At 36.3% G+C, this 122,538-nt stretch overlaps 1 protein-coding gene and 1 pseudogene across 1 annotated transcript; both read right to left on the bottom strand.

The window, feature by feature from the left end:
* Positions 1-1,972: 1,972 nt before the first annotated feature.
* LOC128781457 (U2 spliceosomal RNA) lies at positions 1,973-2,153 on the bottom strand (annotated as a pseudogene).
* A 14,804-nt stretch (positions 2,154-16,957) lies between these two features.
* LRRC9 (leucine rich repeat containing 9) lies at positions 16,958-114,021 on the bottom strand. The gene is made up of 34 exons (XM_053928858.2): positions 113,897-114,021; positions 108,473-108,555; positions 107,683-107,764; positions 107,197-107,415; positions 105,889-106,029; positions 105,315-105,378; positions 104,940-105,010; positions 100,084-100,266; positions 97,233-97,388; positions 94,421-94,614; positions 93,379-93,510; positions 84,286-84,462; positions 83,846-83,963; positions 76,981-77,113; positions 74,759-74,881; positions 73,978-74,093; positions 68,636-68,848; positions 66,889-67,008; positions 63,632-63,823; positions 62,337-62,462; positions 59,972-60,106; positions 58,771-58,948; positions 56,358-56,578; positions 54,895-55,017; positions 45,604-45,734; positions 41,398-41,506; positions 40,567-40,706; positions 36,517-36,653; positions 31,743-31,960; positions 29,447-29,515; positions 25,580-25,720; positions 21,213-21,357; positions 17,904-18,072; positions 16,958-17,071 (listed from the first exon to the last, which is right to left on the bottom strand). The coding sequence occupies exons 3-34, from the start codon at positions 107,728-107,730 to the stop codon at positions 17,044-17,046; spliced, it is 4,470 nt and encodes a 1,489-aa protein (XP_053784833.1). The 5' UTR covers positions 107,731-107,764; positions 108,473-108,555; positions 113,897-114,021; the 3' UTR covers positions 16,958-17,043.
* Between the last annotated feature and the right edge of the window lie 8,517 nt (positions 114,022-122,538).

The raw sequence follows: 122,538 nt of genomic DNA, 5'->3' as shown, positions 1-122,538 counted from the left end.
TTGTCTATGTTGATTAGCTTGAAGATTGCTTTGGGGAGAATTTGACAGTTCTAGTAACATTCCCATCATTTACAGCCTGCGAAAAGAAATTGAACACTACATTGAATATCAGGAAAGTTTAAAGCTTCCCTTTAATCTGGTAATTTTATTCTACTACTTTAACATAAAGAGAGCATCCTTGTATATTTTTAAATGAATATATAATTTATTTTATCATGATTCTTGAAAATTATTCTCAATTAGATCAAACAAAATAAATATATAGCACGATAAATACAACAAAGTATTTATTGATGCCTACTATGTGCAAAATATTTTGTACTAGTTAGTTTAGCAGGTAAAAAGGTGAAAAAAAAATCAATGTCAAAGAACTAGTAGTTTAATGGATAGAAAATTCACAAGAAAAAAAGAACAAAATAAAGAAAACAACCAATTATACTTCAGTATGATGAGTTGAGTATGGTTGACACTATTTCATTTGCTTATACATAAATGCTAAGTAGAGCTTATGTCTCTGGTACCACAAAATGTGGCAAGTTAGGGAAGTGGTTCCACAATAAAATTTTATGCTTAGAAGAAAGGTTATAATTGAATGAAATTACATTACACTTGGCAATGTATAGGAAAATGTTTAAATACCAAGAAACACCTTTACTCTGGCAAGAAGATTCTTTTTTCTTTTTTATGGATCTTCCGGTTTGAACAAAACAAGAGTCAGTAATAGTGAGGATTCAATTAAATGACATTCTCATTTATTCATTCATGAATTCAATTAGTAAACATGTATTGTGTGTTTATTAGGTGATAGGCAATTTGTTCAGACTTAGTGGCGCACAGAAGAATAACGGTTCCTCTCATCGTGGGTTCCTCTGGTGAGAATGCTGTGATAATACAAATCTATACGATCTCCTTTGGAAAGAAATTTAGTGATATTTATTAGCAACTCTGTAAAAATATGCATACCTCTTAACTTATTAATACCTTCCTATGGAAACTATACAACAGAAGAAAAAGGATTTATGCATGTGTGTTCATTGCATATTTTAAAAAGTTTCAATGATAAAGAAGATAATAGTATTTCCCTTTGACTGAATATAATACAAACATTGAAATGATTATATTGGCTTTATAATATGGAAAATGCTTAGATGTATAATGTGAAAAAAATAAATTGTATAAAATATTACAATTTTATAAAACATAAATGAGAAAATTTTGGACTTTAGAAAATGATAGTTGTATTAGCACTGTGGTATTTTGGATGATCATTTCAATGTTTGTTTTTAAAAGATTGTATATTATTTTAAAATAATTAATAAAACATTTTAACGTATAAAAATGTACCTGAATTAGAACCTTTGAAAAGGTTCTAATTAGATGTTGAAAATGGTATGATGGTTCCTCAAAAATTTAAATGTAGAATTACCATATGACCTAGAAATTCTACTTCTTGGTATATACTCAAAAGAATTGAAAGCAGGGACTCAGATTTTTGTACACCAATGTTCATATCAAGATTATTCATAGTAGTCAATTGGTGAAAGCAAAACAAGTGTTCCTCAGTGAATGAATGGATATGCAAAATGTGGTATATACATACATTGGAATGTTATTCAGTCTTGGAAGGAAATTCTAAAATGTGCTACCACATGGATGAACCTTGAAGACATCTTTTCTGAAGCTTCTCTGACCAAAAGGCAAATCCTTTCCATGTACTCTTGTCTTCCCTGCTTTTTTGGTATTTACCATTTCGTGGTCATTTGGCTACTTTTGTCATATTTTGTATTTTCTGTTTCTTAATAGACTATAAACCCCTTTGGGAGAGTACCTTCTCCCATTCTCCACAAAGTACAATGATGTGTTTCTGACAGGTAACTAGAGAAATTAATGTGTCTCTAGGGGGAGTCAGATTGGGGTGGGAAGGAGGATTATACTAAGCTTTCTTAATGCAATCACATCAACCAACCACCTCAGATGCTGAACTCTAGGGTCTTAAAAAAATGAAAAGGCCCATTAGCTACTGAATAGAAAAATACAGATACTTTTTTAAAACTCTCATAACTAAAATTTTGGCAAGCAGCATTAGTTGGCCATCTTTTTCCTGGGTCTTTCCGTGTTTACACTTGATCTTAGCCAAAAGGCCAAGAAGCGATGGTCTTTCAGTGTTTTAAAAAAAAATTAAAAAAAAAAAAAGGCATGGGAAGCAAAGAAGCAGGAATGGTTAGAATTCATTCTGATGGCAACAGGAACATCCAGGGCCCGGTAGCACCCATGTAGCAGCAAGGCACCGACACCCTAACTCGGATGTTCTTGTGCCATTACACTATGATTCTGCCCATCCACCTTCCTCTGATAATTACTCATTTTATGAGCCTGGTTTTCCAACCTTCCTGTTGATTATGCAAGCTTTTCAGTATTCTATAAATTCTCTTTTTGTTTAAATTGATTGTGGTAAATTTGTAACCAAAACCATTGACTGGTACACTCTGCAAATTTTAGATACATTATTTTGAAGTATAATAATTATTTTTCTAATGTGCTAATCATTGGTTAATTAAAATATGACTCTTTTTTTATATTCTTAAGGTATTTAACAGCCACAAATTCTAGAGTTGATCCTTCCGTGGCCTCCCTTTTATTTGACATTAAATCACTTGCAGTGGCCTCTTTTTTACAAGTTTCAAAGTGTTTTATTTTCTACTAATAATAATGATAACAACTAATACATATGGTGTTCAACATGTCTGATGCTATTCTAAGTATTTTACATATATAAACTAGTTTAATACAAAAACTTAATGAACAGATACTGTCTCCGTCTAATATGACTCATTCAGAACCAGTTGCTACCTTCATTTTACATCCTCTATTTTATACTTTTCCTAAGACCTACATTTCTAATTTGCTCTCTTTCTCATCATTGAGTTTTATCTCTTGGCTGATATTGGTAGTTTAGTACAAAAGTCTTGCATCCCTTCTCCAGAAATTGTAACAACAGTGGTTTAACAAGATACACATTTACTTCTGTGCCATGTAAAAAATGTCTGGATTTAGGTATTTATTCTAGGGTTGGTATGGCAGGTCCATGGATTGGTGGTACTGTTTCCTACGCCATCATTTCCTAGGTTTTTTGCCTCCTAATCAAGCCAGAGCTCCTTCATCATATTCTCATTTAACCCACAGGATAAAGGGAAGGGACATTGTTTTCCTTTCCTTTTTAAGGTGTCTTCCCGGAAGTTTCCATACAACACTACCATATACATGTCATTGGCCAAAGCAAATGGCCACAGTTAGCTGCAAGGGAAGCACTCTGCACAGCTAATCATGAGAGTTCTTTTACTGTAGGAAAATGATAGGACACATGCTAGGAGCTAACTGTCTTATCCACAATTTTCACTTCTTTTACCTGCCTCTCTAAATATTTTCTCATCTTTGTACTTAAGACACAGTTTATGTTCTAGGAACACTTTGTACATTTTTAGTTCTATTAATATCGTAAAAACTTGGAATAAAAAAGCAAAATAGTGTTCTTTTTGTAATAAAAATCTTGTTTTTATAATTACACAGTTTTTATTATATAATTATTCCAATTAGCTGAACAGAATGGTTAAATTGTCTTACAAAAAATTGCTATTAATTCAATTATTTTCAAAATATTATGGCTTCATAATGTATTTAGTTTTTATAAAAGGAATACATGTTTTATTTTTTAAAATATTTGTTGAATTTATTAAGATGACACTGGTTAATAAAATTACATAGGTTTCAAGTGTACAGTTCTATAATACATCATCTGTATATTGTATTGTGTGTTCACCACCCGAAGTCAATTATCCTTCCATCACCATTTATCCCTTCTAAACCCTATCTTTGTGTTCACCACCCGAAGTCAATTATCCTTCCATCACCATTTATCCCTTCTAAACCCTATCTTACCTCCCACTAGCCCCTTTCCCTCTGGTAATCACCATACTGTTGTCTGTGTCCATGAGTTTTTTTCTTAATTTCAGAACCCCTGCCCCTCTGACAGCCGTCAGGCTGTTCTCTGTATCTATGTCTGTTTCTATTTTGTTTGTTAGTTTGTTTATTAAATTCCACATATAAGTGAAATCATATGGTATTTGTCTTTCTCAGATTGGGTTATTAAGGAATGTGTATTTTAAAACTAATTTATTTGTAAACTGTGAAAACAAAATTAAAGAGGATTCCTGAGACCTTCCTAGTCCCTAAATTCATGAAGAATGAGTAAACTACAGTGGTAGTTGGTCTTACTCCCTGATAGTTTTGCTCTTAACACATGCACACCAGCCAAATAATTTGAACTATAAGTCAGTCTCCATTTTGCTTGTTAGTTCAGTTCATTCTTTAGATTCCACATGTGAGTGAAATCATATGGTATTTGTTTTTTTCTAACTGGCTTTTTCACTTAGCTTAATGTTCTCCAGGTCCATCCATGCTGTTGCAAAGGGTAAAATTTTCTTCTTTATTTATGGCAGAGTAGTATTCCATTGTGTAAATGTCCCATAGTTGTTTTATACACTCATCTACTGATGGAAACTTGGTTTCTTCCAAATCTTGGCTACCGGAAATAACACTGCAATGAACATAGGGGTGCTTATATTCTTTTGAATTAGTGTTTCAGATTTCTTCAGATAAATTCCCAGAAGTGGAATTGCTGGGTCATCAGGCAGTTCCATTTTTAATTTTTGGAAGTAACTCCATACTGCTTTCTACAGTGGCTGTACCAATATGCATTCCCACCAACAGTTCGTGAGGGTTCCCCTTTCATCACATCCTCACCAGCACTTTTTGTTTGTTGATTTATTGATGATAGCCATTCTGATAGATGTGAGGTGATATCTCACTGTAGTTTTAATCTGCATTTCTCTGATAATTGGTAACATTGAGCATCTTTTCATATATTTATTGGCCATCTGTATTGTCCTCTAAGGAGAAGCATCTACTCAGGTCCTTTGCTCATTTTTAAATTGGATTATTTGTTTTTGGTGTTGTTAGGTTCTTTAGAAATTTTGGATATTAATCTCTTATCAGATGTATGGGTGAATATGTCCTCCCATTCCATGGGCTATCTTTTTATTTTATTGATGGTTTCCTTTGCTATGCAAAACCTTTTTAGTTTGATGTAGTCTCATTTGGTTATTTTTTCTTTGGTTTCTGTTGTCTGAGGAGATACATCAGAAAATATATTGCTATGAGCAATGTCTGAAATTTTACTGCCTATGTTTTCTTCTAGGATTTTTATGGCTTGGGTCTAACATTTAAGTGTTTAATACATTTTGAATTTATTCTTGTGTGTGGCATCAGAAGGTGGTCTAGTTTCATTTTACTGCACGTATCTGTCCAATTTTCCTAACACCATTTATTGAATAAACTATCTTTAGTCCATTGTATATACTTGCTTTCAGTGTCAAATATTAATTGATTATAAGGCATGGATTTATTTCTGGGCTCTCTATTCTTTTCCATTGATCTATGTGTGATTTATGCCAGTACCATGCTGTTTTGATTACTATAGCCTTATGGTAGAGTTTGATATTAGGTAGCATAATTCCTCCAACTTTGTTCTTCTTTCTCAAGAAGGCTATTGTTACTTGAGGTCCTTTGTGGTTCCATATAAATTTTTGAAATATTTGTTCTAGTTCTGTGTAATATGCCATTGGTATATTGGTAAAAATTGTGTTGAATCTATAGATTTCTTTGTGTAGTGTGGACATTTTAATGATGTTAATTTTTCCCACCCATGATCAGGATGTATACTTCTGCTTATAAATATCTTCTTTCATTTCTTTTGTGTTTTATAATTTTCTGAGTACAAGTCTTTTACGTTCAAGGTTAAATTTATTCCTAGGTATTTTATTCTTTTTTTAAAATTTTAATTTTGTATTGTTATTCAATTACAGTTGTGTGCCTTTTCTCCCATCCCTCCACCCCACCCCAGCTGAACCCCCCTCCCTCCCCAACCTCCACCCTCCCCCTTTATTTTGTCCATGTGTCCTTTATAGTAGTTCCTGTAATCCCCTCTCCTCACTGTCCCCTCCCCACTCCCCCCTGCCCATTGTTAGATTGTTCTTAATTTCAATGTCTCTGATTATATTTTGTTTCCTTTTTTCTTCTACTTATTATGTTCCAGTTAAAGGTGAGATCATATGGTATTTGTCCCTCACCATCTGGCTTATTTCACTTAACATAATGCTCTCCAGTTCCATCCATGCCATTGCAAAGGGTATAAGCTCCTTCTTTCTCTCGGCTACATAGAATTCCATTGTATAGATATACCATAGTTTTTGCATCTACTCATTTGCTGATGGGCACTTAGGTTGCTTCCAGTACTTGGCTATTGTAAATTGTGCTGCTATGAACATTGGGGTGCACAGGTTCTTTTGGATTGGTGTTTCAGGGTTCTTGGGGTATAATCCCAGCAGTGGAATTGCTGGGTCAAAGGGCAGTTCCATTTTTAGTTTTCTGAGGAAATTCCATACTGTTTTCCACAGTGGCCTCACCAGTCTGCATTCCCACCAACAGTGCACTAGGGTTCCCTTTTCTCCACATCCTCTCCAACATTTGTTTGTGGATTTGTTTATGTTGGCCACTCCAGGAAGACAAACAACCCAATTAAAAAATGGGCAAAAGACCTAAACAGACACTTTTCCAAGGAGGACATACAGAGGGTCCAAAGACATATGAAAAGATGCTCAGCATCACTAGCCATCAGAGAGATGCAAATTAAAACCACAATGAGGTACCATCTCACACTGGTCAGAGTGGCCAACATAAACAAATCCACAAACAAATGTTGGAGAGGATGTGGAGAAAAGGGAACCCTAGTGCACTGTTGGTGGGAATGCAGACTGGTGCGGCCACTGTGGAAAACAGTATGGAATTTCCTCAGAAAACTAAAAATGGAACTGCCCTTTGACCCAGCAATTCCACTGCTGGGATTATACCCTAAGAAACCTGAAACACCAATCCAAAAGAACCTATGCAACCCAATGTTCATAGCAGCACAATTTACAGTAGCCAAGTACTGGAAGCAACCTAAGTGCCCATCAGCAAATGAGTGGATCCAAAATCTATGGTACATTTACACAATGGAATTCTATGTGGCAGAGAGAAAGAAGGAGCTTATACCCTTTGCAATGGCATGGATGGAACTGGAGAGCATTATGCTAAGTGAAATAAGCCAGGCGGTGAGGGACAAATACCATATGATCTCACCTTTAATTGGAACATAATCAACAAAAGAAAAAAAGCAAACAAAATATAACCAGAGACATTGAAATTAAGAACATTGTAACAATAGCCAGAGGGGAGTGGGGAGAGGATAGTGGGGAGAGGGGTCTATAGGAGCTACTATAAAGGACACAAGGACAAAATCAAGGAGGAGGGTAGAGGTGGGGGAGGGAGGTGAGTTTGGCTGGGGTGGGGTGGAGGGATGGGGAGAAAATGCAGACAATTGTAACTGAATAAAAATAAATGAATAAAAAAACCCCCAACAATGAAATACTACTTCACACCGGTGAGAATGGCTATCATAAACAAATCAACAAACAAGTACTGTTGGAGAGGATGTGGAGAAAAGGGAACCCTAGTGTGCACTGTTCATGGGAATGCAGACTGGTGCAGCCACTGTGGAAAACAGTATGGAACTTCCTCAGAAAACTAAAAATGAAACTGCCTGTTGGGGACTATTCAATCAAATCCAGCTTGAGCTATGTCAACAACTTCAGGACATTAAGCGACTCTTTGAGCAAGAGGTCTTTCAGACCCTGAATGACAATTTACAATGGCTCAGTCCAAAGACTTGGTTTGAAGCACTAAATTTTTAGTGTCTGGGTAATGGAGGCTATAAGATGCCTCCTAATCATTGTAGTCTTTTGTGCCTTGAAATGGATATACAAATTGTTTTCCAGGGATCGTATACACAAAGAGCAACTAGCAGACTTCACTGGACTTAACACTGTCCGCCATTACAAACAATAAAGGGGAGATGTTGAGAGCCATCCCGCCTGGTTTCAGGAACTGTAGCCTTTTGTCCCATGGCTAAGGCTGAGTGAAAAGGCCTTGGAGCCATGAGCCACAAGAGACAGAACCTATCCTCCTGGCAGGAGCACAGCCCCTGTTTCCCTTACTTCACCTTGCTTGGCCCAGGTGGATGACTGGTTAACCAATGACAGGTAAGACTCCTCAAGGGAGGGGCAACCTAAGACAGGCACAGTCATGAAGGGACCACTGGGGAAGAACTTCGGGGCCTACAGAGAAGGGGCAGAAAGACCCTTACCCCTCGGCTTTGTCATAGCCTGAGTCCTCATTGTATCTTTAAAAAGTCTCCAAATCTCTTGGCTGCTTTGCTCCCCCCACCTGACTCAGCCTGAAAACAATGCCAGAGGCAGCTGCCGCCTTGTACTGGAATGAACAGCTCCTGGGGGTAAATCTGGCCTGAGAAACAATGTACATTTTGTCCTTTGAAGCCTGCTGTGCATAGCATAACCCTGTTGCTTACAGCAGAACCAGTGCCTTTGGTTTTGCCGCCATAACAAACAAAAAAGGGGGAGATATTGGTGACTGCTCTGTGTGGTTTCCAAGACTGTAGCCCCATGAGAGCAAGCCCTGAAAGGAGCTAGTAAGTTTCCCTGGAAAACCAGGTAAAAAGGCAGGTGGCAAGCATGACTCAATTCTAACACTGAGGGTTCCCATGGGAATCAGGCCTGAAATGTACATTGTATCCTTTGAAGCTTGCTCTGCTTTGTTTTGTATAGCCCTGGTGATATAAACTAGATGTTTAAGTTCAAGGCATAAGGACTAAAACTTCTTATCTTGTGAAACACATCTTAAAGATCCTCTGTTGTTAGTGTGACTAACAGACCCTGACCTATGACAGATCTCTGTCTTCCTTCAATTGTTATCTATAGATAATATCTTCTTGTATGACTATAGCCTTTTTCACATTGATGGATGAACTATGCGTGTATGCTGTATACCCCTACATATACCATTCCCAATAAAAGCTATTGGGGAGGAGGGCTTGGAGCATTCTCCACTAGAGGGAATTGCCACCCCCTTTCCCATTGGAACAGAAAGACTGTGTCCGGGACAACTTATTTACCATCTGTGGTGGATGGGAGGATTCTGTGGACTGGAGTTCCTCCCACAACTGCCTTTTGACCCAGCAATTCCACTGCTGGTATTATATCCTAAGAACCCCGAAACACCAATCCAAAGAACCTATACACCCCAATGTTCACAGCAGCACAACTTAAAATAGCCAAGTGCTGGAAGCAGCCTAAGTGCCCATCAGTAAATGAATGGATCAAAAAACTATGGTACATTTACACAATGGAACACTGCGCAGCAGAAGGAAAGGAGCTCCTGCTCTTTGTGACAGCATGGATGGAACTGGAGAGCATTATGCTAAGTGACATAAGCCAGGCGGTTAAAGACAAATACCATATGGTCTCACCTTTAAATGGAACCTAATCAACAAAACAGACAAGCAAGCAAAATATAACCAGAGACATTGAAATTAAGAACAATCTGACAGTAACCAGAGGGGAGGTGGGAGAGGATAATGGGGGGAAAGGGCAGAAGGGTTTTCAGGAACAACTATAAAGGACACATGAACAAAACCAAGGAGAGGGGCGTTGGAATCAGGGAAGGGAGGTGGGGGGGACTGATGGGGAGGAAATGCAGACAACTGTACTTGAACAACAATAAAATAATTAAAAAATAATTTTTCTCCCCTTTAATATTCTGAAAAGACTCATAAGCATAGTGAAAAGAAGGGGAAGGGTTGTCAAGGAACATGTATAAAGGAACCATGGATAAAGCCAAAGGGGGAAAGATTGAGGGTGGGAGGTAGGAATGGGTAGGGTGGGGAAAAGTGGTGTCAGGAAAATGGAGACAACTGTACTTGAATAACAATAAAAAAGGAAAAATATTCAGTGGGAAATAAAACAGTATGTAAGTATTAATAATTGATCTCAAGGTTAAGTAAATGTTTATGATCCAGGTAGGGAGATCAGCTTATTTATAACCAAATATAAATAAAATTACTCTAGGTACATGATTGTGCTTTGTTTTTATTTTATTTTCCTCATATAGGTGCATAATTGTATTCTTTATTGATCTTTTGAATATAACTATAAACCTGATAAAAATATATGCAGGATCAAATATTAAAAACACATACCTCATTTTTAAAGTTGTTTTTAAGTTACAAGAGAAAAGTGGTTCCCAATCAAAAACTTTTTTTCATTTTTATTTCCTCTATGAAAATAATGCTTTTTAAAAAGTTTGGTTTTTATTATCTTTAATAGCTATTTTTGATGATTTCTGTTATGAAACACTCATGTTGTAAGTACCTACTTATACTCTTATTTTCTTATAATGCATTAAAATTTCTGGAATAGCATTATATTAAAACTGTTCCATGATACTAGGCAATCTTCACTGTTTCTTAAGTCTATTATAGGTGGTGGTTAAATTCTTAGTAATGTCAGTTATTTAGTTAATGCTTAAGTCTTAAAAAGAATAAATAGGTATTTACAACATTTAATAACAGAATTCCTAAAGGATGAAATTATGTGGCTAACCTTCTCATAGATGTTCATTTTGAGAGTAAAAAATGGCCTAACTTGTTAACATTAACAAATGTTTGGACTTCAGTGTATTTAGTTTCTATTTACAGATGTTTTCTATCTATTTCCATAAGTATATTTATACCTGTATTTAATACATAATATACCAACGTAGTGATGCATCTGTTCACTACACACGGTATTTTATATGGAAAATAATAATATTGATGAATTAGCTTTTTGATTTACATAAAAGACCATATAATTAAGATAAGGCCTAATAAACTTGAAAAATTATTTCAGCATCTTAGTAATTGAAAGAACACACACTCACACACACAAAACTAAGCCAGAAGACAAAAGCACATATCAGGGATTTGGGCCATAAGTAACTTCCAAGTTTATATCCTCAGTTCAGGACACATTGCACACCTTTCCTTCAGCTACATTTTGTAAAATTGTAAATCATGCACAATTATCAACCTGAGGTATTATAAATCTGTGAAAATAAAAGTTTATTTAATTTACCTACTAAAGTAGGAAAGTACATGAATACATTTAATAAAAGTTTCCCCAAAATGTAGAGATCAAGTCTTTTGATTGACCTTTAGGTAATTAAAAACATTAAGCCATTCAATCATCCCAAAGTATCCTATTCTATGAGTTATATGTGTTATCTAGATTAATTTTCAAGTTTTTGTAATTGTGCACCTGTATCTTTGGCACTAACTCTAAATTAGTCTTTTTCTTGTTTTGTTTTTGGAGGGCAGGAAGTTTGACATATACGGGTGCACTGGCTGAGATAAGACTACAATATTAAATTGCTACAATTATATGAGACCTACATATTGTATTTTTCTTGCATGTATTGTTTATGTGATATGTATATATGAAATTCACAGATGTACAGTATGTTATTGCTTAAAATCTCCAGTGGTGGCAGTTTAAAGACTATTTTGCTAATAAGGGCTTAATACCTAAAACTGAACAGAAGTTCCTCACAAGGTAAATTAATCAGGGAAATATGCCAATTTTGGCTTCATTTCCATTCTATTAAATGACCACATTCATTCTTTTTATATTTCAAGCTCTTCATTCTACTGTTCCTCAACACTATAGAATCCCAGATTGCTTTTCACCTATCTTTTAACAGTTTAACGTAGATGGCTGGATCAAGTCTATTGTTCCAATTGTATGTAGCTTAAAAAGCTCTGCAGTATTTTACTCTTTTCATTGTATCTGGCTTCCTTGAGTGCTCTGCTCACTGCATTTTACTCGTACTCTGTCTGTTTTCTAAATCCATTTATGCCTATTCTTTCTGAAGACACTGGTTCGTCTTGGAGCTCAAATTGACTTCTCCCCATTCTATTTCCTTAACTAAAAATGCACCATTAAGGTTGATTGAACTCTCTTACAGCATGTCATAAAAAATGAAAGGCCATAAGAAAGTAGGCTACATTGTTTGTAAATACCTGTTTTCAGCCAAATTGATAGGAATAAGAAATAATTGAAAGCTTAAAAATGTTATTGATATATTTTTTACAGATCAGTAATGGTTTTTTTGTTGGTTTCTTTTGTTCTTGAGAAACATACTTGTAAAACATTTGGGTGAGAGGAAGGATGAGGAGTGACATTGTGTAATAATTAAAAATGTAGCTAACAATAGAGCCAAACTACTAAAATTATCTGAAACATTTTCTTAAAAAATAACATTTTACAATAGGCATGATGTAAAACACATAGGTCCAGGATTTAAATCTACAACTTTTAAACCACAGGACCTTAATTTTTTTCTATTTAACATATAGATATTATTATTTAAAAATAAATGTAACCATAAATGGTTTATAATACCATAAACCATAATTGGTTTAGTAAGATCATCACTAACCTGTTTTCTTATTTGTAATGTTTAATAGTGGAACTCTGCTGGTATAAAATATTTTTATATGATTGGAAGTTAATTAGAATTATAAAATTAAAACCAGAAGAAAATGTAGAATATTATTTGTGAAAAGAACATTACATTCCTTTTAATATTTGATCAAAATGTAATTAATTTTAATAAGTTACCAATATATATTATCCCAATGGACTTTTATTCAGAGGATTTAGAAATATTCTTATTTTTAATGATAACATATAAGGAAAATTATTCTAATTTTATAAATACCATTTCAGAATCACAGGTATTTTATATGGAAAATAATAATATTGATGAATTAGCTTTTTGATTTACCTGAAAGACCATATAATTAAGATAAGGCCTAATAAATAAAACATAAATGATAAAAATTTTGATTTCAGATAATTTAGAGTTTCAAAGCTACTTCTAAGTTCCTTTGAATGTACTATTTTATTTTCAGGTCACAGCATTTCATATTTTTGCCAAAAGTTATTTATTTTATATTAATTACAAGGGAGAAATAATTACTAAAACAAAATTTTAAAATAAATGAAAAATAAAATAAAAATGTACAGATTAGATCTGAGAAATGTCTTTTCAGTAGTCTACACAAGTTTTATTCATAAATGAAAAAAGGAATAATAATAGAATATAATTCATATATTTATAAGAAAAACTTATAGAAATAAAATATTAGTAATAAAATAACTGTGTAATTCTGGCTGACAACAAACTAAAATTGCAATTTGGTATAGGTTTTCTTTAAAAATATTTCAATAATGAAGGAAAGTGCAGAGATGACCAAGGAAGGTAGTTAAGCAGAACAATAAAAATATACAGCCAGTTTCTAGCCCATAAGAAACTAATTTGATTCGATTCACTGAATACCTAACAGAATTCAACATAAGTGCTATAAATAATTTACTTCTTTTTATGTGAGTAATATTTAATTGAAGTTTAAATAAAGCCTACCACATGACTAACAGTAAGCCCTAATGTTTTAAAACATTAAGCACTTCTCATAATGTATGATAGCTTATGAATATGTAGTGATATGACACGTTACTTAACTGTAAGGATTATTTTAAAACTAGTCATGAGTGCCTGCAAATGCACAGAAAAATATGTTCATAACCATAGCTGATTTTGTATCAACAGAGAAATCCAGAACTATAAAAATAGAAGTAAATCAAGTTCTTACTGAAGAATTACTTAATTATAGTCAACCTGTATATATTAAATCAGAAGGTCACTTTGGCATTACCTATATTCAGTAAGCTCCTGATCTGTAGTTAAAGTGCTCTAATTTTTAGCTTTCCAGGTTGTTTGTGTAATTGTCCTTTAATTTCAAGCAAGTCATATAATCATGCATATGACTGCATGCAAAATAAATCTATCAAGATATTTGCTGCGAGCAAAGAACTAACTTTACTGTAGAAATTATATATTTTCCCTAAATACACTAAAAGAAAATGAATAGGGTTCATTAGGGCTCTGCAACAGCTGATTAAATAGCACATTTGTGGATATTAAATGTCAATTCACTTGTAACTGAAAAGGCAATGAATTTGGAGTTGAAAAAAATTTCTAGGATTGGGTGTGATACTGTTTTCTTCCTTTTAAGCCAGCTTGTAAGTGGAGATATTTCATATCTACTTCATAAGGCTGTTATTGGCATAAACCATGTTAAAACATGGGTTAGTGGTTTGTAAATTTACATCACTACCTGCCTGTTTTGTTGCAATGAGTTGTGAAGTGTGTTACAGATAATTTGTAACTATAACTTAAAATTTCAGGTTGTGAATGATAAACTATTTAGAGCAGATCTAAAGTCACTCCTAGAAAAGCATTCCCTCATAATTCAATGACATTTTTATTTGTTTTGTTGGTGAAGTTATAGCTACTGCTTTGTGAAGTACACATAACCAATGGTTTAACATATTTAGGCATTTCCAGAGGGAATATGTTGTACATCATGTCAGTGTCATCTGCCATCATGGCCAAAAAAAAAAATTTATACAAACTGTGATAAATTATATTAGTAATAACCCCCTCACCGCCTTTATAGAAATCATTTATTGTATATTTGTATTAAAATATTCCTAACATTGGGTTTGTGTCTGTTCTCTGTATAGCACCTAGCAATCCCTAAATACATGTTTATTATTATTCTTCATATTACTACAAATAATGTATTACAAATTAATTTATCTTCAAGGAGAAATTCAGATGTATTTATACATTTATGAAGTAAGATATCTCAAAATTTAATAATGTGTACATAAAAATCAAGTTATAGATCTCAAATATAATACAAATTTAAAGGAGAATGGCTGAAAGAAAGTATGTCAAATGTTAAGTGGATGCTGGATAATGAGGTTTTTTTGCTTTATAGTTTTTTGGGTAAATTTTACTCCAGTGAAAACCTGTTACATTACTTGTCCCACCCAGATTATTATTTTAAAAGACACATTGTATTATAAAAGTAATACATATTTGGTGTTTCATTTATGCATTATCATAAAAGGAAAAAAAGGCAGATTATGCCCAGTTAGTAACAAATAATGAAGAGCAGACCCTTCTCCTGACTCTGTAATGCAAGTAAGCAGTTGTGACAACTAAAGGGTGACAAAGACATCTTCTGGACATCTTAAGAACTGCATAGTTGTTTTCTTACAGAAAAGATCTTATTTCTACCCAGAGGAATTGTTGTTTAAAAACCACACATTAAGAAGGGTAAATCAATCTGTATTAGGTTTGAAATTTTAGGTATCACATGATTTAACTACAAACATGCAGCATTTAAAGAAGAAAACATACAAAATTGTTGCATACACTTTGGATTAGTTTCCAAAATATCTTTAAAACTATTTCCAGATAGATTATAAGATACAAATTTTTAGTAAAAATAATTTATTTTTATGTAAAGAACATATAAAATATAGTATAAAATTATATGCAATTATGAACCAATAGTTGAAAATTTAAATAGAATAGGTCATGAATCATGGAGCCAATTTATATCAAAATATGATTGATAATTTAGTCATTAATTTGAAGAAATGTATTTAACAAACATGTACATTTAAAACCATACTTGATAATGGTGATGCTATTGGAAATTTGAAGTAATCCGATTTGTAAGTCATGCATGTGATTCACTTCAAAGCAATTTTGAAAAGATTTACTATTTATATGACTGATTCTTTACAAATTCTAAGATGACATCATAGGGGAAACACTTTTCTGTTCCATTATATGAGACACATTGGTATTAAAAACAAAAAATATAGTCTTCCAGCATGGACTGTGTTAACATAATGAAAACATTTCTTTGTGAAAGAAATTACACCTCAGTAGAATTGCTTACTTTTAGAATTATAGAAAGATCATCTGAGGTAGAGCCAAGAAATTATTTCTCCATTACTTGTTCATGAAATTGTGCCAGGCAATATTAGTTAGTTGCCAAGATGATGACCTGTTCCTCCTCCTGTCCCAAGAAAGTACACGTTGAAGATTTGTAGGATCTCTGTCATGTGTTCATCCTGTTAAATGTTTGGAGGTGGCATTGTATGTGTCTCACCGAGTGTGTCATATTTATCTGCATGTTCTGAATAAAATTTTAGGTTCTGACCAAATGGGTTCTAAATAAATATTTATTAAAGTAAAAAAATATTTGATTGATGTGTGATATGTGCTAATACTGTGCAATGCAATATTATAGATAAATTATTTCCAGTGAAATTATTAAGGGTTCAAATTTTAAATGTCTACTCAGTTTGAACATGTGTTCTTTTTAGCCTAAAACCAGTTGTAAAATTATATCACTATGGGCACAGTTAACAAATCTTGTATATGAGATAGTATTCTCTTACTCTGAGAGCATCAATGACTGGTTGCACTCATCATTAGCCACTTTCAGAAAGAACTGTTTATGTCCATGGTTTGCCTCTAAACAACTCTTAGAGCAGACCCAACCTGAACTATACTTTCCTAAGTATAGTTCTAAAAAGACTAGTCTGTGATTCAACTAGCTAAACTTAACTTGCTTTAGTAATAGTTGTGTTTGGTAAGAACTGTATGCTTTAGTTTTAGGTAACCCCAAATGAACAGATATTCTACAAATGAAAGTATGCTTATTTCTAAAAATTACATTTTTAGTATATTCATATGATAGGCCATAACAAGATTTTATAACTAAATGCTTCCAGTACTGGGACTACATATTTGATTCTTTGCCCTTTGTTTTATGTCACTTGAGTCTTTTCAAATTGTTGTATGATATAATAGTTAATGATTTTTCTAATGTAGAAATTCAAATAATAATTAAGATAACCACAAAGAAAGTTTAAGAGAAGGGATATTAAATAAAATTTACTAAGTAAGAGTGTCAAAGATTAAACTGAAGTGCTTCAGAAACATAAGGAACATGGTTGTCTTATTTTTTTTCCACTGACATTGTCTGCTAGTTTTTGCATAGTTAGTAAACAGAAATAGGTTCTTGGTATATGTTCATTTCTCTTTAGGCAGTTATATTCTGTTTTATCTTGGGAAGTGGCTGCCAGGAATTCTGTCAGAAATAAAATATTTGAGTCAAATAATGGTGGCAATTTCTTAATGGATCAGCTAACTTAAGGTAATTCTGCAGTAAATAATTTCTGTATTTTATGTGTGTAAAATTAAAAAACACAAAAGGGAAAACGATCCAAATTTTTGGCTATCTCAAAGTTTGGTTATTCTGAGGAGTGTCAGTGGGACTGACTGATCACAGCTGGGAAGTCAGTGCAGCAAGAGCCAGGCCTAAGCTAGATCTGCTGCTGAGTAGGTCACTCTAGTAGATGAGCCAGAGTTTGGGTGGACAGGTGAAAAATGGAAATCAAGGCAAACAAGTTTTGAGCAGCAGAGTAGATTCTTAATGAGAAGTAGCAGGCTCTTAGGCACTGAGCTGGCCTCTAGGGTTAGAATCCAGAAGGGAGGAAGAGCAAGTGGGAACTGTAAGGAGAGATTTGAAGAATTTACAAAATTCCTGGCCTTTGTGATTGTTCAAAACACAAGTGAACAGCTGTACATATTCAGTGAGTAGAAGTGATGTGGGACAGACTACAATTAAAAGTGGTTCCCATGTAATTATTTCAATTTTCCCTCACTTAAGTACAAGGTGAACATTATTTTATCTTAATAGCCATTTTTTAAGTCTTTTTGAATTATTACATAAATATACTAGACTTCGGGAAAGGTTTGGTGAATGTAGGAGAAGCCCATACTATCTGACAGTTTCCCCCAGTTTTCAGAGTAAACATATAACGGTATGTAACAATATTTCCTATTTTTATCCATGACTAGCAAACTTAGGGAGGCTTTTTAATGGTGAGAAATGATATTAAAATACACAATAGCTTTACCTTCCCCCATCTTGGTTGCTTTGGTACGTTTGTGTAGTTGGAGATGCCATAGTCTGATGCGATAAAAGAGACGGAGAGAGATTTATCCCTCTGAGTTGCCGAAAAGCTATTTCTGCGTGGATGCTCCGAGGATTATTTGTCAGAATCCCAGCATTCTTGTTTTTTCTGTCTGAAATTAGGAATTATGAAACAATGAGAAACATTAATAAAATGGTAAAATTTGTCCTTCAGCTAAATGTTTATTATACATATAACATGAATTAAAAATTTTAAATATAGAATTGTAATATATTCTAGCACTTAATGCTGCTTAATTCTCTGAGCTGGTGAATCAATTTGACTCTTTCCAGGTAATTTTTTAATTGAATTTATTGTGGTTACATTGGTCAATAAAATTATATAGGTTTCAAGGGTACAATTCTACAACACATCATCTGCACATTGCATTGTGCACTAACCATCCAAAGTCTAGTCTCTGTCCTCCACTATTTATCCCCCATTTACCCTCTTCCACCTACCCTCTCTGCTACCATAAAAGAGTCAGTTGAGCACTAGGGAGTCTCCCACATCGGCCAAGGAGGTGGCGCTCTCAGCTTATTTGAATTCCTTGCCCCCCAAATCCTAACCTCTGTTTCCAACAATCCAGAACTATTGTATTACGATCTTAATTCAGTCCTAATCAAGCACACCCCTCCACAGACATTCATGTGAAAAGACCTGCCTTAAACCAATTTCAAATTTTTAATAAATTCTGACCTTGCCCTTACACTGAGCGTGCAAGAAGCTAGCAAGATGATTAGATAGAAAAAAGCCCTTCCCTCACCCTCTGGTACCCGATTGTGGGTGGGACCAAGGGAAGGCAGGCACGTGTGCCATATTAGTCAAAATGGCCCTGGCTGGTGTGGCTCATGGATTGGGCACTTGCCTGCAAACTGAAGGGTTGCTGGTTCTGTTCTGGATCAGGCACATGCTGGGGTTGGGGGCCAGGACCCCAGTTCAGAGCCTGTGAAAGGCAACTGATCAATGTTTCTCTCACACACTGATGTTCCTCTCCCTCTTTTTCTCCCTCCCTTCCCCTCTCTCTGAAAATAAATAAATAAAGTCTTAAAAAAAAAAGAAGAAGAAGTCAAAATGGTGCAGGGGAATGTGCTGAACCACAGAGGCTTAGTCAGTCTAGCCTGGGGAGAGAAGGGATCGGTTGGAAGGTGGACCCACCTGAAGTATGTGAAAGTTTGGGAAGTTGATCAGTCATTTTGAGAAAACACTTGGTCTATCTCACAACTAACATAATGCCAGGGAAACAAAGAAGCCCTTGGCTTGTGACCTGCACTTGTATGGTGCACTCACCTGTTTTCTCTACAACCATGTGGCCTTAAAGCACATGACCCATGGCCTCCAGGAGGGAGCCTGTCTCTCTTGCTGTCTTGCCCACTTGGTGATGCACTGCACCTGTGCATTCCTGTGCTCTCTCACCCAGGAGCACCCAACCATGTGGCTCCAGCAGCCTCATGCCCATGGCCATGTAAGCTACACGTGCAGGCTCTAGGAGGGGGCCTGAAATGGACAGCAGCCAGGAACAAGCTAAGCTGCCTGGATAGTGACTAAGACTACTTAGCAGCTGCCTGTGGGCTCCGAAGGACTGTACTTTAAAATGGAGCAGGAATTCTGGACACTGGCTTTTGCCTTGGCCTTGCCGAGGACACAGTTGGGCTTCTTCCATGACAGAAAGAGGAGTTGGTCTTTCAGACAGGTGTCTGCCATTCTCCCAGGTTGTGTGGCACCTGAATAAAGCCCCTTTCCTTTTGCACCAGCATCTGCCTCAAGAGTTTGATTTTGTGTTAACAGGCAGCTGAATTTCCATTTTTGTTTAGTTATACCTGTAGGTAATTTTTAAAAATAGAAATATCCAGAAATGTGCTACAATAAATGTATGGATAAAGTGACCATACTTTTCAAAATAACAATTGAAGCAACATAGTCAGAAAATGGGAAATAAATTACAGGACTTTTCCAGAAAATCCTAAAAAATGGTTGCACAGTGAATCTTAAAGAAAGATATCTGAGGAGGAAGTTATGGAGATGAATCCAGGGTTGAATTAATGCTCCCCCTAAAAAAGATATTTATGACATTCCTGAAGATGACATTGTACTATTAAGGAGCCTAATGACTATTTGGTACATCCAATTTTACTGATAGTTATATTTACTGGATAAAAGCATAAACATTCTGACTATGATTAAAACCTTGAATCCACAGTATGTAGAAGTATGGAAAATAAGTTAAACAAAAAATATCTTAAAGTAAATTATGTTGGGTTTATTTTAACCGAGTTTCCTTTAAAAATGATCATATAGAATAATCTGTTATTTTTAGTAGACTTTTCAGATCTTTTTACAATTATAGTGATGTTCAGTTTTATTGTCCCATAGTGGCCTGAAGCAATGTGAGATGTTAAAAGGAATGGAAAAGGTGAGCCGCTCAGAGAAGCAGTAGCTACTCTCAGTCTTACCAAAATGGTGGCCAGTGAAGATCTGGAATTGGAAGAGTTTGATCTGAGCCTGAATTAAAGTGTATATAATAGAATAAACCATTCAACGCCCTGTGCCTGTAATATACTTTCTCCTTTAGAGCTTTACCTCTTGAAACTCTTCGTTAGTGTTGTCTTCATGAATATTTTACTTGTGGCTTCAAGGATAAAGTCTGATCTTTTCTTTCCAAGATATCCTTCATACCACAAGAGTCTTGTTATCAATATTTTTAAACCTGATTTCTGCTTTTTGCAGGATATACTAATGAACTGGTCTTAGTTGTTATTTGCTATGAAATAAAAACTTTGAAAAGACACATCAGGAAACAATTGTCCAAGTATCACAGAGTTAAAATTGTAAGCAAATGTTTAGTTACAACATACTAGTAGTTGTTTAAAACCAAAAAATACTACAGACTTATTTGAAATGAGAATGGCCACATTAATCTTGAATATACATGCAATTTTTAAAAATTCTCCTTACTTGAGGATATTTCCATTGATGAGAGAAAGAGAGACATTGATCGGCTGCCTCCCATATGCACCCAACCAGGGATCAAGGTACTGGTATGTGCCCTGACCAGGAATCAGACCTATGACTTTTTGGTGTATGGGGTGATGTTCCAACCAAATGAGCCACCCGGCCATGGAGCAATTTTAAAATGTAAATTTAAAACATGCTATTTTAAGTAGTATTAGAAATTAAACTGAGATTTTTGTTTCAAATGCAGTAGGTTTTTGTTGTTTGTTTAACATTTACTCTGAAATTCTTTCAAAATACCTTCAACTTCGGGATTCAAAGTGAAGTCGGATCCCAAGTAATGACTAAATCCACTAGACAGAATTACATTTGTTATCTTTATAGGAGAAGCTTTCACTTGGCCAAATGATGCACCATCCATAGGAGAATTGGTAGCAGGAATAAGCTACATAACAAAATAAAAGCAATTAAGAACTCTCACCTCCAAAACTCAAATCAATAGGTTTAGTTCTTATCACAAGCTCTACTTGATAATAAAACTTTTTTAGGTCATGACTTACATACTTGCCTAAACTCAGAGTTACTATGAGGCAAAAACTGTGAAACAGTCTTTGGGTCTTTAACCTCCCATAGAACACTGCGTTCTGCCTTTTCAGGCTGCACTGTATTTATCACTAGAATCCGGTGTGATTGCACTACCCCCTTTCCAAATGGTATTCACAAGGAAGTGTAGAATTTAGAAATAAAGAATTAAGCCCTTTCCTCTTTGTAATGTTTGTTCTTTTTTTCTGAACAGAAACTTATAGGCAGTAGAAGTAATATCTTCTGCATCTCTGTATTCCTCACAATACCTCATCAAGAGCCTTGAAGTAAATTAGTTTTTCAAAAAAAAAAAGTAAATAAAATGAGGACTAAGAAAAAGCATCTTATAACAATTACTTTTAATGAATGTGCTAACTCTCTAAATAGTGTTTTCCTTGAAAATTAGTTTTGGCTTAAGAGACTTTTTAAAGAATTTTAGGAATCAGTAAACAGAGGAAGGAGACGCTTGGTTTCTCTACAAATATGTGCCTGCTCTGTCTTCATTAAGATATCTTGCTTATACTTTGAAAAATATAAATCTTAAATATATGATTCAACTTATTTAGAGACATGGGTTTTGCCATTTGTATAAAGTTACTGATTTCCTTCATATTTCAGTAAGTATTACCAAGAATGCAGCTTTGTAATGAACACTAAGGCATGAGGCCTTTTACTAAAACTGGCAAGTCCCAAATTCCCTAATTCCTTTGCGGGACTCTCTTCCCATCACTAATCTAGAATGTTGTCAAATCTTCTTCTGAAACCAAAGCAACAAAAATGTCTGTTTTCTTTTAAAGATTTTATTTATTTATTTTTAGAGAGGGGGGGAATGAGGGGGAAAGAGAGAGAAACATTGATGTGTGAGAGATACATCAATTGGTTGCTTCTCACACACCCCCAACTGGGGATCCAGCCTGCAACCGAGGCTAGGAATCAAACTGGCAACCTTTCGGTTTGCAGGCCAGCACTCAGTCTACTGAGCCACACCAGCCAGGGCAAAAATGTCTGCTTTAAAGGACAACTTTAGATTTCATTTATTCCTTCTTTATCTGCTATTAAAAAAGAAAAAAAAACAGCAACTCAAAAGAAAAATACATTACACTGAACTGATAAACTTCAAAAGTATTCTTGTGTCTCCCAAACAGCTAAATGAAATAATGGCTCAGTTTTGTCCTAGCCATAAAAATAAAAATTATTATTGAACCTTAGATTTCCCTAAGACTTCAAATATCCCCTTTACTTTACTAACCATTGTAGATAAATAAACAAAATTTTAAATAAAATACTTACATATAGAATGACTTTATACATATAAGAATTTAATTCTTATGTGTATATGGCACCACTTTAAATGGCAAGAATATGTATATAGAATCACTTAAGACAACATCATAGCATAGTAATGGGAAAATGAGTTCACTGTATGAGCAATATAAAAGAATAGCCAGCAAGCAACACTTCTGGTGAAATATTTAGCACTGACTAAAACTTGAGTTTATGTACTTTTTCTGCTATATTAAGCCAATTAATGAAATATGGAAATTATGATCTTTCAAGTTGTTCTAAGTGATTTATTTATATGTAATTATATGTAATTTTTCAAATGTAGCCAATAATACCTTAAATTTTATAAATTTTATTGTGACAATTTTTATAGATCTTTCATTGGAGTCCTCATATATATGGTGTGGTAGGCAGAAAAATGCAACCTCCCCCCTTAAAAATGTCCGCATCCTAATCTCCAAAACCTGTGAATACTTTACCTTACGTGGCAAAAGGGACTTTGCAGGTATACTTAAGGATTTTGAGATGCAAAGATTATCTTGATTTATCTAGGAGGACTCAATAAAAGCAACAATGGTCCTTATAAAAGGGAAGCAGGAGCGTCAGAGTGAGAGAAGATGCAATTTAATGATGGAAGCAGAGGTCAAAGTGATGCCATTCTGGGCAGAGGGCCGTGAGTCAAGGATTGCAAGCAGCCTCTAGGGGTTTGAAAAGAGAACAAATTCTCTCCTAGAGCTTCCAGAAGGAGCACAGCCCTGCCAATACTTTTGATTTTTAGCTTGGTAAGATTGGTTTGGTTTTTTTTTGACTTTTGACCTCTAGAACTGTAAGATAATAAATTTGTGTTGTTTCAAGCCACTAAATTTGTTATAGCAGGAAGAGGAAACTAAAGTTTTCTTTAGTTTTCCATTTCTGAAAGCAAGAAGTGACTCACTTCTGAAATACAAAACAGAGAAAGGGAAAGGAAGCTTAAATTTCTGGCCTAAGTTTTGTTTGATTATTTGTTCTCTTTTGAAAGACTGGAATCCGTGACAATTTCAGTGGATGACATTAGATGGTGTTCTTTCTTAGATATATCATACAGATTAGTAGTTAAGATTTTTTTCACAAAGCATTGTTTTTAGAAAAAATTTTGTAGATATAACCCACAAATGAACAAATTTTCTTGGCCAAATCTAGATAATCTTTATTAACATTGTCCAACTTTAAGTCTCACAGGCCCCTGTAGCTACTTTGACCTGTAATACAAGCCGCTTGGTTAATTAAAAAAAAGTCGAGGTTAACAAAAAAAGTGAGGGAATAGTTAAGAATTGTATGTATAATTCTTATTTCTCTTCAAAATTTTAAGATATAAAAATAAATACACTCAATCTTTTGATAAAGGTCTAAGGCCTTTTCTGTAAGCAAGAGTCCCTTGATTGGTATTTTATATCATTGTTTTTCAATAAAACCACAATTAAGATTTTGTCTACAATTTATAGTTTTGGTTTCTTTAAAGCAGCAAGAATTTAAAGACACATGGAGAAAATGTAAACACATGAATCTGTTTAGATTTAAAAAAATAATTTTCCCACATATTTTGTCTGAATTTTTATAATTTTCTCCTATATTTTATTGTTTTTTTCTCCCAACCTAATTTGACACTTGTGCGTATGTGTGATCTTTATCCAGACTTTCCATGGTATCTCATTTGGTTTTCATAGGAACAGAGTAATAATAATTTAAAACTTGCATTTATAGTGTATCTGTTTATTTAAAATAGAGAACTAACAAATTTTTGAAAAAACAGAGCCAGCCCCTGAAAAATACTTGAATCTATCACTGAAGGCTGAAGTGGCTTAGAGGAGTCCACTAGTACAGCATGTTCAGTGTGCTCTGGAAGTCCGTTTGTTTTACAGAGGGAGTGGAGAGTGGCGGGTAATCTAAGGGAAAGCATTTACAGTAAGTCTGATCTCTTTCTTCAGTATAACTTTTAAAATTAATCTTTGTTTGCTAAGGCCCATGCTCTCTGGCTTCCACTTACATTACAGGTTCACTTACATTCTCACTGCCTCCTCCAGGCTGCCCACCACCCACAGCAGTCTAGATCTTCATAATCTCTTTCTTGGATTATTCTAAAAGCCTCTGAATTGGTTTCCTTGTCTCCAGCCTCTTCTTCCCAAATCTTTGCAAAGGCACAGCTCTACTAATATTGCTTCTTTGTTAAAAAACCATAGCTTTTCTGTGTTAAATTTAGTCTTGGGAGGATGGTCAATGATAGACTTTCCTAATGATATGCTTTGTTGGCTTCTTCTTTCTCTAATCTCTTTCCTACCATGGTCAGATACCTTTTCTAGCGTTCATGGGTAAAAGGCCCCAATTATTTTGCCAATATACAAAAAAGAGGTACACATGTCTCTTGGTAGATGAATAGTCCAGAGAGTTGAGGTCAGAATTTCTTACCTTCTTTCTTATCTGCTAAGTGGAAAGAGTTTTGTTAGCTTCCATTTAGAAAAGTGGTATCTTGTAACTTCTTATCTTCTATCATTATTGGACATATTGAATGAAAGGCATATTTTAAATAATTTGCTTTATTTCAAGTTATGTTATTAGAAAATGGAGCTTCCCTGGCGTGGATGAGTGTGTGCTGCTGTATTCACCAGGTCAAGTCTTTAATAGTAATTACTAAAGAGGTACTAAATGATCTACAAGAACATGACAGCCAAGGTTTAAGAATTTAAACAAAAATTCACAAGATAGAATATTCATTTACTAATAATTTATATATTGTAAAAGAAATGTATAAATAATATAATTATTACCGAATTTTTCTTTGCTTGTAGTTCAGAGAAGTGAAATTCAGCTTTTGCCCTATCATCTGAATTCACAGGAATTCCATCTAACATCTGTAAGTTAGGTAGCCGAAATACGAGCATGTGGCGATGTGATATTTTTCTACAAATCTGAATAGAATTAAAGATAATTTATTCTGTAAGAAAACCTTTTATTTCAAAGATTAACCTGGCGAAGGAAATTTAGCATAGGCAGCAAAGAGGCGGATGATACAAATATGAGCTACCTTTTTGAAATATTTCTCATTCCCTGTTATGATAAATGAAGGTAAGAACTTATTTTTCTAACCAAGTCTACCATTTAGAGGTTTAGGCTCCTTTTTATAGTATATAATATTGTTCATTAACTCCAGGCAATCCCAATTTAGGAATAGGGTTAAATTATAAAAATACACTTGTAAGTAATTATTAGTTTGAAGCATATTTTCTGATAGTCACTATCCAATTTAATTCAGTACACATCGATTGAACTGTGTGATCCATCACTTCATAGTGCCAAACTACTGTTAAAAATATTTGCATATGTGCATTAGAAGGTGTGTAGAAAGAGTTAACATAGTAGGCCGGAGGCTGTTATTATTAGAAGGGTCTGCTTGTAAGGATAGCTCTTGTTTGGTTCTCGGGTTTTGGATCTGTTCCTACCATTCCTTAACTGATAAGGATAGTTCACTGTACCTAGCCTATTTATACAACAATATGATTTATGCCCAACCTGTTTTGCTTCTGGGAGTCTGGAATTTTGGTACGTGATAGGTATAGGGTACCTATGTGACCAGCCCCCATCAAAATTCTTGAATGTTAAGTCTATTGGAATCCCCTAGGCAAAAACATAATACACATGTTGCTGCATTTTTGTTGCTGGCTGAAGAGCATGTACTGGTCCCTCATGGGAAAGAAAGACCATAAGGAAGTCTGCATATGGATTCCTCTAGACTCTGCCTGTGTCTTTTTCACTCATCACCTGTCTGTGTATCCTCACTATGTCACTGTCATAAATCTTAGCTATGAGTACAGCTATATGCTAAGTCCCACAAGCCAGCCTTTCTAGTAAATAATTGAACATGGGGATGATCTTGGGGACTGACAACACAGTCATGTGTTACACTGTTTGTGAAAGTAAAACAGTCATCAAAAGAGGATGAATAAACAATATTTTAAAAAATGTAGTAGATTATATATACATTAATGGAGAGAGATCTCTAAGACATATAATTCAATAAAGAGAAAAATTTGACCACATTTTAGACCTTAAAGTAAGTTTAATAAATACCAAAGATTGTAATAAATAAACTATTTCCTCTGACTAAAGTGTAATAACATTAGGAATGAATTGCAAGGAGATAACTAAAAATATCTCATAGTGTTGAAATGAATACACATGCCTCAATAATACATGTATTAAAGAAGAAATCTGTTAGAAATTAGATTTTAAGAAATGAAGAAAAGGAAAAATGCCACATATCAAAACTTTGAGGATGCTGGTAATGCAGTATTTTGTAACCTAAAATTTATTCAATTATAAGACATACCAAAAGTTAATGAGATAGGCATCTACTTAAGCATTTTTTTAAAAAGCAAATTCCAAGAATCTACAAGTTAATGAAATAAAAACAAGGAAATAATATACTTCATAAAACCAAAATAAAGTTCTTTGAAAAGATTAATACAATAGACAAACCTTTAGCAAGACTTGTCAAGAATAAAAGAGAAAAAACAAAAATTAACAAACATGGGTATGAAAAAGGTGACAAAACAGATATAATAGAGATTTTAAAAATTTGTAAGAGTACTCTGATAACAATACATTAAATTTAGATGAAAAGGACAATTTTATAGAAAAATAAAACTTCTCAATATTGACTTTTGAAGAAATAGAAAACATGACTAGATTTAGAGTTATTGAAGAATCTGCATAAGTACTTTAAATCTAATTTCAAAAAATATTAAACCCAGATGATTTTAAAGCCAATATCTAATTATCCTTCAAGGAACATGTATCTTCTCTTATATAAGCTAAGTCATAAACTAGAAAAAGAGGGAGAACTCCCCAATTAATTTCAGGAGGCAAGAAAACAGCCTTAATAACTTGAAAATAATAGTATAAAAGTTAAAATTATAGGATGTTTTACTTATTTCCATAGATGTAGATATGCTACATGAAATCTGAGTAAATTGAATCCAGCCAAGTATAAACATGACTAAGTAATACTCATCCCAGGAATTTAAGTGTCATTAAATACGATTTACATATTAACAAAGTAAAGAGAGGAACTGCATTACCAATTAGTCAAATCCAATGTTCATTCCTGATAAAAAACAGGTAGTAAACTGGAATTAGAAAGGAACTGCCTTAAAATGTTGAAGGTTATTTGCCCATAACCTAGAGCAAACATCATGTTTAATAGTGACAACTTAGAAGCATTCTTTTTGAAGTTAGTAACCTACTATGATTGCTTTTATTCAACACTGTACTACAGGTGCTAGTCAGCACATTAAGAGAAGTAAAGGAAATTAAAAAACATGAGGATTGGAAAGAAATAATTGAGTCATGACTTACAGATAATATGATAGCCTACAGAGAAAATGCAACACAATTTACATTCCATTAGAACTAAAAACAGAGTGTTCGGCAAGTTTCCTGGGTAAAGAATAATACACAAAAATGTAAAAAGATACTGTTTAAAATGGTTATTAAAACAGCAGACATGGACAACGAGTGTGGTGATTGTTGGGGGGAAGAGGGAGGTGCGTATAAGGGGACTAAGTGGTAATGGAAAAAATACATTAAAAATAAAAATAAATCACAAGAGAAAAAAAACAGCAGAATAAATCTAACCAAAAATTAAAACCTTTAGAAAAAAATCGTACGTCTTTATTAAAGGACATAAAAATGTAGGGACATTTGTGTTTAGGAATGGGAAGTCTTAATGCTATAAATGTTAGGAGAGACTAGTTACTGTATTTATTTTTTGGTGGAAATAGCTCTCTGAACCTATCACTCCTCAACGGGGGAAGTAGAGTGACTTAATAAATCCGGAAAGATGAAATTGGGCAGGTTTAGCTCCTATCTTTCTTTCTGGGAAAGGGCTCACTGCTGGGAGAATGCTGTCTGCTCCTCCAGGAGAAGCTCTCCTCCCAGGTGGAAAGCCCTCAGTCAAGTATTTTCTGCTACTGGGTGATCGTGATTACCTGTTTCTGGAATCTGTTAGCAGGTCCACTTGGCTTTCTCACTAAGCTAAGCCAAGTATTTTCACCTCTCCTTCTGCCACTGACATGTTCAGATGTTTGGTGAGTTTGTCCAGATGTTAGGTGAACAAGGGCTCTACTTATTAGATCCCTTCAAAGATTCCAACAGGAAAGTTGGCAAAGTTCTCCCAAAATTAATTTATACATTCAGTGCAATTCTAATTAAAATATCAAGAGTCTTATAGAACTTGAGAAGCTGTTCGCTAAAACTTACAGTGTAAAGGGTCAAGAAGAGCCAAGACAGCAAAGAAAGAAAAACAGAAGGTGGAAGAGGAGAGGTGCTTACCCTATTAGACATCAAGACAATATAAAACTTTAGTAATGAACAGTGTAATATTGCTATACAGGGATTGACAAATAGGCCAATGAATATGATGTAGAATTTTAAAACTGACCCTCTTGTATATGACAATGGCATTTAATACTGGAACCAGTTGGAAGAAGACATTAGTCAATAAATGGTGCTTGGATAACTGTCTATGAATAAATAAAACAAATAAAAGCAAATTAAATTAAATCCTTTCTCACTTATATAAAAATAAATTATATATAAGTAAATTAACTAATAAATTAGAAAAGTAACATACTCACTGGATTGCCATAAACTGTAAGCTCTCTGAGAGAAGAGATACCATCAAGTTTTTCCAGTTCTGTTATGTCCTATTCAAAAGTTAATAAGTTATTATTTGGTTAGATTCAACATCTTCAAATATACATTCAAGGCTAATTAGATGTAGGTGTTGGATTGCAGCTAGCTCGTGATTGAACCCTGTGGAGTGAGTTTGAGTGACCATATTCTGTATTGTTGACTAAAGACAGATTTGTGTAATATTGTTAAATTTTCAGGAATTTTGTGAGATGGTGTTTTAACTTGAATTTGGCTTTAGTATAAGAAGTTATACCATGGAAATAGGAAAATGCTGCTGATCATCAGGACTTCTTGTTCCTGGAAAGTCATCTGTTAAACATTAACCAGCACACCAATGGTTGTAATATTTTGAGTACATTATCAGGATAAACTTTTTTGTGGAGCCTTTAATTTAGGGCAAGAAATAGAAATTGACTATTTCCTAAAGTCATCTGCAGTCTCAGGTGATTCTTGAGACTTATTTCCCTTTTCTCTTTATTTTCATTTTTTGAATATCTTTGATAGTTAGGTGGATTGATATTAATAACAACACTAAGACTGTGATCCCCCATGATTTATCCAAGGGGTTGTCCTTTAGCTATATTAAATTTTGATAGTAAATAAGCTTGACTAGACATTATCCTATTCAAGTTACTGGGGAGGAAGTTGCTATATCAGTTGATCTGCTATTCATTCACTTCCTTTAGGGGGAAAGGGGGATGGGGAGGGAAGTGAGGCAGGGACACTCTTAGGGAAAAGTAGGTTAGGTGGCCTAAACTCCTAAGTACGCTGGTAACTGGATGTCCTGTCAAATAAACCTATGTTATTTACTAGAAAGAAGGTCCTAATTTATGAGGTGGCTCTTAGCAGGATCTCTCTGGTTCAGGACTGCTTATAATAAATAAACCTAGGATCTATAGATTGATAAGGCATGGCTCCCAGTAAAATATCATATAAATTCAAGTATAAAGTGGAGATATTTAATAAATTAAACACTCCCTTGTTGCATGGGATTGTCTCATTTGGAGAGCTCACATTTTATTCAAAGCTAAATAATATGTGTGAGATGTGGAGAGGAGGGGCCTCAGAAGTCATGGGAATGTCCTAGACCCTGTGTATCTTTGAAATTATTAGTAAAGTGTGATACTGGATAAGAGCTCTGATTCGTGTAAGTCTAACTTGACAGTCCATTGTGTTACCTCAGTTGCTGTCACTGGAAAGACTCCCCATAGGAAAGCAATTTTCCTAATTTGTGGATAAAGCTTTAGAAGAATCATTGGGTTCTGCAAGGTTATCTCAGACGAATTTTGTTTAATCTTGATAAATGAATTACATGCTGTTTTTTTTCTTTGCATATGTATTTCCTACTTGCTATGCTGTAGAAAAGGGGCACTGCTCATGACTTCCTTCTAGCTTTGAACAGACTTATATCAGCTCAGAAGAGGCTTTCTGAACTCGTTAGTATAGCCACCAACAAATATTGATTGTGTACCTCTTATGTACCAGGCACTATGCTATATATACTGATACAAATGTGGGTGGGACAGACTCAGTTCCTGCCCTTTGGGGGAAGTCCACAGTTCACTTTGTCTTTGAGGTTGTCTTAGAGATATAGGCAGAGTAGAAAAATTGGTAAAAGGAAGGCTAACAGATCATCACCAAAGCACTTAGAGAAATGTCAGGGCTATATAAGGTTGTGTATACTTGCAACCCTCTCATCTGTATACTATCTCAGGAGAAAGTCTGGGCAGGCTCAGTTGGGGCAATGGCCTAATGGAAATAGGTTGAATCTTGAGCAGGTAAAGCTAAGGCAGAATCCTAAAGAAGCTTTGAGTAGGGGAGAGATGGAATATTAAAGCATTATCAGAAATTGATTCAGATATCAGGTAGAACAAGTCTATATGTAGAGTTTAAAGGACCAGAGGAAGCCTGGGATTGAGATGCAGCAAATGCATTGACCAAGTAGTTAGGAATAAAACAGCTCTCTTGGAGAGGACTGCTGAGAAGAGCCTTAGAGCATTTAGAGCTAATCTTTTTTAGCAGGTGATGCATGTGGGTTGGTTGGGTTTATGAGTCTAGAAGCAGAGTGGACATCTTTGCATCACAGGCTATCTACATGTTCTGCATCACAGAGTGTTTACATGGCATATAAATGATAAGTAACACACTAGCAACATTTTCATTGGTGTGTTTGGAAGCTTTATGTTCAGAGGAGTTATGTAAGTCTTATAAATCTCATAACAAAACAAATAAAATTACCTGGATTTTATTATATCCTAAGAAGAGTTTCTCTAGTTTTACCAGAGGTTGTAAGTTGTTCAGCTCTCGTAGTCTATTTTCTTCCAGGTGAAGTGCCAGCAGGGAGCTTGGTTTGGCAAAGGCACTATCATTAAATGCTCTGATGCGGTTATGGTCCACTACCAATTCCTGAAGTACTAGTAAGTTGTCAAGCCCTTCAACTTGACTGATTTCATTCCCTGAAAAAAGATAAGTCATGGTATGTCAAGTGACCCCAAACTTCCTGAATAAAAGGTTATCTATTTCCATTTAAATATTTATTCATAAATTTATTTTGAAAAAGTATTAAAAGGAACTTATTTCCAAGGAGAAATAGGAATATAGTTTATAAGAAGGAAACATTATCATCAAATAATATTTGGTAAAATTTCCTCATTATGTTTGAAAGATCAAGATGTGACATACATAATATACTGAATTGATCCAATCTGTCTGTTCAGTAATTAGGTACTAAAATAGTTGGTATTGAAAAAAGTAGATGTATAAAAATTCTGCAAAAGATATGCTTTCTGAGTATATCTGATTATTCAAATAGGTATTCAAATAGGTATATCTAATTATTTATTAAAATAAGCTAATTCATTGTGTTGCTAAGTAGGAAAAATATATCTTAAATATGTTTTATTTCACTAAAACATATTTTTGTACCACAACCATTTAAAATAATTAAGAATACATTACATTGTTTAAAACCTCAATCCTTTCTTTATAATCAATAATTTATCTCTATTGTAGTAATCAATAGCTTTATAAGTATTAATGATAATTTATATGAGATGACCTTTGAGTTGACAAAATACTTTTATATGTGTTTCCTAATAGAGTCTCAAAATAGGACAGGGAAAATATTATCATTTTTAATTATCATAAAATTGGGGTAAGAGAAATTAAGTGCATTGCTCAAAGATACAGAAGCAGCAATACCAGGCCTAACCTAGACCATTTACATTTTAAGCTCAATGCTGCTTCTACTATGCCATACAATGTTTTATTTATTATTCATCCTCCTTGTCTGTTATAGACTGAATTGTGTCCCCCTCCTCCACAATTCATATGTTGAAGTTCTAACCCCTAATACCTGAGAATGTTACTATATTTGGGGATACGATTTTTTAAAGAAGATTAAATGAGGTCATTGGGGTGAGCCCTAATCCAATATGACTGATGTCCTTACAATAAGAGGAGATTAGGACACAGAAACACACACAGGGAAGATGATGTGAAGATACAGATGCCATCTACAGGTCAAGAAAAGAATCCCTCAGATCTTGGATTTCTGGCTTCTACAACTATGCGGAACTGAGTATCTGTTGTTCGAGCCACCCCACCCCCCAGTCTCCGGTACTTTATTATGGCTGCCCTAGCAAATGAATGTATTACTGAACATGTGATCCTATGATCTTGGAATTCTTCTCCTTGAAATTTAATATATTTCATCTAATTTAAGACAGCAACAATATTAAGATATGTCAATATTTTATGTACACTTTTAGAAAGAAAAAACTTGGTTAGGTTAACCAAGGCAAACCATCAGTTAAGAAACAACCAGATTTCAGACATGTTAATGTAAAAAGTGTGTCTCAGAATTGATGATATATGGTAAATTTACATTATTTTGTTCTGTTCTTATAGGGAAATTGATAACATCACAACCCTCAACAAAATTGCACACAGGGCTTGTTTTAAAAATCACAGACTTTGCAACATTGCCAGTGCCTTACTTATAAACTTAAAATGTTCATTCAAGTAAAAGTGAGAAAAATAACTCAGTGTACTAATATGTCACATTCATGAAATTATTTTTTAGACTATTTCTTTTAATATCTTAAGTCCAGTAGTATAAAAATCATATCAGATAGCTTCAAGTTCTGAGTAATCTCTACAGTAGCATATTTTTGGCCCTACATCATTTTGAAATGCTCATTAAACATATTTAAGAAAGAAAACTCCAAAAACAACTATGCTAAATGTGATGTCAGGAATCTTATATTTCTGTAACTAACAGCATTTACATTTGTTTGAAAAACTCCCACCAAGGCTGCCAAAATGAGGAGATAAATAAACATGGCCCAAGTGAAAAAACTCCAATGAACTAAACAAAATGGAGATGAACAATTTATCTGATGCAGAATAACACTGGCTATAAGAATCCTCAAGGAACTGAGTGAGTAATTCAACAGTATAAAAAAGAGCCAGGTGTATATGAAGGATATACTAAAGGAAATGAACAATTTACAGGGAATCAACAGTAGAGCGGATGAAGCTGAAAATCAAATCAATGATATGGAACATAAGAACACAAAAAACAACCAAGCAGAGCAACAAGAAGAAAAAAGAATACAAAAAAAGAATGAGAATAGTGTAAGAAGTGTCTGGGACAACTTCAAGTGAAACAACATTCACATCAAAGGTGTACCTGAAGGAGAAGAGAAAGAGCAAGAAACTGGAAATTTATTTGAAAAAATAATGAAAGAAAACTTCCCTAATTTGGTGAAAGAAATAGACATGTAAGTCCAGGAAGCACAGAGAGTCCCAAACAATATGGATGTAAACAGGTCCACACCAAGACACATCATAATTAAAATACCAAAGCTTAAAGATAAAGAGAGAATCATAAAAGCAGCAGGGGAAAAGCAGTTAGTTACTTACAAGGGAGTTCCCATAAAGCTGTCAGCCAATTTCTCAAAAGAAACTTTGCAGGCTAGAAGGGACTGGAAAGAATATTTAAAGTTAGGAAAAGCAGGGAGCTACAGCCAAGATTGTTCTACTCAGCAAAGCTATCATTTAGATTCAAAGGGTAGATGAAGAGCTTCCCAGACAAGAAAAAACTAAAGGAGTTCATCATCATCAAACCATTATTATATGAAATGTTAAAGGGACTTATTTAAGAAAAAGAAGATCAAAACTCTGAATAATAAAATGGCAATAAACACATACCTATCAACAATTGAATCTAGAAAACCAACTAAGCAAACAAGAACAACAGACAGAATCATGGATATGGAGAACATTTTGATGGTTACCAGATGGGATGGGGCATTTGAGGGAATGGGTGAAGATGTGAGGGGATTGAGAAGTATAAATTGGTAGTCACAGAATAGCCATGGGGATGTAAAGTACCATATAGGAAATGGAGTAGCCAAAGAACTTACACGCATGACCCATGGACATGAACAAAGGTGGGGGATTGCCTGAGGGAGTGGGGGGTGCTCAGTGGGGTGGAAAACTTGGGACAACTGTAATAGCACAATCAATAAAATACTTTTAAAAAGAAAAACTCCCACCTATTTAACTAAATAGTTAAATTTTAGATACACTTGACTCTTAAGCCTTAAGATTCTAACTTCATTCCCCACAGCCCAACTGTACTCTTTCTGAAGACTCTACCTTCCCTGCTTCTTGCACATTTAACATGACACATTCTTTAGCTCTCTTGGGGACCCTGGCATGGCCTCATTTTATCACTGCCTACATTTATGTACTCCCCTACAGCTTTTGCCCTTATCTTAATCAACTTTAGACTGCTCTCAGAATCATCTCTTCCTGTTCAGTATCTTTAACCTAACTTACTTCTCCAAAAATGCATATAACCGTACTAGTCATCATCTATCACATACTTTGAAAAGTCTGTCTTTCAGAAAAAAATTATACTCAGATCAACCATACAGCTATCTTCCCATACGACCCACTGATGTATCTCCTGACCTTTCTTCTGTGTCATTAAATAACTATTTTTATTAAATTTATTGGGGTGACATTGGTTAATAAAGTTATATAGGTTTCAAGTGTACAACTCTATGATATGTTATCTGTATATTGCTCTGAGTGTTTACCACTCAAAGCTGAGTCTCCTTTAATCACTAAATATTTGATCCTTTTTATTGTTATACTAATGTTCCAAACCCTGTTTTTTTTTCTCATGCTTTTCTAAAAATGTATAATTCCTACCATTTTCAACTGTAAAAATGAACATTGTCCATGAAATTGATCATGTTTAGAAACTATAACTCTCAGGAAACTGTATATTCTTTGTTTTCATCAGGTTGGTCCCTTTTCAAGTGTTGGCCCATAAACACCACAGTCTTGCCCTTGTGACTCTCCCCTCTACCACCCCACTTGCAAAGCTCTTGGTAATGCTCACCTTCAATCTAAATTCTATCAATCTTTCAAAAAGTTCTAGATACATAGAGGGGTTAATGATTCAATTTCTCTTTAAACTTCTATTGCACTTAAGTTAATAACACAGTGTCAGAACTTAATTTATCTTTGTTTCAGTATACCTCTATAGAACATCTTAAAGTACTTTAGAGCAAGGATCTAAATTATATATAATTACAACAATACAGTATTTCTGTATCTTTTTTAGTACTTAGCACAATTCTGGGTTTAATAAGTACTTACAAATTACTCACTGGATACTTCTATTGTTTTTAAAATAGGATATGATATAGAAGTAAACTATGATGTAATACTGTATATAGTCCTAGGATATTGTATTTTCTAGGGCTATGGAATATTGCATTTTCTAGGGCAACATTCAATAGTCCTAGAATATTACATTTTCATTATTTATGTAAATAACCCAAGAAAAACCTATTTGTGATCACTAAAATACTTTTGTCGGTGAATCTGTTTTAAGTAAATGTTGTTGTTTATATTTGGTTATCAAAAAAGGATAATGGTTAAGTCAGTTTTTAATAACAAAGACTTATGCATCAACACTGTTACTACTCACCCTGTAGAAAGAGGAATTTTAAATTTCTTAGTCTGTTTAGTTGTAGCTGAAGTAAATTACAAATTCCATTGTAGCCCAGATGAAGAACTTCTAAGCTGTGCATTATTGGAGGCAAATTTTCAATGTTCATTACATCCCTGAAACACATATGTAAGTTTGATCCCATAAACTTAACTTCAAACCAGCTATATCATAAAAAGATAGTGTGGTATGTAATTACCATAAAATGAAAAGCAAGAGTGAGTGCAATTATCCAAGAAACAGTAAAGAAAGAGGAAAAAAAATGCATCCAGATTGGAAAGGAATAAATAAAACTGTCTTTATTCTAAGATGACATGATTTTGTATTTACAAAATCCTAAGGAATTTACCAAAATGAGCTCAGCAAAATCACAGGGTGAAAAAATTAATATACAAAATCATTTGAATTTCTATATATCAGCAATAAACTGAGAATGAAATTAAGAATTCTATTTACAATATAAGAAAGAATAAAATACTTCAGACAAATTTAACAAGAGAACTGCAAAATGTATACACAGAAAACTGCCAAACATTGCTGAGATAAATTAAAGATCTACGTAAGTGAAGAAATATTCCATGCCCATCTATTTTCAGTATTATTGAGATGGCAGTTCTCCCCGAATTGATCAATAGATTCAATGCAATCTCTATCAAAAGCCCAGCAGGCCTCCCCCTCAACCCAGAAAAACAACCATCTTATCCTAACAATTGTAAGGAAATTCAAAGAACCCAGAATATCCAAAATAATCTTTTAAAAGGGTGAAGTTAAAGGGCTTACAATCCTAGATTTTAAAACTTATTATAAAGCTATAATAATCAAACCAGTCTAGTACTGGTAAAAGGATAGATACATAGATTGATGTAATAGAGTCTAGAAATAAACCGTTAGGTTTATCACAACTGTTTGTCAACAGAGGTACCATGGCAATTCAGCAGGGGAAAGGATAGTATTTTAAATGGTGCCGGGACAAATGGATAACCACATGCAAAAAGATGAATTTAGATCTCAACACATACTCAAAAATTAATTCAAAGTGCTTCATAGTCCTAACTAGAAAAGAGAAAAACATAAAACTTTGAAGAAAACATGTGAAAAATCTTTTGGCCTTAGATTAGGCAAATAATTCTTAGGTACAACACCAAAATCACAATCTGTTAGAGAAAAAGTTGATAAATTGGGCTTATAAAATTAAAATTTCTTTAAAGGCACCATTTAAGAAAATAAAAAGCCACACATTGAGAGAAAATACTTGTAAGTCATTTATAATATTTAACTGAGGGCTTATATCCACAGAATATTTAAAGAACTCAATAATAAAAAGTCAGACAAACTAATTAAAAAATAAGCAAAAGATTTGCCCTGGCCAGTGTGGCTCAGTTGATTGGGTGTCATCCAGAGAACTGAAAATCTGTGGGTTTGATTCCTGGTCAGGGCACATGCCTAGGTTAAGGGTCGGGTTCAGTCCCCAGTCAGGGCACATGGCAGGAGTCAACCAATGGATGTTCTTCTCTCACATCAATGTTTCACTCCTTTTCTTTCTCCCTCCCTTCCCTCTCTCTAGAATCAATGAAAGAAAAATAAAAATTTTAAAAGATTTTATTTATTTATTTTTAGAGAGAGGGGAAGGTGGGGAGAAAGAGAGGGAGAGAAACATCAATGTGTGGTTGCCCCACTGGGGACCTGGCCCACAACCCAGGCATGTGCCCTGACTGGGAATCGAACTAGCGACCCTTTGGTTCTCAGCCCACACTCAATCCACTGAGCTACACCAGCCAGGGCAGAAAAAATTTTTTTAATAAAAAATAAGCAAAAGATTTAAACAGTTTACCAAAGAAGATATAATAATGGCTAATAAGCATATGAAAAGTTGCTGGAGAACATTAGTCATGAGGGAAATGCAAATTAAAACTACAATGAGTTAGCACTTCAAAACCACTGCAGTGGCTGTAATAAACAAGACAGACAATAGCAAGTGTTGGTGAGTATATGGGGAAACTAGAACACTTAAAAATGTTGTTGCTAATGTAAAACTGCAGCCATTTTGCAGAAAATTTGGCAGTTTCTTAAAAAGTTAATTAAGCACTATGCCCTGACTGGAGTGGCTCAGTTGGTTGGGCATTGTCCCACAAACCAAAAAGTCATTGGTTTGATTCCTTGTCAGGGCACATGCCCGGGTTGCAGGTTTGGTCCCTGGTTGGCATGTATACATGGGGCAACGGATAGATGTTTCTCACATCAATGTTTCTCTCCCTGTCTTTCTCCCTCCCTTCCCTTCTCCCTGAAAATAAATAAATAAAATCTTTTTAAAAAGTTAATCATTAAATTACTATATGACCCATCAATTCATTTCTAGGTGTCTACCCAAGAGAAATGAAACATAAGTGCACACAAATATTTCTGCACAAATGTTTATAGCAGCATTACTCATACTACCTCCTAAGTGGGGACAGTCCAAATGTCCATCAACTAGTGAATGGATAAACACAGTGTGGCGTATCTGTACAATGGAATACCCAACATATTCAGTAATAAAAAAGTGAACTACTAATACATGCTATAACATGGATGAATGTCAAATATATGCTAAATATAAGAAGTCAGATGCAAAAGAACATATAGTAAATGATTCCACTTATATTGAATATCTAGAAAATACAACTTTATAGGAAGTGAGTTAATGGTTTCCTAGAGTTGAGGTGGAAAAAGAAATTAATTGACTGCAAATGAACCTGAAGGATTTTTTTTGGAGTGTGAGGGAAATGTTCTAAAACTGTACTGTGGTAATAGTTGCACCACTTTATAAAAATTATACACTTAAATGAATGAATATAGTATGTAATCTGTATTTTAATAAGTCTGTTGAAAACAAATGTGAATAGTTCCCAATATAAAGGATGTGTATAAATTAAATGTTCATAGCAGCTTTAATCAAAACAGCCTCAAACTGGAGACAATCCAAATGCTCACCAACCATAAATAAATAAACAACTTGTCATATAATCTATGTCATGGAATTCCACTCAGCAATACAAGGAATTACACTTGCAACAAAAGCCAACTCTCAAAAGAATTATGCTAAGTGAAAGAAGTCAGACACAAAAGACTACTTACTGTATGATTCTAATCATCTGAAATTCTAAAAAAGGCAAAATTTATAGTGAAAGAAAGCTGACAGATAGATCAGTGGTTGTTGCCAGGGCTAGGGCCTAGGGGGAGGGGATTGCAAAGAGCTATAAGGAAAGTTTTAGAAACAGGAATAGTTCATACCTTGATTGCGGTAATGGTTATATGACTGAATACATTTGTCAAGATTAATGAAAATGGTGAGTTTTATTATATGCAAATTGTATTTCAATAAAAGTAATAAAAATGCAAGGAATACTTTTTATTGGGGAAAATGTAATAAGTGTATTCTAACTTGGATATTTATTTATTTATGTTCTACTAAAAATGTGTGGGAAGGTGGGAGGTATGTTCTCGTCTTCTTTATAATGTGTCTTCTTCATTGATGCGAGGGCATTAAGTAACCAGATAAATAATTTAGAAACAAAAGAAACAAGTGTTAAGAGAAACCTAAGCCTATGCTCCTCATTTAGGGGTTCTCTTCTGGCCTGATGAAAATGCCCTGGAATTAGATGGCTGTAATGGTCACACAATTTTGTGAATATACTAAAATAATCACTGAACTGTACATAGGGGGTGTACATAATGTAACTGTACATTAATGGTGTGTGAATTATATATAAATTTAAAAAACAGAAGATCATTAAACATACAAGGTTTTTATCATTTTCTTGTTTTTACAATATGGATGTTAAATGGGGGAAGCAGGGAAAAAGCAATGACATAGGAGTATTTTGAGTATCTTTTTATTTGTGACGCTCATCTTTGGCATGTAGCTATTAAATAAGTATTAAAATAAGTTAAATGTATGTTACTGCTATCATTAATGTGACTGACTTAGTGTTTTTTAAATTCCCAACATAAATTATTTATAATTGTCAAAAAAAAAAAAAAGAACAGCACCTGTTCATTTTTGAAGTTCCTTGCTGCCCGTAGCCACTTGAAGGCACTTTCTGGTAGAGCAGCTGTCTGTTGGTCAAGTGAGTCTGAGGCTTTAGTCTGGGCATGATTGATTCAATATGATTATAGTTGAGGCATAAGACCTACCGAAAAGAATACCTTATTAATCAGACATTAAAAATAAATGTTGCCATTTGTATATATAATTTTTGGTTTGAGATTATTAACATCTTGAAAGCTATTAAAATTGTTGGATGATACAACATACTTCAACAATATCAGTGTTAAAATGACAAATTTTTATATTGCAAATTGTCTGGATTTGGCTTTGAATGTTTTTTTTCTTTTAATTACCTGATATGCTGGGAAATGACAACATTTTAAACAAAATAATGGAGACTCTAGAGAGCTGCTTAACTTTCTCAGTCAGCACTGACTTCTCCAAGCCTGATTTAGGTGAAATAACTCTTTAGTTGGAGAGACCGCTATTTCCCAATGTTTAAAAGACCACAGGGGAGGCTCAGTCAAGCCACAGGACAGGAGGCAGTGAGGCTGCTCGGAGAGCTGCAGTGTCCTCCAGCCTCACACCACACGTGGTCTCTGTCGAGGCAACCCTCCACCCCGGCTCCTGTGCTGAGTGAGGCTTACTGCTTACAGGCAATCACAGAAAAATGAGGTCAACCAGAACACCTCTGGGAGGTTATACTTTTTCCTGTTTGGTGAAAAAAAAATGTTAGGAATATTTTTTCTTTAATAACATGAAAATACATTTTAATCCAAAGTAAAGAAGAATATAGCTTGCCCTGAAAAGTTGAAAGAAAATTTGTGACTTACCTTCACATTAGGCAAGTAGATTAACCCACTGAAGGAGGTAAGATTGTTGTTCTGTAGATTCACATTACACACATTTCTAAAATGGTCAGCTGGAATCAGATCCACAGTTCTGAATGCAGACGAAGGAATCATTATAATTTTAATAGGAAAATTATATAAACGAATCACTCATGTACAAGACTAAAAGCATTTTTTTTTAAAAAAAAACCTCACCTGACAAATGTTATGAAAAACAATTGTCTTCACATAATACGTGTGGTTGAAATGATCAGATAAATACATTTTTTGGAGGAGCACATATGTAAGAAAATGACAGAATTTCATTGCTTTAAAAATGTCTATTACCACATAAACATAACACTATCATAAAAAAATCTTTAAAAAATAAACATCTTAAATTTCTTTATAAATTCAAATGCTCGTGAAATCCTAGTTAAGTTGATATGGTAAAGCATAAGATTTTCAGGTTGTAAACTGCAGAGGATATATATTAAACAGGTTATTTCTGAAGAGCCAGGAAAGGATTACAAATGGGAAAAAAAAGGAGAAAGCAAGTAAAATCTCTGAAACAGGTTTTTCTGTGGGGTCTCCTGAAATCTTTTATTGCATTCCACTTTTAAGGATGTTTTGGTAATTAAATAGAATGCTTGATTCTTAGTCCATAGCTTTATAACTGTTCCACCTTCCTTTGAGCCATAATAGAGAAGGGTGTAAACAAATTCTGAACTCTGAAATTATAATTATGACATACTTTTATCTATTAATAAGTCATTCATTCATTCAATCTATTTTCACTAGTATTTCCTAAGTGTAGACAACATGTTAGCAAAGGTTCACTGTCTGCCCTCAAGGACTGGGATCCAGAAAAAACTAAAATAAAAATGGAAAATTGCTATAAACAGAGTCAGTTGTAAAGCATTTTAGGGAAGAAAAGCCTGTTTGGGGAAGTCAAGGATTATTTCACAAGGGAGAAAGATCTTAAGACTTGCAGAATTTATAGACATTTGTTAGGTAAATTAGAAGAGTTCTAGGCAGTGCAACAGGCATAAGCAAAGGCAGAAACATGAAACAGTATCTTATAACTGAAGATTGTATCTTATAATTAACATTGAAGAACTAGAATATTTTAGAATTTCTGGAGTATAAGGAGTTATGGGGCAATAGAGGTAAGGATTACAAGAGGTAAAAATAGATAATTAAAGGGTTTTTTGTGCTGTACAAAGGCACTTTAAATATATTTTTTATCCATGTGCAAGCAAACACTGAATGGTTGCCTCCAGAATGCCCCCAGTTGGGGACCTGGCCTGCAACCCAGGCATGTGACCTGACAGGGAATCGAAATGGTGTCCCTTGATTTTGGGATGACGCCCAATCCACTGAGCTGCAAAAGTCAGGGCAGTAAAAGGGACTTTATTTATTTATTTAATATATTTTATTGATTATGCTATTACAGTTGTCCCATTTTTTCTCCCTTTTATTCCCCTACACTCTGTACCCCCCGCCCCCCGCACCATCATTCCCCCCACCTTAGTTCATGTCCATGGGTCATACATATAAGTTCTTTGGCTTCTTCATTTCCCATACTATTCTTAACCTTCCCCTGTCCGTTTTGTACCTACCATTTATGCTTCTTATTCCCTGTACCTTTTCCCAATTTTCCCCCCTCCCCCTCCCCGCTGATAACCCTCCATGTGATCTCTATTTCTGTGAATCTGTTTCTGTTGTAGTTGTTTGGTTAGTTTGTTTTTGTTTTCATTTTTTTTAGGTTCGATTGTTGATAGTTGTGTTTGTTGTCATTTTACTGTTCGTATTTTGATCATCTTTTTCTTAGATAAGTCCCTTTAACGTTTCATATAATAAGGGCTTAGTGATGATGAACTCCTTGAACTTGACTTTGACCTCTTTCTACCCTCCCATTCTAAATGATAGCTTTGCTGGATAGAGTAATCTTGGATGTAGGCCCTTGCCTTTCATGACTTTGAATACTTCCTTCCAGCCCCTTCTTGCCTGCAAGGTTTCTTTTGAGAAATCAGCTGACAGTCTTATGGGAACCCCTTTGTAGGTAACTGTCTCCTTTTCTCTTGCTGCTTTTAAGATTCTCTTCTTCTCTTTAATCTTGGGTGATGTAATTATGATGTGCCTTGGTGTGTGCTTCCTTGGGTCCAACTTCTTTGGGACTCTCTGAGCTTCCTGGACTTCCTGCAAATCTATTTCCTTTGCCAGATTGGGGAAGTTCTCCTTCATTATTTGTTCAAATAAGTTTTCAGTTTCTTGCTCTTCCTGTTCTTCTGGCACCCCTATGATTCAGATGTTGGAACATGTAAAGTTGTACCAGAGGTTCCTAAGGCTCTCCTCGCTTTTTTTAATTCTTTTTTCTTCATTCTGTTCTGGTTGAATGTTTATTTCTTCCTTGTGGTCCAAATTGTTTTGAGTCCTGGTTTCCTTCCCATCACAGTTGGTTCCCTGTGCATTTTCCTTTATTTCACATTGCATAGCCTTCACTTTTTCCTCTATTTTGTGACCATACTCAACCATTTCTGTGAGCATCCTGAATACCAGTGTTTTGAACTCTGCATCTGACATGTTGGCTATCTCTTCATCACTTAGTTGTATTTTTTCTGGAGCTTTGATCTGTTCTTTCATTTGGGCCATAATTTTTTGCCTTGGTACACCTTTTATGTAGTAAGGGGAGGAGCCATATGTATTCACCAGGGCAGGGCAACCGACATCACTGCGTTGTGACACTGTATGTGGGGGAGGAGTCTGAGAGGGAACAATGCTACTTGCTCAGTTCTCTGCCAGCTTTCAGTCACTTCCCCCACTACCCAAAAGCAAAGTGGGCCTTTCTGGTGCTGATTCCCGAGTGGGTGGTTTTGTGTACATTCTAGGACCCTATGGGTGTCTCCAACAAACTCTCCTGTGAGGCTGGGAGTTTCTCCTGCCACTGCAACCCCCACATGTTTTTACAGTCAGAGGTTTTGAGGCTTTATTTCTCCACGCTGGAACCCTGGGTTGTGCGGTCTGATTTGCTCCCCAGTTGTTCCTCCTGGTTTTTCTGCATGCAAATGTGGGACTGCTGGCTCCACCACCTCCCACCTCACTGGGTCCTCCAGCCGCTGCCTTGCTGTGAGTCCGCTCCAACCCAGCTTCCCATCTCTGCCCCTCCTACAAGTCTGGATGAGTGTGTCTTCTTTAAGTCCTTGGTTGTCTGACTTCCATATAGTTCAGTTCTCTGTCAGTTCTGGTTATTTTTTGTTTGTAAATTGTTGTTGTCCCTCTTTTGGTTGTGCAGGGAGACAAAGTGTATCTACCTACGCCTCCATCTTGGCTGGGAGTCAGGGACTTTAAGTTTTATTATGTAGACAATGGAAAGCTACTGAACAATGTTGACAAGGGAAGTATTCTGATAAAACTTGCATCTTAGAAGGCAGTGTAAATAATATATCATCTTTCAGGAAAGGTTACATATGACAACAAAATGATCAAGAAGGTGTATAAAGTAGTTCATTTCCCAACCTAGGCCAATGACAGTGACTATGGTAAGAAGTGGGAATTATGAGACATACTTAAAACATAGAGTGTAGAAAACATGGTGATTAATTAAAAATGGAGGACAAATGAGATGCAGAAATAACTCTTAGATTTTTGGCTTAGGCAACAATAGGTGGATGTTATTTTTTGGATGCTATCTAGAAAGCAATTGAATATTCAAATGAGGAGCCTGTGTTTGAGCTAAATTTGGGGGTCATCATCTTAAGTTAAAACTATGACTAAAGATGCCTGTCTGTGATGAGTGATGAGAATAAGAAGAAGAAAAGCAGTAAAATGACTTATTAGCCGGGAGGACAGTGATGACATTCATGAGAATAGTGTCCAACAGAGGAACGAGGCCAGATTGCATTAATTAGACTGATTCAATGTGAGAAGCAAACCTAGTATACTCTAATTTTTAAAAGCTTGGTCATAAAAAAAAGAGAAATAAAATGTCTTAGAAAGAGATTGATGACATTTTTAAGCATAGTATGTGATGATAAAAATTGTTAGAGTATTTCAAAGGATGGTAAAGTTAAGCATGAGACTGAAGTAGGGCTGATAATTTTCTGAATTATCAGTTATATTTGGATAAGATGTATAAATTATAAACCTAAGAAAAATGATAATAATCACATATTATAATGCTAAAAACATATAATAAAATGATTGTACCTGATGGATGATGAAGTCCAATTTAGTTCTTGCATTTGGGTAAAGTTCGAATGTCCTTGTCGTTCTGCAATCATGTCAGAAGTTAGTCTGCCACCAAATAAATCTTTTGCACACTCAGTCTCTGTTGGGTCCTATATATGAGGACATTTAGAAAGTGATGTCTTCTCTTACAAATGACTAAATGACATTAATCCTTTGGTTCCAGGTCAAAATGGAGTGGACTCATTTCTCTCTATTCCTCCTACTAAGTACAACTAAACCTTCTGCACATTATATATAAAACAAACATAAGGAGACTGAAAGGTACAGAGAAGATGACAGACCAGCCAGGGACCTTGGGACCTGAAGAATGACATTATGGTGAGTTCCCTGGTATGTTATTTTATTTATAGTATGAAATATATATATATTTGGTCTTCATCTAATGTCCTGGCCTGGGCATGTGGACAGTCAGGCAGGAGGGCAGTGGAAATCTGGCTTATTAAAGAGCTGCCCACATGGACCATTGCTCTATGGAAATTTGAGGGGTACGTTAAAGCAGGTCCTTTTGATGCCTATCACAACTCCCTGCTAGGTTTGGAAGGTGATTGGAATTGACAAGGTGGACATTGAGGGTCTATGGCAATGCAGAGATCAGCTGAATCTAGACATATTCTTCTTGTACCCTCTGAGACACAAAATGCCAATAATACTGTTCTGTCTGCCAGCAAAAGAGAGACTACAGATGACCAAGTGGCAGATTTCCCCTGGGGGGAAGGCCCTGAACATAGCTGGCAAGTCAGACTGAGGCTGGTAGCCCTAAGGGGCCACAGATGGGTCTTGGCAGGAATAAATACTGACTGTGCATTGGGTTTTCCTTACCCAGTGGTAAAAGCAAATGTTCAGGGAGCTGTAAAAGAACTGGAATAGAAGGTATTGCAGCAATTTGGGCAGCTGACTGTTATTCCATCAGACCAAGGAACACACTTGACAGCCCATAATAATATCCAATGATGGGTAGAAAGATATTTGATAGAGAATTAGAATGGGCAATTAAAACACTGGTTGTCCAAAGCAGAGGGAGATAAAAGCACGAAAGGCCGGCTTACACACCTTCATGAGTGTTCACACTCAATGTGAACATGAGTGGGGCTGAAGGTATGTCCTCACTAGATAGATTTTTCTGTTTTTCTGGTGGGTATGGGGAAGTGGGTTTGGAGAAGGATGCTGGCTGGTATGACTATGCAATTCTAGCTAAGAAAGGATGATAATGTTGGTATAATCACTTTACTTATTTTTCTTCTTCCCACCCATCACCTCAACTTTTTTTCCCTACCTGACGCTGTGGTCACGGGACCACAGCTGCAACAAGTGCTGGGAGGATGATTTCTAAGCAATGAAACTATAACTATGTTTTTCAACCTTATGTCCAAATTCCTAAGGGCCTGATGAGGGTGGGTTTTGTCTTTATCACATCTGGCAAAATTGGGGTCAACAGTGAATATAGCTATATTACCTGGTGGCAAAAATAGCCCCACTGGTTCTGGGCCTATACAACCTTATATGAACAGGAGTGGACTGATGGGGAGGTACTTGCTAGACTAGTATGGCTGTCTGCTCTATACCAGCACAGTAGCCGAACTTCCCTTCCCTTCCAAAGGTGGAAAAGTTTGACTGAATAGAAAGGATAAATAGTAGTTATAAGTAAAGAAATTAATAAATAAGTTATATAATGAGAAAAATTCAATATTATATTAATACCTCAAAGAGGCTCTGAGCAAGAGATGATATTGTCTCTTGGCTCAATTACACCAGATGTATGAAAGGTAGAAGCTATGTTTTCCATGATCACTTCTCTAAGGAAAACTGGCAAGGTCTCCAGTGGAAGCCTGCAAATCTGATTGGTTTCAGCCTAGGAGACATTTTCATATGATTATGGACTAGATAATGATAATGGAATTGTAGTAACAATACTAGTATCTTTTGAAGTTTATTATCATTTTGCTGTGATCTATGTTCAAAGACAGATCTTTTAGGGGTAGACTGTCAGACTGTGATTTATAATAAGAAATATATATATATTTAGTATTCATCCACTGTTCCTGGCACAGACCTCCTAAAATCTTTATAATTTCCTATACAAGAGCCATAAGGGCATCTTTTGTTATCATATTTGGTCTTTTATCATAGGTTTCTGAAATAGCTCCAGAGCCATAAAGGTAAAAGAAGTATCTTGTTATTTATAAGAAGCTTTTTTCAGCTATACCTGAGTTTACGTTAATGAGGTGACTTTTGGAAAGTCCCTAAGGATGGGGGCTGGTTGCCAGGGGAACCAACCACAATTAGAAGGTTAGAATTTTTAGTCCTACCTCCTGACTTCTAGGGAGGGGAGAGGGCTAGACGTTGAATCGGTCATCAATGGCCAATGATTTAATCAAGCATATCTACACAATGAAACCCCAAAAAACCCAAAAGCTCCATAAAAACCCAAAAGGAGGGGGTTCTGAGAGCTTCTGGGTTAGTGAATGCGTGGAAGTGCTCGGAGAGTCGTGTGCTCAGAGACAGCATGGAAGCTTCATCCCCTTCCTATACCTTGCCCTATGTGTCTCTTCTATCAGGCTATTCCTGATTTCACCCTTTCAAAATAAGCCAGTAATCTAGCAAGTAAATGTTTTCCTGAGTTCTATGAACTGCTCTAGCAAATTATTTAAACCTAAGCAGGTGAACTTTCTATTTATAGCGAGTTAGTCAGAAGCACAATTGACAACTTATAATAGGTGTCTGAAGTGGGGGTGAGGCAGTATTGTGGTAGCGAGCCCTTAGCCCGTGGGATATGATGCTATATCCAGGTAGATACTGTTAGAATTCAGTTGAATCCTAGGGCACTCAACTGGTTTTGGAGAATTGCTTGATATATGAAAAACCTGCACATTTGGTGTCAGAAGTGTTATGAGTGTGATAGTAGTGTAAGAGTAAAGGAAATACACAGAAGAGAATTTTTCCTTTGGGCTTGGCTTTTCTTTTTGTCCCATATATGCTGAACTAGGTGCTGGAGAAGCCAGAAATCCAAAAATACCAACAAGAGAAAAATATCCACAAAAAGTCTGCTCTTTGTGGTCAAAAGATGAGGAAAGGGGAAGCCGATTAATCAGAAAATTTTTAGACAATAGTGGGTTTACTCCACCAAACACCATGAAATAAAGTGTGGCACCAAGAAGAATGGGAGCATAGATTTCAACTCTTGCCCAGCAACCCCTCCATCATCCCGGTACTGAACAAGGAGCCTGGACCTTCATCCTCTCCCAACAGTGATGCATCCAAACATACTAGAGACCACATGGGGAACCTGTTCCACTTCCACCCAGTAATAATGATATGGCTGTGGAGAATTAACAAGGCACTTCTGCCTTTCCCAGTCAGAATGAGTCAGTGGAAATCTATGGGGAGTGTGAGCTGCTACCCTAGCCTGGCAGTTGGAGCACACACCTCCAGGTTGTTAACAGAGGCCAAGTAGGGGAACCTAGACCTCTACTTCCCACCTGACAGCAACACAGTGGTGCCCCATCTCCTCACTGGTGCAGTGTCATGGGAGGTTTGCTGAAATAGATTTAAATAAGATCCACAGTCTCTAATGTAATACCCAAGATGTCTGGAATATAATAGAAAAAATTTAAAATACCAAGAATCAGGAAAATCTCAACTTGAATGTGAAAAGACAATCAACAAACAGCAACATTGAAATGACAATGTTATAATTATCTGACAAGGATTTCAAAGCAGCCATCTAAAAATGTTTTAACGAGCAATTATGAACATGCTTAAACCAAATGAATAAATAGAAATTCTCAGCGAAGAAATAAAAAGAGTCAGCAAAAAATAAAAGATGTAAAGAAATATCAAATGGAAATTTTAGAATTGAAAAATACTATAACCAAATAAACACAATAGATGGGCTTAACAGCCAAATAGACAGAGGAAAGAATCAGTAAACTTAAATATAAAAATAGAAATTACCCAACATGAGCATAAACAAGAAAACAGACTTTAAAACAAATGAACCTCACCTTACCAAGATAGAACACATTCTGAACATATGGGACCGTAACAAAAGATTTAACATTGGTAACGTTGGATTCCTCGAATGGGAGGAGAAATCGAGTGGGGTTGAAAAAGTATTGGAAGAAATAATGGCTGAAATGTCTCCAAATTAGGAAAAAGCATAAATCTACACATTCAAGAATCTGAGCAAACCCCAAAAGAGGAACCCCACCCCAAATCCATGTCAAGACATATAATCATAATGAAATTTCTGAAAACTAAAGATAAAACATCTAGAAAGTAGTGAGAGAGAAATGAATCTTACCTATAAAAGGAAAACAGTATGAATTATAACAGCTTTCTCATCAGAAAACATGGAAACCAGAGAAGGTTGTAGTTATCATTCAGAGAATGTTATGTCACATTCTTCTGTTTCAAAAGAATTGTCAGCCCAAAATCCTATCTATATTCAGAGAAATATTATTCAGAAATGAAGAGGAAATTAAGACATTGTTAGATGAAGGAGACTAAGCAAATTTGCTGACAGCAGATCTTCCCTAAAAGAATGGCTAATGGAAGTTCTTAATACAAGAGAGAGAGAGAGAAAAAAAGGAGGGCTCTTGGAATACTAGGAAAGAAGAAAGCATCCTGGGAAGATGTAAAAACAACAAACTTTCCTTTCACTCTTGAATTTTCTAAATTATATTTAATCAGTTGAAGTAACAAAGCATATTGCCTGATGTGGTTCTCAATATATATATAAGGCAATAAGGAAATATTGATGGCAATAAGAGAGGAGAAATAAACTTAAAAGCAAGTAAAGTTTCTAATACTTCACTCAAATTGGTAAAAAATGTCTACACTAGTAGACTATAATGTTACATATGAGTATATGAAATGTAATGCCTAGAGCAACCAGTAAAACATATATATATAGGTAAAACAAAAAACAAAATAAAATTTTGTAAAATGTCCAAGTAGCTCTCTAGAAGCTTTATTTTTTCCAAAAAAGAAAAAAGAAGAAATAAATTAAGGAAATGAACAGAAAACAAAAAATAAAATGGCAGACTACAGCACTCACGTGAATAATTACCCGAAATGGAAATGGTCTACACTCATCATTTTAAAGATAAAAATTGGCAGTGGAGAAAAGAACGTGACCCAATTGTATGATGTCAACAAGAAACACATATCAAATATAATGCTATGTGAAGGTTGGAAGTAGAAGGATGGCAATAGATATATCACACAAACATTAATCAAAAGAAAACAGGAGTGGCTATATTAATATCTGATAAAATAGACTTCGATGCAAAGATAGTTATCAGGGACAGAGAGAAGCATTACATACTGATGAGACGGTCAATCTGCAGAGAAGACGTGACAATCCAGACGGTGTATGCACCAAACAACAGAGCTACAAAGTGAAGCTACAGTCTCCAGTGTTCTGCCAAACGTTAATGTAAAGGTGTTTTGTAGGTATTTTGCTGTGATGGTATTTTGCAAGTCAAAGTTCCTAATTTGTTGACTTTCTTTTTTTTTTGTATTTATTTTTAAAATTTTAAAAATATTTTAATTATATTTTATTGATTATGGTATTACAGTTGTCCCAATTTTTCCCCCTTTGACTATCAATAAGGAGATTATCTTGGATAAACTGGGTGAGCCTGATTCAAGCAACTGAAAGGACTTTAAAGCAGAGCTGAGGCTTTCCTGAAAGACAGAAAAAATTCACCTACAGACAGCAGCTTTGGTCCATGACTATGAGTTGCCCATAAGCTTTTCTTGTTGATGGTTTGCTGATTAGATTTCAGACTTGCTTAGGCAGCCTCCACGATTGTTAGGTACTCCTTGTAATGATCTCTTAATATACATATACACACACACACATCTCCTACTAGTTATGTGTTTCTGGTTGAACCCTCAATGAACAATCTCAAAATAAGTTTAAAAAACATTAATTCAGTTTCAATGTCTCTGGTTATATTTTGTTTGCTTTTTTCTTTTGTTGATTATGTTCCAGTTAAAGGTGAGATCATATGGTATTTGTCCCTCACAGCCTGGCTTATTTCACTTAGCATAATGCTCTCCAGTTCCATCCATGCCATTGCAAAGGGTATAAGATCCTTCTTTCTCTCTGCTGTGTAGAGAGGGGAGTGGGGAGGGGATAGTGGGGAGGGGAGGAGTCTATAGGAGCTACTATAAAGGACACAAGGACAAAATCAAGGGGGAGGGTAGAAGTGGGGAAGGGAGGTGGGTTTGGCTGGGGTGGGGTGGAGGGATGGGGAGAAAATGCAGACAATTGTAACTGAACAAAAATAAATAAATTAATTTAAAAAATAATAAAAAGACCCATTAATTCAGGTTTAGGAATAGTATTGCTTTTGCATCTTTCATAATCATAAAAATAACATTTGATTAGTGTTTTTATAAATCAAAGACTAGCAATCTTTTTCTGTACTTTTCTTGTAAAAATAATGTTTAAAAAATACAGGTATGTAGAAAGAGTCTGTGTCCTCCCTTGGTTTCCACTTCACTCCAGAGAAAGCAATGTGATTATATGTCCAAAGAACCCTGGATAGAAATAGGCTCAACTGTCCAGGCTTTACCATTAAAGGTTCATGTCCTTTGGAATAAGGCATATAAATTCTCTGGAGTTCTTTGGGCTCATCTATAAAATAAAGGATTTGGACTATGTCATTTTTTTAAAGATTTTCTTTATTTATTTTTAGAGAGAAGAATTGAAGTAGAAAGAGAGGGAGAGAGATATCAATGAGTGGTTCCCACTTGCACATCCCCTAACTGGGGACCTGGCCTGCAACCCAGGCATGTGCCATGACTGGGAATCGATCCAGTGACCCTTTGTTTCACAGGCTGGCACTCAATCCACTATGCCACACCAGCTAGGCCTGGATTATGTCATTTCTAAAGTCATGTCCACTTATATCTTAAAATTGTACAGTTATTTTACTCTTCTATCTCCCTCTGCACCTACTTTTTGTGACTTCTTTTCCTCCTTAAGTTTCCTAAATGGAAGTTTTAAAGCCTCACTTGGATCTCTTTACTTTCTCTACTCTCTTACCTTAGACAATCTTATGGGTGCTCTTAGTTATAACTATCAACTTTTTTCAAATTACTTCCAAATCTAAAAAAATGTAAACTAATTTTCCATATTCTTCAACTGTCTGCTTGGCATCTTTGGACAGATGATCCACAATGATATGAAACTTAGTGTGTTCAACACTAATCATCTCATTTCTGAAAACTGCTTTCCTTGTGTTCATATTTCTGTTATGATATATCTTACTGGCATAGACTCAAACCTTGTAGACTTACTTTATTCTTCCCTGTCCCTACCCTTCAAATCTAATTGGCTGCTGCGTTCTGTCAGGTCTCCCCAGTATTTCTTATGCCTTTCAGCTCTCCATTTTAAAATCAATTCCCCTTGGTTCAGGTTCTCCTTACCTCACGTGTAGACTGTTCTAATAGCCTCATATTGGTCTTTCATCTATTACTGTAAACACTGCTGTTAGATTAAATTTCCTAATACATAGTTTTGAATGTTATCCCCCTACTCAATCTTTAATGTCTTCCCATTATGTCTCAATTAATGTGTAAATTATTCAGTCTAGTCCTCATGTTCTATTATTAATTCATGTATTTATACTCTACCTCATTCCACAAAGAATTTGTGTCAGCTTACAGGAAACACACATAATCCATCAGTAAAATAAAAATAATAAATAGTGAAGATCAGGACCGAGAATTATCTAAGTTAGAGTAGATTAAAACCAGGGAGAGGGGCAGATAGATCATAAATCCTACAGGGTTTTCTGTTACTGAACCATAAATTTGGCCCTGAGCCTTTAGGTAGTCCAAGTGAAAGGAAAATAGTTAAGTGACATTAATTGTCAGTGAGCAGGGCATAATTTCCCTTAGAGGAAAAAATGTTTTCCTCACTTATTTCTAAAAGCACTTTCCCTGTGGTCCTTCAGTGAGGGCCCAGAGAGATAAGAAGGAGAAGACCTGACCAACACCATTAGAGCTAATGCAACACAGGTTTCATGAGTCTCTTCTTAAAACCCCCTTCCATGAGAGCCCACACCTAAATAAAACCCAGTAGACAAGATTCTAGAGAAATTGTTTGTGTTGGGGGAGACTATTTCTGATTCTTCATTTTGAGGAGATTGCCCCCCAAAAGGCTAGAATTATTAGTAATCTTCTCAGAGCACCTCAGAGTCCCAAATAACCATGAACTATCAATTTTCTAGAAGATTTGATGAATTTTATTGTTAGACAGGAGCTAGGCAGCATTACATAGGGAACCTTTTTATTCTTCACATATTTGTCATGTACTCACCCTGTCACATGGAAGTCAGGAGCCCTGAATGAACTTAGTTGTTGTAGAATCCAAGTTTCCAAATATCGATTTCATGTTTAGTCACATGTTCTATGTTATTTTTCTTTACAACTTGTAATATCGACATATCAATTGTTGGCTCAAATACATTTTTCTTAAATATAACAACTGTATTTTTTCAGGAAATAAGAAGCTATTTGGGGGCCCAAGAGGATGATAGAGCTCCAGAGCAGTTTTTTTCTATCCTGTCCCATGAAAGTGTGCTTTTGACTTTTTAGCCATTGAATCAGTGGGTGCAAATGTGGGCAGCATCTTCTCTCCCCTGGCACCTCAAATTAGATGATTAAGAAGCGGCCAGTTACAATTACAATTATATCATCTAATTTATGGTGCCAGGGGAGAGAAGATGCTGCCTACATTTGCACGCACTAATTCAATTGTAACTGAATAAAAATTTTTAAAAAATTTTTTAAAAATTAAAAATAAAAATAAAAAACAACTTATAAAAAAAGAAGTGGCCAGATCAAAATTTTTTATTTAAATTTTATTTTTATTTTTGATTTTAGAGAGAGAGGAAGGGAGGGAGAGGGAGAGGGAGAGAAACATTGCTGTGAGAGGGAAACATTGATTGGCTGCCTCCTGTACATGCCTGACTGGGGACCTGCAACCCAGGTGTGTGCCCTGACCAGGAGTTGAACCTGTGACTTTTCGGTTTGTGGGATGATGCCTAAACAACTCAGTCGCACTGGCCAGGTCAGGTCTAAAATGTGCTTTGGACAACTAGATATTAATAAGCATAGAAAGTTTGGGTATCATATCAGTAATAAAGCAATGTTAAAAATAATTATGGCCTATGGCTATGTGAATGGCATGTATTGCGTATGAACCAAATGCTGAGTCATAAAACAACTTACAATTGAGACTCCATCCAAAGCTTTCAGTACTGGAAGGTGGAATATTACAAACAACCGGTAGTTTTCCTGATTCCATACAATAATATTTCCATATATGTTTAGAGTGACCAAGTTGCATAAACCCTGGGTAACAAAAATACATACATTTAAAGCAATATACATATGTGTATATATATATATGTGGATATATATATATATATATAGCAAATTTTCCCCTTAAGAGTTTAACCATCCTTGAATTTTAATATTTGAATTACCCTGAAATTTCATAGTGAGTTGAGTGCCTTTAAGTGTACTTTTTAGTGCAAGTGTTAACCTTTCAGACAATTAAGCTCTAATTTTTGTACAGTGTTTCAGTGGTCTGTGTTATATGCTGGTGCTAAATGTGTCATCTGTCCTAGTAAAGACTTGGAGGGAATTTAGCCAAGTTTAAAACAATATACTTTGTTTATGCAATAAGGGCTATTAAATAGTATGTGAATACAGTTATAACAAGAATGCAAAATACTCCCTCTGATGAGGGATAAAACTGAAGTGCTCCTACCTTCTGAGTGTAGAATTCAGCTTAAGGGAAAATGCTTTCTTATCAGACAAGACATTTTGGTGTGCCCCTGTCGTGAAGGAAGGGTGCTGAGTAGATGTGGCTGGGAGAGGTTAAGATAAGAAGGAATACGACTATTCTGCATCATAATGTGAAATGGTTTATTTTGTTGCTGTTATTGTTGAATAGGTTGCCTCTGCATCTTTAGAACTAGTTTATTGGAGTAGGATAGAGAGAAAGCTGAACTTAAGGAAAGATGGGAAGTGGACCTACATTTTCGCTAGGAGATAAAGTCCAAGAAATATGTTACAAGCAAAAGAAATGGCGTCATGGTGAGAGTTCCAGTGGTAGAAAATGGCCATCGAACTTTAGAAATGATGAAGTCACACATTACATTTGAAGTGAGTTCTTATTCTATGCTTTAGTGAACTTCCATTTCATTCAAGTAAAGATTGTTATACGGTAGTTTGAGTTAGCGGTTTCTTAGGGAAAATTAAACAGAGCAAAGCTGGTCAAAGTTGACCAGAAAGATGGAGCCACCAGTAAGAACAAGTAGGTAAGTTCTGCCTACCAAGAATTGCTTTGAGAACAGAAAATGTTAAAGAATCTTACTCTCCATCCAGCTTGGGGAATCCTTAGAAATACCAAGGGAGGCACTAGTTAGGAGGAATGGGGTTTGGATTATTTTATTTGAGTAATAAAAAAAATTTACCCATGGAGGTTGTCACCCTGGGGACAATTGTTTGGATGTATATATAGATCGAATGCAAATACATTTAAATAAATCTTATTATTCTGGCTTTTTATTTTCTTCTTTATATTTTTCTATATTTTCAAAATCCTGTACAGCAAACATTCATTACTTTTATTATATGAAGAAACAATATTTTTAAAAGCAAAAACATTACCCCAGTTTAGTCACCTTTAAATTGTAGATCTCCTGATTGAGAGCAACATAATTATTGCTTATGTATAATTCAATTAGAGTGACAGCTTTTTGTAAACCACTCAATGAAGTGATTCTGTTGTTCTCAAGAGAAAGGGAGTGAAGATGAAGCATGTTATCAAAAGTATGCTTTTCCAAACCGGTGAGAAGATTGTTATTTATGCTGAGGCGGGTTAATTTAGTTAGGTTGGAAATGCCTAGAAAAATAAGCAAATTCAAGAAAAGATTTAGACAGCACTGAAAGGTTAATTAAAAAAAAATAACTGTGATCATTTTACTATTTCTCTTTTCCTATATCAAGTGGCTTAACAGATTCTATAATATATATTAACCATCATTGTTTTTCCTTTTATTCAAGGATACAGTGTGTGTAAACTCCCATCTAATATGTTAAATTTCAACTTTGGATTTCTAAGTAGATTTCATTCTTAATAGGTGTTAAGGGAAGGTATTATGTAGGAAATACTACATTGTGCTTTCAAATAACCTTTAGGAGATACCATTAAGATTTTCACCATCACAGTCACACAAAGTTTTACACAAAGCTAAATATAATCACCAGCCCCCATTTTCAAACAAGGGAAAGGAACTGGAGTATAATAGTCTGGAAAGTATTCCTCACTATGGCATCATTTGTATTAGAAAGAACCAATTAGGCTAAGTGTACCTGTGTATGATTAAAAGTACTCTAAGACAGAGCCCTGACCGGTGTGGCTCAGTGGATGAGTGCTGGTCTGTGAATCAAAAGTACTCTAAGACAGAACTTTGAAAAATACCACCTATCACCACAATCTAACTCCTGTGTACATTACCTGGTGTAGGCACTTTGTAACTGTAGGTGAGAAGGTGAAGTTGAAAGGTAAGAACTTTGTAGTAAGAGTTGGTTTTAAATGTATCACTACTGGGTTTGGGACCATAGGTAAGTGTGTAAAATGATGTAATCTCTGAGCTTCATTTTCCTCATCCATAAAATGGACATACTGAAATCTACATGTAAGGGGTTATAGAATTAAATGGAATGGCATCTGAAAAGCATCAGTTATGGCTTTTGGCAAATAATTGGTCCTCAATAAATTTTATTCACTCCCCTTTCACACCATCTTCTATTATAGGACTATGCAATGCTAAAAGTAAATCCACCTACGGCATGTTACGATAAAACTATCAAAGCAGAACTTCTTAAATGGATATTAAACCTATCTATGTCTGAAAAACAGAAGAGCAGTATCTGTTGAAGTCTAGGGGGTAGCGATCTTCTCTGAAAAGTGGGTATAAGGAAGGTGGGTAGGATTGGTTGGAGGATTCTTCCCTTCAGTGGGATTATGGAAGGAAATAAAAAGGAAATGGCATTCTCAATTGTATACATAAAGCAAAGCTAACACCCCTATTGTACAGGAATGGAAGACTAGTGATGGTTCTCTATACCAATGTCTGAGCTACCCTCAGGTTCACTCAACTGGAATCTATGGAGAGGCCTGGGAATCCGTAGGGATTCCTAAGGGATCCTAAGGGATCCTTATGCTCAAGGAACTTTAAGAAATATATTGTTAACAACCATTAAAATAAAGTGTAACTAATGTTATACATGTTGTTTTAAAAGACGTCTAATATTTGTTTTTGCATATGTAATTTTTTGAAATATAATTTTCTATTTTATGTAAAAGGTAGTATACGCACATGCTAAAAATAATCCAACAATTTAAAAGTGTAAATTAAGTCTCCTTTCCAGCCATATTCCGATTCTTATCTTCTGTCCTGCCAAGGGCAACCCTGTTACTAAAATGCACATCCAGAAGTGTCTGATACCCAGATAAGTATGTGTGTTTCTGTGTGTTTTTGTGTGTGTGTGCACACTCAGACATTAGCAGAGCTGTTTAATTGTACTTGCAGGTGGATCCACATAAAAGTTTATATAGTACATTGGACTTTCAGTCCCTTGTGAATAAAGTTTTCATTTTTGTTAAAGTCTTCAAATTTCAAAATGTAACCTTAATCCCATATTTTGAAAAATGAACTGGGTTGTTTTATCCTTTTAAAAAGCACCTCACTCATTCATTCATTTTTCAACTCTACAAATATTAATTATGGCCTAGTTTATAGTGTGCAGGTTTGGTAATAGATGGTAAACACTGGCAGAGAAGGGAGAGGCAAGGTGGAGAAGGTGCAAGTCCACTGGCTGGGCTCATTATATTTCAGCAGGTGATCACTGACCCCACCAATACGTGTTGAGAATACTCTGCTCCAAACCTTTTTGGAATTTCTCTGGAGATTTCTCTGGAATTTCTCTGGAGATTCATCTGCTGAAATTGTGTCCTCAGTGTTATTCATTTTTTGCTCTTCTCAATGAGACGTTCATATTCTAAGACTTTCAGTTTCTCAAACGCCTTACCTTCTATCTTTGAGATGCAGTTTCCATCCAAGGTGAGCTCTTCCAAATTAACACAGGAGTCCAAGCCCTCCATTTTAGTGAGATTATTGTTGTTGAAGGACGCCCATTTCAAATTTTCCAACTTTTCTATGTTTGTGATTTCAAAGAGATGTTGCCCATCTAAATTTAAGGCAGTTATCTGTAGAAAAATTAACATTGTAAGTTACTTCTGAATTTATTGAATTAATAAATTCAATGTTATGAGATAAAAAGATTAGTGAAATAATTCAAATGTGGTGACATCAAAGGAACTCCTTCACCATAAAGATTTTATAAAGTCCTTAGGTTACAAAAAAGTAAAATTTGACAAGATTGTAACTCCAGAAGGGACGTATATGATATTTGGACATTGTGCTGCACCGGTCAGATTCTCACTGCAGGGAAGGACTTGTCCCAGCTGCTGGAAATGCTTTCACAGAGGGCATTCAGCTGTCAGTCCCTTCAGGGACAGCCTCAGCTGCAGAGAGCTGCCATGTCCAAGGTCACGCTCCTTCCCAGGTTGGCCCACATCCAATGATGGAGAGATATAAAGGCCCGGCCATCTCAGTCCAACTCGGGACAAATTTAAAGGGCCATTCTAATTCCAGAAGTCTCTGTATGGTCAGTCTTGGCTGTCACTGGACAAGCATCACAGCTAAATATCTGTATGTAATAAAAATAATGCCACCAATATCCTCCATTTTCAAGGTTCATCTTTTCTTAACTCAGTTTCTATCTTTGGCAATAGATATAATGCTGCTTTATGCAGCAAGAGGCTGCTAGTGCTCCAGAGCCTTCCTCTTTATCTTTGGCTGAATTCTGACTAGTTCTCGATTCCCTTGCCAGAATTCTTGATCCCTTTTACCTTGCCACCCAAACTTTTCCTTTGCCCTCTGACTCTGAGCTTTAAAGTTTGCTTGCTTATTTTGACACATTATCAGAATTCACTCTTTGGTTTTGTAGCCTACTTTTATGCTACATCTCCAACTCTATGGTGACTACCATCAAGGCCTAGCCCCCGTAACTTAACTAGACACAACTTGACCTCCTTATTTAATTTTAATTTGGCTTTTCCAATTTTCTCCCACTTACCTGTGTCCTCTTTATGATACACAGACCAAAGCTGACTAAAAATTAACTGGAATTAAGCTTTTTGATTGGGTTTAATAGAATTAGCCTTTACCTTCAAGTACCAGTTTCCATTCAGATGGGAATGTGGTCCTAACTTTGAAATCTGTGTCATAATTTTGGCAGAAGGCCATATACTAAGTATCCGTGGTCTCTCCTCTTTAGTGCTAGAGTGCTGTAAGAGAGATAACTAATAAAACAAACAAACAAAAAACATGATGAAAAAAGGAAAGGGCATATGTAAGTTCATTTACATATAGTTAAACGTACTGTTTCCTAGGTTGGCCCAATGAATAATTTAAAAATATAATGTTATCGCTGCCTTAAAATGTTTTCAATGTCTAGATAAACCTTAACTTATGTATTTCACTCTATTTTTGTTTTAACAGATATTTAACCATTACAAAATAATACTTATAAAACTGTGAAAGGAATACCGTAATACAAATATCCATATAATCCATCCACGAAACCAGTTTGAGAGCTAGAATATTCCTACTACCCATCCTAATCCTTTTCCTCTTTCTCCTCGGAAGCCATCACTCACGTGAATTAGTTGATCCCCTAAGAAGTGATCAAATGATCTCAGATTTTGTGTGTGCCCTTTGCTTGCTTTATCGACCTATGTTTGTATCCCTAAACAATGTCATTTAGTCTGCACGTATTTGAACTTCATGTAAGTGAGTGATACGTATGAAGTCTCCTATGACTTTTTTGCTCACCATCATATTCATGAAATTCATCTATGCTGCTGCACGTAGCTGTAGATCATTCACATGTCATGCCACATAGCATTTCCTGTCAACTCCCTTGTTAATGAACACTGGGGCTAATTATAGTGTTTTTGCGACTGTAACATTCCTGTCATGAACATTATTGTGCCCAACTCCTGGTGCACACGGTAAAAGTTTCTTGCAGGGGTGTCCAACCTTTTGGTGTCTCTGGGCCACACTGGAAGAACAAGAGTTGTCTTGAGCCACATATTAAATACATTGTGACACATAATCACACAAAAATATCTCATAACATTTTAAGTGAATTTATGATTTTTGTGTTGGGCCGCATTCACAGCCTTTCTGAGCTGCAAGCGGCCCGCGGGCTGCAGGTTGGACACCTCTGCTTAGAGTATGGACAACTTGCTGAGTTACGAGGTATGTATACATTCAGCTTTACTAGATAATGCCAAATTGCTTTTCCAAAATGGTTGCATCAATTGTAACCATTACTTCAGATCTTTGTTAAAACTTGATATTGTCAGGCTTTAAAATTTTTGCCAATTGGTGGCTCTGAATTGGTAGATCATTGTAATTTTAAAGTTCATTTTCTTGAATACTAATGTGGTGGAGCATGTTTTCTTAAGTTATTTGGCTGTTCTGGTTTTCTTCCCAATGAAGTGACTGTTTAGATCTTTTGCCCATTTTTCTGTTTGATGGGTTATCTTTTTCATGATATGTTTTGGGTAGATAAAGAATATCTGTTGTTAGATGTGTTGCAGATTTCTTTTCCCAGCATGTAGCTTGTCTTTTCAGTTTCTTCATGGTGTGCCCTTTGAGGCAGAGGTGAATTAATTTTAACTTAGACAAATCCAGTCTCTTATAGTTTATGCTCTTTGCTTCTTGTGCAATAAGTTCTTCCCTAATTCAAGATCATAATGATAATCCCTGATATTTTCTTCTAAAAAATTTTGGTTTTTCCTTTTATAGTAAAGTTCTTAATGTACTTGTCCCAGTGCCTTTTATTGACTAGCCTCCCTGATTTGTAAAGGCAGCTGTTATTTACCAAGTTTCCATGTATGTGTGGGTCAATATTGGGTCTTTACATTCTGTTCTTTCGGTCTATTTGTCTAACCCTGTGCCAATTCCACGTTGTCTTAAAGGACTTAGTGAGTTTTGATTTCTGGTAGGGTAAATCCCCAGCTCTTCTTAAGGAGTCAATCGTGTTTTTAATCAACAAAAAATTTCTTTCCTTCAGTTTGAATAGACCCAAAATTAAACATCACATTGTTTAAGGAACTAATATTTAAATACCCCAAAAGAAATAAATAGCTAGAAAACTAGACTAGAGATATTGAGGATGTTGAAGCTACTTTGGCCAAAGTATAGTAGTATTAATCTGAGTAATACAGACCTTTCTCCTCCCCAAGTTAACAGGTTTTGTTTTTTTCAACCACATACGTATAACGTCAATTCTAAGTAGATAACTCCCTAAATGATTTCTCATGGCCTCTAAGTGTACCTTATTTATAGAAAGTTAAATGGGATACATTTAAAAAGAAAAAATTCCAGTGATATGATTGTAATATGTTAATTGATTTTTATTAGCATGCTAAGAGGACATAAAACAGTAACAAAATAAGAATGTTAAAAATATTATTTTTATATTCTGAATAGCATAAGAAATATTAAATAATAAAATCTAACCTGAGTAATCTTCGTTCCACTAATAAATTTCATAGCTGCTGTGGCTTCGTCTTCAGAAATTAGGAGCCCGTCTAAATGAGTAAGGGTCTTCAATCGGCCAATAACACTCAGCCTTAATGTGGCTGGCTTGGGAAAAATAACAAAAAGTTAATTTCTACAAAATGTTAATATGTCGAGGTATGGAAAGGAGTGCTTCTTCAGTCCTTCCTATATAACTTAAAGGTATGCATCTCTTATTTTATTATATATCTAAAAATAAAGGCTTCACTTAATTTTTTACACAATAACTGGAACTAAATTATATTTATGAATTAATCTGTTCTGTGTGCAGGTGGATTGCTCTCCTCCTATAAAGCGGAGAGCTTCCCATAAGCTGCTGAAAAGTGACGATGGCATGAGTGTTCGCAGAAGAAATGCAGCTCCTTCTTTTTATCTGGATCAGCAGTCAGCTAGTCAGCTCTGGGTGTGATTCAATACAGCTCTTCAGCCCTTGATATTTAATTTGGCAACAGGGAGATGGCTACACTGTGATCATTCCGGAAGTCTGCTTTGGCAAAAGAAAAATATCCTATCCTTCAATTTCACAGAGCAAAATGGAAGAATACAATAGATACAGTAATATGGCCAACTGAATAGAACCAATGATGCCTTAGTACCTTTTTAAAATGTTGAATACAGTCTTATGTACATTTTTGCAAAACAAGGAAGGGAGGATTCTTGAAATTATAAACCTGGGGATTGTTTTGAATACTTGGAGATACCCTTAAGTGTAATCATTGAATATTGAAATTTCTTAGTATGATGGTAAAAAAAAAGTTCAAATTTCCTTTTATAGTAGAAATATCAGGTGACATGACAAGCTTGTTCCCCCCTTAACAGTACATTTCTTTCACTGTATTCCATTATTTTTGGTTCCTTTGCCTCATTGCAAGAGGTCTAGCACACTGAGCTACACAAACTCTCTGAAGTTTTGCAAATGGCAATGACATCTAACACTCCTAAAGCCCTAATACTCTCAAATGCTTAGAGAACACACAAAAGTCTGATATGAAAGTAAAGCCTTTTCTTATAATAACATTTGATTCATTCGATCACTATATTAAATTCAACTTATGAAATACTTAAAGAAATTCTAATACAACAAAGATAATTTGTCTTTGTTGCATTAGATAAAACAATAAATTTTATCTTTTAAATCAACAAAGATAGTTTCTAGCCATCACTGAATAGCAGTGAGAAAAAGATTTTAAAATAAAAATAATTCTTTGCTTTTTTAATAACATGCTTGTGCATACCTTTTGCCATGGATTATGTCGAATATCAAGAGTAAGCAGTTTTGTGGTGTGTTTGCATAACATATTTATTTCATCACCAGATTTTTTCAGTTGGTTCCAGCTCAAGTCTAAGTGCTTCAGTTTCATCAGACCTCTAAATCCCTCAAGGGTTATCACATGGTTGTGGCTTGCATCCAAATATTCGAGGTTATACTGCAATACAGACAAGTGGAAGTAATGCTGAAAGGATTGTGGTTTGTATTTACATAATTCTTTTCTTTATGATTCTCTGAGTGTTCTACATGCTTTTGGGTAATCCTCACAGGAAACCCCAATAGCAGTTATACTGCAATCATGGTATCAACGTGTACATTCTCCTAAAGAGCTACAAAATAAAGAATGACTTTATTTTAGTCATTCTTTCTTAATTCTCACTTCACCCTTATAACACAGAGTGACACTGTTTGTTTTCCAAGAAGAGAAGGTGAGGAGAAGCTGGGAAGATAATTTGTCTTCAACAAACAAGGAATTATACTTCTTAATATTAGATTTTTGATTTATACTATTGACCTCACAGCCTGGTTAAAAAAAGGTTCATCTTCAGAGGTAGAAACTAAACCTATTCTATGATTTTCTTATTTAAAAGTGCATGGTTTTTAATAATAATTTTAAAAAATCATTAAAGTAATACATGTTCTCTGTTGGAATTTGGGACAATACAGTAAATAGATGCAAAGAAAAAATAGAAAACATTTGATTACTCAGGAAGAATGACTGAAAACATCTTTTATTATATGCACATATATTTTTCTTGTATAAAACATATTCTGTTACATAGAGTTTTGTATCCTTTTAACATGTTCACATGTTCTTCAAAATTTTTAAATAATTGCATATTCTAATATGTAAATTATCATGATTGTTTTAAGCATTTTTCTATGGGTATTTATGTGGCTTCTAATGGTTGGCAACGTTGCAGCCAAAGAACATGATCACGAAACTCTAATTGAGATGCTGATATTTTTCCAGACAGGGTTTTTAGAAATGAGATTACTGCTTTTAAGTATTTCTGTATTGTTAAGACTCTTGATAGACACTGCCAAACAGATCTGAAGGACGTTTGTACCATTTTTTTCTTCCATTAGTAGAGTGTGAGAATGCCCATTTATTTAAATACCCAGCAATTCCCCTGCCTCCTTTTAATTTACGTTGTTTATTACCAGTGAGGTCAGACATCTTTCCATTTGTTTATATTAGCCATTTTCAAATTTCTTTCTTTCTTTCTTTTGTTTATTGTGCTTCTTGTCTTTGGCTATTTATCTATGCAGAGCTTCATCTTACTTATTTGTAAGATTTAAGACTTTGTTATTTGTATTTGTTGCAAATAAATTTTTTCATAAGGTATACACTAAGTGAGACAGAACAAGACAGAGATAAAGATAACTTTAAGAAGATATTTTGCAACATATTCTTAAGATGAAAATATTATTACAGATTAAAAATGAATTGACTTATTTACAGCTTAATTTAAACAATTGTTTAAATTCAGCATAGAATTAGTCACTGCTATATAATGAATGCGTAGTTCATATTGTAATGGCATTATTATAGTGGTTCAGGTTTCAGGAGCTGAATGTACAGGTCATTAAAATCTAAAATAAAATTTGTAAAACAAATAGTGTAACTGACTTTTTATTCTCATGAATAAGAATTAAAAAGCTATCATTTACTATCATCATCATTTCTTTTTCTTAATTGTTGTTCAAGTACAACTGTCTCCATTTTCACCTCACCATGCCCCCTCACCCCCCCATCCTCACCTCCCACCCTTGAACCCACCCCCCCTTTTGGCTTTGCCCATGTGTCCTTCATACATGTTCCTTGATGCCCCCCCCCATTATCCCCTATTATCCCTCCCCCCCTCCTCTCTGGTTACTGTCAGATTGCTCTTTATTTCAGTGTCTCTGGTTGTATTTTGCTTGCTTGTTTGTTTTGTTGATTAGTTTCCACTTATAGGTGAGATCACATGGTACTTATCTTTTACTGCCTGTCTTATTTCACCTAGCATAATGCTCTCCAGTTCCACCCATGCTGTCATGAAGGGTAGGAGCCCCTTCTTTCTCTCTGCTGTGTAGTATTCTATTGTGTAAATGTACCACAGTTTCTTGATTCACTCATTTACTGATGGGCACTTAAGTTGCTTCCAGCACTTGGCTATTGTGAATTGTGCTGCTATGAACACTGGGATTTTATTTATATATACTTGGAGAGAGAGACACACACACAGAAAACAGTGTGGTGATAGCCTGAGGGAAAGGGAGTGGGGTAGGTGGAGGTGGGCAAAGGGAGGGATAATGGGACAGAAGGAGACTTTGCTTTGGGCAATGGGAGCAGGATGCAGCGTGTAGATGATGTTTTGTTAAGTTGTACACTTGAAACCCATATGATTTTGTGAACAAATGTCACCACAATAAATCAATTTAAAAATAAATAAATAAAAAGGATGTTGGCTTTCCAAAAAAAACAAGGGAGGGGGTTTAATACTGAAACCTAAGATCAGTAAACAAAGTAACACCTCCTACAGTAGAAGCAGTAGCACAAAGGCTTCGATATGATTGCAAGGCCGTAGAGAATGAGTAAGAGCTAAGAATGATGATATATTCTGGAAAGGTATATCAGTGACCTGGGGGCCATGGAAACTGGGCCTGCTGGATTGGAGTTCTGGAAACACATATGTAATTATTTTTGTTATGTCACATATAGCAAGGAAAGCAAAAACCAGACAAGATCCAAACTGATGTGTATATGAGCATTACAGTGTTTGTCCTATGATCTATGAGAAGGCAAACACAAGTCAAACAAGATCCATGCGTGTGACATTCAGGTAGAGAGGGCAAGGCGGAGAGTGAAAGAAATAACATGGATCATGAACAGACGGGAGGACCTGACAATATTAGATGTGAAGTAGTAAGAGCAGAATAAAATGGAAATGTCACTTTACAAAGGGTATTTTAAAAACAAGTCTGGAATAGTTTTAACAAACTTATTTAGCTAGAAATCAGATATGACCACAGGTGTATATTTGGCTTGCAAATGGAATTCAAATCTAAGTGTTATTTTAGAGAAAGTAACATAAAATAGTGTGTGTAGGTTTTGTTCTTTATCTGGTCTGTATAATCTTAAATATGGTATATATGAGTTCATAATTATAAAAGTAATTTATCTATTAAATTAATAATTCTGTTTTACTTTAGTAATTTCAAAAGGACTGTTCTTACCAAGTGGTATACATCATCTAAACAAGTAAATTCATTAAAGCTGATATTAAGTTTTCGAAGTCCTGTTAACTTGCAGAGATCTCTCAATTTACTCAAGCTGTTTCCATGGAGATTCAGACTCTGAGGTAAAATAAAATATAAATTAAAAAAATAATACAGCTTCTATTCTACACCATAGTTATTTAAATAACATTAAGATAGAGCCAATAAGAAAGAAATCTCCCCACTATCCCCTCCCCACTCCCCTCTAGCTATTGTTAGATTGTTCTTAATTTCAAATGTCTCTGGTTATATTTTCTTTGCTTTTTACTTTTGTTGATTATGTTGTCATAATGCTTTTGCCAATAAGTCATTCTTCATTTTAACATTTTCATTATACATTTGGCTTTTTAACTTTGAACTTTTTAATGGAGCTATATAAATTTTCCTCAATATGACATGAAATATTTCTACATCTTTTTCTATATAAGTCCTTATCACTTAATCAGTCAGATATTATTTTTGGTGAACTTTAGTTAAACTGTTACCCAAGGTAAGTCAACTCAGTGCTTATAAGTACATATAAGATTTTTTTCTATTCTATTTCTGTATTTTAATTATACTGAATGGGAATAGTTATTATTTTTTGCTAAGAGTTACTAAAAATCCTGGCTGTTTTGCTGAAACTTCATGTATTTTTTGACATGGTGAAAATAAAGTAAATTTATTAAAAAAAAAGAAAGAAATCTAATGTATGATTTTAGAAGTATAGTTTATACTAGAATCAATGGATCTGGTTCTTGAAAAATCTGATTTTCTGCTTGGTCTATGTTCATCAATAATTGGCATAAAATTCTTTTAGGAAAATAGTTAAATATATTGTTGAAATATTTATTAGGGCAGCTCTATTTCTCAGGCTGGCCAGTGAACAATGTAGGCCCTGAAGATTTTTGGATATTAGCTAGGACACCTCACGAGAGAGAGGATGGAAAGGATACAGCTCGACCGCAGGAAACTGGGTCAGGACACTGGACTGAGGAGGAAAGGCTGAGTGAGGCTGCTGAAGTAGTAGGACAGAATGTCAGAGAGAGAGGCAGAAGAAGGTAAAGCAAGCCATTTCAATAAGTTAACTCAAATTCGGTTGTAAAATTCTAATTTTGTAAAGTAACACTCCCATATTCTATGCTGATTAATCCTGGAAAGGAATTTGAAACTTATCTGTCTTCATCCTAATCATTTAAGGAGAGTTTATTTGCTACTCAGGAATAAAATCCCTTGCAAACTAGCCGGCTACCCCTAGACCTACACTGAACTGTAGGGTGGCCACTAGTCACATGCAGCTACTGAGCAATTGAAATGTGATGAGTCTGAATCGGAAGGTGCTGTAAATGTAAAACACACTCTAGGATTCAAAGTCTCATTATGAAATTATCTGATTAATGAATCTTAATATCCATTGCATGGTGAAATGATAATATTTTGGGTATGTTGGATTAACTAAAATTCATTATTAAAATTAATCTTGCCTTTTAATTTTTAAAAACTTTTTAATGTGGCTAATACAAAATGTAAAATTACATATATGGTTCATATTATATTACTACCAGAGAGCACAGACCTAATCCACATGGACCTTTCCACAAGGAAAGAGTTGGATACTTTTAAATTTGACAGCATGATGCCTAGCATCACAGGTGATTTAATATCTTTGGATTTGATTTCATATTCAAGCTTCCTGTTCCCAAATTTTATTCATCATAATACTTACCACAATGTGACTGAATGTGCTAGTCTTGGCAAGGGAAAGTATCGTTTTATCATCCAAACTAATAAGTTTTGGTTTGGGCTTGATCCTGGGGTCCATTTTTGTAACTTCATCATCAAATTTCAATTCCTGGGACAATACTGATCCTTCTGACTTTTTTTTGCTTTCTTCTAAAATAACATTGTTGAATGAAGAAAATAAAGAGTGAGCCTTGACCTAAAAAATTTATTGAAAATATTGAAAATTTGGTTGCTCTATTTATCATTTTGAAAAAGAGATAGGCTATGTAGAAAAGATTTTTTTTCAGTTATATAGTAATGCTTATGATGACAGAATCACATTAGGAAATCTATGAGAGTAGATTAAAATTGTGGGCTAGGAATAGGTGTATTCATCCCCTACCACTACATATTCCTTAAAACTGGCAAAAAATAATTTAAAAATATTTCATAACAGTGGAGAGGGCACCAACAAAAGACTAGAAATTGTAAGACATAAATCAGAAGGGACTGAACTGACAGAGAAATAGGAGCAAAAATGTAAGCTCTAGCCAAAACATATGCAGGAGATAACCACTTTGAAGAGCAGATCCAGAGAAACTTGGTGTTCAGAGTGAACAAGTAAAATAGCAGCAGGAAGCTCCAAGTAATTAAGTAATCACGTAACTAGGTAATTATGGTAAGAATTACATGTAGATAAGCAAGAACATCATGAACAAATAGAAATAGCTCTAGAAAAAACCAAAATGGCTCTAAGAGAATTTTTAAAAATCAGGGAGAATAAAGCATCTATAATAGAATAAACCATCTAATATCGAATAAATGGGATAAATACATCAAAGTCAAAATAAGAACAATAAATGAAATAAAAATATTGAATAAATGTTTTGAAAAACCAAATGGATATGGTAGCAAATCAAATTAACAATGTGGAAGCTAATACTGAGGAAATCTTCCAGAACACAGAATTTTAAAAACAGAGATGTAAGATACGAAAAAAATAAAAATACAGGATAAGGAAGATCAATTCAGAATGTCCAATGTTTAATTAATAGAGGTTCCAGGGGGCTTGACAGAAAATAGAAGAGAAGAAATAATGGAGGGATTAAGAGAAAACTTCCCTGGAGTATAGAAAGAACTGAACATTCAGATCAGAGGAGCTCACGAAATGGCAAGCAGAAGAATGATAGAGCTAATGTCTTTGCTGATATCATGGAACAGTCACAACACTGAGGAACATCCTACTTCTCAACTTCTTACTATTTGGGTTTTTCTATTTACTACTTCTCTGTGTTTCTGTGTCTTTTGCTGAAAGTATACGTGATGAATACAATCCCCTTCATGATTAAAATATAAAATATAAATGCCCAGAACTATGTTTAACTATAATTAAGACCTATATAAAGAAAACTGTAAGAGAGGACTTGAGTAAATGGAATAACTTATCATGTGCCTGGATGAGAGGCCCAATACTGCAAAGTATTTGGCCTTAAATTAAGTTTTAGAGTCAATATAATCTCAATCAAATCCTAATAGGATTTTAAAATATAACTTTAGCTGATTCTAAAATTTATTCAGAAAAGAAAATGCCCAAGAATACCCGAGATTTTAAGATGGCAAAGGAGTAAGTAGACGCTACACTGACCTCCTCTGAGGACCAAACAGGAATTACAGCTAAATTAAAGAAAAATCATCTTGAATAACCAACTGAACACTAGCTAGAGAGAAGCCTTATAACCAAGGACAGATGAAAGAAACCACTTCACTACAACAATACTGGTAGGGAGTGTGGAGGTGGGAGAGGGCTGGCTGGGCCCCCACGGTTAGCAGCTGAAGTTCTGTAGGGATATTTCAGTGTCTGGGGGCTTCCTCCTGAGAAATGTGGAGTCTGAACCCCAAGCTGGGCTCCACAGCCTAGAGCACTAGAACCAGGAAAAGAATCCAAGTAACATCAGGCCATAAAAAGCAGTAGGGTTTCTGTCCACCAGGGAAAGACAGCTAGAGACACAGACAGCATCTTAAAGGGCCAATGAACAAAATCTCATTTATAGCTACTTACTCTGGGCTCAGGTAGAGGGAGGGCAGAGTGGACTAAAGCCACATGAGGAGAGACTGGGGTTGGTGGCTATGGGGAGAAAACTGAAGGAACAGCCACCAGGATCCCTGTGCTGAATCATTCCCCATACTGCAGGAGCCATATTTCTCAGGCAGAGCACTCCTCTCTGAATGGCATCAGCCTGAGGGGAAACCACAGCCCTATCTGCAGAAATTACTCTGTCTGCCCTGTGGAGCTTAAGCTCTGCTGCTGATAAGTAAAGCTGGAAGACATTCACTAATTAACCCCACAGAAAGCCTGCAGGCAGAGGAGGATCTCTGGAAGCTCTGAGACTGTAGCTGACCCTCCCTGGGGCCTGGTGCTGGTAAAAGCCGGCCTTCATGTGCAGCCTGGTTTTTTACACATGCACCCAGGCCCAGCAGAGGAAGCCACATGCTCTGGGTTGCTGATAGCTCTGGACATATTGCCCAGGGCCAGTCACAGGCAGCATCTGATATACATAGGCAGCTTCTGACATAGATCTGCACCAGAGTCATTGCATATCTACCTAATACATAGAAACAAACAAAGAAGCAGCCAAAATGGGAAAACAAAGAAAAAGTCCCCAAATGAAGAACAAGAGAATTCTCTAGAAGAAGAACTAAATGAAATGGAGGCAAGCAATTTGTCAGATACAGAGTTTAAAGTAATGAGGATACCCACCAGCATGAAAAAAGACATAGAAACAATTAAAAAGGACATGTCAGAATAATGCAGTATCTGAAATAAATAGTACACTGGAAGGAATAAACAGTAGGTGAGATGAAGCAGAGGATCAAATCAGCAATTTGGAAATCAAAGTAGAAAAAACACCTAAGCAGAGCAGCAAAAAGAAAAAAGAATTTTTAAAAATGAAGAGAGTTTAAGAAATCTTTGGGACAACATGAAGAGTAACAATATTTGTATCATGGGAATAACAGAAGGAGAAGAGAGTAAGCAAGGGATCAAGACCTATTTGAAGAAATAATGACTGAAAACTTCCCTGGTCTGGTGAAGGAAAAAGACACACAAGTCCCAGAACACCAAGTCACCCTGAACACCAAGTCCCAGAAGCACACAAAGTCCCAAACAAGATGAACGCAAAGAAGCCCACACCAAGACACATCACAACTAAAATGTCAAAGCTTAAAAACAAGGAGGGAATCCTAAAAGCTACAATAGAAAAGCAGGTAGTTACCTCAGGGGAGCTCGAATTAGACTGTCATCTGATTTCTCAACAGAAACATTTCATGCCAAATGTGACTGGCATAAAATATTCAAGGTGATGAAAAGCAAGGACCTACAACTAAGGATACTTTACCCAGCAAGGCTATCATTTAAAATTGAAGGAGAAATAAAGAGCTTCCAAGACAAGAAAAGCTAAAGGAATTTGTTAACACCAAACCAGTGCTGCAACAAATGTTAAAGTGTTTGCTTAAAGAAGAAGAGAAAGAAAGAGTAGCCAAGAGTTTCTTTTTAAAAAAAAATGAGGTGGGGCAGGGGAAGGGAATTTTCCCTATCACTTATCAAACCATATCATCAAGGTTGTAATAACCAAAACAATGTGGTAGGGGTCCAAGATTAGACACAGAGATCAATGGAACAGAATAGAAGGATCTATAAATAATACTCCTTGTATGTGAAAATAATTTTAACAATAAAGATGGTATTTTAAGTGGAACGGAAAAGATGATACTTATCAAAAAGCTATTTATTTTTAAGAAAAAAGTTGATCACTCTACCAACCTTACACCATATAAAACAATTTCTATGTGGAATTAAAAAGCTAAAAGTTTTAGAACAACCTATTAGAATTGGAATACAATAAAGTAGATATTTATATGTCTTCTGAAATGAGACATAAAATTCAGAATCTATACTGGAAAAGAAAGAAAATTCTGAATTCTTAAAAATTAATGTGTAAATTACAAATTTAAATTACAAGTAATCTTTTTGCTACAAATAAAATTAAAAGACAAGTGGCAGAAAATATTCACAATATATAGACATGATAAAAAATTAATCTCCAGAATGCACATAAGAATTTTTCCAATCAGTATAAAAAACAATAGAATCCAATAAAAATAGTCAAAGGATATAAAATATGATTCATAAAACTATAAAAAATCCGTGACATATGAAAGAACAAAATATCACTTTGTTGCTCATCAGAGTGAGGAATGAAAGACTGATAATATCTTGAATTGAAAGAGGCAAAGAAACACACACTGTCATACATTGTTGGAAATTTGTAAAACGGTAAAACCTTTGTGAAGAGTGCTGGCAAAACCTATCAAAATTGAAACAGAGGGTTGGGTGGTGAGGGTATGAGCAAAAAGGTGAAGGGGATTGGGTATTAAGAGGTACGAACTTACAAATAAGTCACAAGGATGTAAAGTACAGCATAGAGAATACGGTCGACAATATCACAGTAACTTTGTACAGTGACAGACAGATGGATAGAGGACTTTTTGTGGTGACCACTTTGTAAGGTGTATAAATGTGCAATCTCACTGTTATGCAGTTGAAAATAATATAGCATTGTATGTAACTATTCTTTAATTACAAAGAGCTTTACATTCCAGAATAAAAATTAGACATAAAAAAAGAAAATGCATGTACCCTTTGACTATACAAATTCTTCTACAAATCTATGCTGCAGAGAAACTTCCATATCTGTATAAAGATGCATCTACAAGGCCGTTCACTGAAATGTTGTTTTGAATAGGAATACAACCGAAAACAACCTGTATGTTTCATCAACAAGGAAGTCAGATAAATCAGAGCATTACCGAATAGTATGCAGCTACCAAAAAACGAAGTTCACATCTACATGCACAGAAGTGAAAATATGCCCAAAACATATTGCTAAAGGCAAAATCATCACAGAACACTGAAAACTTGATTCTACGGTGTTAAATGTCATGTGTTTTTATATATGTAAACACATAGAAAAAGTTCAAAAGCAAACCTACAAAACTGTTAACAGTGGATGCCTTCATGAAAGGAAGCGGCAGTGGGGTTAAAGGGAAAACAGACTTTCATGTTTATTCTATATTCTTCAATTTAGTTTGAATCTTTTCCAGTGAGACTACAGCCATATATTACTCATGTAATATATTTGCATAATAAAAATATTTAGGTGTCACAATGATTTGCTTTTAAATTTAAGAATATATACATATGTAAAATAGCATTGACAACATTGTTAGACTCCAAATTAATGTGCTGTTCTCATTTAAGAAATTCTAGTTTTAAAAATACATTCATACCGCTGTCATGTACTCGATCTCAACGATGTATTCTGGCAAAACAAGGTCATGATCAAAGACAAACCACTTGCACTGCCGAAAGCTGCAATCGCAGTTTCTTTGTCCCGCTGTAGAATCTAGAGTAAAATCAAAACAAAACCGGGCACAACAAACACTCTTTAAGCTCATAAGATACTTTCTTCATTCTTACATAGATTGATAAACAAGTTCAGTAAGTTCCAACTATTATGTTAGTGCTTTTTTCTCAGTATCTTTCCACACTCCCTAGACAGCTTGTTACTTCTATAAGTATTTACTAGTCCCCCTTTCACTACATAGGCTAGTAAAGTTTACTTTTATTCATATTATTTCCCTTTTCATACTTTTTCACTTTTCTATTCAATATGTGGCCACATAGTTTTTTGGGGGAGATATCTTTGGTTTGTTTAATTCATTGAATAAGCACACATAGTTTTGACAAATGTATTACTCTAAAACCTTTGTTGTTAAAAGATGGGTGAGCTTTTATCTTTTGAAATACATATTATATATCATACATAATACATATGTGAGATTATATGTATAAAATATAAAATTTTACAAAATAAAATATCTACACTCACACATAAGTTACACTGAAGTAGGGGATAGAAAAATGGAAGCTCATTAGTAGCTAGGAACATTTTTGGAGAAAAGTTTACAAACTACTTTAAGTGGGGGTTAAATTGTAAGCACATGTATTAAATGCAAACATGTTGTATTCAGAAAGATGAAAGCGCATTTCTCTTTATGGCAGACTTACTTAGTAAATATTTTCGAGGAATGAACACTGAATTAACCATTGAATAGTTGGCTTGACTGATGGATTCTTGTTCACGAGCCTGAACACTCTGGCCGAGGAAAACCTTTGTAACGAGGAGGATGCCTACATTGAAAAAACAAATCATTTTTAACAAGAATTCATTTCAGTAATTTTCCAATATCACCAAGTCTGTTGCCCCACAAACTTGACCGTATGTTCCGTAAAGGCGGAGATCCCGGCTGTCTTGTTGCCACTGGATAGCACGGAGCTCACTGATCTGGAATAGGAGCTCAGTAAATACTTGTTGAGTAAGTGGAATGGTTGGAAAAGGGGATCCATGTGATTCTATCAAGCAAAGCTTTACGGACTAGGAAAGAAAGAACCCAGTAATTTAGCAATGTTTTTATTAGGTAATTTAAAATAAGAAATCTGTTGATCTTATTGGTGAGTGTTGTAAAAACTCATCTCTGTGTCATTGGCACCTAGCAGGCGGCTTGGAGTAGAGGAAGCACTCAGTAAATGTCTACCAAATGGATGAACATTTCTTTTCCCTCTAGGTCTCAGAGAACCTTGAGATTCACTAAATCCTAAGGATCTGCAGGAGTCACTGAATCCTACAGAGCAACTTCTAATTACTATGCATAAAATATTCAGATGACTTTTTAAAAAACTATACGTTATAAAATATTAATTGGTGGAAACTACTGTATTTTGCTGTGTATAATGCTCACCTATGGTTTTTGTGTGCATTATACATGGGGTTATTATACCCATTATTATACTCATAGTATGTAATCATTATAGCCATGTACAATGCTCATGCTTATTTTTCCCTCAAAAATTTGGGCAAAAAAGTACACATCAAACATAGCAAAATATGGTAATTGCTTTGGAAAGCATATTCCAGAAGGATATAGAAAAGCACTGGAGGTGTTTCTTAGGGTAGGAATGGAGAAGAATGAGAAAAAAATAGTTTTTTCAAAGTGAGTTCTTTCTCGATTCAACAATCTGCTCAATTTTCTGATAACTAACTAAATGAAAAACTACAAAACACATAGATCATCTTAGCAGAGCCATGGTCTGGAACCTAGAATATGATTCAGATAAGTAATTTAACCAAATTTCTGACTACTTAATCTTCAGCAGATGGATAGTTGAGACCCAAGAATAGGTGTCCCTTACTCCCTGACCTGATCAATTCTCATTGTATATTTTTTGGTACTATATACATTAATATTTCATCTTTGTAGCACTTATGATAATTGTAATTTTAAATTTATTTACATAATCATCAATGTTTGTAAGTAGTGTGTAAAGGAGAAACTGTCTAGTTTGCATTGACTATCCCTGTCCCCACCAAGTGCCTAACACACAGTAAGCATTCAATAAATACTGGTGGAACTGAAGAATGAACGGTGGAGGAGGGTGAGGCGAGACAGGGCATGATGAGCTGGTCTTTTCCCAGTCTGCAGGTACGAGGGAACCTCTTCTAGAAGTGTCCTACAAACTGGGTTATATACTTTTATTTCTATATATTCAAGATGCAAATAAAGTACTGATGCAGAATAAATTAAATACCAAAAGTTCATCTTTCAAAAGGCAACTTACAAAGCAGTCTATATACTTCACAATGGGTCTTCAGCCAATTTTGGATTTATAACCAGGTTTTCTAAATGAAGTTTATTTATATTAGGACACAATGAACAAAAGCAGACTGTGCAAAGTATTTGATAACAAAGGACAAATAAGGCCTGCCTTCCCGAGTGCTCTACATTGTGATTATTGCATAAATGGGCCAAGTTCTCTTTTCTCTTTCCTATGAATTTGGGTTGTGTGTGGGGCGTGTGTATAATATATATTTATTTATATGTATGTGTATATATATATATGTGAATATATATATAAAGTTTATTTACCTCAGGACACAACGAACAAAAGCAGACTATGAAAAGCATTCATATCATATAAGTTGCATTAAATATGAATAACAAGTGATTCTCATCCTGTTAATGCTGACACATAGTAATGGCTCAGAAATATTGGTTAACCACCTGACTAAAGTACTGTATCAAAGGCATGTATCACTACACTGGTAAATACTAAATAAAATGGGTTTCAGAAAGTCTCTCAGATTGATAAAACCCAGTATGGAAAATGTTATGAAAATAATGAATTTGAAGACTTAGAAATTAAAGTTCAGAAATAGTGTATATTCATATTACCATGTCTAAAGAGTTCATGTTCGAAGGAGTTTTTCTTCTCATCCTTGTACTTCTGCTGTAGAAATTCAATCCTGGGACACTCACATATACTTAGGCTGTTAGTAAGAATAACAGCTTCCTTCCTGAGAGGCAGCTGTAATGAAAAACTAAAGTCAGTATTTTTACAAAATTGACAATACTTCAGTACAGTTGGTTTATTATTTTATGATTATGTGTCTGGGCTAAGAAAGCACAGACCAGACTCAATGAAAAGAAGTAGATAACCTTCACGTACAACTTCATTCTGTAAACCCATTTAAATAATGTATTTTAAAGAGGTTTATGAAAAGTGATACAGAACAGTATTTGTTTTTGTAAAAGCAGCCAGAGTCAAGACTGACAATGCTGTGTGGTGCAGGAGCTACAGTTTTACCCGTATTCAATGATACCCCACTGGCAACGGTGCATAGTCCAAACCCAAAATCCTGTGGAAATGAGATATTACATTAGTGAAAGTTCTTACACATATATTTTTAAGTATATTTTATTGATTATGCTATTACAGTTTTCCCAATTTTTCCTCCTTTATTCTGCCTCTGCCCTGCACTCCCACCCTCCAAGCTCTCCAGCATTTCCCCTCCGCCTCTGCACTTAGTTCATGCCCATGGATTGTTCATATGAATTCTTTGGCTTCTCCATTTCCTATACCATTCTTAACCTATCCCCATTATTTTATGCCTACCAATTATGCTTCTTATTCCCTGTACCTTTTCCCTCCTCTATTCTTCCCCTCCATCTCCCCACTGAAAACCCTCCATGTGATCTCCATTTCTCTGATTCTGTTCCTGTTCTAGTTGTTTTCTTAGTTTTCTTTTTTTAGGTTCAGTTGTTGATAGTTGTGAGTTTGTTGTCATTTTATTGTTCATAGTTTTGATCTTCTTCTATTTCTTAGGTAAGTCCATGAGGGCTTAGTAATGATGAACTCCTTTAACTTTACCTTATCTGGGAAGCACTGTATCTGCCCTTCCATTCTAAATGATAGCTTTGCTGGATAGAGTAATCTTGGATGTAGGTCCTTGCCTTTCATGATTTCAAATACTTCTTTCCAGCCCCTTCTTGCCTGCAAGGTTTCTTTTGAGAAATCAGCTGATAGTATTATAGGAACTCCTTTGTAGGTAACTCTCTCCTTTTCTCTTGATGCTTTTAAGATTCTCTCTTTATCTTTAATCTTGGGTAACTTAATGATGATGTGCCTTGGTGTGTTCCTCTTCAGGTCCAACTTCTTTGGGACTCTCTGAGCTTCCTGGCCTTCTTGGCAGTCTGTTTCCTTCTCCAGATTGGGGAAGTATCCCTTCATTATTTGTTCAAGTAAGTTTTCAACTTCTTGCTCTCGTTATTCTCCTTCTGGGACCCCTATGATTCAGAAATTGGAATGTTTAAAGTTGTCCCAGAGGTTCCTAAGCCTCTCATTTTTTTGAATTCTTGTTTCTTCATTCTGTTCCGGTTGGATGTTTATTTCTTCTTTTTGTTCCAAATTGTTGACTTGAGTCCCAGTTTCCTTCCCCTCACTGTAGGTTTCCTGTATATTTTGCTTTATTCCACTTTGGATAGCCTTCATCTGTTCCTTCATTTTGCAACCGAGCTCAATCAGTTCTGTGAGCATCCTGATTACCAGTGTTTTGAACTCTGCATCAGATAGGTTGGCTACCTCCTTGTCACTTAGCTCTTTTTCTGGAGTTTTGATCTGTTCTTTCATTTGGGCCGTATTTATTTGTCTCAGTGTACCTGTTATGTTGTAAGGGGGTGGGGCCTTAGGGATTCACCAGAGCAAGGCAACCCTCTTTGTTTCTGGGTGAATGTTTCTTTAATTCCTTGGTTGTTGGAATTCCATGCAGTTTGATTTTCTGGCACTTTTGGTTGTTTATTGTTTTTAGATTGGTTGTTATCCTCCTTTTGGTTGTGTAAGGAAGCTAAGGATTTCTACCTACACCTCCATCTTGGCTAGAACTTCTCTATTTTTCTAATAATATATCTAGTCTAATAATCTACATTGTTTTCCAGAAACATCTTGTGCTAATGCATGGAAATCTTACTTTGCCTTGAAACTAGATTTATTTCTTCAAAGTGTTTTATCAGAAATATTTATACTACTTGTTGTGAAAGCAGCTCAAAAAGGCGAACAAAAATTTCTAGTTTTAGCAATCAAAAAACTAGAGCTAAGAGAGATTATATGACCTGTATATATCCAAAAACAGAAGTAGAATTACAAGTCATAATTTTAACTCAGTTCTACTTCTCCCTGTCATTAAATCAGGCTTGAAATTATTATTAGTTTAATATTAGTAGAAATATTTATCCAGATAACTTTATCTAGATAACTTTCTAGACGTTATCTAGAAATATCTATTTTCTATAAAAGTTAAATTGCCTATATATTTTTCTTATTGAAACCTGTTGTCCAAAGAGTTTTTTTTTAAATATATTGAAATGTGGCTCATATAACCACAAATTCCACATCCCAGTAAGTATATGAGCTTCTTAGATTTCCAGAGAACATCACTAAATAGCCATTAGATGCAAGCCATTTCTATGGCATTGTGAGGCTGCAGCATGATCTTGGCCCTCAAATAAGAGAGGGGAAGATGGACACCACACCCAATAATTAAAAATACAGGGCATCCCATGATGTGTCAAATAAGATAGCCTTTTTTAACTAAAGTGGTTAAGAAGGATTTTGTAGAGGTGATGGGAGCATGTCTAGGTTTTCAGAGGATTAGACATAATTCCAATAATCAGAAACCTGATAGAGGAAAGGATTTTTAAGAGGAAGAAAACATATGAAGGTATAGCAATAGGTGTGATTGCCATTCATGCATCTGTCCAGCTATCCACCTTTCATTCATCAGACTTCAACTAAGAATCTAAAAACAAAGTCCCTGCCCTCAAGGACTTCTGGAGAAATGCATAGAAATGATTATGTTGCAGTATAACAAATGAGCTACAGGGAAAATTCCCAATTGATTGCCACTTAATTAATTTCCACTTAACCAATTCACACTATTAACCAATATTTTCCATTCTGTCTATAACCTACCATGTGGGTTATAGTCAGGTAAAAGAGGGTACTTTAAAAAATACTGATGTACTTCTAATTCCACCCAGTCTAATTCCACTGTATGCTATCAAAAGTCAGTTAATTTTGTTCCTAAACTTATTTATACTGGTTGTATTTGTAATTGAAATCATGCACATTATATAAAGCAATGAAATATAAGAAAGATTGAGAGCTGTTTCTGTGAACAGTAAGTGGAAAGCTTTGGTAAGATTCCATAGAGGCTAATGGTTAAACAAAGCTTGTGTAGGTGAAACAAAGCTTGTGTAGGTGAAAAAAATGCAAAATTTTGGTGGTCGCAGGGAGGGTCATACCAACTAAAACTATAGATGGATTCTTGCACTCAAGTTACTTTGCAAGAATCTTTAAGTACATGCTCAATTTTAAAGACACTGAAACTAGTATGTAATATGCTTGTGGCTGATGCAAGGAAGACTACCCTAGATTTCCAACATCATACTCAAAGGCTTTGGCCTTACATAAAAAAAAATCTTAATGTAAGTTTGTATGTTTCAAGTTATAGTAAAGTGTTCTTTAAGTCAGTCATTTGTTTATAGTTGTCCATTTTAATTGACTTTTTGATAAACCTAAATAAGAGGACTAACTCAGAGGACTTCTACTCTTTGGGAATTCAGGAAAGGCTTCACAGAGGAGGAAGTCCTTGAGCTGAATATTGAAGAATGTTTTCCACAGGGAATAAGTAGGAAAAAGCATTTCATTGAAGGGCGGTGCTGAGGTGTGTTTAGGAGAATCACAAGTAAAGTACATACTTCATTTGTGACATTTGGTGCCTCTGGTAATAGGGAGCTAGGCCTTAAATGCCAGCCAGAGGAATTGGGACTTCATTATTGGAAGTAATGGGAAGCTGTTGAAGGTTTCTCAATGCACACTATGAAAATAACGTTCTAGCAAAGATTGATTTTCTGTGTTGTGAAAAGTGGAATGAGTAGAGAGCAGGGCAGGGTAGGGTTGTCTATCAGTAAACTACTGGCAAAGATTAGAAGGAATGTTCTAAGTGGTGGCAGGTAATGGCAAAGGGAGCCAAAGGAGCAATGCAAGTTAAATGGTTAAAGGAAGAATGACTAAATGGCAAATGATTAGACAGATGTAGGAATAATGGACGAGGGAGAGGTCAAACATAATTCCAAAGTTTTGAACCTGGTCAGTGGAGGGAATGACAGCACTGTTAGAAATACGGAAAGAAGACTGGGAGGGAGTAGCTTATGAGCAAAAGATCAAAAGCTTGTTCTAGACATACTGTACAAGATGATAAAGCAGCTTATTAAGATAATGCAGCAGAGGCGGCTCTGGGTATCAGAGCAGAGCTCTGGAGATGGGAGAGCTGAGGAAGCACATTTTGGAGAAAGCCAAAATAGAATAAATGATACTCTCTATGGCTATTAACCATGTGCTTGGGTATCAAAGACTATATTTTTGATCTTCCTCACACCAGCCAGCCCTCTGCCTCAGCCAGATACTGTCAAACTAAGCCAAATCCTTCTAAATTACTCACACAGCTCATCTTTTTAATCAGATCACATTTCTTAAATGATGAAGAACATAACTATCTATCTTTACTTATTGCATACACATCATAGCATAGAAATCTAGCTTGTCTGATCTACATGCTACACAGTGATTTTTCTAGTCAATTATGTTCCCCATTTCTAAGATCTTAACAATGAGAGTAACTGATGGTAGATGTAGAAAGAAGAGCAGATTAGTAAAATTTAACCTTCAGATATTCTCATGTTTTGAAGCAAGATGAGGAACAAAAAGGAAATGAAGACAATCAGTAATAAGAGGATAACAATAGTGTAATACCATGGATGCCAAAGGAGACTTTCAAAAAGGAAAGAGGAGTCAATAGTATCAAATGTTTCATACAATAATGGTAAATTTTATCAAAAATTTCTTATGTGTCAGGAACTGGTCCAAGAACCATTTTGATAAATTTTAATAATACATTTTACTTAATCAAATATTTCCAAAATGTTATTTCAATATGTAACCAATATAAGAAATTACAGTCCTGTTTTCTGTACCACGTCTTCAAAAACTGGTGCACATTTTAAACGTAAGAGCACATCTCAGTTCTGACTGTTCATGTTTCAAATGCTCAATGTGGGTAGTGACTACCATACTGGACCAAGCAGTACAGAGGGCTGTTGGGAAGATTAGAGATCCTGCTTCTCCTTCAGGAGATGCAGAAGTTAAAGCACGAGCACAATGTCTTGCAGGCAGAAAAGACACAGAAATGTTAGCCCCATCCTTCCTCCACCCACTGTGGCCACCTTGGCTCACAGTTCTAGGAAATGACCCTGAGCACTTCACTCCGCCTTCTAAAACCCTCTGTTCCCCATCTCCTTCTTAATTCTCTTCCAGCAAGTACAATGAGGACACTGTCGTCAGCATACTACCCTCCTGAAGTCACCACCATCTCTGGCCTGAGCTGTTGTTGTACCACCTGCATGTAGTGAGTGCCCTGGTCATTTGTTCCTGCTCCCTTCAGTCCATTTCCCACTGAGCAGCTGGAAGGCTTGTGTATGTGTGTGATTTTTACTTATTGTGATAAGAAATAGGGTAAAAGCTACCATTTTAACCATTTTTAAGCACACACTCATTGGCATTAAGTATAGTCACAATATTGTGCAATCATCACCACTGTCTCTTTCCAGAACCTTTCATCATCCCAAATAGAAGCTCTGTACTCATTAAGGAATAACTCCTATCACTCTATATCGCCACCCCCTGAGTAACCCCTATTCTACTTTTACTTTTTATCTCTACCAATGTGCCTATTCTAGGTACCTTATGTAAGTGGAATCATACAGTATTTACGTGTTTATGTCTGGCTTCTTTCAATTAACATAATGTTTTCAAGGTTCATCTATGTTGTAGCATGTATCAGAATTTCATAACTTTTTATGGCTGAATAATACTTCATCGTATGTATATACACATATTTTGTTTATCCATTCATTTGTTGATGTACATTTGGTTCGTCCCTACTGTTTGGCTGTTGTCAATATGATGTTTATGAATATTGATATGCAAAAAAACCCTTTTTATGCATATCTCACAAAATCAACAACAGCTCTGTGAAGTAGATACTATTATCTTCACTTTGCAGATAGGCAGAAACAGGTGCAGGGAGGAGAAGTCCCATAGCTGGTGAGTAAGGAAGCAGGATTCAAATGCAGCAATGTTTTCCCTTTATGTGCCATGATGTGACAAGGGTTAGGAAGCATTGCTCCATACCAGGGTGCTACAGCTGCCTCAACAAGAGGGTTGAGGACTGAGAAAGGCTGATGATGTACTGGAGCTCAGGAGTAATGTTAGCATGAAAGTGGGGACAATGACGTAGATCACAAAGAAATGGTGGCAGTAACAGGAAAAAGAAAAATAGGATGATAGCTAGAAAGCACCACAGTTTTAAGTGAATGTATTTTTTTTTTCATGATGGAGAAGACCTTGAAGAGTTGGAAACAGATCAAAGTAGATTTCAAGATCATCAATAAAGGGATCACAACACAAAAAATAATATGCTTAGAAAGATTAAATAGCCATGCAGATAAATTAATAGACTTATTCTTGTACGATCCAAAGAATGAGGGTGCTGTACTTTCTATGATAGCACTCAGCTTTCTGTGAAACAGCAGCTTGCCGCACATACACGTGGCTAAAGGGATGAAGGGTCAAACCATGCTTAACCAGTGGCAGAACTTCATTCGTTAGGAAGAGAGCATTATTCTGAATGATACTTTATGCTACCTTGGTTGTTTCATTGTCTTTGAATCCTTTTTCAATTATTTGTAGCAGATGCTTTTTCTTCATTGTAACTTCAGGATCAAAAACATAAAAAAGGCATTCCAGCATCTTTTGATAGCTCCTTAAGAATAGAGACGAAAAATATTGAGAACTGATTTTTAAAAAGCTTAGCCATAGACAAGAAGGCTGTATGTCCCGCCCAGAATATATCCCAATTACATTGGATGTTCCAGTGTCATTATTAAACCTCCACACCCCTTCAACCTCAGACAGAGCCCAAGAGCGGATAATCTAGGAGGTCACCCTGGTCAAGGGAGATGCGTGAAAAGGAAACATTATGAAGAAGGTATGTTTTCAATATTGTAAACTTTTAAAACAGAAAGACACTTTTACAAAATAAAATCAGACTTAAAAAATGTTCCCTATGGGATTTAACTTCTTACTCTGAATCGTGCATGTCTTCATTGTCCAAAAGCTTTTGGAATTTGTCTTCAAATTTTAGTCTCAGAATACGGTTGTTAACTTTGATGATACGTTTTACTTTCACTCCTGTGATGCCGTATGTCCTGAAGTCCCATGCGCAAAAACGTGACAGAATTAATTCATAGCAGGAATTAAACCTATGTAGGGATATAGAATATATACAAAGAAGATAACAGATTTTCCTTAAAATGTTGAAGAATATGAAGTTACATATGATAATAGTTATAGCCCATACTTTATGTGGTTTTTTTCCAAAACACACATTGTCATATAGTAGCTATATGCTGGTTCAAACTGGGCACAGTTATTCAATCAATAAAAGAGATACTAAACTTTGAAACATAAAAATAATAGTTCTTTTTATTAATGATGATGTATTTATTCTGACTAAAAGATATATTGTTTGAGCAATCCTGCATTTCTGAGATCTTTCTCTTTGGCTTCAGTAAAACTACATGTTTCTTGCTTTCTTCTTGGCTGCTCCTCCATGGTTTTCTTTGCTACTTCTTTTCCTTCTGACAGACCTTTATTTCTTTTCTAGAATTTATTTATTGTTAGAGAGAGGAGCATAGAAGGAGAAAAAGAGGGAGAGAAACATGGATGTAAGAGAGAAACATCAATCGGTTGGCTCTTGTATGTGCATCAGCCCAAGACCAAACTTAACCGGGAATTGAACCAGCGACCTTTTGCTTTGTAGAGTGATGCCCAACCAACTGAGCCATAGCTGTCAGGGCTGACAGACCTTTGAATGCTGGATTGCTACAGTCTTGGGCTCTCCTCTTATTTCCATGAATACTATGCCTAGTTCTCTGGCAATATATAATAAAAAATTATATATATGTAAAAATAAATTACAATATTTTGTTTCTAGGCTTTATCTCTACTCAACATATCTGGATATACCTACACTGGATGTATCCAACTACCTGCTTGATATGTTCACTCTCATACGTAATAGGCCTCTCAAACTTAGCTCGACCAATACCTTCCCTCAAACCTGTTCCTCTTGGGTGTTTCCGATATATGTCACCACCATGTAACTAGTAGCTGAGGTTAAAACATCCGGAATAAACCCTGCCTCCTCTCTTTCTCAGCAGTATCCAATTCCTCATGTTTGGCCCTACATCTAAAATACACCCTGAATAGGACCTGATTGTATTGCCACTGTGATTACCCTACTCCAAATCACCACCATGTCTTGGTGGGACTATTGTAATGACTTTATAACTAAGGATACAGAAGTGAAAGAGGCAGGGTCCCTGGTCTCATGGAGCCTATATTACAATGCAGTTGGACAAAAAAAAAAAAAAAAAGATATAAATAAAATCTTTGAAGAAACAGAGTCTTGGGGTAAGGAATTGTGTAGGGACTACTCAAGAAGGGTTTTGGGTAAGACCTTTCAGAGAAGATAACTCTAGCTAAGAATTGAAGGAGGAGGAGTAACAAACAACTGGCCCTGTGAAGATCTCTAGAAAATGTACTGAAGCTGCTCTCTGCTGCCCTCATCTGGTCATGCTCACAATAATTCTGGCCCTGTTTTCAAGTAGCACAGAATTTAGATTAAGATGAGATTTTAAAATGGATCAATTTGAAAGGAAATTAAGTGATCCTATATGGCATATATTTGTCTTTGATGAGATGTCTGTCCTCACTGGCACAATCAACCAGGGCCTGAGCATGGGTCTGAACTAAGATCACAGTCATTTCTGATGGGTGGTCTCTCCCTAAGACTAACATCTGAGCTCTAATTTAGAGCACTGCCATTTCCATCAGCACAGACTGAACCGGTGGAGCTAGGAGCTTCCCAGTTACTCCTCTCTTAGAGTTGAGAAGTGAGTTGCCCAAACCAACTAATCCCAGAGAATCTCACACTCTGGTAGAGGAGATGACCGTGCAGTGTTCCGGTCCAGCATGATGCCCCTAACTAGTTTGGAGGTCTGGCCAAACAGCCACATCATCATGCGGACTGGGAACCTGCAGTCTCACCTATAGAAGGATTGATTTCTGGACCTAAATCAGTCCGAGTGACGCTCACATTATTACTTGCACCCTGATTACTGTTTTTGTTCTTCCATTTTAACAGAAATTACTGCTGTAGACATTTTATGTATAGGTTATACATATATTTGTTATACAGTGACAAAAGGGTAATCAAGAATTATCCTTGAGAGTTATCAAGAATAGATAGAAGTGATGAATAGACAAGACTTAGTATCTGGTCCCCCCAAAATGCAAGAACCAAAAATGGTGCAGGAAACTCCATCAAGTGTGATCCTTTCCTTTGTCTCGGAATCCAGCCCCTGAGCCCTTCCTTATATGGAATTCTAGAGCCCTGGAGATAGGAAAGCCTAGTGCTAAGAGGACACAGGCCCTGGGCTAAATGGGGTCATAGAAGGAAAGCAGTTCATTCAATCACATGGCCATGCTGGGAATGAGAGAACACCATTCACAGATTGCTGGAATACTGCTGGGGAGGGAGAACCCGACCTGTGCTGATAGAGAAGAACTACAACCTTCAGTGTTACCAATATTCCACAGAGGATGACAGCTCTTCCCAGCATTCACAAAGATATGTCACATGCACTGGGGAGCATGCCATTACTGGTTTGAGGTACACAAACTTTAGACTGAACCTGAAATAACGAGTCTCTAGGACTTTATATAAAATAATACCTAAATCTGCTACACCTCAGGGAATCCCACAGATTTAAGGGCAAAATTCAAACTACTAGCTTTGCCTGAAAGACCCTTAACAACCAGGCCCCCATCATGTGGACTTACTCATCGTTCTCCAAATGTACTACAATATTTCCAAACTCTTTCACATGCTGTCTCCTATATATCTGGGAAGTCCTTCCCCTAGTTTTTTGTATAGTTAATTTCTACCTGTCCTTCAAAGTTCAAATCAAAGCATCTCCCTCACGTGTCCCTACTTCCAGATAACTTTCTCTTCATCCCCATGCTGCTTTGCTCTTCACATAGCTGGCCCCACCTACTTTCTCCACACCTCCATGTCCACATCTACCATCGTCCCAGAACTCCTTACTGTTTGCTACCATAGTTTTCCACACCGATTGCAGGCTTGATGACAGCAAGAGCTATGTCTTATTCAACATTTACTCCTAGCACCTAGCATGGAATCTGGCCCGTAGTAGAAGCTCAATGGATGGATACTGAGCAAGTGAACAATGTAGAAAAGACTCAAAGATTAATATGATGCATCCTCCTTCCTCATTCAGTTTATAAACCAATGGAGTGGAGAAGCCATGGGACACGTACAAGCAACGCTGTAATAGAGAATAAGACAGGAGCCTGGAACTCAGTGCTGTGAAGGTTCAAAAAGAAATAATAATGACTATCTGACAGAGATAACCAGAAAATCCCTCCCAGAAGAATAACGTTTTGTTGAGAGCTAGGAAAAAGGGCTAGACAATTATAAGCATTGCTAAACAGAAAACCTTGAAGGTCACTAGAATGGATAAGGAAGAGAGACAAGTCGTCATCCGAAATAAGCTTATCAACAGGAGACAGACAGATAGTTCCTCCTGAACCCAGAGCAAAACTCCTCCAGAGCTCAGAGCTATGCAGAGATAACAGCAACTCCTGCTTTTGTAACTTGCTTGCTTGCTTCTCACTGTATAAAAGAGCTAGCCTGTGAGCGTGCTGCGCGGCTCTCATGGGAGAGTTCGCCCCTGCGCAGGTAAAAACTTTGTTTGGCCAATAAACCATCTATAAATCTCTTAAGAGTCTGAGTCCGTCAGTTCCTGGAACGAGAGATCTCGCTCTCGCATATAACAGTTTGATGTTGGCTTTGAAGTAAAGTGAGTTTTGACAGGCAACCAGAGAGTGAGGGCAAGGGATGCAGGGCATTCTGGGGGAAGGAAGCAGAGCAATCAAAACCACTTACGTGATGGTGTACCAGGTGTGTGAAGAGCAGTGAGGCGAGGACATTGAGTGTTGGGGTGAAGACTTTGAACATAATGTTGAAGGTAATAGGTTGCTACAAGAGGCTTTTGTTTTGCTTGTAAGAATATGATGTTCTTGTAGATAGATATCTCTGAACATGAGACGTCTACAGTATTTCACAAGCCCCAAGTACCTATGTTTGTATTTTAGTTGTTCCCTCTCACTAGTTCTGGTCACTCTTCTCTGTTCTTCAAGATCTTTTCAGTTATCTTCTTTGATCTCTTTTACTAAACTGTTTCTTTCCTTCGAATGTTTCACTCTCCTTGTTGCTATTCATGTTTCAGTGGAATTTCAAGACTTCACAGAAAGAGATTGTTTCATCTCTTGGATTTTTACTCAGGTTACTGGGTTTATGTGTTGGTAGTGGTCTCTCTCCTAGGTATTAAATAATACTTTTTTGTATCTCTTAATTAATAACACATTGTTAATAACATAATAATAATAATGTTGCAACAATAAAACCATATTGATATTTTTAAAGGCTTTTGTTTTGGTGTAAAGAGTCCTCTCTGTAGGAAGCATGCCAACAAGGACCAATTTGAAAGCCATTTAGATATCTTTACCGATTGATTAGCAAATACCGAGAGCCTTCTACATGCAGACACTGCGCTAGATGTTGTGACAACAGTCTTAAGAGGAAGGTGATGAGGGCCTGTGTGCAAGTGGTTTTGGTCACAGTAGAGAACAGAATGAGTGCAAGAGGCAGTCTAGAGAGAAATCTGTGGGTCTTGGCCTGACTGGATGTAGAGACTGAGGGGGAGAATGAAAACAACAATGGCTGCAAAGTTTGCTGAGCGTCCACGACTCAGAGGGTGGCAGCGCCACAGATGGGACCAGCAGAGTCAGAAGGAAGGAATGGTGTGTAGGCAGGAAGAGGGAAATAAAATTGTAAAAGTTAAGAACTAAGTGTTTTCACATCAGGCTACCTTGTCTCATCCTGGCAGTAATCTTCTGTGGTAGCTCTTTATTTTTTCATTTTTACAGATGAGGTTCTGATGGGATAAATAACTGTTTCAGAGCTACATGGACAGAGTTTGAACGTAGGTTTTCTGACTCTAACCCTTCTGTATATTTTATTACTTCATGGCTGAGCTCCCCTTTGAATATGTTCAGTTTTCTTTGCCAGTTGACCATCCATCTAGAAATGTCTAACAGGTAGACATTCAGGACTGGAGTAAAGAGATTGTTAAGTAATTTTAGAAAGGGCAGGAAATAGAAGAGACTGGCAAGGGTGAGTGAAAGAGAGAGAAAGAAGAAGAAAGAAAAGGAAGGAAGGAAGGGAGGGAGGGAGGGAAGGAAGGAAGGAAAGGAAGGAGGGAAGGAAGGAAATGTTTATGCACAAAAAAAAGAGAGATGAAGTTACAAGGAAGAAATGGGTAACAGCATCAAGTACTCCAGAGGTTAGGAGAGTGAGGGCCCCTCTTTTCACTGGGTACCCGCACTCATCAGTGGACCCTGGATGTGTGAACATCCACAATGGTGGTATATATTACTAAGATATTCAGTTACACAAAGAGATGCCTCCAAATGTTCATTAACACATAGATGACGCACTCATTTAGCAAATGCAGAATGCACACGTTGTTTAATGGCTGGAGTATAATAAAATACACTAGCGTGCACTTCAAAACCCTAAACTAGGGTTTAACAAATACTGTTGACTGACTTGATGAATTAAACCAGTATCAGTATAAAACAAAAAGTTTATGCTGCTATAGCTCCCTGAAACAGTACAGCACAAAATCTTCATGTATAGTTAGATTAGTTACTGAAAGTCATTATATATACAAAATTGAACTATATACAAAATTGAAACTGTTAATTGATAATCTACAAAGTGATATAGAAACTTGAGTTAGTAGTTATCTATTGATCTATTAATCCAGCCAGCCCTATGCTAGATGTTATGATTTATAAGGCAAATGAAGTATTTTATCTGTCCCCAAGGAGCTTCCAGAGTCACATATATATTTTTAGTGGTGCTTTAAAGTTATTTCTTTAAATTGTAAATGCTTTGTATGTACCATATTGAAAGCTTTTCAAGCACAAGGGCAGCATCTTAGATGCTCTAGAATCACCTCCTGATAAACGTTGTCTGATGTCACTGGGTAATTCAGTTGGTAATATTGGGTTGGCCGAAAAGTCTGTTTAGTATTTTTCCATAAAATAAAAGGCACATTTTTCATTTTCACCAATAACTTTATTGATTTGCATGTTTTGAGTATGTCAGCAATCTCCCGCTATTGGCTTCTAGTGGGGAGAGGCCAGGGTGCTGCTAAACATCTTCCAGTGCAGAAGACAGCCCCACAGCAGAGAAGTATTGGGCCAAAATGTCAGTAGTACCAAGAAACTTTTGCAAACCACTTTTGACACGTTCATTCAGTCACAGCACCTTCCCCACACACTGCATAAATCTTTTTTTCCATTTTTTTACCTTTCTTGAAATGATAAAACATAATACACCAAAAATGTTGCATGTATTCTTCTATCTTCCATAGTAAAATGGCTGCACAAAAATTCACCAATTTTGATGTTTTTTTAATGCATGCTGATATGACAGCTATCACAATACAATCTAACAAAATGGTTTCAAATGAAGTTAGAGAAAACTAAGCACTACTAGAGCCCTCACGTGGAAAAAACTAAATGAACTTTTTGGCCAACCCAATACATAGGCTAAGAATACCACTCTATAATGATAATGCTACAATATCAACAATCTACTCAACAAGCAAGTCTCTGTAAAATAGGCCTTTTAAAACTAAAAAAATAGTCCTTTTATTTCATAAAAGAAAGGAAGCTAAGAAATATTGAGTGACATACAATTAGAAATCTGAAATTCTCTTTTGCTAAAGAAACACACAGTAGCTATTTTGATAGAAAACCTTCATACAAGTATACCCCACTTTTTGAAAGTTCACTTCATACCACTTCGATTTTATAAATGACCTACCTCCGTACCTGTTTTTGCTAACCAAAAGAAATTTGGAGAGCCTTTCTGCTGTTACAAAACCAGGTGAGATGTAAAAATAGCACACAGCATGTGTTGTGCGGTGCGCTGTTACAGAGGCTGCAGGCACTGCTAAGAGAAACTATACTGTACATACATTATTTCTATATTTGTCTAGGCTATACATTTATCACATAATTCCTGCTTTTACTATATGTTAGTGTTATTTTAGGCTTTACGTATTAGTTGGTATGTTTTGGTAGGTTATTTGGGGGTCTGGGAATGTTCAAAAAATTTTCCCATATAAATTAATGGTAATTGCTTCTTTACTTTACACCATTTCAGCTTAAAAAGGTTTCCTAGAAACTCTCTGCTTTAGAATAGCGGGAAACCTGCATGTGAGTTCTAGCTCTACTCCAGTACTTTTTGTTTAAATGCCAAGTCATTGGCTTTAAAAATATTAATAAAAGAGAAGTCCATGCAATTTAAAGCACTTTAGTCATTATTTCTTAACATACATAAAAGATCAGAGTTTGGTAGCCAAGCTTATAGTATGCTAAAAGTAAAAAATAGCCCTTGAAATTCTGCCAGCACATATTTGATATTCTCCTTAAAATAGATCAAGGTTATTTTTATTAAAACCAAGTAAACAATTGTTAATGCTTATCAAAACCCACCAAAGCTATCTAATTTTCTATCAGGCTGACATAGGTACCTAAACGGCTTTTTAGTCATACTGCTTTTACATGCTTTTTTCCCACTAATCTACTTGGTTTTTACGTTAAGTTAAAAAGAAACAAATAATTAAAAATTATGTTTAATTAGTGAATATAAATTAAAGACTGAAAAATTACACATGTATTTTGCAGAGCGACACCATTCAGGTTTTGCACTTGAACAATCAAGGCCTCTACTTGTTTGCATGGGAAGTGGGATGAACACCTTTTATGTGTTGGTACATAAAAATCAAGTATGGTGGTAAAGCAAACAGTGGGGACTCCTGGGCAAACGGATGTACTGATACAAAGATTTTGAAAGGTCTCTCTCTTTCTTAGGCAGAGCTTCTCACACTTTTCCACCAAAGTACCCCCAAGACCCTTGAGAAACACATCTAATAGAAATCAGGGGGCTTGGTTTAAAGTAACCCATAACAATCACACATTTTTCTTTTTAAAATGTTAATGCAAAATTTGCATTTTATTGTATTAAAAAATTAGTTTATTTCAACACTAACTGCAAGTAAAATCATCCTCCAGGGAAATATAACAAGTCCGTTCTAGAGCTTTAGACATTTCCTGGTCTCTTTCCACACACCCAAATTTGCAGTATGTTTTTAGGGTTCTACGGCAATCTTTGACTTGTTCATGAGCTTTTCAACTTTGAGAAAATTATCACAGATATATGAAAGTAATAATTAGTGATATTTTTCTGCAAAGGCTTTTTTTTTTTGCTTGTACTCTCTAGTTGAGGCAACACAACCACCTCCTGTGTCTACCAGGGGGCATTGTTTCTGAAGTATGGATGCTAGCTTCTTGCTTCTGTTTCTGGCAGCTCTATTTTTGTCCAAATGCACTCTTCCCCTGGATTCTTGGATTTTAAGTGTATCCTTTATTTTAACTTGGAGAGTCTGGGTGCACTCTGACTCTAGCCAGCTCTTGACAACTTGGGGTCTTTGATCATGGAACCCCCAAGAAATTTACTAGGCAGGCTTCTCTGGGGCTTATGACCTGCTGTTGTCAATCCTGCTTTGCCTTTCCTGCTCTGTTCTAACTTCTCACCCAATATTCAGAAACCAAGGCTATATCTGTCCAGAAATAAACAGTATAAACATACATAAAATTGATCCTTGATCATAAAGTTCTAAATTATATTCTGCTCTTGGGCTAAGGGAAACTGGCCAAAGAGCAATGAAATACCATTAGGGTGTTTTCAAGGTTAGCTCATGGCAATGATGCAAACAGAAGGGTGTGTAGATGGTAAAGTAGGTAACTGCCAAGTTTCAATGGATGAACATTCTATATAAGAAGTGTTTTGAAAATGGGGTGCTTTAAGATTTTTATAAATTGATATTTTGGTTGATGATCCTAAGCACTTAAAATTATCTTTAAACCTATAAGTATATTTCAAACAAATTTACCAGTCATCAGATTGAGTGCCTTCTTCAAAGAGGATATTTCCTACACTCTCCAACTCAATGAACAAAAACGGGATCAATAACCCACGACTTTCCTTCTTTTGCTTTACTTCAGCGTGATAAATTGCTTCAATTCTAGTGAAGAAAAAAAAAAAGCTATTAAAATGACCTACAAATCACAACATTAAAATTCATGATTGATTTTTTTAAAAGCTGATGTTAAAATACAAGGCTTTTGTCAATGGATAAAGAAAGTATGTTGTTAATAGTTAAACCATGTAAAAGACATTCTATTTTTGGCAATTAAAATCACCTCAATATTAACTGCAGAATAAGTGAAGGTTAGAAGACTCTCCTGGCTCCACCACTTGTTCTCAGATCTTAGACAAGTCACCACATTTTTATGCTGCACATTCTAGGTAAAATGGCAATATTAATGGTACCTGTATGTGAACAGACTTTTTTGAGTTTTATATGCAAAATGCATGTAAAGCTCTTAGCAAAGAGTTTGGCACAGAGTAAGAACTCAATAAATGTTAGTTATTTTATCGTTAGTATTATTACAGGGCAAACTAACGTATTTGGTTGGTGCCCTAGTATATGTAAAAAAATCACAGTACTTACTCAGGGTTCTTGCTTTATATTTCTAGTTGATTATGCAACCCGAGTTTGTTTCTACATTATTGCAGACCACGGTGTATGTGCTTTGCCCAGGCTCATCTATGTCATGAGTTTTTGCACTGATAGCAGTTAATGTTAAAAAAACAAACTAATGTTTTTAATTTGCAGACACTAGAGTAGTGATGTGACAGGAAGCCACCTGAGAGAAGTTCACTGTTCCCCAATTAAGTATTGCCTCTGTATAAAACTATATGCCAGCTTTGAACCAGTGATGCCCATCTCTACTAGGAAACATGTTTCATGTTTTACTTAAAACTATAATACTTTCCATCCAGAAGGAGAAAACTGTGCTCAGCTGATGGCCCAGAACACTCTACTCTCTCATGTTTCAAATTGGAACAACTACATAATTCATTTAACATACTCATCTAATTTTTTGTTCCAGAATGTTATCCTTTTATTCACAGCATTTAGTTTGGTCAGTATCTTCTGCTGAAAGCTTGGTTCTTCTGTAACAGTTTCAGAGTTCTCTGATATTTCAGGCTCCATTACTTTATTATTGGATTTCTCATTCTGCCCTTTGCCAGATCCCTTGAGTTCAGCCAGTTCCCGTTCCAACTGTTGAAATCAATGTACCAGAGAGCAAAAATTTTTAGTTAACTCTATGAAATATATAGTTAATTTAAATTAACAAGTAGAAATCTAGATAACAAATAGGTCAGACATCATAAAAAACATGGCCAGCATGTGATAGTATAACTTTGGCATAAATTCAGTCAGCCAATTTCTTTTGACTAAGTGAAAAACAATCTTAAATATTTCAAATGTGGCAGTTTTCTCAACTGAAGATGAGAAAAGCAAAGAAACAGGTTTTTCAATATTACTGATGAGTTTGCTTCTATTAAAGCCAAAGTAAAATTATAACAAATGCTGGTCTTGGTGTCCAGCCTTTTGGCGTCTCTGGGCCTCACTGGAAGAAGAGTTGTGCTGGGCCACACATTAATTATACTGTGACACGTAATCACAAAAAAATCTCATAATGTTTGAAGTAAATTTATGATTTTGTTTTGGGCCACATTCGTAACCATCCTGGGCTGCATGTGGTTTGTGGGCTGCAGATTGGACACCCCCAGTATAAATATTTAAACTTCAAATAATGTGACTTTTGTCACACTTTTAAATTTTTCAATATCTTTTTCAACTAGTTTTGCATTCTGTGAAAAAATTAATCGTAAAAAACACTCAAAAGCATATATATATATATATATAAAGGGTGCACACTTTTCCTTTTGCCTCAGTCTCTCCTATATGGCTCAATATAGCAATATATTTATTTAAAATTTTGATACATTTGGGTGTTTTTTGTCCATAATAAATTTTTATGCATTGCTTGCATTTTAAAAAATATTGCATTAAATATGATTTATCTTGGTTATTGAGGTTTGGGGCCCTTCCTTAAATTTAGCGCCCAGGGTGACTGCATCATTTCCCTACCCTAATCTCAGCCCCGTAGGATTTTGGATAAATTGTACTGTACATAGAGAGGTGTATATAAATGGAAATTTACTAATTCTCTTCCTGCCTCTCTATAATGGCTATATTTAGCTGCTAAAAAACAGATTAAGCGTATTTATAAAAATGTGGTTTATATGGATATTATTTTTCATGTTGCATTTGCACATGAATATGGCAGACAGACAATGATTTCCACACACTGGTTCTCCTGTGATATTTATTCAAATAAATAATTTGAATTTTGTTAATGTTTCACTTGAAGAATATCTTTCTGACTATAATATGAATTTGAATCTGTTCATTTTAGAAAGAGTATTAAATATATTTTTAAAACTTGATTTTTAATGACTGCATACTATTCTATCTTAAGAATAAATAATTCTTCCTTTCTTGTTTAAACATTTAGGTAGTTTCCATCTTTTTTGTTATTAATAGTGCAGTGATGAATATCCTTATATATAAATATTTATCCAGGTCTTGAGAACAGAGTGGCAGAAGCAGACTGACTGGGTCGAAGGCTGTGAGCGCTTCCAGGCGGGCAGTATATGTACGGCCCGATTACATCCCATCAGCCCTGTGACCATGTCCGAGGTCTTCACCAGCCTGAGGTCTACCGTGTATTGTGCTTGGACAATTTTACAGGTGAAGATGGTTGCTGATAACCTTAATTTACATACAAAGATTAATAATCAGGTGGAGCTTCTTTTGAGTGTTTGTCATTTTTAATTTCTTCTTTTGTAACATAGTTTATGTACTTTGATAAATTTTTCTACTTAGATGTTTACTTTTCTCTCATTTTACTTACCAGTACATTTATACTAAGGATATCATGTTTGTCCCTCATGTTTGTTGAAAACAATTTTTCAGATTGTCATTTGTTGTTTATTTTTGTTAATGATGCTTTTTAGTATGAAAGCATTTTATCTTTTTTTTTCAATCAAATCTACACTCTGTTCCTTTGTGATTTCTAGTATCTCTTTTATTTGGCAGGCTGAGATCAGTTAAATATATTAATCTACATATTCTTCAGTTTTTTCATGTTTTCATATTTACATTTAAATCTTTTGCCAATTGGTATTTACTTTGGTAAGAGGTAAACTAAGGATCCAGCTTCTCTACCCATGAGTAGTTTACCTATTTTTCTGACACCGTTTGTTGAATAACCCATTATTTTCTCATACTTAAAACATATATAGTTCTTTTATATACAAAGTTCTGTTTTGAGGTAAATAATCCTTAATTTTTCAGGATCTATTTTTAGTAAAGGAAATCTAATGTATTTTAAATAAAAAAGCATACATAACTACTATAGTATAGCTTGATACAAAGTTCTAACCTTGTTTTATACCTTAACAATATTAGTAGAGGGATATTTCAACCCTTTAGACAAGAAAATGGATTTTGAGCACAACCTACTGGTATCTAACAAAAATGAAGCTGAAATAAATTAACAGATTTCTATGATTCTGAATCATAATGAATTAATTAGTACTTAAAATTTTTATATATTTTTTGAACTGTAGATTTCTAAGCACAGAATGAAGCTTAGTTAAGCACCCAGAATCAAAACATTTTGGGAACAGGCTTCACTTGAAACTCAGTATTAATTAAAAAAAAACATATATGCATTTGTGAACATATATAATTTAAAATATAATGCTATTTTATCCATCAGTTTTCTTAAGCTGTGGCCACTGAAGATTTACAGTATTAAATCTTACGTTTTTTTTCACAAAGCTGAATAATTTTATTCGCTCTTCTGGCAACTTCTGTAATTTACATTTTCGATCATTCAGTTTTTCAAGGTCTTCATTAACATGTCTCTGAACAGTTTTTATACGCATATTGTAAAACATTAGTTTTTTCATTGCTGTGATCTAAAAGTGAGAAAACCCCAAAAGATTAGCTGAAATTAAACAATATAGGTAATTATTAGTAGTATAGTATGACTGCAATATGTTCTAAGTAACAGTTAGAAAGGTTTGCATGCTTAATTACTAATAATGATGATGTTGAAATGATAATGGCTATTCAGAGTTCTATATTTAAACTTAATAAACAAAATATAAAGTTCCAAAAAGTTTTTTTGTGGATAATATTTTGAATGTGAGGCATATTCATATTTATTTCCAGGATGACAACATAAAGAGACTACAGATAGAATTCAATTTCCAAAATAGTATCGTGTAGCTAATGAGACAGTGCTACTAAAGCAAATATATAATTACATTTTTCCTACTTGATTAATTTAGGGAAAAGTAAAGAAATTAAAAAGAACTAAAAGCAAATATAATATTAAATTCATTTTTTAAAGCATGGTTAAAAGAGGATTTCCTGGTATTTTCAAATATGTAAAAGGATGCTCCAAATGAACTTGTTTTAGATTGAGCAAATTACTAAATTATCAGTATAAGCCAACCCAGTCCATTCTGTAAAAGAGCAGACTCATACATTCAGCTACTTATTGGATATCTCCCCTTGGATGCTCAAAAGATTGTTCAAACTTTGTATGTTTAAAGTTAACTTGTAATTCTTCCTTCTAAACCTACTCCTCTCATACTCTTGCTCATCTCATCAAATAGCAATTCCTTTCCCTCTTTCGGTTGCTTGGGCCAATTACTTGGAATTATTCTGTGCTTCTTTCCTCTGCTCCTCGTATCCAATCTATTAGCAAATCCAGGTTAGTTCTACCTTCTAATACTACCAACATCTACTTTTCACCACCACCTCTACTAGCACCTTGTGTCAAACCATCAATATCTCTCTTCCAAGTTACCGGAATTTAACTTGTATGCTTTCACCGTTTTTCCCTCTAATCCTCTATTCTTATTCCATTATCCAAAAGAGTCTCTTTAAATTACATAATTTATCTTGTCATCCCCCTGCTGAAAATTTTCTAGTGGCCCCCATCTCACGCAGAGTAAAAGCCAAGGTTCTTACAACATTCTACAGAGTCTCACATGATCTGCCCCCTACCACTCATGTCTTCATCTCTTACTTCTCTTCCCTTCACTTACTTAGCTCCAGCCACACTAGCCTCTTTGTTGTTCTTCAAATGTGAAGCATGCTCCTGCATCAAGGTCTTTACACTTGCTGATCCCTGAAGAGCTTGCTTCCTTACTTCCTTCAAGTCTCTGCTCAAATGTCACCTTAGCAAATCCTTTCCCAACAATGCTATATGAAATAGCTAACACCCTGTCTGCTGCCCCTACCAACAACCCTGTTTCCTCCACCTCTGTTTATCTTCTCCATCTGATATGCTAGTTGTTTCCTTATTTAGTTGCTTATTATCTGTTTCCTCTCAATAGAAGGTGAGCTCCAAGAAAGCAGGGATTGTGCCTTTTTAGGTCACTCTATACCTCTAGTTCCTTGAACCATGCCTGGAATGTAATAGGCGTTACATATTTGTTAGATAAATGAGCCAGCCAAGTAATATCACAAAGCATATTCACCTGCTCATCTTTGTGAAAACTGCCTGATGTAAAACTACAGAGATGAAAATGGAAAGTTCAAAAATATGGTTGTCACTGCAAAGTTTTGCTGTTATTTTAGACAACATAATTGTTAGAGAAGGCATTCCTCCTCAGCCTTCTGATGACTCCAAACATCTGCTAGTAGACAAGGACTCCAGTCCTTTGCTTAATACTGCAAGACAGCTTACTTCTTAGATTGGGGTGGAAGGGATACTGGTCTCAGTTTTGGAAGAGAGAGAGAATGGAATTTGAGAATAAATTCTCAGACTAGCAAGAGTAGAGAAACAAGTTAAGATAAAAGAATAAGGACATTCTTGTTCTATATTGAGATGATGAATCAGCACAGGAAAGAATGGGAGGGCGCCGTGTGAGGGTCTCCACGTGCCTGGCACATTCTACGTACTCAAACAGTGTTTATCGTGAACGGACAAACAGGGCAGGGAGAAGCAGAAATGTGTGGAAAGACTGTTGGGAGACATGGTGACTCCCTATGCACTCTATACTGAAATTACGGGTCCTTTGGTAATGTGACATTTTACTGGGGGGTTCGCCATCGGTGGCAGTCCGGCATAGTTCTCTTCAAGATTTCAGGGATCTTCAAGATTTTGGCAGTGTGGGTGGTTCCACTTATCCTTCCGGGGAACCCCAAATCATCTTTAATTAGATTAAAATTGACCTAATCCTGCCATATTACCATCCAGCACAGATACTTTCTGATTTTGATACATAAAATTTCAAATGAGAGTGGGTCATTTGTTTCATTTCTACTTTGTTTAGGCTTTATTAATGTTTGTATATATAGAGCTAGTGCAATTATTCTTAATTCCGAAGATAATTTTTCAGATTTCCTCCTTTTAGTTTTGTATACATTTAAATGTTTTTCTGTTATTTCACCTTCCAGTCCTGTCATCCAAATTGAAATTCTGGTACTAATGTTATAATTGGTATGTTTTCAGGTGAAATATCCAGCTCACTGGGGCAGAAGCAGAACTGGTGACAAGAACTGACAAGAAAATACTACCTGCCGTATGTGGACACAGCCAGAAAGCAGCAGGTAATTAAACGTACGTCACGGATACCTGCTTAGGGGTGCACTTACATCTGCCAGTTCCTTGATCGGCTTTGCTGACACATCAAACGTGTCAAGTCTCTGAAGGCAAGGCAAGTGATACAGTACATGTGTGGAGTAATTATACAGCAGGCAAACTGGGTTGGTTTTATACTGAGGATCATTCAGACATAAATCCTTTAAGCGATGCAGCCTGGTTAAGTTGGTCAGGTCCTAAAACGGCAGCAGTAATAATGTTTAATTAAATGTAACTGTCCATTTCTAAAGGGGGCTTTTGCACACTTGAGATCACCATAATGTAATGTAATGCATTCTAATTATCTGCTTAAATATGTTAAAGTGATTTAGATGGATAAAATATTCTCTAATGAAAAACGTGCTAAATACATGACAAATAGATCATTCATAATTAAATAGAAGACTCTACATAACTATGCATACAAGTTGTACTTTTAAAAAAAAGGCCGAAGAACATTTACTAAATTGTGCATTCCACCTGGAACCTTGGAGCCAGTCACTTGAGCACATTGGTTCATTAAGACGACGTTGCCTCCTCTGCACAGCTCCTAACAACCCCAGTGTCCCTGCTACTCCTTCACCACCACCCCCACTTACCACCTAGGAACGCTGCCCGCCGTTTTTCTCAGCCTCCAGATCTGCTCTTCTCATCCCCGCTCTATTGTAATCACCATTACATTCCTGACTTTTAAGTGTTTTAAAAATATTTTTGTTCCTGTGAATGCCTCTTCTACCTATTAAGGACACTGAAATCTAGCTTTCCCCGGAGGGCCTCATTTCTCTCTCAACCTACGGAGGCGGAGGGGTTGATAGTGCACTTCCAGACGGCTGCTACTCAACGTCTTTTACCCTGAAGTCTCAGTCGTCTTTGGCACCTGGCCCTTGCTTCACCCTTCAGTCTTGTTTCTTCCAATTTAAGCCCTGAGATTCTATGTTTTCGCCACATACTGAACAACCTGAAGTTTCAGAATGTACCAGACTCTATCTTACCTTCAGACCCTCTCTCGTGCTGCTGCCTCTGAGTGAACTGGACTTCACCCCAATTTAGCCTCTCAATTTGTCAAGACCCAACACAAAACTCGTCTTCTCTGGGAGCCATGTTTCATCCCCCAAGCTTGGGGTACATGCTCCTCCTACGAACTCTTAGCCACCGGGCTTACCTTTGTTATAGCATTTATCACATCCTGCTGCCAATTGCTTGTGCCTCCACAAGCCTATAAGCCAGGATCTGTATGGGCTTTGGCCCTCTATCTACAAGCTAAGAATGGTGATTGCATTTTCAAAGTGTTGTGAAAAAAAATCAAGAACAATACGTGACAGAGGCCGCATGTGGCCCACAAAGCCTAAAATATTTTCTGTCTGACCTTTTATAGAAAAAGTCTGGCAACTCTTGAGATAAAGTCTTTGAGAGCAGAGTTTGTGTTGTGCTTAAGAATGCATTCCCAGGACTCAGCATTTAGAACACAGCAGGCACTCAATATGTGAATTAAATTGAATGATTATTACTTTCTTCCAACCTCCAAGATGTCCTCATATCTTCCTCAATAATAGCATTACTAGAGTGATTCCTGGGGCTGGACTTGAAAGGATGAAATGCTAGTTAGGAGAGTCAGAACTGGAGTTAAAGGAAATCTAAAGCAAGAACCAGGAGACATTGGCTCTGAAGATACAGCACAAATTGAATGGGGAAGCTGCTAGAGTGAAAGTAAGATAAGGTCAGGGAGCCAATGTGTGTCCGCACTCTCTCTGAGAAGTGAGAACACGGCTTAGTGGTAGGACCTGCGGCTCTGAGCTGGGCCCATGACAGTAGTGGAACTAAGCAGTGTTGCTTGGAAAGGGAAATTTCTGGTCAGAGCTGTGCAGAGAGAGAATTGTTCAGTCAAATTCTAAAGAAGCAAAGAAGGCAAACCTCAGACTGTTCTGATAAGTAAAGACACTCTGGTTTCTGGGTGGCTATGTTGCATTTGACCATCAGCCTGGGCTAGGAGATGGTGAACTTTGGAGTCTTACACAGGAACCCCCCACCTACACTCAAAAGTCAGAAGACACTGGAGTCATTTTTGTCACCAAAAAGTAGTATTGTGGTACTATACTACTTTTTTTGTGCTACTACTGATGTGGGTGGACAGTGGCACCGAAGTTTTTCCATCATTACTAGGATAGTACCTTTTTAGGGTAGATGGAAAGATTAGAGATAAAAATTCAAGATAACAGTGTTTCAAGAATATTCCTAATATGGTAATGGTAAATGTTGCTGTGAATCTTGAGCAATGCTTTTATAATAAATAGCCATCATTACTATAGGGAGCCTTTTTAATATTAGGCCATACAATTCATACAATGAATTTTCACAATAATCCTATTATTATCCCCAGATTGAAATAGGTCAACACAATTAAAGTGATAGTAATAATGATAAAATGCATCTATTGAGTGTGGACTGTGTGCAAGTCATTAATATTCTAAGACCTTTACGTTATTATTTCACTTAAACTCAACGTTACCACTGTATTATGCTGTGTCTGGCTCGTGGCAGGGCTAGAACGGACAGATCTTTCTGTCTGTGAGCCTGTTCTCTTCCCCACAAAAGGCTGCCGTGGCTAGCCAGGGTAAGGTAAACTTCTGTCTGACTTCCTGGCAGGGAAACCCCTTATCCTCCCAGCATTCTGCCCTTATCTTCTTTAGCCTCAACTCATGATTCTTTGCCTCACTCTGTTCCAGCCACACTGGATTTCTAGTTTCTTGAATTGCTATCTTCCTTTCCACCACTCAGGTCCTTCACACTTTGTGCAGAATGCTCTTTCCTTAGTAACTGCTGCTCATGTCGTGTATTGTAGCTTAAACATGGCCTCCCACAGCATTCTGAATGTCTCTTTCACAGCTCCCTCTGATTCTCCTGCTGCTAGTACTCAAATACATCCTTTCATTTCTGACCTCCACTCCTCTGTGAATGTTGTTCTCCCCATCTTAGAAGGCCTACCTGTCACTGCTTGGAAGCTCCTCCCACAATGCCTGTTGAAATTCTGTCAACGTTTTACGGTGTGACCACATCAAATATTTCCTCTTGATTTTGACCAGGAAAATAAGATGTTGTTTAAGTTTCTTTTTAAGGTGCTTATAGCTTTCTGCCCCATTCCATAGTTTTTTGGTGTCTTATATTCTTGTCTGAGTAAAAGAATGCCTACTTTAATACTGATCAATTCCAAATTATTTCTATGGTAAACTTACTCATCTTTCTTCAGTATTGTCTAGAGGAAGTGTCAGAATATGTACCTTCAATCTGACACTGTCAAAATTATGAATGCCATGTTTTCACCCACATTATATGCCATGAACACTGTCTTTTCATTTGCTTTTTCTTTTTCATTTGAATGCTTGAGAAATGTTTAACATTTACTACAAAACAGCCCAAGTTTCTGTATTCATGAAGCCTGTATATGAGTAAGGGACGTGGATAAGTGCCAAGAGGAAAAGGAGATGGGAGTGCTTCAGGGTGGGGAGGGTAATAGGGGTTGTTGCGATTTTACCTAAATTGGGCAGGAAAGGCATCATGAGAAACCTAACATTTGAACAAAATCCTGAAAGAAATGAAGAAATGATCTGTGAAGATATATGGGGGGAAACCATCCCAGCAAGTGCAAAAGCCTGAAGGGGAGAGTGTGCAAGGAAAGTGAGGAGACCAGAGTGGCTGGAAAGGCGTAAGGACAGGGGAGAATGGTGGAAACTGTGGTCAGGCAGACAGTTGGTGGCCCAGATCATTTAGAGTTTCGTGGGTTATTGTAACCACTGATGAATAGCTTTTACTCTGCACAAGATGAGAGAAGAGTGACTTGATCTGACATATTTTTAAAGGACTGGAATGCTATGTGAAAACAGTAATCATAGCGATGGGGTAAACACTGGAAGGAGAAGGAGGAACTTTTTTTTTTTTTTGCAATAATGCAGGTTAGAGATCATGGTACCTTAAACTAGGTCAGTAGTGATGCAGGTAGTAAGAAAATGGTCAGACTCTGGTCATATTCTCAAAGTAAAGACATTGAATGTGGGGTATGAAGGAATAAGGGGAGTCAAAAAGGGCTGTAAGGATTTTGGCTTAAGTTACTAGAAGAATGGAGATGCCACTTAGAAAGGTGGAGAAGGCTGCAGGAGGAGAAGGATCCACAGAGGGAAAATCAGTGTGAGTTAAGATGGGATATGTCTTTTTTTTAAAGGTTTTATTTATATATTTCTTAGAGAGGGGAAGGGAGGGAGAAAGAGAGGGAGAGAAACATCAATGTATGGTTGCCTATTGCGCGCCCCTACTGGGGACATGGCCTGCAACCCAGACATGTGCCCTAGACAGGAAATCGAACCTGCGACCCTTTGGTTCTCAGGCCAGCACTCAACACTGAGCCACACCAGCCAGGGCGGGAGATGTCTTCAATTTGGGGAGTTGTTAGGGAAAACAGGGATACCAATTTAGGAAGAATAAGTGGATAAAATGTATTTAAAGTCATTCCACATTATGAGATTATTTACAAAATGAATGCAGATAGAAAGAAAAAAAGGATCCTGGGACAGACCCAAGGCAGTCCAATTTTTAGATGTTACAAAAGGATGAATAATCAGAAGAGGTCTAGCTACAAAGATTGGAGGAAAACTAAGAGAAAGTAGTACCTAAAAGCCAAGTAAATAGTTATTTGTTTGGTTTTAACAGTGTCAGATCATTAGGGTCAATTTAGTCAGCTAACTCGAAAGTTTCCGGGAGTATTGGGAAGTACAAAATGATTAAATTATTTCTTAAAATGGGGCTATTTAGTCCATGTTTTTGAAATAAGATGGTTCATGGTCCAGGTTGGTAAATAAAAATGTATTCCACTTAAACATACCTTGAAAGAACATATTTGATTACCAGAAAGGTTTAATTTTTCCAGTTGTTCATTGGGATCAAGACATCGACCTTTAATTTAAAAAAACAAGGTGAAAGAAAAGTTAAATTTCTTGTTTTACCTTCTGTTCATATCCTGTCATTTTTCTGAGTTGGATATGGGCATCATTTCTTGCATGTAAATAACACTAACAATAACACTGTATAATTAGTAACCACTGATTAATGGGTAATATTTTCACGCCCTATAATCATAGATGTAGAAATGCTTTCCAAAGATATCAGACACAAAAGCATAAGAGAAAGCAATGTACTTTTTATACTGATAAAATATTACCAAAGCATTATCTTACATTCCAAATGAAACAGTACATACCAATGCTGCTTATTAGATTTCCAGCAAGGTTGAGGTCATTTAAATTCTTCAAAGTTTGCAAGCCCTAAAAATTTAGACAGTATATAATTTAGGAAAAATCATTCATATTTATGTTTATAAACCATCTGATCAATCTGGTTAGTCCTCCAGGCGTTATGAGCACTGAGCACAGAAATAAGTGCGTGCCTTGATGAAGCCATCTTTGTTTCTCTGGAACCTGAAGAGAGTGATTGGAGGAGGAGGAAGCAGGGAGGGAAATGAAGAGGAAATGAGGAAGAGGAATAGGAAAAAGCACATCACACAGAGTGTGTTTATAATCTTAGGCAAGTTACATATAAAACTTCTCTAAACCTCTTTTTTTTAAGTCTCCGAAGAGGAAATAATACTTTATCTCTCAGGCTTGGTGGAAGGAGTAAAGAAAATAACATATATGAAGTTCTCTATGTTAGTTCTTAACGACAATAATTAAACTAATCACAAATATTTTGGCTCTTAGGCATAATATGATCTGGGACATTCTGATTTAAAATCCAAAGTAGTAATTAACTTTACACATACAGTGAAATTATCTTACCTCAATATGTTTAATTGTATTGTGGTTCAGCCAAAGAACCTCCAATTTCAATAATTTCTCTAAATTTTCTATTTTGGAAATTTTATTATAATATAAATACAGTTTTTCTAAATTTCTACATTCTCGAAGACCTCCAATTTTCTGGTAAAAAAAAAAAAAGAGCAGTCTAAGTAGTGTTAGCTTACATTTTGCCAGAAAACCTTTTAATAAAGTAGATATTAAGTATAATTTATTTTAAAGATCACAACATTTTGCAAAATCAATATCCAGTAAAATTAAATAATTTTTTAAAAAGATTTTATTTATTTATTTTTAGAGGGAGGGGAGGGGAGGAAGAAAGAGAAGGAGAGAAACATCAGTGTGTTTTGCCTCTTGCGCACCCCCTACGGGGGACCTGGCTCCAACCCAGGCGTGTGCCCTGACTGGGAATCTAACCAATGACCCTTTGGTTTGCAGGCTGACACTCAATCTACTGAACCACATCAGCCAGAGCCAAATTAAATACATTTTTTAAAGAAAAATATATAATCTTTCCACCTAAACACAACTATTTTCAATATCACATTCTCTTTAATTTAAATTACTTCTACATCTAATGTTACATTATTATAATAATAATTCCTATAGAGTTTTGTGTTTTTTAGATGGTCTTTAAATTTAAGACCATCTAAAATGTTTTCATAATTTTCAAATTATAATATTTAATGTTTACAAATATTTTGTAAAGTTTATAATAATTTTCTTTAAAATAACTTCATATGTGGCATATTCATATTTCAAAATTTTAGCTATTATAAATAATACTGCTATTTTAGCTATTATAAATTATTATAAATAATAATAAACAATCATGCATACATTTGTTTTCTGCTGCTGAATTTCTCTAGGACAAAATCTTAGAATAGGGATTTCTGAGTCAAATAGTATGTACCTATCTTTGGCTCTTCGTACATTCTGTAATATTGTTTCTCAATGTAAATGTTGAACTGATTTCATTACTAAGCAGTACTAAGTATTGTTTGTCCCATTTGATTACTAAACAGTAGATGTGTCTAGGTTTTAATTCTTTATTTCTATTTTTCCCATGTATAAATTTGTTTCTCTGTTGCCCATTTATCTGTTCTTGTTTTGTTTTGTTTTGTTTTACTGGATCAAGGGTTTTATTGCAATTCATCCTCTTTGGTCTCCTTTTCCCGCTCACTTATCTGTTTTGATCCATATCTCAAGCACATGTTTCAATGAATTATTTTCCAAAGCCAAAGAATTCACTATGAAATATTTCGTGTAAAGTTAAATGTTTAGACTTACCTCTAGACAGCATTCAGCAATCCAAAGTTCTCTGAGTTGCAAACAAGTCTCTAATCCTGAAATTTCTTTTATATCTTGAGCAACGATTGTGAGACTTGTTAAGTTGGGAAATAATGATAATCCGACTATGTGGGGATACCCTGAGAAAAACATCTCCAGTTTTGAAGTATTTGATCCTTGTTGCACAACCATCTCATAAGATAAACCATTGCATAAACACTGTTTTCAGAAAAAGAAACTGGGTTATTACCTATTTAAAATAATAGAAAATTATTTTTTGCTGCTAGAAATTATAAACTGTCAATGGCACGGATGCCATTTTTTACTCTCACAGGAAGGAATATTGTACCATATGTATAATTTCCCTCTGATGCCAGAGGTCACACAGTAGAAAAAGTCTCTAGGTAAGCTCTAGAAAGGGCTGTAAAAATATTCCATTTAATATTCTTGCAAATGTGGATGAAAATAAATTTGACTTTAACTCACCAGTTCTTTAATGGTTTCTTCTTGGTTTAAGTTTTCACATTCAATCATCTTCCACTAAAAATAAGGGTCATAGTAATATTGTCTATTATGGAAAATAAAAAATTAAAATAAATCTGAGAGTTAATGTCATTCCACCTACTTAGGTCGAACTACCTACCTATGGCTTGAAATCTTTACACAGTACATTACCAAGTATCTCTTAGAGAGTTAATTTTTATTCTGAATTTAACTGTCTCTTTGTAACTCCTTCCCATTTGTTACCATTTTACCCCTTGGGTTCAAATAAAACAAATATAATTTTCTTCCACATTATGAGCCTAATTTACCACTTGAAGAAAATAGTCATCTCTCATCTACACCCTTCCCTTTCCCCAGTTAATGTCTTTTAGTTCCCTAAGTATACTTAGAGAGCAAGGAAAAGAATCCTCAGTGCTCAGTGACATAATCTGGCATGGTAATAAGTGTTTATGAAAATGAATTAGCCAACTTCTTCATATTAGATGATATGAACTAATTAATACCTAAATAGATTCAATAAGGCCCAGTTTTTCATAATTTTAAATATTTTCATTATATTATTACAGACATAAACTATGTTTAAAATATAGGAATCCTGGTTTTAATATTGTAACATGATAAAGCAAGAAGTAGAAATGGTATATGTTGTGATCTCACTTTTTACAGTAACAATTCCCTCACAGTACATGTGTGTATGTGTATACATGCACACATATGTATACACATGTGCATTTATAATTATGCAAAGAAGAAAATGCAGACAGACACATACCAAGTTGTTAACACAACTTATCGCAGATGCAGGTGAAAGCTGATGTAGTTATAGCAGGCAGGCGACGCTGGATGGGGCTAGATCTAGGCAAAAATAGAAAAGAAAAACCCCACACTTTTAAAAAAGCATATTTAGTATTGCATAGCATGAATATATAGCCATTTATTCATTCTACTGTTGGTAGACATTTGGACTGTTTCCAGTTTGGAGTTAAATAGTGCTTCTCTGAGCATTTTTGTCATAAAGGTATACGTTTCTACTGGGTTTATCCCTACAAGTGTGATGAGAAAGAAATTATTGTTTCTGCCAACACTGATGATTCTCACAGACACAATGTTGGACAAAGAGGAAGCCATACAGTAAGTATACAGTGCGTGACTCCATTCCTATAAAATTTGAAAACAACTAATCTCTGGTGTCAGAAGTCAGGACAGTAGTTGCCTTTCAGGGGTGAGCGACTAGGAGGAGGCAAAGAGGGGCTTTGGAGTGCTGCTGCAGATAGGTTTCTTGGTCTGGGTGCTAGTTAAAGGGGTATATGTTCACTGTGAGAAAGTAAAAGTAGATTCCTAAGATATATGTTATACTTAAATGAAATTTTACTTAAATGTTTATTTAAAAAGCATTTATATGTTCAATTTTATTCATTTATGCAAAGTAATGTAGGAAGTGAACCTACATTACTTCCTACAAAGTAATGTAGGAAGATACATGGGGGAAGAATATCCCAGCAAGTACAAAGGGCCTAAGGTACATTCAAGAAACAGTGAGGAGACCAGAGTGGCTGGAGTGGAATAAACAAAGAGGACAAGGGTAGAAGCTAGAGGAATATACATAAATTAACATTTTAAGGCAAATAAAATGGTGGCTAGAGTCCATGTGGTTACCTAACTTCTCTTTCGAAATCCCACTGGAATAACGAGGGAAATATGAAAATAAGAAAGAAATGTTTAGTAGTGCTAGGAAAAGAGCATTGATTGCCAAAAATATTGAGAAAGGTCTTTTGAATGAAAATAAAGCAAGTGGCATCAGATTGAGAGAAAAGCCCATCAGCACAAACCAGCCCAAAATTCAATGTACAAGAGAAAGAAGTTTTACGAAATTATTGTTAAAAAAATTCCCCAGCTCAGAGCAGCAGTGCTTGGGAAGAAGGTGGCTGTGGCCGTCCAAAGGGGCCAAATCAATGATTTTGAGATCTGAATCATTGCATTGCACACAGTCTGTATTTGCAGTCAGGCTTTGTAAACTGGGGACATCGTTCCATCATGCGGAGTTGAGGAGGGGAGTGAACCCAGCCAGCATCACAAAGAAAAGTATCCCAAATCACTGGATTCTCTGCTCACTCATTCACTCATTCATTAGTTAAGGTACTGAGGGCCTAATATCTACCAGTCAGAGAATGATTGGGTGGGAGGAAAGAGAAGACTTCTTTGGTAAGTTAGTATCTGTGCAAAGAACTGAAGGAAATGAAAGTGTGAGCAATGAGAAAACCTGGGGAAAATCATCCAGGCAGAGGGAAGAGCAAATGCAAAAAATGGGATGAGAGTATACTTGGTGTGTTTGCCAAGCAAGGGAAATGGAGCACAGCCAGGGAAATGGGGACTGGCAGGAGGTGAGGTCAGAGAGGCCTTGCAGGGCCAGGTCATGTGCTACCTTGTGAGGCCCTTGTGAGGGTACTAGATTTTATTATGTGTAAGATAGAAAGCTATATGAGGGTTTTGAGTGGAAGAGTAACATGAGCTGTCTCAAGCTTTGAAAAGGATCACTCTAGCTACTCTGTTGAAAACAGACTTGTAGGGATCAGGGCCAGAAGCAAGGAGACTGGTGAAAGGATGGCTGTAATAATGTAAGTGAGAGAGGATGGTGGTTGGAGTAGGGTAGTAGTAGTTGGGAATGATGAGTGGTTAGATGATGGGTCTATATTGAAGGTGATACTGATCACTCCTTCTTTGCTTCCCATTGGCAATTGTCTCATAGCCCATTCTTGGACAATTCCAAGTTATTACAGCATAGGCTGCGGAATGGCCAGGCAAGGGAGCACTTAGCAAGGAACAACCTGAAAGAATTTAGCTATTCCATTAGAGGCCGATACATAGACACAGGCCACAGTCTTCCCTCCCTAGGCTTATTCAGATGGCACAAAGTAAGGGAGGGCTTGTAGCACCTGTTCGCATCAGAAGAGAAGCCCCTACCTTTTGGTTTAATGTCTGTGAACACCAGAGGCAAGTCTGCCTTCCCACCATCACACAAGGGACAAAGCCTGCCCTCAGTACCCTCACAGTCACCAAATGGTGATCCCAGTTGTCTAGTCTATGTCCAAGGGGTCCAATTCAGAAGGAATTAACTGTTCCCTATGTTATTCACTAAGTTATAACATGTACTTGAGTGCAATGTCGGACTTTCCCATCTGTGCTCTCCCTCAGCTCTGTTTCTATAGGATCTCCCTGTTTTAATTGCTATGAGTTACATTGTGAATTCCCACATCATATTCTGTTTTAGAAATTTCCTGGCTATTCTTTAATATTTATTTTTCCAATAAGATTTATGATTATTTTGTATTTGGTTTTTAAAAATTTACATGGGGTTTTGAGACTCCATTGAAAAGATTAATTTAGGAGGAACTTCCGTCTTTACAGTACTGAGTCTTCCTTGAGAACAAGGTATAGTTCTCCATTTATTTAAGAAGCCTGCTTATTCATGACGGAGAAGTATGCATATGTAGGAAACTAACCTAACCTTGCATTCACCTTGTTTTCCCTTCATAGATACCCTCATTTAGAAAAAAAAAAGTTGTAATTCATAGTTAATTAGCAAAACAACATTTAATTTTAAAACTCCAAATTATTTAATTTGCATAATTAAATCTGAATTAAATCTTGGACCTTCCAGGGTTCAAGGAAGTGGGCTCAAGTGGGAATCGAGGCTTCTAGAGAAAGCTTCTGATTCCATCAAGACATGCCGGCCAACTTGTACTCGCTCTGCTACGCTTTGGGAAAGCTCCTTTCAGGGCCTACCCAGCTAAGAGACCACTGGTTTTCTCTAGTCCCTCCAGGGAACCACGAACCACCAGGGGCCCCTATAGCTTTCACCCTTCAAATCTTAAATCTTTGATTCCATCACCTCTTCCTGCTGCCCTGGAAAGCTGCTGGAAGATTTCACATAACCAGCATGGAGTTGAAGTCACCACAAACGCAAGTCCTCTAATTTCAGCTGGATCTTCAACAATAGACATTTTATATTTTCCTCTTCAACTTCCTTTGCTAGGGAGAGTAGGACTAGAACTACAGATCTGGGACTCAGACATAGGGACTATTCTAAACTTCCACCGCTCTTCACACGTTCTCTCTCTCAGCAGATTCTTCACAGAGATCAGTGATGCCATCATACATGCATTTCTTAAATTCCCTCTCCTCCTAAAAATGTATTTTTCTTCCTGTCTTCTGTGTTAGTAAAAGTATTCTTTCTCTTGTCCAAAATGAATCTCTCTTCCTACCGCTAAGCCCATCCTCTTAAATCTCTTTTAGATTATTGCTCTGTCAACCTTTTCCTCTTTCTCACTTGTTCTCATCTTTTCTTCTCTAGGACCTCTTTGTCTTTCCATATATGGATGTTAGGTGGCTCCTAACTTAAAAAACAAACAAACAAACAAACAACAATTTCTCCTCCTGCCTATATTCTACAAATAGCTGGTTTTAGATACCTTCACATTTCAGTCATTAGCAATGCTTACTGCCTCTGTTCAGTTCTCAGCTCATGCACTCTTATTGGGGACACCTCAGGCCACTACGCTTTCTTTTACCAAGATCAACATATATCTAACGGCCAAAGACACTGGGCATGTTTCAGCTCTCAACTTAACTTGGGCTTCACATGGCATTTGACAATGGTGATGACTCTTTTCTTCAAATTTCCCTCTTTGGTTTAACTTTTTCTCCTTGGCTTCTCTCTACTTGTTATTTTACACCTACTTTTCTGATCAGTTGTTTCCTTCTTGGAGAATATTACTAATCTGTATCTTCCTTTTCCCTGTGCAACAAATCTAACTACCCACACGGAAAGCTCCGTCTGAATGTGCTACAGGCATCTCAAAAACTGAACTTGTTATATTTTCCAGACAGCCTGCTTCTCCTAATGTATGCCTTCTCTTGGTAAATGACACCATCCATCCAATCATCAATCATGCAAGTCAGAAGCCTGGAACTTACTCTCAATCACTCTTTTACTCTTTCTCCTACGTTCACTCACTCATTAAATCCTTCTGCATATATCTCTCAAATGTCTATAAAATGTTTTCCTCCTCTCCATTCCAATTGCCTCTTCCTTGGTTCAGGCCCTCATCATTTCACCCTAATTGGATGCCCTTCCTATAATCTACTTCCTGCCAGTCCATCCTCCACACTACTGTGACAGTCAGCCTCCTGAAAGGTAAATGTGCTCACGCCAGTGCCCTTGGAAGGTATTCATGGTGTCTGTGCTCTGACTGCTGCCTATCTCTCAGGCTCCTCAATCACAAACTCCCCAGAGCACCCCAGGCTTTGGCCACAACTATATTTCCCTGAACAGGCGGGGGCATTTGTATACTTTGGCATCTACTGTTTCCCTAACCAAAATGTCTTTTTGCCTTGACTTTATGGCATACTCTATGCATCCTTAAAGATTTAAATCAAGGATTTTCTATATGAAGACTTTCTCTCTGGTTGTACTATAATCATTTTCTTCCTTGTGACTCCAGTTAAGGCCGGCACGTATGCCCTGTATATATGTCTCATTGTATCGTGATGCTTGCAGGTCTTTCCTTGTTATGAGGTTACATACATGCTCATTGAAGGAGGGACCATGAACTTACCGCAGTATCTGGCACCATGTGTGTGCCAGATACTTGCTGTACATGATCAATCAGAGCATAATAATAATTAGAGTATAAAGGACCATGTTTCTGTCTGCCATGAAAGCTGGGCAGGGTGTCATTCTGAGAGCATCAAATTTCTTTTCTACAAACTAGAAGCCCTGTATGATCAAACTGTTTCCTCTCTTGGGTATACAGTGATCAGAATCCATCCATTATCGCTGATGGGCCAAACGCCTGAGCGGCTGGAGAGGCAGTACAAGTTTGGCTGAGGAGCGCTGGGAACCCTCTGCCCAGTACCTGCACCAGTGCAGTATAGGCTGCACAAGTGGCTGTGGGCCACCCTCCCTTCTCCTCCCAAGCCTTTGCTCTGGTCACTGATAGTCTTAGGTAAAGCCACACCACTGTATCTCATCATTATCTCCACTGCACCATTCCCAGGCCCTTGGACCCAAACTTTGCTTCTCTCCTGCCTTCCTCCTGGTGTGGCTGGAGACAAACCAGACCTAGGGAAGCAGAGACTCTGAGGGCCAGGCTAGACGTAAAGTACGCCCGAAGGCCTCCAGGTGACAGACACTCACCACATCCCAGAGAGAAGAAGGATTCCGGGGCAATCGAGACAGAACAGGGTCCAGAGCTCACTCCGACCTCTCAATCCTAGTCTAGAAGCAGCAGGCGCGACACCGTCTCTAGCCCTGGGCCTGGTGTGTGCGCTCTACCTAGTGGTTGCCTAGGAAACCCGCTCTCAGCCTCTGACAACCACAGGTAGGGGAGGGGGAAGAAAGGGGCGGGGAAAGCAGCTGCGGACAGGTTCTGGATCACGTGGCGGCAACCTCCAACCAATCGGCAGAGGCAGGGGTCCACCCGGAAGACCCCGCTGGTGCTCCTCGGAAATGGTGGCGTGCTCCCCCAACCGCGGGTTTTTTCGTTCTGGCGTGCAATTTTCACCTGCTTTCACCGGATCGGAGGACAGGACTGGAGACAACGACTTGTGGGCATTGTGGCGGGGACCTAGTCGTTGCCTTGTCGAGTTCTGGTTTTCTCCCATTGAAAGTCTTTGACCCTCGGGGCATGGAAGCCTGGAGCCTCGCTGCACTGGGTCCCCAAAGCACTGAGCTGTGATGTCACAAGGACGCCCGACGACCATGACAGTCCCTCATCTCCCCGCTGCGCGGGCTTTCTTTGCTATCTGCCCACGACTGCCGCCCGCAGCCGCTGAGCGCAGAGGGAGCAGAACCGGGAGGGCACAGCCCCCCCCCCTCCCCCGTTCCCTTCGCTAAGAGATGGGTCCTCCCAGTTCTCGGACAGGCTTTTGAGGGTTTTTTTTTAAGTATTCTAAAACGTTCAAGAGAATGTATATATATTTACAAAATCAAGTAAAATTTAAAGAGGGAAAGATAGCAACTTTTAAAAGAGTAGGCAAAGGGGCTGAGAAACGAACTTAGCACAGTAAAACGCAAATCAAAGGAACGGCAGCTCTCGTCTCATTCTCTAGATTCGCTCAATCCAAGGTGGTAGCCGCAAGCCACAGCCACGTGTGGCTCTTGAACACTGGAAATGTGGCTAGTCCTAACTGAGATGTGTTGTCAAATACATGTTGTATTTTGAAGACTTAAAGTGAAAAAAATAAAGCATTTTTTGTACTGATTAAATGTTGAAATAAAAATATTTTCAATATATTGGGTTAAGAAAAATGTATTATTAAAATTCCTTTTTTAAAGCGGTGACTAGAACATTTAAATTACATGTGTGAAATATGTTTCTGTTGGACAGCGCTAGGATATTTTTTGTGGTTCACTTGGTCTGTGTAGAATATTTATGACGTCAAGTTCATGCAAACAGTGTTTGCAGTGCTCGTTTCCGTCACCAGAGGGCAACCTCATTCAATAGACTATAGTTTTAAACTGCTTTCTCAAGAAAAATATAGCAGTGGATATTTAAAATGTTTCCATTAATCTCCCAACTACCAGCAATTCAACATATCTGTCATAATCCAATTAATATTAACTGTTGTAGACATAAACATATAGAAAAAGGAACTTCTTCCTCTACATTTCCCCCCAAAAGGACTTGCAGTTTTTGTTATTAATTGATAAATTAAAAATAAATTAATTAAAATGCTGTGGTTTGTTTATAGGTTTAAAAAATACCAAAGAAATATGGTTCATATTTATACTTTTAATATTCTCTGAAAATCTAGTTGAACAATATGGCCTGTCTGGGCAAATTTTTATCTTAGCATAAGAAGACTAGATAATAGTTCAGAGATCTAACCTTTTAGATGAAGAAGTTGGATCAGAAGTAAAATAGGTGAATCACCTTCATCAAATGTCTCTTTTGAGGGGATGCACTTCATTTGGATAAAAGTATAGTGATTATCATAGTACAGTATTATAAATCTCTTGTGACTTTTCTAACCAGTGCAAGACTGGGAGAGGGCTAACACACAGTTTTCTTTATATTATATAAACAACCTTAAGAATGGCATTTCTAAGTTGAGTTTAAGGATTTGGCAAGCCAGCAATTGAGTCAGAGTTCCTGTATTGCTGTAGACTAAGACCTACTGGCAACTTGCCAAATTTCTCCCTGAGTCATTCCTAAAAGAAGAATGTTGTTGACATATTCCAGATGGTGTTTGGAGCAAAAGGTGATTCCAGTTAAAAGCCATAGGAAGAATACAAAACAGTGATTGATCTTGTTAACCTCCTTTTATTACTTTAAAGTTTATGATATGGCTTTATGTGTCTGTTCAGAAACAATGGAAATGAAACCACTGGAAGTCAAGGAAACTGAACATTGTAAGTGAAATAAGACTTCATTCATCTCTGTTCATGTTTGTTCTAGAAAAAGAACAAACATATAAATTTAATCTATTTGTGGGTAAAGGTAGCTTGAATCTGAAAACAATTGGGAAGGCATATCACCACTGATTACATCAAACTTACTGGTCACTGCCTGGTTTAAAAAAGAATCATTTAAACAAATGAGAGATGACTTTACATTCCTAAATAAGAAAATCTTAAGTTGCATTATAATTTATTAGTTGAAACCTTTTTAATTGATTGTTAAATTTATTTTCCCAAAACCCCTATGCTTCTTGGTAGAGAACTTTGGAGACATTCAAATTTCAAGTTGGGTTTGAAATGCCTTTAATTCCAGAGAACCAAAAGTCTGGAGATTTCAAATGCTAATTCAATTTTTATATTCTTGTTGACATTTGATCCTTAAGCAAATAAATAGTCAGTTAATGATTTTATTAGATTATCTGTGAAAATTCTATGTCACATATTTGAATTTGATATATCACACACACAAAAATGAATGCAGCACAACTTAGGGTTTACTTGGACAGTGGAAGAGATGCCGTATTTTGCCCTGTAAAATGTGCACTTTTTTACCCAAATTTTTGAGGGGAAGATAAGGATGTGCATTATACATGGGTATAATGATCCCATGTAAAATGCACACAAAAACTGTGGGCGTGCATTATACACGACAAAATACGGTAATTTTGTGGCACTTCTAAAGTCATCAGCAGAGGCCCTCTTATTATTAATGTCTGGCAGTGAATATACGAGTATATCATTCAATTATAAGTTAGGAGTTGTTCTGAAGTAAAGTTTTAATTAGGCCAACAGAATGCTATTTCCAATGGGTCTATCCAAAAAATGTTAAATAATCTTTGTCCATGAGTTGTTGATGTATAATTAAAATTAATAGCTTTTCTTAAAAGGCAGCCAGCATGGAATTGTAATGAGGCACTGACTCTCTCTCTCGGACCATAACCTCCTCGTACCATCCCTTTTCCATTTGCACTTAGCTCTAAGGTTGCAAACTGAGGGACAGTGAATTTAAGCAGAGATGATAGTCTTAATTGACTAGAGAGCTGACCAGTTCTTTGTGTGGAAAATTCTTTCCTCTTTCCCTCCTTTTCTTTGTGTCTGTTATTTATACCTCAAGCTCAGAAAGTTGATTGTATTCCTCAGATCACAGCATGCTATCATCCTTTGTCCACATAAAGCTCTTGTTTTAGTTAATTTCCAATTTTTTTCTCCAGTCCCACCTCCACTCCAACCATGGGTACAAATCTAATGCATCTTATAAACCTTGGCTTCTGCATTTATCTTTGTACCTGTCTTTGTACATAACCTTGATGTGTCTGTCAACATGGCCTTAACAGATTAGCTTGTTCCTTGAATTCTTCTGTCACTGCCCTCTTCCTGCCATAGCTGCCCTGAGTATCTCTGAACCCCTCTGTCTTAGCTCTTCTGGCACTACACTGTCTGTGAATATCCAACCAGCTACCTTCTATTATTAATTGCTCCCAGCTCCACCAGTTATTTCTTGGTTCTTCACTATAAATACTTCTCCCTGACCTACCTGACTACCTTGCCCAGGTAGCTGCTCTCTGCTGTCTCTGCTTGGCTTAGCCTACTCTGATCTTGGTACCAGGAAGGACTTAGAGCCAATGAACTGATCTTTGGCTTAATCTTTGGACAATTTGGTGCTATTCTTCATTGTATTAGCCTGTTTTTGTCATTGAAAACATGGCCTTGTCCCAAATAATGCTTTGAAGCTTTATGTTGCTTTAGTGGTGTTCAAGGACCTTTCCTCTCCCATATCATATAACTTTGGGAGGTTGGAAGGGGCAAGAGAAGGAGAATGGTAAACTTGTGGAAAAGGTTTGTAAAAATGCTGAGTCGGGGCTGAGTTAGGAAGGATGCAACCATTACAATTTTCAAGTTTTAGTGGATGTAAGAATAACTTAAGGTACTTATTTAAATTATACATCCTTGAGCCCATTTCCAGTGGGTCTGACTCAGTAGATCTGGGGTAGGGGCCAGGAACAAACATGTTAAGCTAGAAAGTCAAGTGATTCTGACATAGTTGGTCTGTAGCCCACACTTTGAGAAAATATTCCTCTATGGTGTGTTCAGAACATATGCTTGAGGGAGGAAAGACCCTAATAGTCTGGGTATACTAGAATAGATGAACGATGGATCATCTTTGTGATTTTCAAATGCCTTTTAAGTCTTTTATAGGGCTTGGCTTGATTTTCTTAAGTATTTTAGTAAGCTTGGAAGTCAGGATAGAGAAACATGGAAATAACTATATATATCATATATATATATCACAATATCCTACAAACCCCAAAGTACTACAGACTGTTGGAGCTTGGTGACCTGACCCAATCATGTATAACATTGAATGTCTTGAGGGAAGATAATTCCAGAGAATTGACCTTTATGGTCTCATATTTGTATTGAGTCAGCTCAGAAAAGGGCCAGTATTGCTAGCAACAATTCAGGATTGTATGGGTGAATGGGCCAGGTCACTGGAGTTGTGCAACAACCATCCAGAGTATGATTGTATCCAATTCAACATGCACCAAAGGTAGTGTACCTCAGATGGGGCACTGTCACGGATGGTCAGAAGAAAGTCTCAGAGTACCTGCATCATTGTATTCAGGGAGGGGTGAGTACACCCCTTTAGATATGGGCTCCTAGGACCAGGACGGTAGCTTCAATCGTACTGCAAGTATAGTTTTGATACTTCCAGTGTATCTCAAGAATGCTTTGTTTGGCTGCAGGAAAACCGTAGGCCTTGCTAGGGGAGCAAAATGCCAGCTCTGAGGCAGACCACAAATTCTGAAACCTATAGGAAAAAGTGGGATATATAATACACTCGGGTATAGTCTTTTAGCGACACTGAGTAGTTATCATGGGTAGTTAATTCTCAAGGTTGACCACCAGTGGTTTTAATTCCAGTGGGGGCAGTGAGGGCTGCTGCAGTGTGTGGCTCCTGGGGATGCCACATAGAATGCAGTGAGCACGGAGCTTTAGGGAATATTTTTAATATGGTAACACCGGGAGCAATATTAGGCAGAAATAGATGTGGTCCCTAGTTATAAGCCCAAGTTTATAGTTCCTGAAACTTCTGAGGTTGGTTGAATTTGTTGGGGAACTGTAGGGTGTAGATGCAGGTGCTGGGGTTGCTCTGTGATGAGATCCATCCTTTGCGAGGGGCCTCATTACATCAGAGCTAATTTTTCCTACTCTGTCTCTCAACTTGGAGCTTATAAATGGCATATTGGATTCCCAGCCCAAATGCAAAGAGGAAGAGAAAGCTGGAGTCAGATTAGTTTACATCAGTTTAAGATGGTCCCCAATGAAGCCACTAAATTTGAGAATAATTATGCAGACACCTGAACTAGCATTTAAGGGACATTGAATTAGCTCCAGACAGTAGGCACAGTAACCTGGAATCCACTTAGGTGGTCCAAATGGACTGAGTATTCAGAACTTCCTTCAACTCATTATCTAGGGTAGCTTTACCCCATTCCAAACTGAGCGAGCTAAATGAAATGAGCAATCTAGGCGAAGACTAAGCTATGGCTCTGCTATCGACACTGAAGCTTATACACCCCGCCACTACCTCTAAGCATCCTTCAAAATCCACCCCAATTAAGCTGTGGATTTCCCATAGCAGCCGAGCAGGAGTCTGTATTTTATTATCACTGGAGATTTTAATCTTTAACTGTCCTGAAGAGGTGATTTCTGTTCTGAAATATCTCAGACTGCAAGGCATCTGTACTTCTTGATATTTAGGAATGTTATGACCTTCCACATGGCCTTGGCTTTCCCAAGTGGTATCCCTCTACGCATATTGGGGCTTAATGAGCCCTTTAATGAGAGGAGGCATGGATTAGCAGAACCTGAGAGGTTAACTTCAGGTGCCACAGTTGCACAAAAGCCTCTATCCCATGGGTGACAGCTGTAGAGAGCAGGAAACCAAGGAATGGAGAGCTAGTTATAGGGAACCAGCCTGCTTGGTAATGGCGAATGTAGCCCAGCCTTATCAGAAAACCTGCAGGCAAAAGACAGCACACAGGAGCCAGACCCACAGATCAACTTTCCCATGTGAAACTAGGCCTGCATTATACCAAGGCTGCTTTGAAGCTTGCTTTTGCTAAAACTCCTTCACCCTGAATTAAAGGTGCAAATGTTTACTGCATATCTTTAAAGTAACTTCCTAAAGTCTGTGCTAATCTCCCAAGGACGGAGTGTAACCAGACCAATCACTCTTATCATTCCCTTGCATTTGCAACATTTTTTCTTTGTTAAACAGTAAGAAGTAATCAGCAACATCCTTTCCTTTGTTATCTGTAAAAAGTAATCACCTAAAGCAAACCTGAGCATAATGAATGAGAACCTTCTTTGATGTGATGCTATTAGAAAGCAATAAAGCTTGTCCAGGCAAGGGTCGAGGCGCTCTCTCACTCAGAGTGGCTGTGTCATCCCTTTTTCTCCACAGGACTTCTGCAGTCCATGTGAATTTGTTCATCGCATCCACAACATACGGATTCCGCTGGATGGAGTCTGAATCACTAGAGACTCAGTTTTATCTGGGAAGTGGATGGAGACTTGCAAGGTGAACAGAGGCTGAAATGGAACTGTGGGAGGCTGAGTCACCAGGAGTGAAGCCACATCTGAGGGAGAAACCAGGACAAGCAGGGATTGAAAGCTGAAGTCTAAGCCACTCCATCTCCAGAAGGAAAATGTGGGTCCAAGCCAGGACCCAGGAGATCACAGGACCTGGAGGTGCCTGGTGGAGACCTTGGGTTGATATGTCATGACAGGTATTGGAGAGCAGCATCACTTGGAGCAGGGGACTTTGCTTAGTTTATAGGATCCTCAAAGTGTCTTCTTCTAGTGAAACTCTTCATACTTCATTTATTTAGCTGTAATGTATTAAGTATCTACTATATGCTAGTCACATCTAAAAAGCATGCACATAAACTGGTGAGAAAACAAGACATCCAAACACTCAATGATACCCTGTTTAACACAACATATAGGAAGAAGTTAATTTTCACAGGACCAAAAATAACTTAGTCAACCAGTATCAGTCTTCACAATGCTCTTTCACAGCAGTGCTCCTGGCCGGGAGCCAGGTGGTCTGCCCAGCACAGCTGTGTTTTTGTTTGTTTGTTTGTTTGTTTGTTTTCAGATAGCGAAATTTGAAGTTAGCATAGAGCTGCATTGCTCATGGAAAGGTATACATGGGCTTTTCTTGGTGCTGTCAAACGCATAGTCCTTATCTTCCTCTGGCTTACTGGCAACCTGTACAGTTCCTTTCATGAACTGATCCTTGATGCTTAAGATAAACTTACATGTATAATTTACAAGCAAAACTTATCAGCACCTAGAAGATGCAAACAACAACAACAACAACAACAAAAAGATGCTGGCTGATTATCTTAGAGACTTTTCATATAACTTCTTTTTTTCCTCTGGGGCATTAAGAAAAGATGTAAAAGTTTAAAGAAGAAAGAAACATTTTCACAATCTTTTTTTTAAAAGATTTTATTTATTTATTTTTAGGTAGAGGGGAAGGGAGGGAGAAAGAGAAGGGGAGAAACATTAATGTGTGGTTGCCTCTTGTGTGCCCCCCACCAGGGACCTAGCCTGCAACCCAGGCATGTGCCCTGACTGGGAATCAAACCAGCGACCCTTTGGTTCACGGGCTGACACTCAATCCACTGAGCCATACCAGCCAGGGCTGTTTTTACAATCTTAAAGATAACTTCTGTTATGATACTACAATCTCCAAGGATGATTGGGCTTGTTCATAGTTTGCTGAAATGTATTCAGCCCTGGAAAAGTTAAGCATGTTCTTCTGAGTGTCAAGGGCTTGTGACTGCATTCCCGCAGGCTGTCCTCCCAGGGCAGTGTGGAGTGCTGGCTACAGTCTTCCCCGCAGCCCCCCATCAGAATCTAAGCTCAGCTTAGTAAAACTGTCTGATAATTCACTATGAGATATGAGTATTCTATAAATGCTGAGTTATGTATTTGGGGTTGCTGCCATTTACAACAGTACTGACCTGACAAATTAATAACGTCAAAATGTTGAACTTCCATTACCACAAGCTAGAGTAGGAACATTTGACAGGGAGGTCTTGACATCTTCACAGTTAAGCTGCACAGGAAGCCATGATTCACTGAGGAGGAATCCAACCAGCAACCTTTCATTTCCTGTGATGATGCCCAACAAACTGAGCCACATATTCAGGGCAAGAGAGTTGGCCTCTTCCTCTTAAAACAGAAAGTGAACACTTTGACTGACAAGTATGCTATCCTGCTTCAAAGAGACAAAGTTTGTCATAAATGGGAAAACACTCAGCAAAGTGGGAATCGAGGGAGCATTTGTCAACATAATAAAG

Source organism: Desmodus rotundus, chromosome 7 (genome assembly GCF_022682495.2).
Source record: "Desmodus rotundus isolate HL8 chromosome 7, HLdesRot8A.1, whole genome shotgun sequence".
Taxonomy (NCBI): Eukaryota; Metazoa; Chordata; class Mammalia; order Chiroptera; family Phyllostomidae; genus Desmodus; species Desmodus rotundus.
Note: the sequence above shows the minus strand (reverse complement) of the source record. Positions and strands in the feature narration are given on the sequence as shown.

Bases quoted from the DNA above. Each gene is read 5' to 3' on its own strand.
- LRRC9 (XM_053928858.2), bottom strand. From the start codon at position 107,730: ATGATTGAATGTGAAAACTTAAACCAAGAAGAAACCATTAAAGAACTG. The intron at 74,882-76,980 runs GTAATATGAATA...TTTTCAATGTAG, and splicing joins ACATGAACTCTTTAGACATG to GCATCCTCCTCGTTACAAAG. The intron at 55,018-56,357 runs GTGACTAAACTG...TTTGTTACCCAG, and splicing joins AGGAGATCTACAATTTAAAG to GGTTTATGCAACTTGGTCAC.